Genomic DNA, 144179 nt, shown 5'->3' on the forward strand with positions numbered 1-144179 from the left:
ATACATCAAGAATACGTAGACGTTCGGATAGTCATTTTAGGGGTTGAAAAGGTACCCGAAGTAAGTTTTGTTTAAGGTTTAAGTGTTTTATTTTTTAAAGTTTTGATTTACGCGTGTTATTTTTTAATCACGACATAACTTTATTTTGAATATAAATATAATTCTAAAAAATATAGGGAGAAAAACTAGTTGTAAAGTGGTCAAACTTTAGATGGTCATAACTTTGCGCTCGGACGTCCGTTTTACGCGTTTGTTTTTTTGAACTTGCGTATTTTTTCGAGATCTATGCCGACAAACCGAGCCGATTTTTAAAAAAATGCCTTTTATCCCATTCAATTTCGATTTTCCCCCAAATTGGCGTAAAATTTTCAGTTTTGTTTACTTATAAGATGATGATACGCAATAAATTTCAACGTAAAACTCCCGGGGTAATGTAGCTGTGAATGTCAATTTCACTTCTGCGGTTTCAATTTTTGAAAATAAAGCTGACTAATTTTCTCGATATATAAAGTTGACTAAAATAACCTTACAGTCAAACACTAAGTTTTTTCAAACAAAACTTATTTCGGGCACCTTTTCAACCCCTAAAATGACTATCCAAACGTCTACGTATCCTTGATGTATTGAGCCTACATTATTGTACGCAGAAAAAAATATCAGGTTCTATATAAAATATTGACGTTTCGGAGTCTTCACACACGACTAATCATTGGTCAAAGTATGAAAAAACACACTAAGTGTTGCAAAAAAAAAAAAAAAAAGTTTACCAAATTTTTTTTTTTAGTGCTCGGAAAAAAAAAACAAAAAACTTTAGAGGTAAAACGTGGATCAGTCCACGTTTTACAAAATATATTTGTAGAACGTGGACTGATCCACGTTATACAAAATATATTGTATAACGTGGACTGATCCACGTTATACGTTTTAATTTTTATTTTATTTTTAATTTTTGTTGACAGCCGCAAAAATTTTTTGGGGTATATCGTGGGCTGATCCACGATATACTCCTTTTGGTATATAATTTTTTGGTCATCCCCTTTTGGTAAATACCGTGTATTTTTATACCCTTTAGGCTCCGGACTCCTAAAAAGTATATGTGGCCAAGTCCACGATGAGGACCATCTTACATTGACAATTAGCAATTACATTTGGAATTAAGAGTAAGGATAATAATTTCAGAATAAAATATTAGATATTTTATTTTCTGTTTGGTTTAAAAAAATTAATCCGATAATAATCTCGGGATTACTCGTACTACCATTTTGGTTTTAATTTTATACGCATCCCATTAGGGATAATAATTTCGAAATAAAACAACTAATTGACAAGTGATGTCCTTCTTCAGAACTCTTCTACCAAAGTCCTCTATAAAGGTGGATGTTAAAATTAGAAGTAAAAGCTTATCCAGATTTATTTAGTGTAAAACCAAACCCGTATTTTACATTATGTTCCCTATTATGCCATTTTCTATCTATGAATCAACTATCTATCAGAAAAGGTAATTTCACTAAATAATTTCTTATAATTTAAACCTTATATCATATTATAATCATAATATAACTTGATAGCCGACCAAACGACCCTAATAGTTGAAAAATGAGAAAGAAGAATATTTTATCATCTCATTAGGAATGATAAATGAGATGATGCTAATGCTTTCAAACAGTTAAAACCTTTAGATGGTGTAACTCTGATAATGACTATACATACAAGGTATGTAGTGGAAGAAATATATTGTGGTGGGGGGAAGGGAATTGCAAGTAGAATAATTATCTTGTGCTTGTTTTTTTAGATTGGATAGAAATTGGGGAGATGCATGAGGTTTGGTAAAGATGATATTTTGATATAAATCCATATATATTACTTTCAATCAATTTATGTATTATGCTTTTGTTATTAATAATGATATGTTTGTCATGATGAATCCACGTTCGGCTAATTTGACCACGGAAGGGGAATTTAATTAGTCAAACTACGTGGCCAAGGGCCCAGCTAATTAAGTTACATTTTGTTTATTTCCCTTTGTTCTTCTGTGGGCAATTGGGCATCATCATCAACTGATTATTCATTAGTTAGTATATATTTGTTTCTCTGCGATAGCCGTTCAATGTTTGATATTTATATTGAGACCTGATTATGTGAATTCGAGCTCGCTGAAAGTTTTATTTTGGAGATAAAATTTTCCAGTTAAAAGCGAATTCATTCTTAAAGCTCAAAATTTTTGATAAAAAATATAATAAATACTTATCATCCTACTGTAACTTTTGCAGGTCACAATTGATTATTCATTAGTATTTGTTTCGCTATTTCATCTCTTTATTGACATCATAGCATTGAATTGTAATAAATATTTTAATGAAAAATTTAAGTTCGTGAGATAATTAGTGATTTTAGAATAATTGTTGATTTTAGAAGTTAAGTGTTCTAGGCTCCAGAAGTGACTGCAAAAATGTTGTTAAAGGTAATTATTACGATGTTAGTTAAGTTCTTGGACTTGATTTGACATGCAAGGAAAAATTATCTCATCCTTCTATAATCTCTGCGTTGCTAATATAACCCTTATTCATACAGTGTTTGGTTTTTAGTATAAAACACCATATATACCTCATACATCAATAATATGAAATAACACAATAGAATGTAAAATAAGAATTGTATTAATGAATATACAATAAAAATAATTCTTTGCATTAATTCGTATTGTTATCATTTCAATGATCAACTTCTCCCATAATGATATCTAGTATTTTCGCATTATAATTCTCGTATTGTTGATATTCAACCCTATAAGAATCTACATGTTATTATTCGTGGCAATAACAATTCTTTATATTCCATGCATAACTATTCCGGAAACCAAACGAACACCTAACAACAACAACAACGACCAGGGGCGGACCTATGCCCAATGTAATGGTGCTCCAGCACCCATTAAACTCGACGCAGTCTAGATATAATTATATAAAAAATATATGAAAATTGGGTAGAAAAATTTGAAAAACACCCTAGAAATAAAAAAAACACAGCTGGGTGCTTTGCTTTTCAGGTGGAACTTTAAAGATTTGGGTGACCAAGGAACTTGGGTTCGAATCTCTGCTCAGGATTTTATTTTATTAAATTTAATGAGGCACCCACGACTCTTAAATCCTAGGTCCGCCGCTGACAACAACAACAACAACATACCCAGTGAAATCTCACACAGTGGAGTCTGAGGAGGGTAGAGTATGCGCGGATCTTATCCCTACCTTACATGTAGAGAAACTGTTTCTGGTAGGCCCTCGACACAAAAACAAGCATTGAGAACCAGTATAAAAAATCAAGGCAAAATACTATGAAAAGCATGATAAAGCTGACTGGTTTTTTTTTTTTTTTTTTTGACTCTATTGCGTAGACCTATCTCAAAGCTGGTAATTTAAACAAAAAGAGAGAAAAAGTAGAATAATTTCTCTAACCAAAGAGAAGACAATGAGTAGTATGTACATAAGGTAGTAAAGTCAAGAGAGATGGGGTAGAGAATTAAGGGAGTGGGCGCCAAATGGAGGGCATCGTGCACAAAAGTATGTGCCAATTGTGAGCTGTTTATGTTTGTTTGGAAATTAGGGGTGTTCTCGCATTAAAGTAATAATACAAGGAGAATAAAGTATTTTTAGAACTTAAAAGTAGAATCAATTCCGTTATAATGACAGTTTGGCATTAGAATTTAAGAGTAGTATGTTAAAACTTGCACAGACACAGACAACGTAGCTAACGTTGTCTCTCCTTACCCTCCATCATCTAAATTGTCTCTTTCACTAACTATGGTTAACTTATATATATTGATAATATTAATTTTTTTAAAAGTAAATAGTGTATTTAATATGGTGTATTGTGTAATTATTTTAATTTTCAGGTGACTAATTTCACAATAATTCCGCGTGATTAAATTATTTCATATTCTCATTTAAGAACTATTTCTATTACACGTAAAGATTGATTATCAATTTTGATTGGTTTATCTTCTCACACAGTAGCCTTGTACTGCATCAGTATGAAAAGAATTTGCCAAACATATCCAAATTGAAAGAGCTTGTCCCGTCTAAATATCTTTTACTCGTTCCGTGTTTTAGTTCGGAGTATATATTTTGTTCAAATATTATATTCACATTACAAAATAGTTACTTTCTAGTTACATGTAAACCGATGACTAAATTTTAATTGCTTACTCAAAAACAAACTGGTCATCGCATCTACTATTTTTTCAAAATTTAAAGAAAAGGCCGTCTAAATATGTTATACTGTTTCCTAATGAATTTAAAGAATTTAGGTTGATCTAAATGCATGGACTTTTTAAAACACTGAATTGAAATATACGCAATTTAGCGTCCTAATGTCTATTTAAATCAATTCCCTTGCGACTTTTCCATTTGTTGGCAAATTCCTAAAGAGCATCTTGAGTTTTATTGCACCCAAATGCATGTTGTTGCGTGACCTAGTTAACAATTGGTTCATTAATAAGTTAACACTGAGAATGGAAGTATCTAACCACCAGATAATCCCACTTATATTTGCAAGTAAAAAAGATCAAATTTCATTTAAAAAGCCATTTCAGACACAACTTTTTTTTCCCTTCAAAATTATTTTCTGAATACATTCTTACAAATTAGACGAAAATAGAATCCAAATGTCACCTTAGAGCATGAAGTTTACTTACAAGTGGTTACTACTCTCTCCGTCTCATATTACTTGTCTACTTTTTTTTTAAAAGTAAAACTATATAAATTTTGACCAATATTTTGAGATTTTTTTTACCATATTACTATGAGAGGAATTGCAACTTATAGCACTTTTCGTGTAGTTTTTGAATATCTAAATTATAATTTTAAAACATTGAATTGATCTAATCCAATTTAATTCTGAAGACCAGTTAACTTGACTCTAAAAATGCAAAACAATATAACGAATATGAGACATGGGAGTACTTACTAATTGGCATATCTAGGATTTATCACCATTACTATATTTTATGTCTCAAATTTTGATTTATTGATGGTTCGAATTTTATAATACTCCGTAGACCGTAGTACTTATGCTTTCTCTAAGAAATTGATAGTTCTCTTGTATTGGTGCTCAACAAACTGTGAAGAAATTAACAACTATCTCACATGGCCACTAAAACATTTATTTCTTGAAAAATAGGTTGCCGTCTTGAGCATCAAATATTATAATAGTTTAATGTCCGTCAGAATCATTCTGTCAGGCATATTTATTGAGCAAGGGTGGATCGATCAACTACCCCTAACCGCATTATAAACAGGGATCTATTATGATTATATGAAAACATGTCTCGTGGTCAAACCAAGAGTTAAATCTTATTAAAATATACTCCCTTCGGTTCAAAAGGAATATCTACTTAGCCTTTAGGTTAAAAAAACTTAGCCTTTAGGTTAAAAAAGAGTGATTATTTTGTAAATCAAGAAAGAATTGACTTTATATTTTCAGATTTACATTTATCAAGTGTTAAGTGTCCAAATTTCAATACCTATTTAATTATGACATTTTAGTCAAATTAACTATTTTAACTAATGAATTAGTATTTTCTTAAGGGGTGTGCAAATACTAACTCTTTATGAATTTTAGTTGGCTAATTCGAATTTAACAAAAAAACTCCCTTGGTTTGCGCTGCTCATCATAAAGAGAAAAATTGTAGTGAAAGAAATGTTTCTTAAGTCACATAAAATAAAATATAAAGAAAAGTCACAATTTCCCAATTTTCATTTTCTAATTATCTATTTGGAAAATATCATTAACGTGAATTTAGGTGTTACTGAAAGATATTAATTCCGTGATTATTCTCATTGATTGAGTTGGTAAATATATCATAGTTACAATGTCCTATTAGGATACAAATTATACTAACCTAAAATAGAAGATTTACAAAATATTCTTTTACTACATATTTACACTATTTATCACACCCCCGCAGTCGAAACGGAAGGTTTACGAACGCTGAGACTGTCCCGAAAATCTTCAAATAAGACCTGTGGCAGTCCTTTAGTGAAAATATCGACGAGCTGATATCGGGACGGAACATGAAGGACACGGACGTGGCCGCGGCCGCGCGCCACCTTTTCACGAACAAAATGTATATCCATCTCAATGTGCTTGGTGCGCTGATGTTGGACTGAATTTCCTGACAGGTAAATGGCACTGACATTATCACAATAAACTAAAGTAGCCTTAGGGATCGGACAATGTAGTTCCAAGAGGAGGTTACGTATCCAGCATGATTCAGAGACAACATTAGCAACCCCCCTATATTCTGCTTCCGCACTAGAGCGGGAAAGAGTAGGTTGGCGCTTAGATGACCAGGATATCAAATTATCTCCCAAAAACACGCAATAACCCAACGTCGAGCGTCTGGTGTCTGGACATCCCCCCCAATCAACATCAGTGTATGAAATCAAATCAGTAACTGAAGATGAGTAGAGATGCAAACCATGATCAAGAGTACCCTGAATATACCGAATAATCCGCTTAACAGCAAGCATATGCGTATCTCGTGGAGCATGCATATGAAGACAAATCTGTTGTACGGCATAAGAAATATCCGGTCTGGTGAAGGTAAGATACTGAAGAGCACCTGCAAGGCTCCGGAAATGAGTGGGATCGTCACACAGATCGCCAGAAGAGGCACTGACCTTCGGTTTAGTGTCAACCGGAGTGGAAGAAGGCTTACATGAGGACATTCCTGCACGTTCAATAATGTCCGTAGCATAACTTCGTTGTGATAGAAACATACCACCCTTGTGACGGGTCACCGCAATGCCAAGAAAATAGTTCAAAGGACCTAAGTCCTTCATAGCAAATTCTGAGCCAAGAAGGCCCATAATAGAACAACGGAGAGCATCTGAAGAAGCAGTAAGAATAATATCATCCACATATAGTAAAATGTAAGCCAAGTGGTGCCCTTTGCGATAGATGAACAAGGAGTGGTCAGACCTACTATTAGCAAAACCAATGGAAGAAACAAAGTCAACAAATCTTTTATACCAAGCTCTCGGTGCCTGTTTAAGCCCATATAAGGACTTGCGCAACAAACACACATAATCGGGACGAGATGGGTCTCTAAAACCCATAGGCTGATGCATATAAACCGTCTCCTTGAGCTCGCCATGAAGAAATGCATTTTTGACATCCAACTGATGAATGGGCCAATGTTTAGATAGAGCTAGACTTAAGACAGTGCGGATCGTTGCTGGCTTCACGACCGGACTGAAAGTCTCACCACAATCAATGCCAACCTGCTGTGTTTTGCCATCACCTACAAGACGGGCTTTATGCCTCTCAAAATCACCATTAGACTTTTCTTTATGAGTAAAAATCCACATAGACCGAATAACATTCACATTAGGTGGACGGGGTACCAAATCCCACGTCTTATTTTTAATAAGAGCATCATATTCATCATCCATGGCCAATTTCCAATTCGGGTCACGTAGCGCATCAAACAGTTTATGAGGTATGGGGGACTTGGTAACCACCGCATGTAGATTAAATGGGTGCTTGGGTTTGAAAATCCCGCGCTGACTACGAATGACCATGCGTGTGTGGGTATTGGGCTGGACAGGTGGAGAAATGGTCGAGTTTTGCGGGGTGGTGGGAAGCTGGTGGGGGAGAGGGGCGGACTGGTCCTACGTAGAGGACGATGGAGGCTGCTGCCCATGTGGGGAGGGGTCGGCGTGGTCCTGAGTCACGGGCAGCGACGGAGGGGGACAGGGCAGTGGTGGAGGGTTGGCGGCTATATGATGGATCAAGTAAGGAGAGAGGCCATCATCAAGGAAGTCATAAGAGGTGGGAGCTGGAGTATGGATTTTGGAAAACGGAAATTGAGTCTCATAAAATAAAACATGACGACAAATAATGATTTTATTTGAGGATAAATCAAAACATTTGTAGCCACGATGGTTTGGTGGATATCCCAAAAAGACACATGGAGTTGACCGAGGGTGCAACTTGTGAATAGTAGTAGACGAAAAAAGGGGATAACATAAACACCCAAAGACTCGGAGATGAGAATAAGATGGTTTCTGTTGGTAAAGGACCTCTAAAGGTGATTTGTGACCCAATAGCTTACTTGGTAAAATATTAATGAGATACGTCGCCATTTGCAATGCATGATGCCAAAAAGATGGAGGAATGGAGGCATGAGCAAGAAGAGTCCGGATGACCTTATTTAGTGAACGAATTTTTCTTTCTGCTTTCCCATTTTGAGAGGATGTATGAGGACATGAAAGACGGAAAGACATCCCATTGGATGCACAAAATTTTTCGAATTGACTATTAGTATATTCCCTCCCATTATCACATTGGACATTCTTGATAGGACGTTCAAATTGAGTAAGAATATGGGTCTTAAAATCCATAAATTTTGAGTAAACATCAGATTTTCTAGCCAAAGGGAAAGTCCACAAATAGTTGGTAAAATCATCCAAAAACAGAACATAATAACGATGGCCCATAGAACTCAAAATTGGAGAAGTCCACAAATCACTATGAATAATGTCAAATGGAAACAAAGTTTCGGAAATAGAATTAGCAAATGGCAACTTAACATGTTTACCAAGAACGCAAGAATGATAAATACTAGATGAACTAGAACTATTACATTCAATGCTTTTATTACGCCTAAGAAAATCCAAAATAGAAGCTCCCGGGTGGCCCAAACGATCATGCCAACGGGTAGAAGACAAGGCAACAAAAGTCGACGGTGAATTGGTGGAAAATTTGAAGGTGGACAATGGATAGAGAGCACCCCTACTATTACATCTCATGAGAGCCATCCCCGTCCGGAAATCCTTCACAGAAAACCCATAAGGATCAAATTCAACACTCACATAGTTATCAGTAGTAAATTTACGAACCGATATCAAATTCTTTATGAGTTTTGGCGCATGAAGGACATTGTTTAACAATAAAGGAGGGTTCGGGGGAGGCAATTTAGCATGACCACAACCTCGAATTGGAATTGAATTACCATTACCAACAACAATGTCAGTATTACGATTGCTCAAATTAAAATAAGACGAGAGAGTACCTTTTGTGGATGTCATATAGGACGTGGCGCCGGTATCCATATACCAATTCGAATCGGGTTGGTTCAACGTCATCGTGTGCATAGCCGATTCAATATCCGTCGGAGTCCATTGCGTCCGGGGGCCCGCGGCTGCATATGCCTGCTGCTGTGGTCGCGAGCCCAAAATGCCAAGATGGGCCAGCGACCTCGGGCCAGACGAAGAAGATGGCGGCTGCCACTGCTGCTGTGGCCGAGCCCACTGCGTGGTAGGATACGGGCAAGGGGGAGCCCACTGAGGCATCCAACCCCACTGCCACGGTGAGGAGGGTTGTTACCACTGCTGCTGGTCACCTGAGGGCCGTCCTCCACGGCGTCGGCTGCCACTGCCGCCGCCCGAACCACGGCCACCGCCGTTATTATTCCCGCCGCTAGAGCCGCGGTTTTTGTTGTTATTTTTGCCCCGATGATGGTGAGAACGACCAGAATTTTCCAGATGAGAAGAGTCATCAAAATCACGTTTGGAATTAGCCACCATAGCCGCGGGCGAGTCATCGTGCATTTCAGCCAATTCCTTTTCCTCAAGGCACAAACTTGACCGAGCTTCGGAGAATGGTGGAAGAGGCTTACTTTGGCGGATGTAGGTACCCAAATTCTTGTATGCCTCTGGGAGTCCAGCCACCAGTTGGAGAACGAGGCGGTTGTCGGTCACCGGAGCCCCCACACTCTTAAGTTAATCGGCCAAGGTCTTGAGACGTTGGCAATACGCCGAAGCGTTTGGAAAATCCCGCATCTTGACATGAGAGAAATCATGTTCCAAAGCAACGGCACGGGAGTTTTTGTTGTCTTGAAAAAAATTACGGAGGCGATCCCAGGCCTCCTTTACCGATAGGTCTTCTTCGATGATTGTATGCAATAAGTCCGTGGAGATGGTTGCATATACCCATTGAAGTACCGTGGTTTCCAAAGTGGACCACAACTCCTTTTCGTCGTCGGTGGTAGGAGCCTTCTCCTTTCCGATTGGCAGAATGTGGGAAAGTACACGGTGAGACCGGGCATGAAGTTTGAATAATTCGGCCCAGGCCGAATAATGATCCGTTTCCATTTCAAGAATGATTGGGATGTGATTCTTGATGTTGGAGACAACCAAAGCAGGATGGAACTTGGTGTCTGCCATTGATGGAAGGCAAGAAAAATGGACGGAAATCGAAGAAGAAGAAGAAGAAGAAGACGTCGGAAAAATGGGTAGAGGACGTCGGAGAATTAGGGCAGCGGAAGAGAAGGAAAAGAAACCCTAGTATCTGATACCATGAAAGAGATTAATTCCGTGATTATTCTCATTGATTGAGTTGGTAAATATACCATAGTTACAATGTCCTATTAGGATACAAACTATACTAACCTAAAATAGAAGATTTACAAAATATTCTTTTACTACATATTTACACTATTTATCAGTTACTCATGATATTTTTTGGTGGTGATGTAGTAGTGGGGGTGGGGGTGTTGGTTGGTTGAATATCTTGAGGACGTGCCACTTGATTCAAAACCAAAACAGCTCCATTAACAAGGAAAAACTGAATATTAACACAACATTATAATACTAATTTGACTTTCATATCATATATAAATTAATACAAAAGTAATATTGGAAAATTAACCCAAAAATTATATTAAAACTGAAATTTGATCAATCAAAAGATGTAAAAGTTATATAAAATAGTATTGGCAAATTTGGTCTCTCACATCTTCAAATATCTCAAAATGAAAAGATTGTCATATATTGTGATATTTGGAATGACAGAGTAATAAAGAAAAAAACTTTTTTTGTCCCGATTTATGTGACATTTATCAATTTACGAAATTCAGATTATGTAAACTCTAACAAAAATTTTAAAATGCATTTTGATATGAGAAGAATTAGATTAATTAAATTAATTTTTGAAAAGCAAAAAATGACACGTAAATTAAGATCAGAATAAATAAATAGAAAACCAGAGAGACAAGAAGGAAGTTAGCTTTTTGAAGAGTGTTGTTTTCCAGAGATGGAGTCTCATGCTAAAAGTAGTTACTGTACTACTTTTTCTTCTTCTGTTCATTAATTATTGTCCTTGTATTATTTCTTTCTATCTCATTTGCCTTCTTCTGTTCATTAATTATCGTCCTTGTATTATTTCTTTCTATCTCATTTGCCTTCTTCTGTTCATTAATTATCGTCCTTGTATTATTTCTTTCTATCTCATTTGCTAGTAGTCTCCTTTCCAGTTTATTCTTCTTCGTCAACTCCAGCTCTTACAATCACCTTTTCTTGCCAGTTCCTTTCTGTCAATACACATTCTTCTGTTACATCCAATTCCTTAGCCTTTTTTCCCACTTTTGCCATTTTACTTGTGTTCACATTTGAGCATTTTAAACGGTGAGTTGACAATCTTGCAAAATAGTCTAGCACAATATTTCAACAATCTTGAAAAATACTTGTGTACAGTATTGTCTGTCAGTTTATCTTGGTTATAAAAAGTTGACATGATGCTTTGTTCTTTTGCTTTTCTCTCTCTCTCATTATTATTTTCTTGTTATTGGATCGATGATCACGAGGAAAGTTATTAAAAGCTTGATTTGACTTGTACCCTTCTCCGGTCCTTATGTGAAAAAAATTCCAGAATGCAAAGTTCTGATTTTTATAACATTGGGTTGCTGAATTTTATGTTGAAATTAATCTAACTGTGAAGATGGCTGTCTAATTCTGCTTTGGGTAAATCTTGTCATGTATTGTTGAAGAGAATGAATTATGAGTTGGATTTTTCTCTGCTTTCCATATCTGTTTTTTTCAGTTTCTTTTCTTCTAACTGTTTATTCTGTGCATCTATGGCTGCCACTGTGTTATTTCATAATCACTTTTTTTCTATAATTGAGATGAATCTGCTAAAGTTGTTTGCTGAATTATGAAATATTTACTAGATCAGTCTATAATGTGAACACTAATGGACATAAGTAATTGTTCTTTGTTGAATCAGATCAGGAGTCTCATATGGATATGTAAAATATTAAGTTTCAGGCATAACCATTTGTGTTGGGGTTTTATTGTTTTTTCCCATGCTATAAGTTTTGTGGTCTCACGGAGAATATCCCCAGTTAGTTTACCTAAATTAGTAATTTTAATGGCGGAAATCTGTGAGGGGCCTTCAAGAATATAAGTAGCTGTGATATGAATTGGAATTATTTGCTCCTTCTATCATGTTTAATGAATAGTTAAAGTATCCCAAAAAAGCCTCAGTTTATGAATAGGGTATCAGTTAGTTTATCCCTCAATAAGCATGCTAAGTGATTTTTTCTGTATTAATAATCCCCCTTTCTTTGGACGTGCTGTTTGCTTGGAAAAGATCATCGTTTGATCGTATTGTGTTTGCAGGGTGTGGAGAAGGTATAGCAAGTTTTTGGTTTCATGTGATGAGATGGAGCTTGCTCTCTGAGATTATTGTACCAGTTGGGATTGTGCTGCATGGGAAGCTTGTTGGACCTCATTGATTTTGATCAAGGAGGGATGGCTAAGAAGTTTCTTTCACACAAAAGGCATGGCGGTAAGTGCTTTTGTTCACTAGTTGAATCACGAGCATGACATTGTGGAAGCTAGTAATGATTGCAAGGTGTTATCTCGTTACAAATCCTGATTTTGGTACATCTGAGTTGATCAGAATTTTGACTAATTTGTAAAGAAGTTGATGATCAAACTCTTTTGCCACACTCTTCTTGCTATCGCCCTTCCCTTTCTCCATTTATCTCCTAAATGACATGTCCAAATGAATGAACTCTTGAAGGGTCAGCGAGAATCCAGAACTAATTTTCGTTAAGTTCATGGTCATTAATAGCTTAGTCAACAGAATTATCATTCAAATTCTGAAGCTCAATGGCTTCTGCTTCTACTCTAGCAACTACTGCAATACGAAGAAAGTGTAGTAATTTCCATATATAAGCACCATATCACAATAAAATTGAGACAGAGGGGACATTGTGTTGTGGCCTTTTCAATTACTTTTTCTTCTAAAGACCAACTGGAAATATGATGATACATTCATCTATTGTGCAGGCTTAGATACTCCTAGAAATAGCTTGGATCTTCCAGTTGAAGCTTCTCAAAGGTTCTGCGCTGAAGGGGAAAAACAACGGGTAGAAGTTTTATTATGTCATCTTCGAATTTTCTTAACTGATGTTGGACTAGTATTAGCATGTCGAGCCTTGAAAGAAAAGATTAGGACATATTTCTATTTGATAAAACAGCTATAAACTGGGGTCTAGAATTTCTCCAGACCCATGTAATCCTCGTAACTATGGTCTTATAGAGTGTGCAGAGTTTGCAAGTTCAGGATGACAAAGACTCCATGGCTGCTACTCGAAATTATGTATTAATTTTGTAACAATGCTCTTTCTTTTTTTTCTGATGCATAAGGTTCCATAGGGGTTGCTGCTTTTGGAAGGAAGAAATATGAAGTAGGACCATGTTATTCTTCTTTTCGTTTGTCTTGACTTAGAAAACACCGTCACTATTGAACTTAAATGATGTGCATCATGTATTTTCTTCTAATCTTCACTTTATTGATTTCCCAACTTCTGGCATCTCAAAACCTTCATGTATTATTTGGTAAGTTGCAATAATTAAATCAGGCTTCTGAATTGTCCTGAGAGTTAGATGATTCTTTCTTACTTGATTGATCTTATGCAAATTCATCCCACATTTGTATGCAGTGCACTTATCACATGATTGACTGGCCAGAGAAGAACTTTTATGGGAACGAGGCTCCAATGAAGAAACTGATCAGCGAAGAAATAACTAGAAGACCAAACACAGGACATAATGCACCTAGTGTGGTGGCTCGTCTAATGGGAGTGGATACATTACCATTAGATACAAGAAGACCATTAGCAAGGCTGGTTGAGAAAAAGAATGAAATGAGGGATGGGAACAATCCCAAAGAGGAATGGTTGAGGAAGGTTTCCATCGATCATGCAAACCAATCCTCCAGACAGAAAATTTCAATTCCCTTTAACCATGATGAAGCGTGTAATTCTGACCGACAGAGTGATAGCCGAAAACCGAACAAATATAAACCTCGAGAACATCCTCAGGAGGAGGAACTACAAAAGTTCAAAAAAGATTTTGAAGCATGGCAAGCAGCAAGGTTCAAGGAATGTTCAAAGTTTGTTGAACATGGCACCAGTCCAAGTCAATGGCTAGCACAACAAAGCCTGAACAAGGAAAAGTTGACTCTTTATGCAAATTCAATGAGAACTGCAGCTACGGAGAACCCTACACAGCTTAAAGGGCATATAGTAACAGTGGATCCCCGGGAAAGAGGCCTTTTGGAGCATCAGAAAAATATAACTGAATTTCCTGTACCTGCACAAAACAAGACTAACTGTGTAAGGGAAGTTATAAAACCCGATTTTCAGCAGCATCCTCCTACAAAGATAGTAATTCTGAGGCCTGGTCCTGAAAGGATGGGGACTAACGAGAATTCATGGGCCAGTTCTCCAGGCATTTCTGAAGACAGAGGTAGTATAGAAGAATTTCTTGAGGAGGTCAAGGAACGACTGAACTGTGAATTGCAAGGAAAGAGATCCAAAAGGAGCATTACTGTCAGAGGTGGAGGAATTGAGACCCCTTATAGTGAAAGGTCACTAGATGCGAAGCAAATAGCTCAATCTATTGCAAAACATGCAAGGGAGAGTGTTACTAGGGACTTCGAAATAACATTACCTCGATCAGAATCCACCAGGTCTTATAGAAGTGATATTCAATCCGATGGGGCGAGTTCTCCTGAGTTTGTCAATAGAGATACAAGGCGATTTTTGACAGAAAGGTTGAGGAATGTCCTCAAGCAAGAAACATCTCATGGTATTCACAGGCTTGCTCGTGGAAGCTCTCAATCAACGGAACTGAATAAAGAAAAGTGCAGTTTTGAAGAAATGAGGCATACTTCTAATACGGGAGATAAAGCAACCAATTTGGACAATATGAAAGATGAATTAGACATGCACAGCAGATCTTTTAGACGGGATCATGGCAATGACATGCTTGACCAGGAACTATCTCCTAGGAGCCTAATTAGATCTGTGTCAGCTCCTGTGTCCAGGACATCATTTGGAAAGCTTCTCCTAGAGGATAGACATATGCTGACAGGGGCCCATATTAGAAGACAGCATGAAGCTATTGAAAAGGCCACAATGAATGTTAAAAAACGGCAAAAAGAGAAATTCAACCTCAGGCGAAAAGTTACCAACTTTAGTTATAGTTTCATACTTAAGGGAAGGCTCTTCGGTAGAAAAGTTCATTCTTGGGAGGAACCACATGGACAAACATACAATCTCATGAAAGATTTTCCAAGCCCACCAACTGGTACACCAAGTTTTTATGAAAGACAAGTAAGGAGCCTAAATAGCCCTTTTCATTTTTACACTCTTCCAGAAGAATTGAAACTAAATATATCTGAATGATGCTGATTTATCAATACATCTAACTATGGATATTATTTGGTTGTAGGAAAATCCCACTGAAGTTCCACCGAGTCCTGCATCGGTATGTAGTAGTGTCAACGAAGAATACTGGAGGCAAACAGACTACTTCACCCCATCATCAATCTCTGATGTACCTCCACTGGATGATAGTGAAATGCCCCGTGTTTTCAGAGAGATAAGCTCTAATCTGAACGGTATTAGTAAAAGATTCTAGTATCCTCAATCATGTTTTTTTTCTTTCTTTTGAATTCATTGTAGGCAAGATCATGTTTCCGGTGAAACAGACTAAGAAATTCTAACCATGTTGCTGTCACCATATTACATAATATTCGCCTGACAGGATTTTTGTCCCTCATCATGTGCATGCAATAAATAACCACATAGATTATATTTATGGAGTTGTATCTGCCCTTGCTCTCTGACTTAGCACCTTTCTTAATTGCAATATAATTGGGTTTTTTATTGCTCTATCTTGAAAATGTATAACTACATGGAACTCTAAAAGAAGTTGCTATTTTATTTTTTACATGACAGAGTTAAGGAGGAAACTGAATCAACTAGATACTTATGACTCTGAGGAGACCATGATCGATGAGCAGCCAGTTGAAGAGGAGATGTTGGAGATTGAAGACCAAGCCGAGGCATACATTAGAGACCTGCTTGTTGCTTCAGGTCTATATGATGGTTCGCGTGATAAATATATATCAAGATGGGATCCACTTGGAAAGCCTATCAGCAACCAAGTTTTTGAAGACGTAGAAGAGTCCAATTACAAGCAACTGACAAAGGATGAAGAAGGGTATACTAAGGATCAATTAGAGAAGATAAATCACAAGTTATTGTGTGACATGCTGAATGAAGCACTTCCAAGTGTACTTGGAGTATCTTCCACAATGTCTAAGTTCTTGAAAAGTGCTGTCGGCCCAGTGCCACGACCTCTTCAGGGAAAGAAGTTATTGGAACGCGTATGGGAAATTGTTGGTGTTTTTGTTCACCCTCCATGGGATAGAACATCTCAATCCCTTGACAATATAGTGGCCAGGGACTTGAGTTCCACCCCTTGGTCCGGATTGATCGACGAAGATATTAATGCTCTAGGTAAAGACATGGAATGCCAGATTATTGGTGACCTTATTCAAGAAATGGTCAATGATATGTTGTCATAATTATTTTTTTCTCTTATTCGTTTTTATGTAATGAAGAAGTTTTGGAACTTCTGAGTGGCCGGGGCATAAGACATGCAAAATGTTTATCTGCCTAAAGTAGAGTGTGTTTGATTTACAGAAATTGTAATGTGCAGTCTTTCTAGTGTTGGATACATTTGTTCATAATGTGGTTTGATCTGGTGATATTCGTTGTAAATTATTAGTTTAGGCATAAAAGTTATTTGTTTGTCATTATACAACATTCTGAAGTGTCAGATAACCTTTGTATCCTAACTCTACTTCTAATCACTCTCTCTTTTCTTTTTTGCTTGTTTGTTTTATATGATCCTCAAAATGGAGTAGAGATTCTACAATTTAGCACTCCATAACATGCTCTGGATGAGTGTAAGCTTCGTTGCCCGAATACGGTTGGTGCTGACTACGCTAGGTGTGTTGCAAGAAAAGTTGGTCACATTATCACCGAGCATTTCTAATCACACGGAAAAAGAGATCAAACGGCAAGACAAGGTCATACTTCCATTTGACTCTTGTGGAGTATAGCTCACATACAAACATTTAATCGCAAAACGGCCAACGCTCATAATGCTCTAGCAAAAAGGAAACGCCTTGTTTTGTTTCTCCTCTTGCAAGAAGATTAAGATTAAGACCATTGGTCCAGTCAAAAAAAAAAAAAGAGAGAGAGAGAGAGAGAAGGCATAAGACCAAATATTAGGTAATGGTTCACAATCTTGGGGAGTTGCAAATCACAAGCTGGCGGTCCATGCTTCGCCAACAGGTTCAATGAAAAGCTCTTTCATGACTTGGCAATGTTGGACATGGACACCAAATAAAACTTGGGCATTGGAAAATATTTGGACTTACCTTTAACTAGCCGAAAGAACTAACTTTTCAGCATTGATATGATTCCAAATCTAAGTAAAACAAAATACTCTCTCTATCTTTGTTTTTCTAATTTGTGTATCGATTTTATCTTAACAAAAGCTAATTCAATTGATAGGAAAACTAAATCTCATCAATTCTACTCCTTGAGATTAATTTCTTTACTTCTATCCTAAAGAATCTGGGTGGGGACCTTGGGCTAATCTCAAAAGATTAGAATTCAAGGCTCACGAGAAAAGTATATACTAATTAAATATGATACATGTACAAAAATCAGATGCATACTAGAAAGTACCAACAAATAATTATGTACTCACTATAGCTATATTATTTTAGTCAAGGTTAGAGAATTAAAAAACAATACCTTCGTCCATTTATCTTCCATACGAATTATTGTCTCAGTTTCAATTTATGTGATACACTTTCAATTTAATCTATCTAAAAGAATAATATATTTTTATATTTAGAAATAATTTAACTTAAAACCTTTTTTTTTTACTCTTAATGAAATAATTTATAATAACACAAATATCTATGAATTGTTTTAGATCATAAGTTTCGAAAATATTTTTTTTAAAAATTTTGTGTTTAATCAAATTATATCACATAAATTAGAACAGAGGAATAATTTATTGTCCCGAATTTCCAACAATACCAACAAAATTTTCAATAGATCATAAGTTTCAATTTTTTATTTTTTTTTAATTTTGTGTTTAATCAAATTATATCACATAAATTAAAATAGAGAAATAATTTATTATCCCGAATTTCCAACAATACCAACAAAATTTTCAAGATAAGAGGACTAACTTTCAGAGAAATGAAACAGCTTTTTTTCCTGATGGACATGTTGTCAAAAATAAGCTGTCCAAATTGGGAAACTTTGAATGTCGCGTTTGTCTTGGAAAGTTGAAACAGTGTTGTTAATGTGTGGTAGCTAGTCATTTTCGGAGCAGACTCCACAGAATTTTGCACACTCCTTTTCTCTTTCTCCCATCAATTTATTTAATTTAATTAACGAGGTGACCGGCCTAGCCATGTGACACGGCGACGCCGTGGAGGTGCACATGACACGTCGGCGGTGCTTCTTTTCTTCCCTAAAAAAGAAAGGGAACTCGAGGTGAAGTCGAAGGCAGATTTAGAATTTCAAATTTATGGGTACCTTTAGCAAACTCAATATTAATATATAATAATAATAATAATTGAGTACATAATTAAATATAACAACAATAACATATCCAGGAAAATCTCACCAAGTGGGGGCTGGGGAGGGTAGAGTGTATGCAGACCTTACCCCTACCTTTTGACGGGTAGGGAGGTTATTTCCAATAGACCCCCGACTCAAAGAGAGATGAAAAATTATCAATAACAATAAGCAGTAATAACTCAAGATAATAGGACGACGTAGTAAAAAAAGGAACAAGCAAATCAAAGCATTATAACAAGACATGGCAAACTACTATTAAACACAAGGGCCTACAAGAGTAATACTACAACTATCAATATGCAAGGATAAGTAGAAAAACACCCAACTACTAACTAACCTTGTACCCTAATACGTGACCTCCGTAATCTCCTATCTAAGGAGGTCATGTCCTCGGTAAGTCGGACCTGCGCCATGTCCTGTCTAATCACCTCTCCCCAATAATTCTTCGACCTACCTCTACCTCTTCTAAAACCATCCATAGCCAACCTCTCACACCTCCGTACTGGAGCCTCCGCGCATATCCTCTGCACATGCCCGAAGCGTCTCAATCTCGCTTCCCGCTTCTTATCCTGTACAGAGGCCACTCCCACCTTGTTTCGAATGTTTTCATTTCTTATCCTATCTCTCCTAGTATGTCCACACATCCATCGCAGCATCCGCATCTCCGCTACTTTCATCTTCTGTGCGTGAGAGTTCTTAACTGACCAACACTCCGCTCCATACAGCATATGAGTTCATAATTAAATATTTATAAATATTCACTATCGAAAAATAGAAATTCGTGACAGTCAGCATATGTTGCTAAGCGACAAAAATCTGTCGCTAATTCTATTTCAAGACGGATTATTAAAAATCTTTGTTAGCTACGAGCTATTTAGCGATATACAAGCTCAATATCACCTCGTAGACATAGTATTAAAAATCTTAGTTACCTACGAGCTATTTAGCGACTAAGGAGTGACAAATGTCATAATTTCTATTTTTTTTAGTGGATTAATGAATTTCTTAATGTATATATATAGTGTCTGGGCCAAATCTATTGTTTCCGTGAACTCGTATATTATGCTTTAGATCCACTCTGGCGACACCTCAATTCAATATTAACTAAGAAAAACGAAGGAAAAGAAGGTTGTGGTCTTTTTAGTTATTGGATTAATTAATTTGAATTCGAATTAAGTAAATCCACTAAAAGGATTACGCGCTTTCTATCGAAAGATTCTCTTGAGTTGGCGATTGCAATTGAAATTTCTTCTATTAAATTTAAGCTAGGAAAAAAATATATGATACACATCAAGAGAGGAGAATTTTGACGAATAGTATCAACAGAAGTTCACATGTACTTAAATTAGATTCGTATTGACTTGGTTTACTCTTTTTTGTTTTTGCTTAACGGATTTGGCATTATGTTCTAAATTCAATTAGCCTTCATTCAACAATAATAAAAATGAAAATACAAACAGAGAGAAGGTTGTGCATGTGCACTTTTACATGTGATGCCATGAACTTTTGAGTTTGTGATGTGGTTCACGTACATATAATTAGTGGACAACTTCCCTCGCCCAAATTCTTCTTTTCTCTTTTTTCTTTTGAGATGAAATATTTTTTAAAGAATATCATTATGCTAATACAGGATGCTTTTGGGTACTGGGCTTCCCTCTGCTCTTCATCTCAAAATAAATACTTTTAGATCAAATTTAATACAACAATGTATGAAATACTTACTCTAAATAATCGGGGAATCAAATAACAGTCTAAAACTACTTGGGAAAAGAGAAGTAGAAGAAGAAGCATTTAAACAAGAGCATGTTTGGAATGGCTTATTTTAGGTGTTTTTAAGCCAAAATAGTTCTTAAGTATTTTTATAGTATTTGAGTAAGATAAAAAATATATTTTTAAACACTTATTTTTAAGTCAAAATAATAAAAATAAGCCAAAAGTCATAAATTATGATTCTAGCTTATGACTTATGCAGTCATCGGCCGGATCGGATTGGGTTTAGCACATTTCGGATTATAATTTCGATTTTCGGATTTCGCAAAATGTAATCCAAATTCGATCCAAATATGTTTGGATTGGATCAATTTTTTTTAAATTCGGTTTCATTACATCAATTTGGATATTTTAAATTTTCGATTCGGCCGATAAATTGAATTGCTTCTTCTTCTTCTTCTTACAAAATGAGCAACCAAATAAAATATTCATACCAAATTTCCTTAATATATAGTTTCTCGTTGCAATCACAATCATATAAATAAAGTATACGAGCAATAAAATCATACCAAGGATGCAACGGAAGCACTGGTCCTATGAATTAACAAGTTCAATTTAGTAAAATCATCTCATACATAGAATATATTGACAATGAAACAAAAAGAAAATCTAAAAAGTAGTCATCTTTAAAATTATCAAATTCAAACATATTGAACTTAGTAATATTCTTGAATATAGTTGATGTGTAATGAGTAGGGTATATATGATTTATTAATAAACATATAGGTAATGCGCTTATATCTAATGGATAGTCGGTGGGCTAAACATACAATATAAGAAATTCGATGTTCGAAGTTTCAAATCAAATCCGATTCAAAAAAAATTAAAAAAAAATAAATTAAATCCGAAATGCAATCCAGAAACTGAAAATTTCAAAATATAAGTCCAAAATATTCGGGTTTCAGTTAAATTTTGGATTTATCCTAATTATGCACACCTTTTATGCTTATACTCCCTCCGGATCAAAAAAAGAGTTCACTTAGCCTTTTTTTCTTGGATCAAAAAAAGAGTCCACTTAGCAAATCAAGAAAAAATTAACCTTGTTTTTCCATATTTACCCCTATTAGTGTTATATGATCAAATCTCAATGCCTATTTAATTAGGGATAGTTTAGTTAAATTACCTATTTTTATCTAGGAGTTAGTATTTTCTTAGGGATGTGCAAATAGCTAAGTGGACTTTTTTTTTTTATTGGGAGGAAGTAAGACATAAGTTATAAGGTCACTTAAACAGGCTCAAAATAAATATGTTCTTGAAGGTGAGTTAGAAAGAAAGAAAAAAGAAAACAGGAGAGAAGAAATTGATAGAAGGAGAGGTCCATGTCACAGGTGGGGTAGTAGTATTTATAAAGAAGAAAACGTGCCTCATAAATTGGCGGCAAATTTGCCGCGTCTCGCGGGGGTGTTGATGGACAGGCGTCGACCTTTCCCTGTTCTTTTATATTTTTCACCCTTTTTCCTACTAAATAAATACACCTTTAGGACAACATATAGAAGACAAAAAGAGACTAATAGTTAGAAGAATTTGGTAAGGAATTTACTAATGATGCAAAAGGAATTACATTATTTTCTTATTTAATAGGCTATAGAAAGTTATTCCTTTCGTTTAAAAAAGTGTTCATTTAATCATTTGCATACGCTTAAGAAAATACATATTTCTAAGCAAAAATAGATTATTTGACTAAGTTATTTTTAATGAAATAGATATTGGAATTTGGTCCCTTAACACTTAATAATGACAAATTTGAAAAAATATGGCAAGTGAACACTCTTTTTGAATAAAAAAATAAAAGCTAAGTAGACACTCTTTTCCAATCGGAGAAAGTATTATACTCCTATTAAGAATTACTTTTACTCCATTAAGATCATCTACAATGATAGACTGGAATAAGTAATACTCCATCGGTCACTAAATAAGTCGTATTGTTTTAGCTCATTTCATATCAATTAAGAAGTTAATAAATACAATTTATATAGTTTACTAAACTACTCCGATTTATTAGATATTTTCAGAAAATTAAACACTATTAAAAAAAATAGTTCTTTAATATAAGAGACAGTTGAAAAGAATATATATTAATTTTATCTTAAACTTTTAAATCGATTGTTATGTTTGTACAAATTCATTGTTAAAACAACACTTATTTAGGATGGAGGAAGTAAACTAAAAGGCACATTAAATTTGTCTCGGTAATTAAGGTGGTGAGTCATCATTGGTAATCTTCCTGAACATTAACACTAGAAAGTTAACACCTGAAGTTGTGTTAGAAAAGTGCAGTAGTTCGAGAGTAGTGTCAGAACCGACCGTCCGGCTTTGGCGTGCGCTAATGTTCAAACATTCACTCTCTGACATATGACAATATATAGCCTAATCCACAAGCAAAAGGATGGATCAAACAACCCAAAATAAACATCAAAAGAAAAATAATTTTGTAGTACTCTTTTTTTTTTTTTTTTGAAATAGACACTACTAATATATTAACATATAAACTACATAAATACATTAGAGTTTATGGCATTTAAGCCATTTAATTGTTCCGGGTTACTACCCATTGGGGCATTACATTGAAGTACAGTTATGAGTGAATGCCTCAAAATTGATAGAACTAATTGAAAATTTAGTACTCTCTCAATTTCAATTTATTTATCTTACATTCCTTATATTTTTTTTTTTTTTTAAAACATCACTTTCTATATTTAGTAGCTCTTTGCATTCAATATCTTACATGTCAAATTCTTTTTGATAACCTTAGTGCACGTACCTCGACTAATTTCACGAGATATCTGCCACCTCTCGTGAGCAACAGGTATCAGGATACTTTGCCCACCAAAGCTAGGACATATGGAAAAAATCACATAGTGTATGTTTTCGTCTCTGATGGAATCTGAACATAGTAGCATAATTACGGTGTTCGGGCCAGCTTGCGCGCACCTTGACTAATGTCACGGAATCAAGGGCGGAGCTAGGTAGGTGAACCCCCTTCGGCAAAATATTACTTATATGTGCAAGTTTAAAATTATTTTTTATGTAGATATAGTAGATTCTAAACCCCCTTAACTCTTCGTATATTTATTTCTTTCTAGTTTTGAACCTCCTTAATGAAAATTCTGGCTCCGTCACTGCACGAAATACCTACCACCTCCCACCTCCCACCTCCCACCAACAATAGGTACCAAATAACTCAATATCCTACATGACCACAAAATGCAAAGGGTTTGTTATACTATACACATATGCAATTTAAGAGTATAAGATTCTAAAGTCTTCTTTATTTTTTTAAATTTCGTGTCGAGTCAACTAAGACAAACAAATTGAAACGGAAAAAGTACATCATTTTTCTCAACTTGTGTGACACACTTCTTTTAAGTTTATTCAAAAAAAGATGTTACCTTTAAAAAATAATTTTAATTAGAATTCTCATTTTACATTATTGGACTGAAAAATGAGTAATGTCGGTGATCGCATCTAGCTCTATTATGTCGAAGAAGGTCGGCCTCAGAAACGGATTCAGAATTAAAATTTTATGAATTCTAAATTTTAAAATAGCGGCCAGTTGTTAGTAACTAAATTCTAAACTTATAATTTTTATACACATTAATATATTTCTTATACAAGGGCAAAGTTTAAACTAAAGATATTGAATTCGTCTGATTGTCAAATAGCTTAGTTTGGTCGGCCATGGAAGATGGGGGAAAGGCAAAAAAGAGGAAAGTTTGAAAGGAAAAAAAATATGTAATTTTGAGTTTTCACGCGTTAAAATTTGAGTAAAAAACATATGGCACTATATCAGCTTGAATGGTTTAGGAGACACATTGTTGGTAAAAGGCGGTGCTTATTATAAACAAATGAATTCTGTACAGATATAACTTTTATTTGAACAAATTGAAAAAATACGATTTTTATTACTCTTATATAATAAAATAAATACTAAATGATGGACTCGGTGAAGATCAAATATGTTTATCAAAGTGTTTATCTAAGTGCTCAGGACATTTCTTTTCAACTGAGCAACAAGTCAGTCATTTAGACAATTATAAATGCTTAATTGATTGTTGGTGGCAACTTTAATTTAAATATTTATCAGAATGTACATTTGGTATACAGTAAATGTTTTTATTTTTTAATGCACTAACTCCAAGTTCTAGACCTGATGCTACTTCAAATTATTTATAAAGAAGTTGTTCAAAATTCGAAAAAGAAAAAGAAAAAAAAAAAGAGCAAATAACAGACTTTGTGCCTAATATTACAATGAATATTAACTTCTAAACTTTTGTTTGGTATCCACCAAGATACATGAAAATCCTTTCCTTTCCTGAAAAAAAATTGAATTATATTTTAAACATGTGATGTATTTTGAATTATTTTTTAAATATATCATTTTTGAGGAGTTAATAAGAAACTGAATCGGAGAGAATATATATCACATGGATTTGCTGCTACCCAAAATCATAGAAAAGATCATTCAAGACCTTCAAAAAAAAAAAAAAAAAAAACAAATCTTATGCCCATTATTAGGAGAACATTAGCGTCCAAAACTGGCATGGTACATAACCAAGAAATTTGAGGATCCATTCCTTTCCTGAAAGAAAATCATATCATGTTTATGGGTGAAAGCACTGTACCTCAATCCCAAGAGAATCATTCCTCTAATTATTATTTTCCTAGTCTAATAATAGAACCAAAAAAGACCTTCAATTTTTAATTACTAGGAGCGTCAGTAGTATAGTCTGTCTCTATCCCGATTTACGTAGCACCTTTCAGATTTCAACAGTCAAATAATTTAATTTTGATAGTAAATTTAGGCATGAAATCTTCAAGTTTCTTGAAATAAAATTTACATATTGAAAACTACTTAAAAAAATATATATATAAGTCACATTTATTTACAATTCAACATATTTAAAAGATATACTCCCTTCGTCCTAATATATGTGATATAGTTTGCATGGACAAATTGTTTAAGAAAGAACGGAAGACTTCTGAATTTTGTGACCTAAAACAAGTCAAAGAAAATTTTGTGGCTAAAAATCATTTCATTAAGGATAAAATAAAAATTTTAGAGTTAAATTTTGGTTAAATATAAAAATGTGACATTCTTTTTTTAACTGACTAAAAAGTAAAGAGTATCATATAAATTAAGTTTGTCGGAGTATGAAAAATTATGGTAAAAGAAAGACTCGATTGAATCACAAAATTCAAACGGTGACACATAAATTGGGACGGAGAAAATAGTAAATAAGAAGAATAAAAAATATAACATGGGACCCACAGGAGTGTATATTAATACAGGTATACACTATACGTCCAAATCTTGTCTTTACTCTGTGTGTGTGTGTGTGTGTGTGTGTGTGTTATAGTCTTCTCTCCCGCTTTTGCTTTACTTTCTCGTTACCCTTTTCTTCTCTTGCTTTTACTCTCTCTGTTTACTTCAACTCACACAAACAAAACAAAACAAAAAAAGTCTCAATTTTGTGATGACCCTTTTAAGGAATTAACCAAAAGAAGAAGAAATTATGGAGTGGGAAAAACAACAACAACAGCAACAGCAACAACCAGTGGGGCCACCACAGACGGCGGAGGAGTTGAACAGTGGTGGTGGGATGTTTGTGAAAGTGATGACTGATGAACAAATGGAAGTATTAAGGAAGCAAATAGCAGTTTATGCTACTATTTGTGAACAGCTTGTTGATTTGCATAAATCCATGGCTACACAACACGATCTTGCTGGTCCCTTTTCTTTATCTCTCTCTCTCTCTCTCTCTCTCCAATTATTGCTCGTGTATATATATATATATGTTTGGTGTTTTCAAGTTTGTAGTTGGTTGATATATAAGCGAAAAAGGGTTCATTTTACTAATTATAATGGTGATATAATTGGACCCTTTTTTGTGAATTCTCTGAAAAATGGATCAATTTTGTGTTCTCTCTTCTTTTCATCAAGATGGTGTTCTTATGTTTTTGTTTTTTCCCTCTAGGAATCAAGTTCAAAAACTTAACGGAAAATAGAAAAAGGAAATCATTTTTCAAATTTATTACCTTTTCTACCTGCATAATATTTATGGTTACTTGGTAAAAAAGAATCAAATAGTCCTATTCAATTTTTTAAGCTCTTGTCTTTCCTTTTGGTATAGGATTTCATTCTATTGATTCTTTCTGTTTTCAATGTTTTGAATCTCTTTTCTTTTGGTATAGAATCTCATATTGATTCTTTATGTTTATTCTGACTCTTCCCATCCATATATATAATCCTTTGAGACCTGATAATTTATCTGGAGTAAGAAAGACAGAATTGAAAACTGATCTTCAGTGCTTAGATTTTTTTTATTAGCTGCAGTGATGTGTAATAAAGCACATTTGCTTCACTTCTTCAAAATGACCAGGTCAATAAACCTTGGCTCCTCTAATTATGAGGGTCCTGAAAAAATGTACCAGTTTAATGTATTACAATGATCCATGACTCTGCTGAAATTTTAGTTGATTGCAATGATCAATGCATGGATTTAGGTGTATTTCGCTGGCTTCAGGTTTCATATATTTTTATTCGATGAACATTTCAATGGCGACCAGATTATAAACTCTCCTTTCGCATGGTTCTTCAAATTTGTATATGATAAAAATGCCATTTCCATAGTTCAAGATATTAGTATTTTGTTTCATTCAACTAAAGAGTGAATGAATGATTGTATTGTGGAATCATTGTTATTTGAATGGTTTGCTTAGGCCATCCTGCTAAAGGGACCAAATTAGGCATGAAATTGACTTTAACCGAGATGCAAGAAGCTGTTGATATATTAATGGTCTTAATATATTGTGCATAACATCCATATATTTGACTTGCTGCTGTAGTATTCTCTCTGTATGATTGTCCACAAGTCTTTAACTACTTTTGAAAATTCATCTAATGTTAGCAAAATGTGTACCTGCTATCTCAGGAGCCAGACTAGGAAATTTGTACTGCGATCCACTGGTGACAGCCGCTGGCCATAAAATCACTGGCAGACAACGCTGGACTCCAACACCTATGCAACTTCAGATTCTTGAGCGAATTTTCGAACAAGGCAATGGAACTCCAAGCAAACAGAAGATCAAAGAGATAACTTCTGAGTTATCTCAACATGGCCAAATTTCTGAAACAAATGTGTATAATTGGTTTCAAAATAGGCGTGCTCGATCAAAAAGGAAACAACAGGTTGCAGCTACAAACAACACTGAATCAGAGGTGGAGACAGAGGTTGAGTCGCCTAATGAAAAGAAAACAAAGCCAGAGGATCTGCAGTCTCACATGCCAACTTCAATGGCTGAAGACCTTGGCTATCAGAACCCTGAAGTGAGCTCTGGAATGCATTCAATAGATCCACGAACCAGTAAACCCGAGCCTATGTTTCCATCAGAAGGTAGTTCAAAACCTGCTGCAAGTTATGGCCAAATGTCCTTCTATGGAATGTCAAATCCAAGTATGTTTCTTCTATTTCCTATAACATCATTTTGGTTTATACCAGCGTCCTGCCATATGCTTTTGTATTTGGATATAAATGGAAGTGCTTTTCTGTCTAATTCTAAATATGAATCATAGCTAAAATTGCTTCGGGTCTCAATTCTCAATCAGTCGTCATAGTGATAGATACGAACTAGGTGAGTGAAATTCTGCGTTTTAGACTTTTAGCGAATCATAATCATTTAGTCTTTTGTACTTTCTGCATTCGTGTGACGTTTCACGGGGATAAGAAGAACATTGTCGACCTGCATTTTAAACTATTGTACTTTAAAGTACAATAGTCATAGTCGCAATTGTCACCTGTTCTAGCACACTTCATCAACTCCCTTTATCTAACGTAACAATCTCTTATACGCTTACCATTAGCTCTTTGTTAGTCCTCAAAGCCATAGAAGAATTTGTCTTCAACTACAAACTTAGTCCAAACTCGATGCACCAGAAACAACAGTGGAAGAACAGGACTAATGAAATTCACCCATGGCTAACACCTAGATCAAATGGAAGGAGAATTGTTATTCAGGATTCATATAGCCGACCCTAGGTAGCTGACCTATAATTATTTATTTTATATATATTTTGATAGTTAGATGTGATAAAACCGGATATGCAGGAATGGACCAGCTAATGGGAAAGATGGAAGTGCCAGGGAGCTATCATCCATATCTACATGCAGAAGACTACAACATGACCGGCTAACTATCAATTTCGAAACGGGGTTTCATGAGTGTTTGAGAAATTTAGGAGTTATGCTGCTCTTGCAGTTAGCCACTGATTGATGATTATATTACAGGATGTCTCTGTGTATGGAAATATGTACTTATATGGACCACGCTTATAGGAACTATATAGTAAATAGTACTCTCTGTTTAAACCACTAAAGCACTTTAACTTTCCTGTGTTTGCATATTTTGTCTCTCTTTAGCAATTCATATCATTTTCCTCTGAAACAAGGTTGTTTTTCTTGGGCTGCTTGTAGAAATACAGTGTTATAAATTTGTTCAAAAATGTTTCTTTTAATCGTTTTCATTTCTCCATTTGCTTTGTAATTTTTACTTTTGAAGTAACAGTACATGAAAAGAGGGCCGGAACCTTCTTGTGAGTGAAGTTTCTGCATGATGCAGGGTCATGTTCTGAATTTCAAAGAAAGATGTTAAGTGGATTCCCACTGTTCAACCCGTTACATACATTTTTAGGAGCCTTCTTTCAACCAAAAAGAAGGTTGTTGACTTTTTGGTCCCTTTTTCCTAATATCTTACCGACATTATCTATGCATTTTCTAAGAGAGAAAAGTGAATATACATACATTATTCTTTTAACAGAAACCATTCGAGCTGATAAAGGAGAAATTGGAAGACAAATACCTGCCTTAGTCTTGCAAGCAAAGTTAATATTTGTGCTACGGGTGTACATGGACCGGGTTGGTTCGGATTTTTTAAATACCAAAACAAATCAATTGCGTTGGATTTTTAAATTTATATATCAAACCAAACCAATAAAATTCGGGTTTTTCAACCTCGGGTTATTCGGGTTGTTTTCGAAATAGTCTTGATACAAAATATATAACTTTTACTTCAAATATTTTTTTAGTCCTAGTAAGATACAACTATGTAATTAAAGTGTTTCATAAGAAAATAACACAAACTGTGAGAAGAGTGATGACATTGTATTAAAATATTCAATAAAAGATAATAAAATCGATTAAAATAAATATTGTTAATTAATAAGCCATAAAGAAAATGACCATAATCTAAAAATACTAAGTCATCCTAAAATAAGTACGGCTAATAAGTATTAATTACATGACAAGAAAAAAAAACTTAAGTAATGTATTTTCACTCTCTAAACCAATTATGCAAAACTAAAGGAGATATATCCTACATTATTGTCATTCCTAATGGTAAATTAAATTTCTTTTGTTAGTATTAGTGTTGAGTTGGTTTTGGTTTGTACTTTATATGAGTTAATAACATCCATAGGATATAAAACCTATTCACCTTCAAAATTCTAATTTCAAGCTTGAATAATATGATAATAGATTAAAAAACTACAAAAAAAAAAAATTAAGAAATATTTATAAATTACATTACAAATAAATATTTTTATGCATAAAATATTTTAAAAATTGAATACATGTAATGTTGGGTTAGTTTGGTTCGATTTGACTTTTTTTTAGCTAAAACCAAACCAAACCAATTATGGTCGGGTTTTTTTTTTCAACACCAAACCACTAATCGGGTTTTTTTCTCGATTTGATTCGGTTTATCGATTTGGTGCGGTTTATCGGTTTACTTTATACACCCCTAATTTGTGCTATTGTCTTGCCAAAAGAAAAAATTGTATTAGTGAAAAATACTAGCAAATATCGGATGAATTAGTCAAAGTACCGAACACCATCTTTATAAAGGAAAAAAATATCACTCATGATGAGTTTCAGCCTTTAATGACATATAATCATGTCATAAGAATTCTTAGCTTTAGACCTTTGAATAATAATAATAATGAAACTTAGGGCCCATTTGGCCATGAAAGTTTTCACTTTTTTCCAAAAAAACGTTTTTACTTTATTTGAAAATCAGCATTTGGCCATAGAAATTTCAATTACAAATTCAAGTTGTATTTGAAATTTAAAAAACACCAAAAAACTTATTTTCACTTTCAAACAACCAAATATTCTTTGCAAAAACTATAACCAAACAAAACTCCATCTTCAAAATACCAAATAAAGTGGAAAATATTTGGTTTTCATGGCCAAACGCCTACTTAGTAAGATAATCTTAGATCCTACATTTTGCGGTATACATGCATTAAGGAAACATACATATACCATAGACAAGAAAAAACTATTGCTTTTTATTATGTATTCTGATTCATCTACCTCTTCAAACATTGCTTTTCACGCTCTATGTAAGCCACATGTTTTGAAAGCTTTGCTGAATGAATGTTAGTTTTCAATGTCAACTATAATGTCCTACGGACCCTTACATCTATTGCTAACGAGAATTGCGCAAGGCCTATGTTAGTTTTCAATGTCAACTATAATCTCCTATGGACCCTTACATCTATTGCTAACGAGAATTGCGCAAGGCCTCAAAGTTTAAATTTTTAGTTTCCTGTAATTTCTGGATTACTCTTCCTCTCCTTCTTGGCATTTCAAAATAGAACGATTTTAAGGGATGACTTGTACTCCATACACATGCGTTGCATAATATAACATTTTTTTGCACGGATTGCCCTTCTTTTGGGGTGGTCTTTAAATTTTGCCCCTCATACTTGTGTTCTTTAAGTTTTGCCCTTCGCTTGGATACCTGAGGTTCTGGGTTCGAACCCCCGCTCAGGCATAAAATAAAAAAATAATTTCACAAGGCAGGGCTGTGGGGTGTATGCCGGATCCGGCATACAATCCTTAAGGAAAAACTAAAGTTATGCCGGAGGGGGCAGACTTTGCTTTGAGACATATATTTTATTTTTTTTACTTTTCAAGGCAAACTTTTAATTATGCCTTAACTAAAAGTGTACCCCATAAAATATAACTAAAAGTATGCCCCATAAGGCGGAACTTTTCATTAAGGCAACACTAAAAGTTTGTCTTAAGGAAAAATTCTGCCTTATGAGGTATACTTTTGTTATGCCTTAATTAAAAGTCTGCCCCATAAGGCATAGTTCCTTATGGAAAAGTTTTGCCCCATAAGGCATAACTAAAACTATGCCTTGAGAAAAAGTTATGCCCCCTTCGGCATAACTTTAGTTTTTCTTAAGGACTTTATGCCGGATCCGGCATACAATCCTTAAGGAAAAACTAAAGTTATGCCGGAGGGGGCAGACTTTGCTTTGAGACATATATTTTATTTTTTTTACTTTTCAAGGCAAACTTTTAATTATGCCTTAAGGAAAAGCTCCGTCTTATGAGGCATATTTTTAGTTATGCCTTAACTAAAAGTGTGCCCCATAAAATATAACTAAAAATATGCCCCATAAGGCGAAACTTTTCATTAAAGCAACACTAAAAGTTTGTCTTAAGGAAAAATTCTGCCTTATGAGGCATACTTTTGGTTATGCCTTAATTAAAAGTCTACCCCATAAGGCATAGTTCCTTATGGAAAAGTTTTGCCCCATAAGGCATAACTAAAACTATGCCTTGAAGAAAAGTTATGCCCCCTCCGGCATAACTTTAGTTTTTCCTTAAGGACTTTATGCCGGATCTGGCATACACTCCCTCCAGCCTTGCCTTGCGAAATTATTTTTTTATTTTATGCCTGAGCGGAAGTTCGAACCCAGAACCTCAGGTATCCAAGCTAAGAGCAAAACTTAAAGACTACAAATATGAGAGGCAAAATTTAAAGACCGCAAATATGAGGTACAAAATTTAAAGACCACCCCAAAAGGCAATTCGCAGTTCATTTTGTTCATCTAGTTTCTTCTTCCATCTCATTGGATTATTCTTCCTTTCCAGTCAAGATTTTAGCCCGAGTCTGGAAGGCTTTATCTGCTGCCATTTAAATATGGACAATACATTCAGGCAACTTTGTACATAGCTTGGTAGCACATTTGTTTTGTATACAAAATGTCATGGCTGCAAATCCAAAGTTACAAGGGATTAACTGATAGCTCTTCAAACTGGAGATAATCTTTGATCAGTTAAATCTCAGCTGAATCATTGATTAGGAAAAGATTTCGAGGCGCGTGTCCACTACACTTAAAGATACAATGCATGAAGTTCTCCATTAAGTTATCTCATATATGCTTGGTGCTTCCCTAATAAAAAAAATCTTTTTAGCTACACAGTTCAAAGAAGGTAATATGCTGTTAACCTTAACAAAAATCATATTCATGCAACTCTTATGCAGCTCGTATTGTGGGAGCATAGCTGGGCTGGCTAGCAGGCTCCACTGTGACAAGGGTAAGGAGTACTAGAACAGCAATGTGAACAGAAGTTCCATATGTTCAGGAGATTTAATAGCACCACTGTTCCATTATCGTTTAATATTGTCTAGCAAAATCAGAGAGTTGGGACATAAAAGATTACCCATCTCAACAGTTGAATGATGTTACATCAAATTACCTATTTCATTATCATAGCATTTCTGTTGAATGATGTTACGTCAAATTACTTATTTCAGTATCATAGCATTTCTTTACATTCTACACACAGTGAGTTACTTTGGTTTTACATGGAAACTGTACAATCCATTACCTTTTCCTATTTTTCGTGTGTGTGTGTGTGTGTGTGAGAGAGAGAGAGCGAGGGACAGGGAGAGGGACAGGGAGAAGGAGAGAGTTGCTGCCACCAAAGGCTAGTGTTACATTCAGTACAAATATTTATTTGTTGAATCTGTATTGACTCACCGTGCTGCAGATACACATTACCCTTCAATGTGATGACCGCAGACTGGATATCTTCAGCACGAAATTATTACTTGGTAGGTAGCAAGCAGAACCAAATTAGGTATACTCACGAGAGCTTTTTGATACTAGGATACGGCTGATCTTAGTCGCTTTGCTGCACGCTCTAGGTTGATTTCATGCCGATGTAATCCATGCCATGCCTCGGAGGAACCCCTACTCCACGAACCTGACTTAGAAATCTGCTCATGCAGAGCATCCAAGTTGACAAGAGGGACAGTAGTCGGCCGCCCATGAGCACACTAACAAACGAAAAGATAATGCAGCCATTAATAATATGGAATTCCTCTCTAAGCATACCCATCGAATGCAGTTCCAGCACAACTCTGGGTAGATATTTTCTAAAATGTAATTTTCCACTCACTTGAAAACACAATGAAGTCTGCTTCAACTCCTCAACAATGAGAGAACATTCTGAAGGCAACAATACATCTCCAAACATAATTGCACCTTAAGAAAAAAAAAATAGAATGGTGACATCATGAATCAATCTTCACCCTAAGTTAGTTGGTATGATATATTTGATCCTCATTCCTCTGTATGTTTTCCACTCTCCCCATGTCATAATTATTGTTCCAATTCTAAATAAAAACGAAGTCATCAGGAATATTAAAGAAAAAATTGTCTTAAATCACTTTTTTTTCTTGGAGGGGGGGGGGGGGGGGGGGGGTGTGGAGTCGAAGAAAGCATCAAAGTAGCTCTAAACTCGTAAATCAAATATTTAACTTACTCCTGCAAGCCTTGCTATTCAGGACCCGATTCACTGATGGGGGTATTATTGATGATCCATCTGTATCCGCAAGCTATGGTTGCAAATACATCATTCAGAGAGCATGACACGGCATTTACGCAAGAACATAATTCCACATGAGAAGATTAGATTAGAGATAAACGAAAGAAATATGAGAGCTAGTTAGTGTATATCCCACAAGTTTCGATGGACTAACCTGTTGAAGAAATTCTAACAGATCCACATCACTTAGATTAACGCCCAAAATACATGGAACCTGTATTATCAAGAGAGAAAATATTTTCTGATGAAATACATGCAAAAGAGAATTGCTAACTAGTGGAGTATTTCCTAAAACCGCGAATCAGATGATAAATGATTTTTCAAAGTAAGTTGGAAGCTATTCAAGCTTCAAGGCCTTATAATTCAAAAGGAGAGAACCTCTAGCATTGTTTTTTTACTGATGGTATTAGAACAAAAAAGTTCTTACCTTGGAAGTTACAATTCGTAATTCACTCTCCGTAATCAACCCATCTAAAACACACCGGACCTTAAGAGACAACGTGGACATATGACACTTAAAAAGGTTTAAACCATCAAAATTCCTTCTTGCATTCAACAAAATGGAGCACATAATTGATATTAACTGTGCTATTGATACCTCAGAATGGAATAACTCAGTGGACAAAAAAAATATCACAAGCCGAGAAGAAGTGCTTGTCATGCTCCGTTTTCAACATTTAGACAGGCATACATCCTTCAGAGGGAGGCATAGGAATGCTGAAGAGAATAAGCTATAGAGTGTAGCAAAAGGTTTGAGAATACAGGTAAGCAATCTCTCCCGGCCCTTGTGTATTTATGCTATACAGCGTAGCTTTGTTCACAATAATTCCTAATCCCAATTCTTATTTCCTAATAGTTGACGTGACTTCCCGGTAATTACAAATACAATCAATACTATATATTACCTTTCCCTTATATGACTGATTAACAAATGGTTAACATGTAAACTTTCTGAATGTATAATATGACAGAGCCAAATGTTAGAGAATGTTACCGCAAGAAGTGTGACTGATGTTGGCTGCTTGTGGATCAGATTTAAGTTCCTGCTTTAACCAAAACATATAACCTCATGCTCAGAGTCAGGTTCATCTTTAATGAATGTTGCAAAATTTAGTCCAATGGAAGTTCTGATAATTTTATCAAGTTCATACACTGTGGATGTGTGATGAACAGCTAAACAAAGATCCGTAACTTACCTGGTAAATGATCCTGAAGCTTGAGAATGAATGTTGCAGATCCAACCCCAGTTTTGAATTTGGTCAGCATAGTTGTGTAGCAATTGGTAACCAATTTCAGGCATGACCTGCAAAAGCATTACCAAAGACTCAAAATCAATTTTATCTATTATAAAGAATTTCAAGACTTTCCCCACAAGCCGAGCGGCACTAGGCAAAGGTAAACTCTATTTCACATTACATGACCGTAAACGTACCAATTCTTGCTCTGAATCGAGATAGGTTATAGTCCTCTTTTGTCCAGAAAGGATCTGATAATTCACTATCTAAGTTAGACTCCAAGTTGAAATGACACGTCAACAAGTTTTTAGACAATCATTACCTTCTCACGTAGTTCTTCCAAACGAATTCGCTCATCTGCAGCATGCTGCAGAACATGACAATGAGTGTAATGCTCAACGAAGATATATGCTAGAATCAAACAAAAAATCATAATCTTTGACTATGTCAAAAGGGTCGCACATTTATTTTGACATCACTCTTCTTTTCTTCAGTAATATGAAAAAATTGCATACAAGAGAGTACGACATTAAGGGGTTATTTGGTTAAAGTATTAGTCATGCGGGGAATGTTTACGCGGTGAATAACAAATGAGTGATGCTATGCAGGGACTAACTACTTTAAAGGTAATTTTTGACTGTCAATACACTTATCCATGCATTGTTGATACATTTTTTTCTAATTCCTTATTCTATCCCGCATAAAATAATACATAAATTCTCGCATAAGTTATGAGGATATTAATAATGCAAAGTTAAATACCGCCAACCAAACGCTGCATTAGTTATGCGGAGATAACTTTTTCTTATGCGGTTAACTGAGTGCTACATAGTTATGCAGATATTACTTTTTCTTACACGGCCAACAAATATGATATACTTATTTATCTGAGATTAATATTTGCTATTGAGTCCAACCAAAACGATTCCTAAGAGAAACAATCTTTTAAAGTAAAAGTATTATAAGGAAATTCACAAGAAACCAAGAACGGCCATAATGGAGTATGCAAGGGCCAGAATAGACCTGATCAATCATAGCAAGTGTTGTGCCAGCCACAATCGGAATAAACTTCTTATCAACCTGTTGAAGAACTTTAGCACCCTCCAGGCAGTTTTTATCAATGGTATCAGGAACCAAAGAATCACCAATAAAATGCAAGATGCCAGAAGTGACATTGAGTATAGTATCCTCATTCTTAAGATCCTCTGTCCCAGTACTGCTCTGTACCTCATACTGAAAAATAAAAAAGTCCATCATCTCAACAAACAGAGAAGAATTCACAAAAGTGTCCGAGATATAGCTAAGGTACTCAACTGTAGTCTCTGGACAGTAGTCCCTCCATTTTGTCCCAGAATCTAAGAAATTTTGAGTTTGTGTTGGTGCAAATTCTAAAATTTGAATAGAAAAATGTCAGGCATGACTATCATATCACAAGATCAGAACATAAGCAAGACGGAATTTGAAAGAGACTGTGTAGCCTAGGAGACCAAGAAAGAGTACTCTAGTGCTTTCATGATTAATAAGAACAGAGTCTAAGATAATCTTGAAAAGTGGGTGAAAGAAATGAAGCTAATTAACTGAAACATGCACTAGAAAAATTCAGCTCTTATTCAGGCCAGGAACAAATGGCAGGAATGGTTTACCTTCTTTTGACTCCCCATCGTGTGTACTTCTGCACTCCTCTTGAGTTTGTAATTTGCTATTCCAGATGTCAACAAGTTTCATTTTCACACTTGGCCTGAAGAGAGAAACATCAGGTTGTGTGGGTTACTAATATATTGGATTGAGATAATATCAGAGAGAGACCTAATCCTCCAAAAAGAATTGATAACAGCACCTTCCATCGGAGAATACACCATCACCACAACTTGGGGTAGAAGATTGATCACGTTGATGGGATGACTGCTGTGGAAGCTCTGAGCAGATAGTTTCTGCAGAATGCTGCAGTCTCCTTACAGCTTTAGTTTCTGCACGATGGAAAAGAACATTAATTAGTTGCACACTTTTTCTATCATCATTGATTATTAACACAAACAAGCACTCAAGGACAAATTACCTGGCATGAGTGGCACATCATGAACAGTCTTAAGATTATCATTTCCTGCTGCCTTTGTTGAAGAATCGCTCGTGGCAAAGAACTTTTTCTTGCCTTGGTGAAATGGAGGAGCAGAACGACTTCTTCTACTCTTCCTTACAAGCTCATCTGTTTTACCTCGATTTCCTGCATCAATCCATTTATGAGAGTCCCCATCCACCCTAGAGGAGAGCATAGCTCGTGGTGTCAAATAATTACTAAAATTTTCTTCACCATGAGAATGTATATGTGACAAATCATCTCCATCATAATAGAATTCAGAAGGACCTGAACTATAAACATCCCATGGATCAAGTCCCCCTATACTGCCCTTATCCTCCCTAGAGCAAGCATCAGAATTGAGATCAAACTCTGCAGGATTTGGGAACAAGCAGTCCTCTTTTTCCAAATTATTTATGGCAGGAACAAAGAGATTATGTTCCAGGTTTCCAAAATTATACAAGACACCAATTTTGTCTTTATTAGAAGTTTCAATACCATTTTCAGCGATGCAAGGATCAACATCATGAAACCTGGTCCCAAGCAAAGGATCTGGTAGCAGAGGAGACATTTCTGGACTAAAAGACGGTAGGCTAGAACCATAATTTTCAGTCTGTTTAACGAAGTCCATAAGATGATTGTCTTCATCTAGAATGTCCTTGGTTAATGAAGATTTTTCTGAATCTGTTGACAAAAAATTTGACCTCCGCAATGCCTTGCTCTGAGTTTTGCACCTGGAGAAATTCTCAAAATATATTTCCTTGCCTCTGGGAGACCTCTGATTTAAGACCTGGTTGACATCATCAACTACTTCAAATTCAACACTATAATCATCTTCAAGGAGATTTTGTTTAGTTCTGTAGTCACAACTTTCAAACTTAATATCTTCATCACTATCAAAAGATGCTCCATCATGTATCAGGTTTCTGCGCAAAGAACAGCTCCGCATAAATGGTTTCCTTCTGTCATGCATCAAATTTGAACTGTCATCAAGTTCAAGAGACTCCCTAAATAAGGCATCCTCCGTTGATCTGCCAGCTACAATTGTTAGGGACTGATCTTCCCATCCTGACCCTAACAGGCAGTCTGATTTATAACTGGAGCTAGCTGAAGCCTTGAATTTGTTATCCAGGAATTTGTTATCCATGAAATCATCCCCTGTAGAAAAAATATTAGATGAAAAGGGCTGGGCAGAGCTTCTGGATTTCCAGTCTACACCGACTGTGCAATGAGCAAGAGATTCATCAATTGATCGACTTGAACTTTCGGTCTGACAGAGGAATCTGGACTCAGAATCACGCTTTTCAGAAGCACTTTCCCACAGAATATTGTGCGAAGATCGAATCTCTCTCCTGACAGTGTACTCTTCCGTCAGTTTCTTTGGCTGCGGGGAAGGAAGCTCGAGTGTTGCTTTGCAACTCTGGGACCTGCACCTCTTTTTCCTGATCTCATTATTCACAGGCATATCTGGAGAGAGAAGCAAGGAATGGGATAGCAATAGATGAGGAGGATACTTCAACAACGATATTCTTATCTAAGTTTTCCAAAAGTAGCTTAAGAGAAAAGAAAGTGAAAAAACTACACAATGTCATAACACTGAAATGCATTGCATCATTTGATGCCACTAACCAACCTTCCACAAGAAATTTCCCTTTTTAACGCCTTCTTTTTGGGAAGCGGGTAGGAGGCTACAGCCTATAGGGAAGGGAATGTGGATTGGACAAAGCAACATGTACAAATAACATCAATACAATGAATCCTAAGTGATGCTGCATAAAAATGTCGATGGTGCAATTGCTCTCACCGGTAGAGTTACTTTCAGTCCAGAAATTCGTGACAGTATCCTCAATAAAGCGAAGGACAGGACGCCAATCCTACAAATAAAATTAAGATCCAACTTGTTACCAGAAGAGATTCTTGAAAAACACATCAAAATAGCTTTATCAGATGAAGGCAATCAGTATCAAAGGTGCCAACAAAGGGAGTTAAATGCTGCACGTCATTTCTTGTAATTTGATTGCACATCTAACATGGAACAAAAATGAACAAGTGACATGTTCTAATAGACAAACAAGAACCATACCTCCCCCCCACCTCCACCCCTCTTTTTTTTTTTTTTCCTTTTTATGGTGATAAGTCAAACCACTCCTCTCTTAACCTGCATAAGGTACATAAAGTAGAAATTTTGAGCTGGTGATGACCAGCATTTTCTAACAAATAACACGGCATTGAAATCAATAGCTTCCTATCCAGTTCATAACAAAATGTTTACAGAATCAGACAATGTAATCAGTTGAAACAAAACTCAGTAATCCTAAAAAGTGCTACAGTTCTCAAGTTTGATCTAGTCCATTCTGCAGTCGAAAACTAAGAGAAACCAAATGCAGTCCTCTGCTTACACGTTCTTCCAGTTCCTCCACTCATCAAAGAAAAATAATAAAATTTTGTCACTTCCTCAGAGCCTATTCTAGCTTTTCTTTAATCCCCTCATTCTCATTAATGATTTTCCGGTATTTATTAAAACTGTTAGAATGTTAGTGTAGTGTTAAGTGTTCAAATGAAGCTAGTGTTACTCCCTCTCCAACCCCCGCACCCCGCAAGACCGGCACCCTCGACAATCAGTGCCCTTCTCTCTTCAGAATCACATCTCTCTATGGTGGTCGTTCAGGAGAGAACATGCCTCTATTCAGCAACTGCCCAAGAAGACCATACCTCTTTCCAACGATAGCTCCAGCAATATCATGCCTCTCTCCGACAACCATTCTAATAGCATCACACCTCTTTCCTATAACTTTCTGACAGAATCATGTCTCTTTTCAGGTGATCGTCTGGTCGTCTCATGCCTCTTTCCAAGGAGCGTTCCCACAACATTGTGCCTCTTATCGATGATTATTCCTGTAGCTAAGCGCTGGTCACTTTTTCTGACAGCAGTATTAACTTTCCTGGTAAGCTTCTATCTATTGGAGCTTCTCTAGCCAGATCTTCCAGTGATATTCAGTTTGTTATGTTTTCACTATAAGCAAACTAAGGTGGCTTCCCCACTTTGTGCTTGAGTGGGTATCTAATTATTAGAGGATGGTAGGTGTTAGTATAAAGTTAGTGCCTCATCCATTAAATAAGAGACGTTAATTGTTTTCACACCTATTCATAGATGTGTGTTATATTCTATTATCACCAAGTCTTTAATATATTTCTCTCTTTTACTTCTTCAAAGAAGAGAAATAGATACTAACTTGAAGGAGATAAGTTGATCACAAAAAGGTATCCTGAGAAGCTAACGAGTCTCTAGAATAATGCCAAAGTTCAAAAGTGTTAGCATATTTGATGAGTCAAAGCTACATTTCCAACTCCGCAGCTGAAGAGTGAAGATCAACCTAACTTTTCTGGTAAGGCTCAATTTTCTTCTGAATAACACAAATTTTTCTCGTGAACTAGACGGCACAGATTGTCCTACAAAGTTTGAAACTCCTGAGAATATGAGCCACCCTCTCTACTCTGTCCCACTTAAATATCAGGCTCATTGTCGATGATAGGATTCAAACATGTGACATGTGCGCTATCACAATCCCGTTTTTAGTCCTCGTAACTAACCAAAGCTCTGGGGCTGTCAATATACAGCTGGATGTCACCATCTCCTAAAGATAGCAAAGGATCCAAGTAGATTGATGTAGCAAATATCTAGATCTACGAAATTGACGTAAATTTTGAAAATTACTGCAAGATCCATTTAAAGGGAAGCGGAAATTATTGGGTAAGCAAAAACCAGGAGATTAAGTTCAAACTGGAAGAATTGTCAGAGTCTCCGAAGCAGCAAACACATTGTAGTAAGAAATACAACACTCCAATCAGGAAAAACAAATGTGTATGATAAGTCCTTGTTAACATTGGCCTTTTTGGTTTTGCCAGCAAAAGAATCTAGAAACATGGTTTTGCACTGTTCTCTGATAACAAATGGGAGATTATTTTGTTCTCCGAGAACAGCTGGGATGGAAGGGACTTGCCTGTAACGGAGTTCTTTTTAATACTTTGAAATCCTATACGTTTAGTAATAAATAATGATGTTTAGTTAGTTTTAAACTATTAATTTCACCCATATTAAAGTCCCCCAAAAAAAAAAAATGATAAGGTAAACATTTAAGTCTCAAAAAATGAGTAGGTGTTTTGTGATATTCTTTACAGAAAACAACCCAAACCAATTCTCACAAAACAAAACCAAAGCACAAGCTCATTCTATAAAAATAAATCCAAAGACTCACATTTGGTTCCCAACCCCAAAACAAATAAAATCATAAATCCAACAAAAGTATCACCTTAAATTCCACAGAGGTCTTCGACGGCTCCAAAGTCAAATCATAGGAAGATCTTGGGCAGTTTAGGTTCAACAAAAACAGCGGATATATCTGAGATCTACTTCGGTGCTCAATGTCAGAAGCACTGTCAAAACTTGTTGCTATGTTGTTAAGTAATTTATGTATTGGTCCTTTGGAAACAAATCTCGAATTGATATCTGCATGAGAAGGTCAAGGAAAACAAATACACTGTAAAAAACAAGCATCCGGTATAGAAAATGTTAACCAAAGATTAGTTTTCGTTTCTTTGGTCAGGAAAATATATCGAAATAAGTGGATACAGAAATATTGAAGGACCTGCAAATTAAACAGTGGTTGTTAGGGAAACAAAGTGTACAAAAGATAACTTATCACATCTCTTATCCATCAATTTGGCGGGACATGTATACCTTCACTGTGTACACATCAGGACCTGAGATGTATCCGGAGAGCTTGAATGGACCGCCGCTAGTATTCAGTTTGTTAAGCGAACTCAATTGAACCCCAAACCCACTAGACAATAGCGGCAACGGAGAAGGAGAAGCACGTGTGCAAAGCAGGTCATCCTCACTGCATGCAAATAAACAAAATCTAAGAAACCAGACAGGAAATATCCTTAAGCTAGCTGGTGTAACAAAGACGGACCTTTCAACATCAACAATCTTGAAGGAGACACTGGGATGCACAAGGGCGATTCTTAGCAGAGACTCTTTCAGAGAATGCAAGACCCTCTTTGGGCTTCCAGATTATATATGCAAACCAAAAGATCAATCAGGTCCGAATACAGCTTTAGAAGTAAAGTATGTACATCAGTATTTTTTATTTGTTTGAATTGTGACAAAACTAGAAGTACTTGGAGTGCATTTGCTTCCTTCGAACTGGTTGGTTGTAAAATAAATCACGAACAGTGACTGCAAAAAGAAATTTCCTTATTAGCAAACAGAAGTAAACTCATGTATAAGGTAGGCTTATACAAAATTACCTGTTGTACCAACATCTTGTCTACAATCATCAATTCCAAGGTACAAACACTTGCCGTCCTGTAAACAGTGGCAAGAAAAAAGAGCAATTGAGTAGTTATACACCTATCCTAACGGATACTACAAAACAAAAACCCAAAAGAACTTTACCTTCAAAACCTTACGATATCCATTTGGCCTTCCGTGAGTTTTTGTAACAATTTCCAACAAAGAAAAGTCAGAAATAGAGCTCAGAGCCTCTCCTTTAAAGCCAAAGTTTGCTGGGAAAGCATGCATATCATCCGAGTGGCTGTATTTTGATGTCGCTAGTGTAAAGCAAGCATACAAAACCATAGTTAAAATGGCCAGACAAAAAGGAAGCCTACAGAAGTTGAAAGAAACAGGTACATATACTGTCCCCATAAGTTGGGCTATAAGTTCCTAAGTGCCAATATGTATGTTCCAGCTCAAATTCAGCTAGAACGTATAATCGAAACATCTCTACATACAGTAGAGATCAACGAAAAGTATATTTCATCCCCCCCCCCCCTTTTCTTTTGTGGAGGCGGTATAGGTAAAGAAAGCATTTTATTGCAAATGAGGCACCAGGAACGCACTGTACATGAACATCTTACAATAAAAGCAAAAACAAAATGTAAGCATCAATGTTTGTGTTGTGTACAGCCATACAAGTTTGCCCAATTGCAAGTAAAACCACAAAACAATAAATTAACCAAAACATCTGTAGAAAGATACTAATGAACATAAACCGCCAAACAGCCTATCAGTTGAGATTGAGAAATGCATGCAATTCTTTAGACTACAACAATCATTCCAAGTTATGAACACCATAGTTGTCAGGCAAAAGAAATTATGTACAGAAGCATCAATACAATAGAAAAGACGATGTCAGTCCAACATTTCACAAAAAGATTACCATATCTTTCTCCCATCAGCACCAGTCCATCTCGTGAAACACCAGATCCTTCAAAAGAAAGTACAACTTCGGTGATGAAGTAAAATAATAAATTGAGCAGAACTTTCTGCACATCAAAATGCATTAGATCAATGTCACAGAAACTTATACTTACCATTGTCATCCACCTTAACATAGCAGGTCCCAACGCCTATAGCAACAGATACCTGGTGGAAACAAGGTTAAAGTTCAAACTTGGAGTATTACTTATAAGAATAACAAACATAAAAAGAACAGTCCTACAAGGAAGTGAATCTCATGGAAAATAGATAGAGTTGTGATATAAGAATATTCATTTGGAAAGAAATTTTATGATACTAGAATGGAGCATCATACTAACAGTTGAATGATATATCAATTTTCATATAAAGCATATGCCCTCATAGCAAACAAAGAACCATAAGAACTCATTGAAATGCCTCACCGGTCACTGTCTCTTGTGCAAGCAACACACCGATTCCCAGGTGCAATTAATCTAAGCAATTAAAATTGCATAACAGCACGACTTGCCATCATTAGTTCACTTAACTATTATGTTCTCAACAGCCCACCTCTATTGATCCTCAAAACATTAACAAAATCGCAAAAGATGAACCATATTGTTCCCCCATTCTCTCACAAGTCACAATTTTCACTTTAAAAAAAAAAAAAAAGCAATTAACCTCAAAAAGTCTAAACCATGTAACGGAAAATGGCCAGTGAGGGCCTGTACAATAGTCTGGCCAATCGAGTGTCTTCATTCAAACTACTACAAATCACAACTTTTTATAGTTAAACTACTTAATTTCTTTTAGTTTTATGAATGGGGCCCTTCAAGAACACCTCCACAACTTTCCATTCAATACCTAGTAAAATCATAAAGATTATTGAATCTTTGAAAGGCTAAACGGAAACGGCCAGTGAGGGGGTATACCAAAGTCTGGTAAATCGAGTGTCTTCATACAAACTACTACAAACCACAACTTTTCATTCAAGTACAACTGCACAACTTTCCATTCATAAATAGTATTGAAAGGGTAAATTGAGTACCTTGGTAGCACCAGCATCAAGGGTGTTGAAAACCAACTCCTCAATAACCCTTGTGAAATCATACAAGATAACCCCTGATCTAATTGAGCCCCAAATACCCTCAGGCAATTTCTGAATGCTCCCCATCTCCCTAAAACAGTAAACACAAATTCTTGAACATCCTTAACATACGCTGGGGGAATGACAACATAAAAAAAAAAAAGATTTCTTGTATATCCTTAACAATATACTGGGTATGTTGTTGTAAAAAATTTCTTGAATTTCCTTATAATGCAATGACCATATATCCTTAAAATTAAAATATGCATGAAAGAATGCCAAAAAAGAAATTAGTAAACCAACAATTTCTTGATTTTTTTCTTAAAAATATGCATGCAAGAATACCAAGATAACAATACATTCTTGAGTAGTTGAATTTTCTTTTTTTAACAAAAATGGATGGAAGAAAACTGGAAGAGCAATATAGTAGTATTACTTGAGGAGAAAACTGATTTTCAGGGTTTAGGGTTTTGACCGGACATCGTCAATATGAGACGGTTACCCAGTGGCATGCTCTATAATGCGCCGGTAGCGTAACGAGTTCAGTTGAGCGGGCTTTCTAATTTTGAAATCAGGGGAATATAGGCGGTCGGTGTATCCCAATATGATTGTGGTGAAGGCGCAGAGTTCTAAAATGCGCCAGCTGGTGTTGTCTCCATGACACGTGAACACTATTTTTATACTGTGATCAAGTAGTACTTTATATTATAGTTATCTATATAACTACTATATAATAATAATATTATAATAGTGGATCATCGTCCGTTCAAAAAAAAAAGTGGATCTCATATTAAACACTAAGCAATTAAAAAAAATGGAACCCTTCATGTCCACCCATATTAACAAAATAAAGCAATATAAAAATAAAAAAATAAAAAGTGGACTCCATATTAAAAAATAAATAATGTCAAAAAAAAAGTGCACCCCATATTAAAAAATTAAATAATATTCGTGTAATTTTCAAAGTATCTAATTAAGTCAATAATGATGGATTCATTGTCACATGCGCATCAACTCATTAGTGGGAGCAAATGAAATTATTATACAGTAAAAAAACATGGACCCCATGTTATTATTTTTCTTTAAAAGGTTAAGTAGTCAAACCATATTATTATTTTTTTATATATATATTAACCTGAAATCTAATCTAGATATTGAACTGCTGTATTTGTTATTTCACCATGTCATTTATTTGTTATGTTTATTAAAATAAATATACTTAAAATATTTATATTTTAAAATAAGATAAAATTTAATTACTTTTTCATTTTTATTCTTACTCTAATAAATGTGAAAAGAGATTAATGTCGTAAAAGAAAAAATAATATTAAATGGAGATCAAATAATGAATAAGGTAAATTAGTCAAATTATAATTCTAATTGACGTTTCCTTAAAAAAATCATGCAAAAGACAAAATGACAAGTAAAATGAGCTAAACCGAGAATATTTACCAAAAATTAAAAAATAGTAGTTCTTCGTTTAAATAGAAAATCAAATTTCTACTTTGTTTCGTTTTAAACATGTAAAATTCATTTAACAATTTGAATTAGAATTATCCAATCAAAATTTGATAAAAAATAATCAGTATCTTACAACTTTAAATTAATCGAGTTAAAATTGAAAGTATCAACTGATGCTTAAATATTACTATTGTTTTATCTTAAAGAGATGAAAATAGTTTCCTTTTAAACAAGTTTTCTCTTTTAAAAAGTATTATTAAATTTTTGCAGACTTTATATTCGTAGCAAACACTAATATAATAAAGTTTTGGATATGGAGCACAAGCTACAATGTTATATTAATCGTGTTTATCAAATTTCTACTTTGTTTCGTTTTAAACATGTAAAATTAATTTAACAATTTGAATTAGAATTATCCAAATCAAAATTTGATAAAAAATAATTAGTATCTTACAACTTTAAATTAATCGAGTTAAAATTGAAAGTATCAACTGATACTTAAATATTGCTATTGTTTTATCTCAAAGAGAGGAAAATAGTTTCCTTTTAAACAAGTCTTCTCTTTTAAAAAATATTAATAAATTTTTGCAGACTTTATATTCGTAGCAAACACTAATATAATAAAGTTTTGGATAGGAAGCACAAACTACAATGTTACATTAATCGTGTTTTGAACATAGTGTGTGTGTGTGTATATGTATATGTGCATAAAAACAGTGCAAACTAATAATGTCAAAAAAAAAAGTGCACCCCATATTAAAAAATCAAACAATATTCGTGTAATTTCTAAAGTATCCCATTAAGTCAATAATGATGGATTCATTGCCACATGTGTATCAACCCATTAGTGGGAGCAAATGAAATTATTGTACAACAAAAAACATGGACCCCATATTATTATTTTTCTTCAAAACGTTAAGTAGTCAAACCATAAAATTTTCTTTCTTTTTTTATATTAGCCTGAGATCTAATCTAGATATTGAACTGTTGTATTTGCTATTCCGCCATGTCATTTATTTGTTACGTTTACTAAAATAAATATACTTAAAATATTTATATTTTAAAATAAGATAGAATTTAATTATTTTTTTATTTTTATTCTTACTCTAATAAATGTGAAAAAAGATTAATGTCGTAAAAGAAAAAATAATATCAAACGAAGATCAAATGATGAATAAGGTAAATTAGTCAAATTATAATTTTAATTGACGTTTCTATAAAAAAAAAAACCATGCAAAAGACAACATGACAAGTAAAATGAGCTAAACTAAGAATATTTACCAAAAATAAAAAAAAATAGTATTTCTTCGGTTAAATTGAAAATCAAATTTCTACTTTATTTAGTTTTAAGCATGTAAAATTAATTTAATAATTTGAATTAGAATTATCCAAATCAAAATTTGATAAAAAATAATAAGTATTTTACACATTTAAATTAATCAAATTAAAATTTAAAGTATCAACTGATGCTTAAATATTGTTATTGTTTTCTCTTTTAATAAGTATTAATAAACTTTTGCCGACTTTGTATTCATAGCAAACACTAATATAATAAAGTTTTAGATATGGAGCACAAACTAAAATGTTATATTAATCGTGTTTTGAGCATAGTATATATGCATAAAAACAGTACAAACTTATGTATGTTTATGTATCCAAACACAACTACATACACATATATACACTATAATCCAAAGTGTTGGGCACGGGCATACGCAGTCTAGTATTATTAAAAGGAGGATAGTTTGGCTTAAGATTGTGACAAGTGGCAGCATAGTATTATGACAAGTGGTAGTTTTAGGACATAAAATAGTTAATTAGTTAAGAATTGGTTGTATTAGTTATTGTTTTTAAATTTGAATTTAAAAAATAATTAAATATTTTATTTTTGTAAGGAACATATACATCTAAAAAAATTCCTTGAAACGTGGAAGATATCCATTTTAATTTAATTACATGATAAAGTATTCAATACAATTTATTAAAAAGTAAAAATCTGTTTTTAATTTCTGTTTGTAATGGTCTAGAAACATAAATATTTTTCCTTCAAACATGGAAGATGATTCTTCCTTAAAACATTGAAGATGAATTTGAACGAATCAAATATAAGTATTCAAAAAAAATTATTAACATTTATTTATTAATTAATTGTTAAAAAATGGGAAATTTACAGAAATAGGACAATTTGTTTGTCTTTATCTTTTACAGTTTTTTCAAAAATTTCAATGTTTGACAGTTGTTTAATTTTAACAGTGAAGGAAACCTGCGCAGTAAAAATAATGTGTAGTTTATCCATCTTGAAATTATTATATTACAAATATATGTAGTATATAATGTGTATAAAAGTATTATATAATGTGTAGTTTATGTGCACGACAAGTATTTGAAATTGCTTTTGCTAATCTGTATTTGTAATTTGCAGTCTTTTGTGGATAGTTGTTTATGTGCAGATAATTCTCCGCCATCTGCTCCACGGGTAACTTCTCCAAGTGTATTGCCTTTTGTGAATAACACAGAAATTTATTTTGCTGAGAATAGTATGGATTGCTGCTTACCATCTGGAAAGGAGTATTAATTTAATGTTACTAGAAAACCGAATCACTTTAAAGAACATGCCTAACAAAAAGAATGAGAATGGAGTAATTGCAAGAAATGCATTGAAGAAATGGAAATGGAATATAGACTACATTCTGCAAATTAGATCTAAAAAAATAGTGAAATGTTCTGTAAAATAGACTTCAATGTGTAGTGCTTCTTGAGTTGTTTCCAAATATTCATTGGATTCTAAATTTCATCTCAGATGATCATATATTATTGTCGATTTTTTCATTAGTTGTTCTTTTTGTTTCTTCTGCTGGATCTTTTAGCATTTATATAGATTATGCACTACTCTCGGAAGCAAGGCAATGAACAATATTTCTTTCCAGAGGTTCCTTCAATTTGGGATCTTACTATGTTTTGATATTCTTCTAGGATCATATATATATATATATATATATCAAAGTTTAATCTAAGTCTGCATTTTTAAGCATCTTTTATGGGAAACTACCGACGGTGAATAGGAAACACTTTGTACTTTTGAATCTCATAACTTATTTGAACCTAAAAGAATTACGATAGAGATTTAATTTATCCCAATTTTGAATTTTATCTTGCAAGGTCTATGAAGAAGAATGATAGCAGGACTTGCTTTGCAGACACTGCTTCTCTCATTTGTACAGTAGCAGACACTGCTATTGTATGATTATATGATGAGGCCTATAACTAATTGACAACTTCTTTCTTGAATATTTTTTATGATTGAGATAATTCCTTCCTTTTAGTTCTAATCGCCAGTTAATTGCTCTAAGAGATCTCCTGGGAATTCTACTTTCTTTATGGATACATTAACATACACTATTTTGATTTATAGTATGAGTATTGTGATTCAAATCCTACTGTATCTTCAACTGGTCTCAGTAGTGATCACATGAAAAGAACTTTGCAGGAATTAGGAGACTTAGTAAAGCTTATGTACGGGAAAAAGGAAAAATCATTTCAAAGTTTAAATATAAGCATTTGATGAATTTGAATTGTTGATGATGGAATTCCAAAACAAGTAGTCCTAATTGTTTGTGTAGTCGTTGCCACCCTGTTTCTACTATCCACAGGGGTCTTCCCTTTGCTACAGAGGAGAACGAGGAAAAGGATATTCTAAAGGAAATAGATGGTAAAAACACAATTATAATCTTATTTATGTCTTTAGTACAATTCAAATCCTATGATGAGTTGAGTTTGATTATTCCCTAAATTCTGAATAGATGTAATTTACTATAGTTTTCTAATTGTCTTCTCTATTCCTCTTAATTGTATTTTCCAACTGCATGAGGTAAATATCTCTCGCTCTCTCTGTCAAATAACAGTGTTACATTTTCCTATTAACTTTGGGTCATATGATTGTGCTGCGATTAAATTTAGAAGACTGGATGCAGATTATCAATTTCAATGTCAGTTCTCCTTTCTATCGAGTTCTTGCATATAACTTCTCCATCTTCTTTTTCCATCTATTGCTATAATCTGGCATATAGCGTTTTTCACTGTCTTCTGGTTATTATTAGTCATACTCGACTCAATTTTGGCTAAATGGAATTAACCGACATTGTTTGTGAAGAAAGACATTATCGAATGTTGTGCCATGCCATAAATTTGATATCTGGGATACTAAAGAGCAATTAGTTGCAATTGATGTGGCTTGAACTGTTTGATGGAATGGTCATATAATATGATCCTTTGTGTTAGCCGAGTAGCTGCTTAGCGTGTTTCCAACATATTATTTCACGTGTGCTACTTACATATTATTTAGCGCCTTGCAGCAGGATTGCAGTAATTACAAGAGGACAGGGAGGAGCAGGGAATCGAAAAGAAAAGAAATCACAAACAGTGTATTTATTTTATTTTCATGCTTCAAATTAGACCTGTGTGTTTTCTCATACTTAATATTACTGTTATCAAATTGGTGCTGAAATGAACTTGTGGATTTACTGAATGTATCTCACCGTTATTGTGTTGTGACTAGGTAAGTAGATGTCTAATTTCTCAGAGGAAGAGTTAGAGCACTTACTTCGACGTCAAAGCACTGGGTTCTCTAGAGGAAACTTCACAAACAGGAGAGTCATGTTGTACAAATGTGGACGATGGGAAGCTTCGATAGGGTTCTCTGAAAGAAGTGACTAACCACTTATCTCACCATAGCTTCGGAATATCATAATATCATCGACATAGTTGTTAAAAAGCTTTCTTGGTATATTATGATGTCATTATACGAACCATTTTGAATTATTGTCGAGTCGTAAATGTAGAGTAGAAGTACAACAAAAGTTGTGAGGGATTTGAAGACATATAAAGGAACTATATCTCTTATTAATTAACCTCAGCATGGAGGACAACAAACTAGGCTTCAAGGTGGAGAAGTTGTCCATGATTCAAGGCTCGCCACATGTTTGAACTCCACAGATCTTTAATTTTTGACATAAAGTTAAGTGTACAAAATTGACAAGAATAGAGGAAACAAAGATTGATTATTCACGACGTATCATTCATATTTGTTTCTTACAAGAATTGGCCTTTATGTTATTTTATTCATGAATATTAGCTTAAGCATCATTTGTAATAAGACTGATTCAGAAAACTGAGAATATAAAATTTGTAATATGTCACACATGGTTTATGTACATTTATTTCTATTATCTCTCTCCGCTCTTTTTTTTTCTTTGAAGTGATCCGCGCATAGCGCGGGTACGTATACTAGTTAATATTAATACAAGTATAGGTAAACTAGTAAAAATACGGGGAATATAATTAATACAAGATGTATTTTTTATGTAAATTTTTATTACTTATTTATGTTTAAGAGGAACCCATTCTTACTTTTAATTGTTATACTCAATTGTTTTTTTTAGTGTAAATATCGGTGTGTGTAAGGTAATTATTCAATTTTTTTCAATTTATTAATTGATAACTTAAACTCATAAATGGTATACAATACCATATTACTTTACATTGATAATGTAACAATATTAATTTATCATTGCATATAACTAAATTATGTAACTTATACGGCTCTCATAATCCAAGATTTGAAGTTTATGAGTTTAGAATTTTAGTCTTAAATTACAGGATTTAAATTAACAATTTGTACATATTAAATATGCCTCAACATTTAGGCCAAAGCTACCGCTCCCAAATGTCTCAAAAAAATGTAATTGGTATTGAATTCGCATGGTTCTCATAAGTCATAACCTGTGTGGCAGTATCCCCCAGTGACTCTAAATTTCATCTAAAACTTTCAAAATATTTGATATTGTTTATTTGACTGGAGTATTTATACTTTTTGATAAATTTTAAGTTTTAATTCAAAAAAAAAAAAAAAGAGTGTTAATTATATTTTTTTCTTTTCACCTCGTTAACTGTTATCCAAATAGGGCCCAGAGATGAGTTAAACGTCACACGTGCAATCTTCATTGGCTGAAAAGCGAATATTTATTTGGCGTTTGATCTTGTGTTTTGATTGGTTGGTGATGTAGTTATGTGACCGCCAAGTAACTTAGTCATTTCACTTCATTTTCTCTCCTTTTGTTAACATGAACATGAAAAGGCAATTTCTTGTAGGAGTTATTTTTAATTGAGGTATTAAAATTACTCTTATATCCCTCTCTCTGCATTGTATTTGCATAAAGCACCAAATTAGTTAAGTAGGCGTTTGGCCATAGAAACAAAGATTTTTTTGGAATTTTTAAAGTCGGGGTTGAAGTTGTGGTTAGCCATAATTTTTACAAATAATATTTGGTCGTTGAAATGTACTTTTTCTAAAAAATATATGAAATATGATATATACCCCCAATTTCTAACAACTAGCAAAATCACTCAAAGCAATTAATAAACATAAATGGTGCATAAACATTGCCCTATCAACCCCACGTTGCTCTTGTACTCCAGACAAAACCCAACAAGAACTAGACTAAGTAGTTGTAAAAATAAACACTTTTATAAAATTAGTTGTAAAAATAAACACTTTGAGGGTCCTCTTTATAAAAATAAAAACTTTTAGGGTAAAATTGAAAGAGAAAAGTAAAAGTAATGATCCAAAACAGAAAATGAAAAAAGTGAAAAATAAGGTTTTGGTTATTTTTCAAATTTCAAATACAACTCCAAATTATATTTAGAATTTTATGACCAAACTCTAACTTTTTTTAAATTAAAAAAAAATCGGAAAAAAGTAAATAATTGTCATGGCAAGTGGGCTCTAATTCGATAGTATTCGTTTTTTTGAAGTGTGAGGAGAAAAAAAACAAATAGAAGATAACAAGTCAATTTTAACAAACTATCAAGACAAAGTAATTAGTTTTTGTTTTTTCCCCTTTTATTTTTTGTTTTCAAATCGATGTCAAGTATTCGCATTAGAGCCCGATTATATTAGGATTCGTGCTGGTGGGGCCCTTTTCTAAGGGAGTGTTCCCTATCAAGAGTTTTCTCATACCCAAAGCTCGAACCTGAGACGTCTAATTAACAGATGAGCAGCCCATCCACTGCGCCACATCTTTTTGTGGTTTTATTCTTTCCCATTTTTAAATAACTATCGAAGTTATGTGGCTAGGATTTTATCCTTCAAATTTAGTATTTGCTCGTAAAATCACTATTCTACATTAATACTACTATATTATTATTACTTGCTCGCATAGTATATTTCATTAATATAACAAGTGAAACCTAATTTTGTTATAGTATCAATGTAATTGCCGATTTCAACTTACCGAGGGCATGACCTTAGATAGGAGGTTATGGAGGACTCAAATTAGGATAGAAGGCTAGGTTGCTTATCCTTTCACCCTAGTAGTTGTAGTTTTGCTCATTCGATTTCTGCTTATATTTGTTGGGCCTTTGTACTTTGATTATCTTATTTATCTATGGTAGCTAATGCTCATTTCTTTCCGGACTGTTCTATCATGACTTTCTCGCTTTTGTTATTCCTCGTTTTCATATTGTTTTTGATATGCTTGTCCTTATCTGACTTTTTGTCTTGTTTTGCTTTCTTGAGTCGAGGGTCTTTCGGAAACAACCGCCCTACCTTTCAAGGTGGGGGGTAGGTATGCGTACACTCTACCCTCCCCAGACCCCACATTGTGGAATTCTATTGGGCTTGTTGTTGTTGTTGTTGTTGTATCAATGTAATTGCCTTTATATTTTTTTAACGAGGATAAAGTATGTTGTATGATAAGCATGAGTACTTATGTTTTCTATCGTTACAAACAAAGATAAGATCATAAAAATATATTTTTTGAGAAAAAATGATTACAGTTAGTTGGTATGTTTCATTAATACTAGTTTCTCAACACGCGTGTTGCACGTGTATGTCAAGTGTAGCATCCGAGTGCTATAAAATATTATTAAGCCGAAATTTTTTTCAAGTGAAACTTAATTTTGTTATAGTATCGATGTAATTGTTTTTATGTTTTTTTGACGAAGAAAAAGTATGTTGCGTGATGAGCACGTGTACTCGTGTTTTCTATCGTTACAAACAAAGGTAAGATCATAAAAATAGATTTTTTGAGAAAAAAATAATACAGTTAGTTGGCATATTTTACTAATACTAGTTTCTCGACACGTGCGTTGCACGTGTATGCCGAGTGTAGCATCCTAGTGCTTTAAGATATTATCAAGACAGGGATGAGTAATAATTATACATAAAAGAATGAAAAAAAAAATTACAAGTGAAACTTAATTGGCCAAAGTCATAGATAGACCCTCAAACTTGTCCATATTTTCCACTTGGACCCCTCAACCGAGCCGCGTACCATATGAACCCTTGAAGACAGCCTTTATTGTGCCACTTTGACCCGTCGGTCCAGCTTGGCATTTAAAGAATTAGGCGTGTTGGCACGCGCCGCCTACGTGTATAAGCCTCCCAATTAAATGTTGCCATGTCAATTAGTAAGCCACATAACCACGGGCCAAACCGGTTAAAAAAAAAGTTAACCCGTTTAATTTTTATACCTGCACAAATCAGTACCCGATCATTTTCCCTCGTCAAAGTCCATTTCTCTTCCTTTGATTTTTCACCTCCTAAATTCATCCTAATTCAAACCCTAAATTCGTCTATTTTGACTGTAGAATTCGACACAGTGTTGTTCGTTACCCCCAATTCTCACGCATACGTTGTTCGTTACCCCCAAAATAAACCCTAAGTTTTCATCTGGTTGATTTTGTGTGTTGGAGTCATAGTTTTTCTGTGGGTTTGGAAGGTTTTTCTGTGGGTTTTGAAGGTTTTTCTGTGCATTTCTGTGGGTTAAAGGTAACTTTTGCTTTAGCCTTTTATTGTTGTCAAAATATTTAGTGGATGGTATTGTTGTTATTCCGTGCAAAATTAGGGTTTTTAAAAACTATCGACATTATTAAATACTAGATACGTCAGATATTATTGAGGTCCATTTTCACCATGGTGGTAACTTTACAATGGGCCCTAACCCCATATATGTTGATGAGAAGGATGTTGTAATTGCTGATATTGACAAAGACCATTTCTCTTTATTCGAGCTACTGTTTTATACAAAAAAAAATTGGATATAATTTAGTGGGTGGTTTCTTTTACTTTGACTTAATAAGTAAAACTTTCGTCCAAGTGATGACTGATGCCGAATTGTTAAATATTGTGAGTGGTTTGAAAGTTGGTGATGTGTTACATTTTTATATTTCACATGTGTGTGAAAACCCTGAGGTGGTGGAAGATGTGGGCCCTACTGGACTTATTTGTGGGTTAGAGGTAAATGATGCATCTAGGGCAACAATTGATAGTGATATAAATACTGGGGCTGGAGAAAACATAGAAAACCCTAAAGAAAGAGAAGAGGTTGAAGAGAGAGGGTCTGTAAATGTTCCTAATGTTGAAGAGAGATGGTCTGTAAATGTTCCTAATGTTGAAGAGAGAGGGTCAACTGTTGAAGTTGAAGAGGAAGTGAATGATGAACAAACTGATGATGGAGACTCATTTTTGGATAGTAGTGAGGCAGATCTGGATAAAATACCAGATGAAGATGATAGTGAAGCCGATGAAGAGTTAATTTCTTTAAGGAATGAAAGGAGAAGTAAACTGAAGAAGCAAATACCAAGGAGAAAGGAACCTGTTGTCACTGCTGAGATTCCCCTAGGTGAGGGAAAAATAGATAGAGGCTTTGAAGATATTGGAAAGAACAAGGCCTCCAAATACAATGGATGCTTAGCAGGGGATGAGCAGTATATTGATAGTTCTGCTGAAGAGTATAGTGAAGATTCAGATGATGAGCTGGATGTGGATGCTGAACCTGGTGTTGACTTGCCAAGTAGAAGGAAGAGCAACAAATTAAGGTATGATCCGGATTGTGTGGTTAGTATTTTTGAGCTAGGCATGGTATTTGAGAATGCTGAAGTATTTAGAAAGGCAGTAGCTAATTGTGCTGTTGAATACCATGTTCAATTGAAACTTAAACCAAACGAGCAGAAGAAAGTGAGGTGTAGGTGTAAGTCCAAGATTTGCAATTGGAGGTTGTATGCTAGTGTTGATAAAAAATCAGGGGATTTTATGGTGAAAACTTACCATCCAATTCACAAGTGCACTCCACTTAACAAGAATAAGATGTGCAATGCTAAGTTCATATCCAACAGATTTAGGGATAGGATCACTTCTCAACCTACTATTAGAATTTGGGAAATTCAGGACTTGGTTAAAGACCAGTTAGGGTTGTATGTTGGTAGAACTATATGTCATAGGGCAAAACAAATAGTGCTTAATAAGTTTATGGGGGATTGGAGGGAGGAGTTTGCAAGACTTTGTGATTATGCAGAACAAATCATTTTGAGTAATCCTGGTAACACTTGCATAGTGAAAACAAACAGAGAAAGTCAGCCTGGAATGAACTTGTTTAAGTATTTTTATGTTTGTTTTGATGCAATGAAAAGGGGCTGGTTGGAGGGATGCAGGAAAATTATTGGGTTTGATGGTTGCTTCCTAAAAGGTGCATGTAAGGGTGAACTTCTGGTGGCTGTTGGAAAAAATGGGAATCAACAGATGTTTCCCATTGCTTGGGCTGTCATTGACAATGAGTCAAAAGAGTCATGAACATGGTTTATTCAGAACTTAATCAATGATTTGGGGCTGGGAATTGGAGATGGAATTACAGTAATGTCAGACATGCAAAAGGTAATTTTACTAACTTTTTTTGCATTGTTAACCTAGTTTGTTGATTTATTTTAGTTTTAACACCTTATTATTAAGAACTGCTCCTAACATTTGATTTTTCTTCTAGGGTGGAAGTGGTAGAGGAAGTGGTCAATCAAGCTCTGCACAGAAAAGGCCTATAGGAAGTGGTGAATCAAGCTGTGCACACAAAAGGCCTACAGGAAGTGGTGAATTAGTTGGGTTGAAAAGGGGTAGAGGAAGTGGTCAATCAAGTTCTGCACAGAAAAGGCCTAAAAATGCAGGCCTTGGATGCTACATAAACCCAACAACTGGAAGAACTGTCATTAATGTAAGGATTCATTGTTTGCAATCTAGCATTTACCACTTTGTTAAGTTAATCTAATTTATTTTTGTGTCAATTGCAGCCTGGTAGTTCAAGTGAGAGAGTTGTCAGGCACGGGACTATGAGGGACACCAGTGCAGTTAACATTGATCTTGGATTTAAACCTCCTGGTCTGAAGTTCCAAGGTAAAAGTGCTGTCACAACCACACAGCTACAACAACAGTCTAGAAACAGGAGAAATATAACCACCAACAAGCCTTCTACCCAACCAGAAGCAAAGAAGAAGCCAATTTGGAAATCCTGAATGTTTGTTCAAACAATTTAGTTCTGCATCTATTGTGAAACAATTTGGCAGTTTTAGCCAAGTATTTTTATGTGTCTTATGTCCTTTGCATGAAACTGTTATTTTGCATGTAACTGTTATTTTGATGGCTAGCCGAGTACTTCTATTAAATGTAACTATTTTTTTTGATTAGTTAAATGGTAGTTGGATGGGGGTTGAATGAAGAGTAATTTAATGGGGGTTGAATGAATTAATTGGAGTAATTGAATGGTTGAATGGTTCAATGAATGCTGGAGTAATTGAATGGTTGAATGAGTTAGTTGGAGTAATGGAATGGCTGAATTAGTTGGAGTAATTGAATGTTGTATTACCCCTATATAAATTACCTTCATAGTCTTCCATTTTACTATCCAACAACCACACAAACGAATTCACTCACAGTCTTTCAAACAAAATGCATCATATCCAGCATTACACTATTGGTTGGTTTGAGAAAACATTGACCAAATCCTATATACAAAACGATGATTTCGTAAGTTTTTTAGCTTTTGTATACCATTGTTTTGTTATTTCTTTTAATATTACTTGTTTGTGTAGATTCTTCCAACTATGGATGCTCTTCCACAAGATGACAAAGAAGCCGTTGTTTTATACGACACAACCGCTTTCAAAATGAAATACAAGATCGGTCGAAAGGCGCGCCTCAACAATGGATGGAAAGAGTTTGTTTATGCAAAAGGTCTAAGGGAAGGGGATGAGTTGCGTTTTGAAGTTTGTTATCTACAGGATCGCCTCTACTTCATTGTTACTAAAGTGGAGGAGCCGGAGATCATAGATGTTGATAGGTCGTCTCTTTCTATTTATGAAAAATGAAGTTTGGTTTGGTTTGATTTGTTTTGTTTTGTTTTCGTTTACTTAATGACGTATGGTTTTGATTTATGTTAGTTTCCAAATATATATTCATTCGATTCATAAAAGTGTGGCCATATACAATTACACAAAATCACAAAATTTGGCCAACTTTGTGAGTCCCTAAAACAGTCCCTTAAACTGTCCATAATTACTAAAATTACTACTATAATTACTAAAACTAAAACTATAATTACTAAAACTAATTATAATTACTGGAATTTAACCTACTATAATTACTAAAACTAAACATCAACGACTACAATGCCAAAACTGGAACCAAATTGCAAACAACAACACCACACCAAACACCAATTTCTTCCGAGTTCGTCTTGCACGAGCCTTTTCTTCCTCAAAAGCTTTAACCCTCTTCAACAACTCATAAATGACTTTATTCGCTTGCTCGGGATGCCTTGGTTCGTACCAATTGAAGTAATTACATCCACCTCTAGCCTTCAAAGAATAAAAAGAAAAAGCTTTATGAATCAATTACGAGGAAGAATTAAGTAATGAAATAACCCATAACAAGTATACGCTTACCTCATCAATTGGGCACGAAAAAAATCTCCTTCCGGGATTATTTGGACTCCATGAAATTTTCAATTCGCAAATACGCCCACATCGGCAAAATTCGATTCTTGAAGCGTTAGCCATTGTTGAAGCAAGATTAAAAGCAAACAAGAGAGATAGATTAGAAAAAAATTTGGAGCAACAATTACTTTGACTGAAAATAAAAAAAAAAATTGGAGCAGCAATGGTTTTTAGAGTATTTAGGGTTTAATATTATGAATTGGGGAAGAAGATGATATATTTAAAAGTGGGTGGGGCAAATATAAACGTTGCTGGGTCCATTTGACCGTTATTTTTGTCCAGCTCGGACTGTTTAATGAGCCTCACGCGTGAAAATTTCGTCCACTGCACGCGTTGTGCCAAGTTGGATCGACGGGTCAAAGTGGCACAATAAAGGCTGTCTTCAAGGGTTCATATGGTACGCGGCTCGGTTGAGGGGTCCAAGTGGAAACATGGACAAGTTTGAGGGTCTATCTATGACTTTGGCCAACTTAATTTTGTTATAGTAGCGATGTAATTGCTTTTATGTTTTTTTGATGAGGATAAAGTATGTTGCATGATAAGCGTGTGTACTCATGTTTTCTATCGTTACAAACAAAGATAAGATCATAAAAATAAACTTTTTGAGAAAAAAATGATTACAGTTAGTTGGTATATTTCATTAATACTAGTTTATCGACACGTGTGTTGCACGTGTATGCCGAGTGTAGCATCCCAATGCTATAAGAAATTATTAAGACATGGTTGAGTAATAATTATAAATAAAAGAATGACCAAATTTTTTACAAGTGAAACTTAATTTTGTTATAGTATCGATGTCATTGCCTTTATGTTTTTTGGACGAGGATCAAGTATGTTGCATGATAAGCACGTGTACTTATGTTTTCTATCGTTACAAACAAAGATAAGATAAAAATAAGATTTTTTGAAGAAAAAATGAGTACAATTAGTTGGTTTTACCGTTAATGTCCATCAACAAAATCACCACCTTTTTTTTTTTACGACTATACATTATTTTGTTTTATGTTTAAGAGAATGTAATTTATCCTTTGCATAATGTATCAATATCCAGTGATTGAGTATTTTGCTCTCACTTTCTTTCAAATAAAATACATATATGTATTTATGTATTACTTTAAAGAAAGTAATTTATTGAATAAAAGTATAATAGTGTGTTAAGAATAAACTGATAAAAGCATATAAAATGATAATGATACTTTAAAGTTTTAAGATAAGCCCCATCACTTTAAAGTAAAGAATCATGCTAAATAAATAGAAAGGCTGAGCCTGTTTTCAACAACCATTCATCAATGTAACTAAGGAGTGGTATGTAAGACAAATGGATTATTTGCCATATTTATTTTTCTAATTTTAAACTAAACAAATATTTGTATGGATTTAAATTGCATGTAATGGTAGCTTAAATACCTCTATTAACACTATTAGTGAATTTAATTTATATGATAGGTTATATTAGGTAATTATGGATAAATCTATTGATAAATATTACGTAATTGAATATTTAATATATTAAGGAATTGCACAAGGAAAGGTCCACTTCAATCACAATCAAGTCATCAAATAAGTTGATTATTCATCAATTCCAGCTTGTCTTTTTTCTATTTAAAATTTTAGTTACTCATCGTGCACATATTTTAATGTTATCCATATTATTTGAAACAACAACAACAACAACAACCCAGTGAAATCCACATCGTGGGGTCTGGGGAGGGTAGAGTGTACGCAGACCTTACTCCTACCAAGGTAGGACGGCTGCTTCCGAAAGACCCTCGGCTCAATAAAAGCATAAAAAGAAGTCAGATAAGGTTAAGAGAATCAAAACGATATGAAATGAAATAATGCAAGCGACACAGATAACACAGGATAATCAAAGCACAGAAAATAACAAATAATAGCAGAATTCATATTATTTGAAACAATCGATCCTAATTGCTAAGGATGGACGTGCGTTCCAGGAACTAATACTAGATATATTACTATTATTTGCTCACCTTTTACACTGTATTTCACTAATATAACAAGTGAAACTTAATTATGTTATAGTATCGATATCATTGCCTTTATGTTTTTTTTTTTGACAAGAATCAAGTATGTTGCATGATCAGCACGTGTATTCCTTTTTTCTAACATTACAAACAAAGATAAGATCATAAAAAATAGATATTTTGAAGAAAAAAAATATTAAAGTTAGGCGGTTTTACAGTTAATTGAACATCAACAATATCACCAATTTTTCTTCTTCTTAATACTATACATTTTTTGTTTTATTTTTAAGAGAAAGTGATTTCTCCTTTACCGGATGTGTCAATATCAAGTAATTGAGTATTTTACTATTCTTTCAAATAATACATATATGTATTTATGTATTACTTTAAATAAAGTAATTTATTGAATAAAAGTATATAGTATGATAAGGAATACACGGATAAAAGCATATAAGACGATAATGCCCTTTTAAGTTTTAAGACAAGCCCCATCACTTTAAAGTAAAGAATCATGCTAAATAAATTGAAAGGTTGAACCTTTTCTCAACAACAATTCATCAATGTAACTAAGGAGTGATATGTTAGACAAATGGATTATTTGCCACATTTATTTATCTAATTTTAAACTAAACAAATATTTGTATGGATTTAAATTGTATGTAATGGTAGCTTAATTACCTCTATTTACACTATTAGCGAATTTTGACTTGTGATAAAAAGTCTGTTATCGTTTTTAATAAAGATATCAATTACGTAATATTTATCAATAGACTTACCTGTAATTACCTAATATAACCTATCATAATAATATCTTTTCATCATTTGTGCATTAAGCTTTATTTTTATCAAATGTATTCGGTATCCAAATTTAACAAAAGAATCCAAATGTCTAATAAGAAAAGCATACATCTATATATTTAACCTCAAATAAATATTATCTATTGTATTATAATTCATCTTTTGTGGACTAATTTTTGAAAAATGCATAAAAGGTCCGATTTTTTTTTTTTATTCAAATCATAAGATTGCAAGAGATCTCATTTTTTCGTAATTTTTTAGTAACTTATGAGAGCTCTTGTAACCGTATATTAAAAACCACCATGGCAAATCTGTGGTTAAGTTGTAAGGAGAGGTTGATAAGCAAATGTTTAATGTATAGTTAACATATTTACATCATTTTATTTTTATTTTTTTGGCTCTCTATAATCAGAACCAATCAAATTTCTTTCTTAAAAAATAAAATAATAATTAATATGATCTTCAAAATTTTGTGTCATTCCAACTGGTTTTTCAACATACCATCTTTCTTTCTTCACATCTCTCCTCTCTCTCTAAAAACCCTAATTTCAACTCCTTTCTTTCATGCCTTGTAAAATGACAAGATCAGGTATTTATCTTTATGTGATTTTCATTACATTGAATTATGGGGTCTTCAGATTAATTGCAAATAAAAAATTGTGACAAAAAAAAAAACATCTAAGGAGCTAAGTTCAATTAGATTTGCATAATTCTCTTGAATCAACTGCTAATTATCTTGGATTATGGTGAATTATGTTTAAATTCTCTGTTTTTAATCTTAAAAAGTTGGAAATTCTTGAACTTGATTCATTTTTCATATTTCTTTGGTCTGTTGGGTTATTTTTATGATTCTTGATTATGGGTTTGAATTGAATTTTGGATTTTCTGTTTGATTTGGATTGAATTGCATGAAAAGATTAGGTTTTTGGTAGCTCTAGGGTTAATAAAATGTGAATCTTATGTAGGGTTTGAAAATAACAAGCTGCCAGCTGGTTTTGTTTTTTAGTTTTGTGCTAAAGGTGTGATCTTTAATGTTGTGTTTGTAGTTTGAAAGTGTGTAGATGTAAAAAAAGAAAAAGATGGAAGCTAATGTATGTGATATCAATCACTTGGATGCTGATGTGCTTTTGCCTCCGCGAAAACGGCTTCTTGCTGGATTGAAGAAGCAGAATTCTGATGTTTACTCATCTACCCCATCCCCGCCAACTGTTAGTAGTCCTGGATGCGAGTTTGATATCCGTCTTAATAATCTATTGAAATCTCATTTTGGTGACTCTAATCGATCGAATGAGGAGATCGCGGAGGCCTCAAGATTGGCGGCTGTAGAAGCTGCGAAGGCTGCAAAAGCTGCAAGAGCCATTGCAGAAGAGAAAGCTGCGAAAGCAGCAAAGGCTGTGGCTGCTGCTAAGAGTGCTCTAGCATTGGTTGCTACTTTCTCTGATGAAGGAGCGACAAGTAAGGACAAACATATGAAGAGGAATAAGATGAAAAAGCATGTTCCTGTTCAGATGCTGTACAATAATAAGAAAAAGGGGACTGATAATTGTAGAACAGATGAAGAGTTAGCTCGGACGTTGCATAGGGCCATAAATAGCTCTCCGAGAATTTTGAAGAACTCAACCCCTGACTCAAGAAATCAAAAACACAAGAGGCTGAAGAGGTCTTCTCCTGAAAAAACTAAAAGTACATCCCTGGAAGGAAACCACCCTTCCACGAGCAATGGGAATGGTTTTGCTAGAGAAAGAGAGTGTGATGGGCCTATCTCAGAGAAAGACCTTGTTAGAGTAGATTTAAACACAACAAATAAAGCTGACCACACAAAGATGAAAAATGGGGAAGCCTCACAATCTAGTAAAGCTGACTATGTAAATACAGAAAACAAGGAAAGAGAATCAATTATATCAAAGGAGAAATTTGGGGATTCTGTAAATGATAATTGCAGCATTGGGAGAAAGAAGGGAAGGCTTAAGCAGAAAAAATTACCCCTCAGCATTTGCAGCTTCAGGGATCAAGCAAGCCCTAAAGAGGATTTGAAATCTAAGAGTTCATTGTCATTCGATGAGAACATCAGCAAAGGTACTACCAGTAATAATCCCGTGTTTCCTCTTGAGAGGGCATCAATGTGGAAGTGTCAAGCATTCAAGGCACCTGCATGTGTTGAACAAAATAAGGTGATGCAGTCATAGTCTTGGTATTTTTCGTTTCAAGAAGTGCGGCTACCGTGATGGGACTTGTAGTCTGAGGTAGTGTCATGTATGTTTTTTTCCTTCTTTTTTGAGTTAAGGCCTAATTCCATCCAGTTTCTTTTTTGCTTGTTATGGGCATTGTAATGTTTTGAACACACCATTGTGTATATTTTGATATTTAATTGCTTACATATTCTGTATTGCACATGAAAGATGCCACCTATACTTTTGTCTTGCAAGTGGCAGCAGAGACAGAAATAAGATGGAGAGACAATTCAGAATTTTCAGACAGTTTCCTGTTTACTCAATTCATGTGTGAAAAGAGTCTTCGAAGGCCCATGAGCTCTTTTAACATTGGCCTATAAGAACTCTGGAAACCAACTTTACTCGTCATATGATATTGGTTCGTCGCCCATCCAGATTACACATGTCCACATAGCTACTTTCTAATTTTCTGTTTTAGGGTCTCGCTTTGACTAAGAGAGTTTTGGTTGATGAATGAAATCAGATTTCACTTTCATCACATTTTTTGTCGCATTGATAGGATGTTGTCGGCTTATAAGTGCCATTCCAGGTACTTTTGTCACTGATGAATGTTTGGAGTCATCATCAGTAACTCTGAAGGTGTATTAGTGGTAAAAGGGATTATCAAAGGAGGATCTTCCTTTAATGAGTCTGACTGTGATCTAATTTCTGATGCAGCTTTGTAAAAAGTTGGCTCTGTTTTTCTTGTTGCCTTTTAGGACTTTGGTCCGGAAGTTCTCAAGCAGTCCTTTTTGACACTATTTTGGCATGCATAATGACTTGAATCTTGTTTCAATTTCTTCAAAATTATAGAGCGGTCGAGATGTGTTGGCCAAGCAAAACCATTATGTAAATGGCTAAACTTGGAGTATGTGAAAATTTTGCGCGTGATTGTTGGTCATATTTTCACCTGTGATTGCCAGTGTCAGTAGCTGTTTATGCCTTTTTTTTACATACTTATGTTTTCTCTATTGATAGTTTTGTTGTTTGTAGTTCTTCTTCATCATATCTTTTAAATCCATAGAGTGACTATTCTGCTTCATTTATTTGGTTGAAAGAGCTACTGTAAGGGTTTTTTTTTTTTTTCCTGCTATTTTTGCTAACCTAGTAAGCTACCCGTTTTTGACTTCTTTCTAAATGCACAGGATTTGGGTGTAGAGTCTGTTTGGTCTTTTTGAATATACATACTTCCAAATTGGACTTGCCCTAGTTTCCATATTATTTCCTTATTGCTCTGTTTTAGGAGAAATGAACTTGCTTCTTTCAAACGATTTAGTTGCTTTTTGTCATGGAAAAGAGGATGGTATAAAAGGTTGGTATAGTAATTAACGTTCCAGTTGATTTCTTCACATCTGCCTGAATCTTGGTGGACAAAGTTACTCGATATCTATGCTGACGGAGATACTAGGGACCCTATGAATTAGTTGGGGAACGTGCTAATGGCCGGACGTCACCTTTATCCAAAAAATAAATAAAAGTAATTAACATTCAGGCTTGAGGGGAATCATCCTTTGTCCCGTGAGGAACTTCAATTTTAGGGTGTGTTCGGTAGGGAGAAAAATGTTTTCCTGAAAAATGTGTTTTTGGAAAATAAGCGAATTTTTACTTATTTTCTCATGTTCGATTGCGTAGTGAAAAAATAAGTGAATTTCTTACTTATTTTCTTATATTTGGTTGGTTGGTAGAAAATATTTTTTGGAAAATACTCACCCTAGCCCCATCAACCCCACCCCAACCCCCGCACCCATCCCCACCACCCACCCCAAGCACCCATCCCCACCACTCACCCCAAACACCCACCCCTAACCAAATCCCACCCCAACCAACCACCACTCCCTAATGCACTTCCTCTTCACCCACCCCTACCCCACACCACCACTCCATCCAACCCTCTCACCCATCCACCCCCTCCCAAATTTTCTATTTCATACATTTTATTTTACTTTTATAAAAAATGAAAAAATTTCTCTTACCCACCCACCACCCACTATCCCTCACCACCACCACCACCACCCCCCAACTACAACCCACCTACCCCACACCAAATTTAACCATGCAAATTTTCTATTTTTATAAATTTTTTATAAAGGTAAAATTTAAATATGAAGTAGAAAATTCGGAGGGGGAGGGGGAGGGGGGTGGATGTAGGAAAAAAAAATCCAATTTTTTTTTTTTGGAGGGGGTGGTTGTGTGTTGGGTGGGGGGGAAGGGGGCGTGGGTGTTGTAAAAAATAAAAAATTTCTAAAACCGTTTTTTTTAAAGAAAAATAATAATATTTTTTGAGGGGGATGGGCTGGTGTAGAAAATTTAAAAAAAAATTAAAACTTTTAAAAAGATTTTTTTTTGGAGGGGGCAGGGGGGACGGGGGTGGTGGGTGGGGATGGTGCGCGGGGTTGTGGGAGTGGTTGGGGTTTGGTGGTTGGAGGGTGGGTTGAGTGGTGGTAGGGTGGTTGGTGAAATGCCACTTGTGAACTTGTTTTCTCTGCTTTGATTAGAGAAGTCATTTTTTCTATTTTTAAGGAACTTGTTTTTCCTAAAAAATATATTTTTCAAAATTTTTGATCAAACGAGCATGAGAAAATTGGAAACCTACCGAACACACCCTCAATTTTAACCTCAAAGTTCTAAGATGGAGAAGGAATATCAAAGAATTGAAACTGTTTTTTTTTTTTTTTTATTGGAGAAATTCTGATATTCTACCGCTCAAATTCCAAAGTCCCAAGGTCTCATTCCCACTTCCACTTATGGCTTTATGTCCTTTTAACGTTATTTTCATCAGTCCAATCTCCAAAGGAAAGGCCAGAACTGAACAGTGGCAGAAAAAATATTGGTCCAATTGCTTGAAAAATGAGGGACAGCCAATTCAAAAGTAAGCATGCTATAGATAAACAAATTGAGGCTGTGATAGTGAGAGCAGCTAAAGTTTGTTCCCAGTTGGGTGAGTTGGTTACATGTTTTGCTTACTCTTTATATATATATATATAGTAAGTGTTAGATGCTTAACTGCCTTTCCAAGTCATTGTCTTGATTTTAGGTGCCACTATTACTGTTGTCCTTTCGATAAGTATACTTCCATTAGACTCATAAATAACCAATGTCGGATTAAAGTATTTTCTTTTAAAACGACGATGTCTGGGCCAACAGATTAGAGTATTAAATGAGCCATAATAGGATTAGCAATTTTATGGATAGGTCCCAAGTACACATCATCTTGCCAACAAGTGTTTGTCAACCTGCTTTCAGCGTGGGAAATTTTTCATGCAAAACGTGTAAGTTCAACTCCGGGTGACGCGGTTCTTGGACCCCTATATATGAAGCTCGTCTCTTTGTAGTTTCAAGTAGAACAAATGAATAGTTGGAATACTTGTTTTGGGGGTTAAAGTTGACAAAATGGCCTCCATAGGGGTGGTTTTGATTTTTGGGCCCCTCTTAACATGTTTTTTTAAGTTATAGCCTCTGCTTCAGAAAATTAGCTAGGCAAAGCTTATATTACTCATTGGGCATAAGTGGTGGATATAAATTAGTTTGATGGACCTGCCAATTGACCACAAGTCATGTCTTACAGGAAAGAGCTAAAACTTATGCCCGATGGGCAGCAGAAGAAAGATTTTGTTGGAGGAAATTAGTTAAAAGGTGTCTTTACAAAAGGCATAACTTATAGCTTTTGCCTATAAGGCAGGATTTTAGGCTATTTCAAGATAGTGAATTGCTCAATTAATCACAAGTTCTGTCTTATAGGCAAAAGTTAGAATTATACCTGAGGGGCAATAAAAGTTCTTCCCAATGATTTTTTTCAAGTTAGGGTCATTTTTGGAAAATTTTGTTTAGCGGGAACAAAAATTCAAGACCAAACACTTTTAAGGACACCACATTTGCACGATTGTCCTCCAAAGGCACTGGTCTTTAATTTTTACCCCTCAAATTGTTGGTCTTTAATTTTTGCCCTTCGCTTAATATCCCGAGGTTCTGGGTTCGAATCTAGCTCAGTTAAAAAAAAAAATCACATGCGAATCCAAAACTCTATCTTGCAATTTTTTTAAAAAAAATTTGACTGAGCGAGGGTTCAAACCTGGAACTCCGCGCAAAAAACTGTGCATCATTTCCTGCTGTTTTTGGGCTTGTTTATCTTCTGTTGGAACATAGAAGGAATAATTACGGCCCAATACCAAAAGTGATCTAGTTTACCAAAATTAGCCTAACAATCCTCTTCTTACCCTAAATATCCCTTCACCAATCTAGTTTGCAGCCTAAGACCACCGCTCCATACCTTTCTCTCTCACAGCGTGCCTCTCTTCTCTCTTCTTTCTCTTCATACTACACCATCCAGACCACACAAAATCACCATAAACAGAAGAACCACCAAATCAGAACCTATATTGAAACCTATACTACACCACTGAAACCCAGCTGCTTCAATATTTTAGAACTCACCAAAAATGTTAGAATTTGAACCACATACTCTTAAACAATTTTCTTAAGTTTTCAAATCTGAAGTTGAAAAATTCAATTGGGTTCTAATTTTGCTTCAATTGAAGTTTCTAGCGTAACAAGGTGGAAATACAATGGTGTTAAAGTGGATTTTGGTAGTCCTTCAGGAAGTGCATATATAGTGTATAAAAATGTATAAAAGGTGTATATATTCACCATTATACACTATTATACATTATATAGGTATCTTTTATGCAATGCTTATACACCTTTATACAATACGGGGTAGCGTAAATACATTGTGTAACAATATATAAGAGGTGTATATGCACCTTTATACAATATTATATTTAAACACTACAAATATTTATATTTATACATTGTAAACTAGATGTCCGACATGTACATCTCTGTTATTGTCCCAACTTAGAAATCTGGATATCAAACCAAACCTTCTTGGGCCACAGTATGCATTATTACTGGCAAGTGAATACAGTTGATCAAGCTTGATCCAGTAGACCATTTCGTGAATACTCGCATACATGGAATTCAGAGAATGCATTTTTTTTTTTATAATTTGAATAAAAGATAATCACCATACAAAAGAAATTATTTTTTATTTACATATCTTCGCTGTTATTTTTTACTGATCTCCCCTAAAAGTATCTTATAATTAAAATAACATTAGTAATGGACAACAAAATCAAAACCTCCACAATTACAACCATTCCGTGAAGACTTAATAATTCCCTTCGTTCACTTTTATTTGTTCATTATATTATAAATAAATTTTTCACTTTTATTTGTCAATATTAACATACAAGAGAAAGATAATTTTTTTTTTTTTTTTTTTTTTGTTTTACTCTTAACATTAATTACTTATTTCCAAATTATTTTTCAAGTCTATTGAGACTATACACCAATTAATATGGATATTCTGGTAAAATATATACTTCATTAATTAATTCTTAAATGACGTGCGAAGTCAATAGTGAACAAGTAAAAGTGAACCCTCGGAGTAGAGGTGTCAAAATGGGCTGGCCCAACCCAGTCCTAAAGGGCCAAAAAATTAAATGGGCTAGGACGGGCTGGCCCTTTAATTGAAGGGCCAGCAAAATGGCAGCCCAACCCAGCCTTAAGCGGGCCGTGGGCTAGGACGGGCCAGCCCTTTAAGTCTTTTCGTCTTCCGAAATAATATTTTCTAAGTGATTTTTGGTACAATTTGAACATGAAACTTTTACAATATGAAATAGAATCTTCTACCACCCATTCTTGCGCAAATCCATATCATAGAAGAAAAAAAATCAAGAGAAAAAATAAAAATTATTATTTTTTATCACTAATTCAGATCACGTTCAAAAGAAATTAAACATAATATAAATTCTAAGACTAAAAAGTATTACTCCAGTTTCTAATTTACTACTTAATAGTAAGTACATTCTTTATTAATCTCATTACTTTTTATTTTTTTGTTTAATTTACTTAGATTTAAAAAAAAAAAAAATATTATTCTTTTCTGGCCTTAAGGGCTGGCCTCAGCCCAACCCCAGTCAAAAGAGGCTGGGCTTTTGAGCCTCTCTTCTATATGGGCCAAAGAAATCTTAACCCAACCCCACTTAAATAAAGGGTTGGGTTGGGCCGACCTCACGGGCCAAGCCCATATTGAGAGCTCTACTTGGGAGTAGTAAGTCTTTATTGTTAGATCTTGTCGATGAGATCTTCTGATGTCTTCAAACTCAGATCGGGCCATCTTAAATAATCACCACAAAGCAATTAATAAATAGCAAGCTGCTCATTTGAAGGATGAGTGCTAACTTCTATTTTATTTAGTTAGTGATATATAGTTGTGGAGAAAGTCAAAGTCTCTCTTCTTTAATTGTAGGTGCTGTTTAAGCTTGGAGTTTGGTTATGCATTTAGACACTTACCACAAAATTAAAATTTCAGAATTTTTTGCTTCTATGCTTTTTTTTATTAATTTTATTTCCAGAGTGTGGAATAAACAGAAATAATTGAAAAGAAAAAACAAAACAAACGTTCTGCTGCGATCTGTTTGACGAAATCGGAGAATTAAGGAGGCATACTTTTTTCCAAGAGCTAGCTCAAACAAATACTTACTGCTATAAAAGAACTCAAAAATAAGTTTGCAAATTCAAAAGGTGCAAAATTTTAAAAAGCCACCTAAGTAACTAGAGTATACAACTTATATTTTGGGTTTTCACGGTATCCATTGATCCGACTAATCTATATTCGCTTTAGAAAGTTCTACTTTGAGCATAACGCCCTTACTAAAGATAATTCCATTATCAAGGCTCAAAACCCAAAACTTATTGGATAAATACTTAGGTGTCCACCACAATCTTTGATGTTACTCGAACATAAAATTGTTGTTTTATATTCTAAAGACGAAAAGTTTTATTTTCATCAAATAATATTTTCTACCTTTTCTGACTCTGGACCCTCCCACATCCTAAGGTTGGGTGGACTCGCACATGGTCATGATGGGGATACTATCCTTGTCCTCTACTCTTTTGCCATCCTCTTTCCAACCCACTGACCACCGACACAATGCATACTAATTTGTGCTTCTCTCAATCAATCACAATTCTTTGTGAGCCCGTTTGGATTGGCTTATAAGTTGCATATAAGTTGCTTATAAGTTGCTTTTAGTTTTTTTGAGTGTTTGACTGGCCAGCTTAAAGTTATTTTGTGCTTAAAATAAGCTCAAAAAAATAATTAGGCTCATTTGACTTAGATTATCTAAAGCAGCTTATAAGCTGTAAAAAAAAAGTTAGACTACCCCAACTTATTTTTTTTAGCTTATAAGCTGTTTGCAGCTTATAGGGATAAGCCCATCCAAACAGGCTCTATAACACAATATAATGATTATCAAGCATGGTAAATGATAACCATAGTATTATTTTCAGTAACAATATTGTTGTCCTGAGCAGTTTATGTTTTAGACATACGCTTTCTTTCTAGAGATACTATTTGATCGTGTTTGTATCTAAGGATATATTTGTGACTCGAACACATCTTTTCATTTACAAATTTTGCACAAAAATTAAGTCAACCGCATACATTTCTTGAACACCTAACATGGGAAAATATTAACCATGCTCATAATGCTTTGTTAACTCTTAACATAGAATAGAAAGTTTTATGCGCGCGTGTACACATAAAGTCTTAGATTCTATATTTTCAGCTTCAAAGGTCGTTATCTAGAGAAGTATCCAAAAGATGGGCTCAGCAATACAAAATTCAGCTGTTATTTTACTTGCTGAGTTCTACATCAAAATCAAATTCTGGTTTCTTTACTATCGCACAAAAATAAATGTCCATAATATAAAAGAAATAAGCCCACCCCCGTAGCATAGAAGGTTATACCCTTGTCCTTTTAAGCCTCAGAATCAAACTCGTAGATTGCGAGAGTAGTAGGATAAAACAAAAACCAAGCAGACTGAAAATATTTGTTTGGTATCATTCTCTTTGGGTCAAAACCTCAAAACATTTACAAGAGATGTTGAATACATATGATAAAGTTAGATTGCTAGCCAGAACCAATACAAGCATTAGATCAAAAGAGTGGAGACAAACTTTAATCCTGTATACAAAAATTGTATGTCTTTTGTCATAGAAGAACTCAACATGAGTTCGAAATCCTTTGCCAGCTTTTGCATCGCTAGCGTCCATTAGAAAGTCGAGGCAAATCAAAGATCAAGGGTCTCGTCAGCTCCCTTCCAATGTTCAATATACAAAAGTAAACCCCCTTTTTTCTCCTTATCGTATGTATGGCTCCTCATACTTCTACAGAGTGACTTCAAAAAGCAACTTTCCCAGGCAGCTAAAGTCTCTTGCCTGGGTGGATATGCTGAGTTCAAATGATGCCATATAGCAGTCATTATGGAGCTTGCTTTGTTTCTCAGGGCCCTCAAAAGAACACGAGCAAAAGAAATCATTTCTTCAGTGACTGTCAATGTTTAGAACCACATGAAGATTCTTCAGTTAGGAATATTTCAGGAGTGAGGTCAATTTCTCCTTTGGAAGTCATTTTCCCGTTATGATCATCCAAAACTACTAATACACAGCTAATGAATGAATCAAATCTTATTAAGAAACTAAAACAATCCAAAAATTAAATCACAAGCGATACTGATACAGGTGGAGAGTGGGACATAAGGCTGCACAGCAGTGAGAAGACTATCCATCCCATCATCACTTACCTACCTTAATTTGTAGCTTACTCATACCCGCATTAACCTTTTCCACACCTGATTCACTCTTCACCTCTGTTCGCTTGAGATTTTTAAAATTGAGCCACGGGTGTTGCAAGCACAGCTCAGCAGTTGGTCGTTTCTCTGGTTCAAAATCAAAAAGAGGACCAAGAAATTCAGCGAATTCATGAGCATCCGTTTCGGAAAATCTATACTTGTCAACTAGTAATTTATCTAGAGAACCATATTTCAGCCTGCGAATCCTCTTCAAATCTCCGTGCCTGTCAAAGTAATCTTTGGATCTAGCCCCACCAACGGCTATCTGCTCCACCAGAAGTCAGAGTAAGAATATTTCAGCAGCTACTTTCAGAAATAGTTCTTAAAGGCCACAAAGCAAATATAATGTGCTCACCTTCCGTGGGATCTTGCCTAGAAACTCCATCATCATAGCTAGATGATCCTGCAACTCGCCAAATAATAACAACTATAGTCAAGTGAAGTTCTAAAATAATGTCTCTTCATGAAGTAAAACATAATTCTTTCAAGACTAGGTCGAGTGGTCGACTCCACCTTACACAAGAAAAACCAGACCTCAAATCAGAAGAACGTAATACTTATTCAGAAAAAAAGAAACTGAAAAACAGTTGCATAATGCAATGAAAGGACAGTTAAACAAGGAAACATAGATGAAATAGTCTTACCTCATCTTCGCTGAAACCTTCTCCACCTTTGGGAGTGAACATCATCTCACCAGTAGCAAGCTCAAACGCAATACAAGCAAAAGACCACATGTCAGCAGAGAATGAATATCCAGATTGAAGTATAACTTCAGGGGATCTGTACTGCCTTGTTTGAATTTCTTGTGCAAATTGCTTATCAGCCCAGCATGCATTTCCAAAATCCACAACCTTGCACTTCAAGTCAATCCCATCAAGAGATCTTATTGATTTTGGAGTCCCAACCCCACCCATTGAACTTCGTCTTCCAGATATCCTAGCTGCTGCTCTCCTTGCCCTTTGCTTTAGCTTTTTCTCAATAATATTCATCGTTACTCCTCCATTAGGGTTTCCCTCAGGCCTTTCAAGTATGGGAGCCGTTCTCGATCTAATGGGATCTTTTGTGGCATTAATTGTGGAAAGTAAAAGAATATTTTCAAGTTTCAAGTCTGTATGAATAATTCCAAGCCCCCTATGCAAATAATCTAAACCAGTCAAAACACATTTGCAAATTTCCCTAACTTTGTTCAGTTCAAGGCCCTTATAGCGATTATGCTTGATCAGCCGTAATAAGCTATCACCAAGAAATTCAAGAACCATGCATAGGTGCTGTCCATTAGGGCCTGTGTGCTTAAAATGGTCAATAAGCCGTACAACATACTTACTACTAGATGGATCACCATTGGCAATTGCAGAAAGGACTTCAATTTCATGAAGAGCTGCTTGAGCGAATTGTGGTGCACTTTTCTGGATCTTCAAGGCAACATATCCCTGGGAGAAAACAAATATGGCAACTATGTAAGCTCCAGATTTAAAGTTCACAACAATCCCAATGAGCTTCCAAACAAAGAGAAACGGAAATCTTGGTAAAAAAAAAAATTTACGTTAATTTTCTAGAGAAAAAGCTTCTGAAACATTTCAGAGCATAGAAAATGGCAAATTATCACTAAAAGTTCAATGAAAACAATCCATGAAGAAAGAGCAATTGCATGTGCTTTAGTGCTTAACTGCTTACTCAAAATAAGAGGCTCACATAAGAGGTTGTCCTTGAACACCTACAGGAGGTGCTGCTAATATATTGATATTCTATCTCAAACAGTCACTCAACCATCTACTCAACTGACTCCATCAGGTCAAAGTTGGCCCTCAAGACAATTGATTTTGGTCACAAAGCAAAGTCACCTCAAGAAGCAGACACTCGAAACTTCTTGAATTGAGTCGTGCCCTTATTGTAAAGAAAACATTACATGCAATTTACCACAATAAGGGATCATGAAACAAATGGAGATGGAAGTCATCTCAAACAATGACAGTTACTTCAAACATTAATTTAACTGTACACAAAATCATGCTTAGCATCAAGGACCTAACACTTGTGGATGTGTAATGGCTATCACATACTTGAAAAGAATTCACGCTTATTCATCGTCATATCCGTCGAAGCAACAACAACAACAACAACATATCCGTCGAAGCATTATACTAACTTTAAGAGACTATGCATACATTTTTTTAATTTTTTTGAGAATGGTAATGTTGAGACTATGCATACATATTTTTGAACTGGATTACTAGAGCACGAATATTCTATCATCAGAAAGGATTTTAAACAACTTGCCTGCTGGCTGAATAACTACTTGAAATGTTAATGACTAATCCTCAAAGGAGACAATTCATTCCCTGAACAGCGACAGACTTTATTTTTGTTGGAAATGGTTTGACAAATGTTATAGGCTAGTGGTAGTAAGTTGGGCAGGGCATAAAGATGTTTCAAAGATCATATTACATTACCCAAATAATGAAATAAATGTCAAATGAGTGGACAACAGGCAAAGCTTTTTTTCCCCTTGGAGCAGTGCCATATCCAAATAAGCAACAACAACAAGCCCAGTATAATCCCACCATGTGGGGTCTGGGGAGGGTAGAGTGTACGCAGACCTAACCCCCACCTTGAGAGGTAGGGTGGCTGTTTCCGAAAGACCCTCGGCTCAAATAAGCAAGGATATGAAATCCTCAAAGATTAATAAGGAACTCTAGCAGAGTAGCACCTATTTCCCCAATTACATTAGGGTATAAACTATGCGCTAATCGCAGCAAATAGTAACTAATCAAAAGGAATTAATACTTGAGCAAAACGTTATCCAATTTAATAGATCATCTAGAGAAAGGAAAATTGAAACCGGTTGCAAATAACAATACATTTTCGTGTTCACCAGCTTTTTCTGGATCACTTAAAAATGAATAATCATGATAATTATTTATCAAATATATAAATAATAATGATAATTACTGGTTACAACAACTACTACTGGTTACAATAATGATATATTTATCAAATATATCAAATAATAATGATAAGCTAGCTGAGGTCGGCCAAATTATTTATCAAAAAATGAATAATAATGATAAAATAGGATCTCGAGATAACCATAAATTCTGATTACTTCGCACAAAAGCACCGGTAAACAAAATTAAAAGAAAAAATGAAAACCATTTTCAGATAAAATGGAAGAAAATTTGATAAAAACTCACGGACGATCGAGAATATAGAAGATAAAACTTGAAAATCAATAATCATGATAACTATTTATCAAAAAAAAAAAAAAAGAAGAAGAGAGAATTATAACAACTATTAGTACACCTCAATTCTTCTCAAAAAATAAATAATCTCGAAATAAGCATATTATTCTGACTAGTTCGCACAAAAGCACGGATAAACAAAATCAGAAAAAATAATTCCAATAAAACATGATTAAAAACTCACGGATGAAGTGGTATCATAAGCGAGCCAAACAGTAGAGAATTCACCCCAGCCGAGTTTTCGTTGAGCGATATATCGTCCAGCGGAGAATGAATCGCCGATTCTGACAGCATGATATCCTCCTTTCCGATATGAATCGAATCCCTCTTCATCCTCCGATGCCGATGACGACGATGAACACGACATTCTTTATGATTCCAATAATAGTTTATGATTATTTTTCAGATTTATAATTTTATGGAGTATTAGACTAGTATTTGTTTGGAGGAAGAAAATAGGTTCACAGAGGTAACAACAGTGCGTTAATGGGGGAACATATGTGGCCTTCAATACAAGACTCCTTCCACCTTTCTTTCCCCTGCTTTTAATTAATTCTAGTAAGTATCCTTTCTTTTATTATAATAATTATGACTTTTTAAATGTTGAGTTGGATTGGACCGTCATTTGCTTTTCTACTTTACCCTTGTTATGTTATGTTATGTCTTTTGGGTAATGTTTGGTGACATTTGGATTTTGATTTTTGTTGAGTTAGATCGTCAATTTTATGAGTGATGGAAACTTCTAGGTAAATTGGTGGAAGTTTCCCTTTGGTACGTTGTCGACTATGAATTATTTTAAGTATGTTTTTATTTTTTAATTGAAAATTTTGGATTCGAGAATTGAAATATGAAATGGTTTGTAAGTCAAAGCTTTTCAAAACAAATCCAAATTACTAAGGCCCCAAAATAAATATGAGACACTAAGAGCCCGTTTGGATTGGCTGCTTATAAGTTGCTGAAAACAACTTATAAATTGTTTTCAGCTTTTTAAAGTGTTTGGCTGGTCAGCTTAAAGTTATTTTGTGTTTAAAATAAGTTTAAAAAAATAATTGAACTCGTTTGGCTTAGTTTATTTAAAGCAGTTTATAAGTCGTTCAGCTTATAAGCTACTTTTTTTAAGCCCATCCAAACAGGCTCTAAATATTACTAAAAAAGGGACTATTTTGAAATTCGACTTTAAGATTTGCCATATTGGAATAGTTTCGTGATTGGTCTTGAGTGCGATCAAAGGTGGGGATGCAAAAAGAAGTGGCGTGTCCTTGTTAGTCCTTGGTTGGGGTAGAATAATCAATGAGGGCGATGTGTGTGTGGGTGGAGGGAAGTTCCATCTGTAAGCCAGCCACTGCCTATGGGCAATAATCTAATGTGGAGGAGATGATGATAGACTACAATATTATTAAGGCAAATCACACTAAATACAATTATATTGAAATACAATTAGAATATAATTTAGTTTACTTATAGATAATACCTGTGGTACTTTAAGATAAAATATTTATACTCGTATATATGAAAACTCTACATAGATATAATAGCTTAATGCATATACATTGTTTTTAGAATCATATACTTACACTTGATACTATGAAAATCCTACATCGATATAGTGATTTATTTTTTATATATATATATATATATATATACTAGTGGCTCTAGGCCCGTGCTAAGTCCGGAGCCAAATTTAACTTTAATTTGTTATATAAAAATAAATTATTATAAAATTTTCCTTTGCCCTTAATAAAATAATTTGTAGTCATACAAATATTTTAGACATCAAAATTTAAAACTCTTAATTTCTTCTAAACTTTATCCATAGTCTAACAGTGTTATACATAAATTGAGACGAAGTGAATATTAAATGATTGGTGTACATGTATCCATTAGCCAAATTGGCAAGATCACTTGCACAAAATGGTCGTAAACATCACTCCCGACTCAATATATCAATAGTTCATTATATTTGTCAGTAAACTTCATTTAGATATCCGAATTATAACCTGTTCCAATTGAACACATCACCTTATAAAGTGATCCTATTAGACACTTTCGATTCAAATTTTAAAAAAACTTTTGCAAGTGCTAGCATCTGTTAGGTAATTAACTACATAAAATATGACATCTCCTTTATTAAACACAACATTATGATTTGTTGAGGCTAATGTGTATACTTACAAGAGGGGACATATTGACATTTGAAAACGCACACAAAAGTATTTTTTAAAATTTGACGTTATCACATATTCAGATGTTCAATTGGAATAACTCTTAGTTCAAATATTTAAATGAAATTTAGCAATTATTTTAAAAGGCTATCGATGTATTAAATTTTTTTTAAAAAATAGTAAATTAAGGTAACACCATTAAAATTAAATGAGAAGTTACTTATATGATTTTTCTAATGGGTCTCAAGCCATTTTTTTTTTTAGGCATTGGGTTTTTAAGAAAAGAAAAAAGGCTATTGGGATCCACTTCTTTGCTTGGAGGTGGTAGATTTCACCGTGAAAGAAGAAAGAGGACAAACAAATTGATTATCGAGACCCACTGCCATATGTCTAGAAAAGACAACTTCAGCAGCCATGTGTAGCCACTTCAGTGCATCAAAAATCCAACAAAATTACTATGCTACCCCTGTGAGGTCGACTAAAAACCCAAGATCTACGTTTATATATAGTAGTAAAACACACACACTTTGCAGCCATAAAATCAAATACGTAGACGGTGCAGCCACTAATAATTTATTGAGGTTTTCAACCCAATAATTTATAGTAAGGGTAAAACAGGTATTAGATGGTAAATTATCTCCTGGCTTTCTAATCTGAACAAGTAAAAATGAACATCTATTTTTAATATAAAGGACAGGTAAAAATGGACGGATGGAGTACTCCTTCCACTCACTTTTACTTCTCCACTTTTGACTTCTCACACTCCTTGAGAACTAATAAAAGTATATATTTTATTATAATACCCGCATTAATTGGTATATAGTCTCAATAGACTTAAAAAATGATTTGCAAATGAGTAATTAATGTTAAGGGTAAAACAATATTTTTTTTAATTTTTTTTTCTTTCTCTTGATATGCTAAAATGAACAAGTAAAATTTATTTTTAATACAGTGGACAAGTAAAAATGAACGGACGAAGTACATGAATAACTCCTTTCCTAACCAGCAATCAAATAACCACTAAGTCTATTTTCTTTAAGTTACAATCATTTAATGGGTACAAATAAATCGAAATGATTGAGATATGTCACAAAATCTTAATATCATTAATATATGGCAAAATACATCAAATCATACTTAAATTATACCTAAAATGTCAAGTTCACACTCAAACTATACATGCGACCTATTACACACCTGAACATCTAAAAAGTGAATTTAATACCACCCTAGAAGCTGATGTGGCACAAAAAATATTATAATTAAAAAATAGGAGAGTGAAATGTAATTTTAATGAAAAAAAAAACTAATTTTAAAATTTTAATATTGAAATGAAAAATTATAATTTTTTTAAAGAAATTAGATTTTCATAAATGCTTTTTTTTTCATTCCTTCTCCATTTCAAACCCCAACCCCACCCCCCCCCCCCCACCCCCCCAAAAAAAAACCACCCCAAACCCTTCATTTTCATCTTCATGAGCACCACTCCCACCCCATCCCCTTTCTCCACCTCCACGCCACCCCACCTCCTCCCCGTCTTCCACCTCCACGCCACCCCATCCCGACGCCCCAAACCCTTCTTCTTCATCATTTCAAAGCCACAAATAAAAATTCAAAAAATCCGAAATTTAAAAAAATGGTTTTCTTCAATTCCACAATTTTTTATCTATCAACTAATGGATCACGCCTATAAACTTTATATATCAGTAGGGGCTAAAAATTCATAACTAATTAGTTTTTAAAGAAAAAGAGTTTTAATTAAGCAAAAAATTGCCACCACCACCGTTGCCTCCATCATCCCCACCTCTCCACCATAAACAATTTCACCACCCACCATCAAACCCACTACCGACCATTGCCCCTATCTCCTCTGTCTTCCTTATCGCTACCTTGAAAAATGAAGAATGGTTTTGGGGTAGAGCAGTAGGAAGAAGAATAAGGGTTTGGGGGGTGGGAGTGGGGGTGGGGTGAAGGTGGAGCGGAAGAGAAAGGTAGGGTGGCAGTAAGGTGGAGGAGAAAAGGGGGGTTGGGTAGCGTGGAGATGGAAGAAGGAGCGGGGATGGGAGTGGTGCTAATGAAAAAGAAGAAAGAGGGTTTGGGGGGATTTTTCATCATCATCAGAAGAAGAATGCAGGTGGGGGAAGGCAGTGTTTGGTTGCTGGCGGGCTAGCGGCAATGGTGGTGGTTCAATGGTGGAATGGTTTATTGGAACATTGTAATAATTAATTAGGTATTAATTAATGTAAATAATTAACAAAAGAAAAATCAAATGAATAAAGAAAAGGAAAAGTATATAGTTTTTTTTAGAAGATTTCCACATGGCGCTGATGTGGCGGAGAGTGTGTAACATCTCCCCTTGTGCAACTGGTTATGTGCGCATCAGGGTGGTATTAAATTCACTTTTTAGATGTTCAAGTGTGTAATAGGTCACCGATATAGTTTGAATGTGAACTCGACATTTTGGGTATAGTTTAAGTGTGATTTGATGTATTTTGCCTTAATATATCTATTCAAGAATTTCTATAGATAACAGTTCACCAATTTCACCCACCATAGTCAACTACCATCACCTCATCCACAACCTTCACTACTATCAATCAGTACAATCAATCATCATCACCACAAGCCACTATTTACAATCATCACTGCTAATCGATACTGATGATCATCATCATCTATCACCCGTATATATCAGCAAACAACCACCGTCATCATTCACCATCACCATCACCATTAGCTATCACTATTATTCATCACAACTATTAGGCGCCGCCACTGACTACTACCATCAACCACTATTGTTAGTCACCATCGCCTCTAAATACTATCCACAACACCACTATTAGGCAACACCATCCCAAACCGGCATCCACAACCACCAACCTATGCATTGTCGTCACCAACCACCATATACTTTTTAAGAATGTTTTATTGATATAGTATTAGAGTAATTATTATTTTATTATTATATTTATTAATTTTTTAAATAAAGATAATTTTTATACGTTCACATGTTGAAAAAACAAACAGTCTTAATTAATTAGTATTCTGATCTTAATACAAACATCTTAATATTATGATATGTATTCAGATTCAAATATCAAATTTTAATGCACATTTTAATAATCAGATGTGTATTTAAATTTCAGAGATGCTAATCTTAATAACAAATGAGGACCTAGTCACCTTAACGGCTAATAGTTATTACGAGACACCTAGTGGAGAGGAGTAGCTGAATTTTTAATACAATATATTAACATCTAATGTTGTGTATCAGTAAGCAAAATTCAGAAAATGTAATTTTTATTTGCCTAAACCTTATAAAAAGAAAGTGCTATAATTATATTACAAATACATAACTTAAAATGGGGATGAATTATTAAGAATAGAAAAGGGGAATAAATGAATATTCCAGCACACAATGACGATATTGTCGAAAAAGGGCAGTTTTTTTTTTTAAAAAACGAAGATGTGAAGGTGCAATCAAGATGCTTTGGGCTGTACGAAGTAGGGTTGTGCATGTTAACGGTTAAACTAATAATCTGAACCGATAATTGGGTTATTGGGTTAATGGTTCGGGTTAGTGGGTTAATGGTTCGGGTATCGGGTGGTGTTATATAGTTATTGGGGTATTGGTCTTGGGTTCACCACTTTTGTTAACCGGTGAACCGATAACCCGATAATCATTTATTTAATTGCAATTGTACTCTTCCATATATAACCTTTCATATATAATTTGTGGAGTCTAGCCCAGTGAATTCATTCCATTATTACCCTTCCATATATAATTACTTAGTAAATCCTAAGTCAATTTATTTTTCACTGGTGAAGTTAGCTGCAAGGTTTTACAAGAACTTAGCCCGAATGTCAAAGCTTCTAATTGCTTCCAAAGGTGTGAAACAAACTTTACGAAACATCAAGTACCAAATGCTTGTGGAAATAACTTGCAAGCAGCTAACAGCTCTTCTCTACAATTTTGTGCCACTGATGCAACGGGTAAAGAGAGCAAAAATCAGGAGAGTTGTTGAGGACTCGGATGAAGAAGAATAAAAAAGACAACATTGTCAAAGGAAAGCTGTTAGCAGTGGCCTGGGAACTAGGATTCATGTAAATATGAAGAAAAGGTTTCAGGTTTCTAACGTCTTAGAGATGCCAGCCAGCTTCCAGTTTCAAACTCCATTTATAGCTAACTGCTGCAGGCACTTTCTTTTGTAGCTACTTTATTCATTTTGCATCTTGTTAATTCGTTTCTGATTCTGCTTTGAAGATGGGTTCTTTGTTTTTGAAAAAATTTCGTGTGATATCTTAACGGTTAAACCGATAACCGAACCGATAACGATAAAAAACCGATTAACCAATAACCCATTAACCGATATGTTAATGGTTCTTTAACGGTTTAACATGTCTACAAACCGATAAGTTTAACCGATAATTTTCAAATGAACTGAATCACCCGATACACAGCCCTAGTACGAAGCACAAAACACCATCAATCTTCATGTGACATCACATTTATGTAGTTGTTTGTCACCCGTCACTACCATTCAAAGTTCAGCTATTAAGTGAATGTTAATTATTCGGATCTTAATCACTAAAGATTATTTGTTGTTGGTTGAAGTTGTGCATATATTATTAATACATGGGGATTAGTTGTGCAGGGTATAATTATTTCAACTTCTACCATGCATATAGTATACATAAATTTACTCATAACTTATAGTATTTATTTTATTTATGTGGAATGATAAAATAATTATTAAAGGTGATATTGGTTGCTGAAACTTATACAAAGCAACTAAACAAGATATCAAACAAGGTATTGATTATGCTAATTTTAATATATGAATAACTCTCTTCATAACCATGAATCAAATAACCTCTAAGTGCGTTTTTTTATGTTACAACCATTTAATGAGTATGAAAAGATCTAAATAATTGAGATATGTCACAAAATTATGAAAGATCTAAATAATTGAGATATATCACAATTTTAATATCTTTAAGATATCTATTCAAGAATTTCTATAAAGATGACGGTTTACCTATTTCATCAATTCACTGCATCGCCAACCACCAACCACGCACAACTACCACCGATGTCGTTACCAATCAGTACAATCAACCGTCATCACCACTAGCCATTATTTACTATCATCATCACCATTTATCACCTCTATCTATCACCAACCACCACCATTAGCTATCATTATCATTCATCACAACTATTAGCCGTCGCCACCAACTACCACCACAACCACTATTGTTAGTCACCACCGCCTTTAAATACTACCACAAACATCACTATTAACCAACACCATTCCTAATCAGCACCCACAACCACTCATAAATATAATGTTATGACATTATATTTATAAATATTATGTTTTTTTGTCAAACATCGAATACATGATGTTCTCACAAAAAAGTATGCTTTTAATTTTTATAATTAATTAAAATTAAAATATTATTAATTTGCAAAATATATATCAATTATTTTTACAATATTAGTTACAAATATATGATTATTAATTAATATATTTTCAAAAAATAATGTGTTGATAAATGCATATTTTTCAAATATTAATTTTTAATTTTTGATATTTAAATTTTATTTTTATATTAATCTAACTGTGTAATTACACTTATATAACCCAACAATGTAATAACAAATGGAGTATGTTGCAATTAGAATACTGTTAAAATGGGGATGAATAGAAAAGGGGGATAAAAAAATAAAGGCTGTATTCCAGCACACAATGATGATATTGTGGAAAAAAGCATAGAGTGTGAAGGTGCAATCAAGGTGGCTTTGGGCTGTAGGAAGCACAAACCCCACACGCCCCCCCAATCAAACTTGTTGTGACATCACATTTCCGGCAGATCACGTCGGATCTTCCGTAACGACTCGCTTAATTACTCACAGATCTAATTCAGTTATTCGATTGAATCAAATTCAGTAATGGCTGCAACTCCCAATATGGATCAATTTGAGGCTTATTTCCGCAGAGCTGATTTGGATCAGGATGGTCGCATCAGTGGTGTTGAGGCTGTTGCCTTTTTTCAAGCTTCCAATTTGCCCAAACCAGTCCTTGCTCAGGTTTCCCCTTTCTCTACTTCTTTTTCTTTTTTTCTAACCCTAGTGGCCGGGCCAGCTTGCGACTAATTCCACGGGATACGGTATCAGGTAACTTTGTCCACTAAGGCTATCACCTAGTGTTTTCTTTCTGCAATTCCTAGTCGAGATGTAAGCTAGCTTGTTTTGGGCACCATTGTTAACTTGGAAGTAAAAAGACCGTTAATCTGAATCTTTTTTTCTTTTTTCTTTTTCTAAATGGAAGTTAGTCCAAATCTGCTTTAGTTTTAGAATTATATGTCAAATATTGGCTGGGTTAGAAATTTTAACTATTTGGATAAGAAGGATGATTTGGAGCAGAGGCGGATCCGGGATTTATATTTTATCGGTTCAATTTTAAGATTATTAGCATTGAACTCATTATATTTTTACAGTTATGGGTTCATATCTACTATTTTTATTGCAATTATAGTAAAATTTTTATACATAAATTTATACTCCGCGTCAAAAGTTACGGGTCAATTGAACCCGCAACTCTAATGCTACATACGCCTCTGATTCGGAGTGTTCAGTCACAGTCTAGATCAGTTTGACATTGTTTTTTGATTGCTTTTTAGTTTACAAGAGAATATTCAACCTCTGTTAGCTTCACTTCTCCGTATGTTTCGGCGCACCATTTCTTCCTGTCTGACACTGTAGTTCTAGCTACTGCACACTTAGTAGAAAACCTTCATTTATGGCAATGTTCATTATCAAAGCGCGACTTTTTACTCACGCGATGAGACATGTTCTTCGCATGTATAGTCTGCCTGCATATGGATGTTGGTTTGCCTCACTTCTCATTGCAATGCCATGCCTTTTTACCTCTTCGTCCGTCACTTGATTTATTCCTTGCTTATACCTTTTTTACTGTGCTCGCGGCCATCGAGTGGGCTCGAAGCATTTTATTGTCAAATACCTTGAAGTGTTCCAGTCATTTGAGCTTGCAAACTCGTTGCTATTCAGCAGAAATAGGGTGTTTGGGGTGGAAAGACACGGTTTAATTCAGAAAAAAAAAATGAAGAGAAATTTACGTTTGTTGCATTAGATGAACATTTTGGAACTCAACGTAAACAATCTGAAAATGGGTAGCAGATATGAGATACATGAAAAGTTTTGTCAAAGATTATTAGTGAAACGGTACCAGATTATAATTTTTGAAACCACCCCGTTTATATCTAGTAATACAACAAAATGAATAGCGGTCTGGTAACTTAGAATAGAAATTAGGACATTGTACGGTTGAAATTTGGAAGTAGGACAACTACTAAAATGTGTTAGAGCTACTTGAGAATGTAGCAAAAGTTGCAGCAGATAGCTTTGTGGTTCAGACTGTTAGAGTGGTAAGGCTCAGACATTATTGTTTTGTTATACTTGATAAGGTAGTGCAACACCAATTATGATGCTTGCCAGAAGACAGGTGTAAAAGCAGATTTAAAGATAATCTAGATGTGGAAGAAGTTGTAGTTCGTAAATAGTCCATCTGCAACTCCTGCTTAACATCCGGATCTATCAACTTCCTCGTGTCTTCTCACTATAGTTCACATGTTCTTTTGCTTTTATGCAGATATGGACATATGTTGATCAAAGTCGTACCGGTTTCCTTAGTCGCCAAGAATTTTTCAACTATCTTAGGCTTGTTACGGTGGCGCAGAAACGAGAGTTGACCCCAGAAATAGTGAAAGCTGCACTATTTACGCCAGCTTCAGCTAAAATTCCTGCCCCCCAGATAAACCTTGCAGCCATACCAGGTCCTCGTCCAGCGAATAAAGTTGGTTCTGCAGTCCCGCCAGTCAGTGGTGTTGCAGTGCCTCCAGTTAGTGGTGCTGCTCCAACAGCAGCACCAAGTTTTGGCATTAGGGGTCAACAGGGCTTACCAGTTCAGCAAAGCCAGTACCTCAGGCCCCCTCGACCATCCGTACCCAGCACCAGTTTCACGTCTCAACCAGGTGTTCCTGGTCAAGGAATGTCAGGTGCAGGTACCAGGGCAGCTTTTAGTGCTGGCAATTCCTCTGATTGGCTTGCTGGTAATGGTGGTTCCCAAGCAGCTGTTACTTCCCAAGCTCCTAATATAGGTATCAGTTCTAGAAGTCAGGATGGATTTGATCATGCTTCTCCACAGCAGAACCAACAAAAGACCACTTATTCGGCACCACCAGGTTCATCTAAAATAAACGATTCAACTCTGCGCGGTAACCAGCCAGATGCTAAGGATCCTAAAGCAGTACCAGTATCTGGAAATGGATTTGCATCTGACTCGCTTTTTGGAGATGCATTTTCAGTTGCATCAGTTCAACCAAAACAAAACTCCGCACCTAGTTTATCTTCTGCTAGTAGCTTACCAGCCATGGTCCCTGCATCTGCAGGGTTCCAACATCCAGTAAAGGCCAGCTCAGTTGCTTCACAAGTTGCACTTCCCCAGCAACCAGTAAACCAATATCAGCAAGCTCAGTTGACCGGGAGACCAAACCAACAGGTCTTAGTGCCAAGTGCTGCTGCAAATCCTAATGCAGCTGGAAATTCTCGCTCTAGTCAGGCTCAGCTTCCTTGGCCAAGAATGACTCGGTCTGACTATCAGAAGTACAGCAAAGTATTTATGGCTGTGGACACGGACAGGGATGGAAAAATTTCTGGGCAGGAGGCAAGGAACCTGTTTCTAAGTTGGAGGCTGCCTAGAGGTGCGATTTGCTTACTGCCTTGATCTATTTATGAAATTCCATGTTCCTTCTGGTTGTTTCATTCTGAGACAGATATTTATTTGTTAATTACAAATATCTATTACTGGTTGTGTTACGATTAACTGAATGTGTTATGTCTCCTTTAGTTATTACTAAGTGGTCTGGGACATCAGATATTTCTAGTATTTATTAACTAGAAATACTAGTTGTGTATGTAGGTTTACACTACTTATGTACTTAAGTTTAATTACGGCTTAAGAGCTCAGTGGATATGTTGGAATCCAGTTCAATACTGTACAAATGTCAAATGAAGATTAGTCTTATAAAAAATAAATCATCTATGCTTATTTTTTTTCCGTATACATCTACAATTTTTTATAAAGTTGCTTTACTCCTTACAAACTCTGATTCTTTACTTTGAAGAGCTTAAACCAGATAAGTTATCTAGTTAATCATGAGTCGCCCTGTGAAATTGGGTATTTGAAATATTTCTGATGGATATCGCTTACTATTAAATAGCGGAACTTGATTAGGAAGCTCACTTCTTGCCTGCCCAAATATTTTCTTGCTTGGTAAGGGCTTTGCATCGTAGATTCTTAGGCTTCCAGAGCCTATGGTTGTTATTCAAACATCTAGTAGCTTTTCCTAAAGTTTGGAATGCGTGGGGACTCTTTACTTTTTAATAGTTCTGGTATAGCATAGCGTTTTATTTTCCGTCGGGGTTATGCACTTCATACTTTTATCAGGATACAATTTTCATACAGGTCCTTTAAGACATTGTTGTGCCGTCTATTATGACCTGTGGCACAACACCTTTCTTGCTCATGAGAACTCATACTGAATTTTCTTTCTTTCGCCGAGCTGTTGGTCATTTGGTCCTTCAAAACAATAATATGGTATGCTTTTCGTTTGTCAGAGGTGCTGAAACAGGTGTGGGATTTATCTGATCAAGACAATGACAGCATGTTGTCTTTAAGGGAATTCTGCATTGCTCTCTACCTGATGGAGCGGCACAGGGAAGGTCGCCCTCTTCCTTCAGTCCTTCCGACCAATCTTATTTTTGACGAGTCTTTATTGCCTGCTTCTGGTCAACCTATCCCATCACACGGTGCTGTTGCTTGGAGACACACACCAGGTACATTTATTTCCTCCCATTTATAATGTTCATTATGGATGGTTCATGACCAGTGAATGCACATGTTTGTATTAGCAAAGAGCAGCTGATTCTGTCTTGAGTTACATAATTTCCCTCATGTGGTATATACATGCATCTAAAGGCGTTTATACAGGCCTTTATTCACTCCATCCATAGCCTTAGGTTTTGGACTGGATACTTAGACTCAGCCACATTCAGATGATATCAGAGCCAAACCTTTGGTAAACCTGTTTCCATACTCGTAAGTCAGCATTCAAGTCATAGAGTGAAGCCCAAACATCAAGTTACAAACGCGGAGGGTGTTGAGTTGTATAATATTCCCTCCATTCCTGTTTATGTCACACTTCCTTTTTCGTCTGTTCCAAAAAATGAATGACACACTTCTTAATTTGGAAACAATTAACTTTACACTTCCCATTTTACCCTTAATGAAAAGCTTTTATAACCACACAAATTTTCTAGCATGTTCAAGGCAACAAGTTTCATAAGTTTTAGAGCTGCACAAATGCTATGACATTTTTTGGATCACAAGTTCCATAAGTGTTCATTCTTTTCTTAAACTCCACGCCGAATCAAACTTGTAGCCTGTTTGGCCAAGTTTCTCCAAGGCCAAAAGTGGAGTGTTTTTTCTTCAAACACTAGTTGCTGCTCAAAAGTACTTTTCAAATTGATTAGCCAAAAACTATCTGCTTCTCACCAAAAGTTGTTTTTTGAAAAGCACTTTTTCAAAATAAGCTAATTTTAGAAACTTGGCCAAACAGGCTATAGGTCACATAAATTGGAACAGAGCGACTATCCCACATTTTTATGTAAGGGCACCCGAAGTGGTCATGTGCCAATCAGCCATAACTTTTAAGGTTCTCGAGTTCAATGTTGAGATTCTTTCACTCTTTGCTTTATAAGCATTTCATCTGATGATAACTTTGTATGTGGAATGTGCCCAATTCACAATTTACTAAAACTTGAATCACAAAATTATGAAAAGAGTTTGAACCTCGTCCTATTTTCCAACTTGATGGGATAGAGGTGACAGGTTCTTATAGTGGTTCATTCATTTGAACCTCGTCCTATTTTCCAAGGTAGTTGACAGGTTCCCAGTCAAACTCTCGTCCTTCTCTGTTCAAGAAGGGGTGCTAACCTCATCTAAAACTTGTGTCTCCATATTGCTTTATATAATTGATAGTGTATTCCCAGGGTATACCAGAAAATGAAACGTCAATCCGTCCAGGTGTTTGCTAGTATTTTATTTGATATCGGTCTGGAGAATTTCCCTCCTGTTTTTTATCTTTTGATTTAATCTCATGATTCCTTTTGTTTTCCAGCCTCCCAGCAAACACAGGGGCCAAGGGGTGCAGGACAGATGGCTTCTGGTGCTCCGGGGAAGCCTCCGCGTCCAGTTCCCATTCCCCAGCTCAATGAAGCTGTGCAGCCTGCTCAGCAAAAGCCTAAAGTTCCTGCACTGGAGAAGCATCTTGTTGACCAACTTAGCCAAGAGGAACAGGATGCATTGAATTCAAAGTTCCAGGAAGCAACTGAAGCAGAAAAGAAGGTGAAATTAAACTGTTCTTCTCGGCGGCTACTTCCTCTCCTCCTCAGTCTTTCTCAGTTCTTCCAATACTTTCTTCTTTTACCATGATTATCTGAATTTTAAGTTTTGAGAATTGGGTCTTTAACTAGCTGAGTGAGAAAATGAATGGTAATTTGAGAATGGATCTTGAACAGTATGTGTCTACTAGTGAAGTCTGTTAATACAACCGAAGTTGCAACACTTGCAACAGGACGCTGTTTCGTGCATTGCAGGAAACTTAACATGATTTGCTGGTGTGTTCTGTTTTTATTTCTACACTAGATTATATTGTATTTATTGGTTGGATATAATGTACTGGAAGGCAAATGAATACTTTTCTTTAGGAACCAATTGACAAATAGTTTGTCTGATGTGTTAAACAACAATGTTACATTCAAATTTGCTTCAGAATGTGAATTATATGATTGGTGTGGATAGTGTTGTGTCTGGCTTGTAATAATTTTCTTGGTTATCAGGTCATCAAAGTTGTAGCACTAACTCTTGATTATTTCTCGGTGTTTAGAGGACTATAATCAAAGAATATTTGACATTTTCTGAATTTCCTTAATTGTTAATTTGATACTATGGAGGACCAAAAATGGATTTTCATGTTTGAATCTTAACTTAATTCTAGTGGAGCCTCTTCTTATGTCTGTTGGCACTTGTAACTGCCAAATTTATTAATACAATTTTTTCCCTCTATACCATAATATTGAAGGTCATGGAATTGGAGAAGGAAATTTTGGAAGCAAAAGAAAAAGTTCAGTTCTACCATGCAAAGATGCAAGAAATAGTGAGTGTCTGATCTTTGTACACCTCAAGTTCAATCAATTATATTCTGAGATCTATATATCCCTCTTTTTTTTTTTTTTTTGATAAGGTAGATAATTTCAATAACAATTGGGGAAACCCCGTATACAATCCGTATGCCAAAAAGAAGAGAACCTACAACACTAAAATGGTCTGCTTTCTATTGTTGTTTCTTTTACCAGATTTTATACAAAAGCCGATGCGACAATAGACTAAATGAGATCACTCAAAGAACTGCTGCTGACAAAAGAGAGGTAAAAACTTTTCTGAACATAGGGAAACCACATCTCTAATTATTTGTTGTTCAACTTAAAATGGAGAGTTTGGCAGGTTGAGTTATTGGCTAAAAAATATGAAGAGAAATACAAGCAGACAGGAGATGTTGCTTCTAAATTGACAATTGAGGAGGCCACCTTTCGGGATATTCAGGTATTTGTGGATTTTTTTTTTGTCAAATGCATTGGTGTATAGTTAAGTTCCCTTTCTCATATTTTCTTGTAAATCATGTGAAATTGTCTTGCGTTTAAATGTTATGTTGTTGGACCTTTTATAGGAGAAAAAGATGGAGCTATACAAGGAAATTGTTAAAATGGATCAAGATGGCAAGACTGATGGTATCCAGGTTGGAAAATTGTTTCACTAGTCAATTTGATAAGAGATACGTAGAACTTTTCTGAAGCAGAAGTTTCTCTTTTACAGGACCGTGCTAGTCACATTCAGGTGAACCTTGAGGAGCTAGTAAAAGCACTGAATGAGCGGTGCAAAACTTATGGGTTACGAGCTAAACCAACTACTCTGCTTGAGCTTCCATTCGGTAATTGCACAAGTCTTTTTGTACTTTGTGTGGTAACATAAGCTTTCATTTGGTTGTCTCATCTATTCCTATATTTTTCTATAAAGTCAGTAAAATCTAATAAAGAAGTTTGTTTCGGAAATATAACTCCAATGCCTTGTTATTTTTTGCGCTGAACTGTGACTGACAAAGTTATTTTTCCTGAGAAGAATCTTGATAATAAAAAATGATTCGCTGGAAGAAATTGTGGTTCTAGCGGAGATTGTTCTGTTCTTAACTGGTCAATCTCAAGCGAAGCCTTCCATTTTACCAGCCAATTTGAGTGTGTTCTTTATTGAGGCGTTAGAATTAACTTGTTGCCGACTGTTTATAGATTGACTCTTTTGGCCAGTATTTCTCTAAAGAAACATCCAATTCAAAATAAAAGGTCTTCCCCCTTTATATTTACCTCAATTCCATTTAGTTCATAAAATGATGCTAATTTTTTCTTGGAGATCCATGTGTATTCTCAGTTGGTCAGCAATTTGTAGTGCCAAGTAGGAGGTGCGTGATGTATAACTTTAGCCACTGTCATTAGGAGTCTGTAACCTAAGCTCAACATGTTTCTGGTCTGTAATTTTCATTGATGTAAATTCTTTTCAAATGCTTTCTCATACTATTTATTGTAATTTCGAAGGTTGGCAACCAGGCATCCAAGAGGTTGCAGCAGACTGGGATGAAGAGTGGGATAAGTTTGAAGATGAAGGTATGTTTTACGAAGCCAGCCTGTAAATCAAAGTGCTGACACTCAAAACACCTCAAGAGGCCATTGAATAAGTTTTTTTCTTCTTTGGGTTGCTTTTGGATGCGAGGGTTGTAGAAATTTATTAAATGTGGCTCACTTTATTGTTGAATCTTTTTCCTTTCCAGGATTCACATTTGTGAAAGAGCTCACGCTTGATGTGAAAAACGTTATTGCCCCTCCTAAACCAAAGTCTTCATTGGTTCGCGAGAAAGCATCTTCGTTAGCTGACCATGATTCTGGAAAATCATCAGCTGATGCTGACACTGATGCAAAGATAGATAAGCTGCCAAGCCACGTACAAGCTAGGGAAGTTAGTGACATGGAATCTGCACATGGACGTCATCAAACAGCAAGAAGTCCAACTGATAGTCCATCAAGGAGCAATGCAGTTGAGAGCCCGTCAAAACAATTCCAAGAGTCTGTGCACAGGAAGGATGTCAATTTTGATGGTTCACCCCATGCTGCCCAAAGGTAATGTGGTGGTTTTGTTCCTCTTTTGGGTGATTCAGTATATCATGTTCTTTTGTTTTCCAATGATGACAAACTGTGTAGAATACTCAATTGTAGAGGGATTCCACCTTCCACAAACTGTTCTACAGTTTCCTAGAAATCTGAATCTCTTCGTTTAATTTTATGAGTGCAGTGAGCACTGGGATACTGAATCTGTGTTCTCGAGGGACAAAGGTTTTGATGAATCTGGCTGGGGTACGTTTGATACCAAGTTTGACACTGATGCCGCATGGGACGTTAATTCTGTTGCAAAGGTAAATGGATTATTTTGCATATTCTTTTTCACTTCTGCAACTGCTAGGTTAGATGCAGACCTTTGCAATTTGCATGCTGTAGTACTTTATTGTCTAGGCAACCTTCTTCTCTTTTGCAGAGTTAGTCTCATTTTGACTTTGGAAGAATACCTTTGACATTATTTAAAAGCTGAAATTCCACATTATATTGCTTTCTTCGTTTATGCAGGATTCAGCTAATGACAATCTCAAGGAATCTTCTCTTTTTGGAGCTGATGATTGGGGCTTAGCCCCTATTAAAACGGGGTCCAAACAGTCCGTGAACACGCTACCGAAGCAAAGCCCATTCTTTGATTCTGTTCCTAGCACCCCAAGTTACAATGCTGGGTTAGACAACACGTTCCCGAAGCAAAGTCCTTTCTTTGATTCTGTTCCTAGCACCCCAAGTTACAATGCTGGGTTAGAAAACACGTTCCCGAAGCAAAGTCCTTTCTTTGATTCTGTTCCTAGCACCCCAAGTTACAATGCTGGATTCAGTTATTCAGACAACACGTTCCCGAAGCAAAGCCCTTTCTTTGATTCTGTTCCAAGCACCCCAAGTCAAAATGCTGGATTCACTCAGACTGATACCTTGTTCTCGAGGCAAAGTCCCTTCTTTGATTCTGTTCCTAGCACACCAGCTTATAATTCAGGAGGCTCACCAAATGCAGATAATATGTTCCAGAATAAGAGTCCATTTGCCTTCGGTGACTCAGTTCCAAGCACACCAATGTACAGTTCTACAAACTCACCTCGAAGACTTAGTGAAGGGTTTGAAGAAAACTCAAACAGCTTCTCCAGATTCGATTCCTTTAACATGCAGGATAGTGGCCCCTTTGGCACTCGTGACTCTCTTTCAAGATTTGATTCAATGCGCAGCACCAGAGACACTGACTATGATCATGGTTCATTCCAGCAGCGGGACTCGTTTGCTAGATTCGATTCATTTCGCAGCACCGCAGACTCTGACTATAATTTTGGGCTCTTTCCTCCTCGCGAGTCACTAAGTAGGTTTGATTCCATGAGTAGCACCAGGGACACAGACCACGGTCATGGTTTCACATCTTTTGATGATGCAGATCCATTTGGGTCAAATGATCCATTTAAGACATCAGCGGAGAGTCAGACACCAAGAAGAGATTCTGATAGTTGGAAAGCGTTTTGATGGGATCATGGAGTCCTAGTACGAACTCCTCTTTTATTCTATTTCTTTTTATCTTTTGGCCAGTTTGTTGTTTGTAGGTATGTAATGTTGTGACTAGATAAAGATGTGGGCAGCATGCATTAGCATCGCGATAAGCTGTGTTGTATTATTTTTTTAGCTTGATTTTTTATTTTTATTTTTTCTTGTGAATTTTGACCTTGTCTACCACATTATTTTTTTGGACTTCAAAGTGGACAGAACTTTTGCTGGTTCACCCATATTGAATGTATAAAGTGTATAATGAACATTTTTAATCAGTTGATATTGGAGAGGTATTTTGGTTTAGGAGTGGTTTTGGTACCCTTGTAGCTGAAGCTGAGTAGCGATTTTCTTTGTGTAGGGGTGGTGAATTCCTAGCAAGTTATTTTACTGTTTGCGGAAGTCTGTAGTTTCAGAAGTAGAATATTACATTATACTCGACGGATTTAAAGTGCTATATTGCTAATAAATGTAATATCTTGCTTGAGGTGGTCCTGTTTTCCTGTTATTTTGGGCAGGTGCAAGAAATATGAACTTTTAGCCTTTACCCTGTTCATCTTTCCTCACACTGATTTCCTAACATTAGTTTCTAATGTTTATAAGTAGAGTTTCTGCACATTTTAGCAGTTAGGATATCTTATTTACTTTTCGGGTTCATAAGGCTTCATTCATTCATTTCTTATTTATTTATCCAGTTAGTTTATATATGGTTACTCGCAATCCCTCAATTTTCCTTATTCAGGAGAAGCAGTGGGGCTTTCCGCTTTGCATTGCTCCCTTGACACTTCGAATCCTCAACCTCATGGTTGAAGACTTGAAGGTAAAGCATTTATCTTTTTTGAGCAGCTTTCTAAGTTGAGCTTTGTTTATAAGACTAACTATGTTAGTAGAACATTTTGTCGTTTTGGCAGACGGCAATGCATTGTTAGAGTTGTTGCTTTTAGAAGCGCTGTATCAAAGTAGCGTTGATGAATCAAAGACATTGTTGAGGAAATGATGGCTTGATTTGATTGTGATGCAGCTAACTATTCCAATTAAGATTATCGCTGGATGAACTGCATTGGTGATGTTTCATGAAAAAACGCTAGGTATAACAAGGCTGTGAAAATAAAAGTAATGTTCCAAAAATAAACTGATAAAAAGATTGAAATTATTTCTCGAGAGTCGAAGGACGATCTCCTTGAGAAGCTCTACAAGTTTGATGGATGGACTGGGATGATAGTTTCCCTCCTAAGTCTGTAAAGTCACTGTTGATACAACCACATATTGCCACAACCCATGCTGCAACCGAAGGACTTGTAGGTGTCTAACAAGTAACAACTATGCTGCTTATCATTGGCCAAGGTTAACTTGAAGCAGATTTATTACTAGTATGGAAAGAAACAAATGTAATAAAAAAAATTCACCTTGTTAGTGAGGATTCGAATCCCCACGTTGTAATCCCCTTCCCCTACTCCTAGCCCTTATGTAATTAAAAAAAATAATAATAAAAAAAACAGATGTTTTGCCATTAGGAATTGGAAGGATCTTTTCAAGAATAGTTAAACCGGGGTGCATGACATGCATCTTATGAAATTCTATTCACTGGAAAAATAAAGAATAAGCTAAGCCATTTTTGCAATGATCGTTATCAGGGAAGAAGAGGTTCCATAGACTGCAAAAGCTGGAACCCATGACAATAAATGCAGCATCCAAAGCCAAACCATGCCATCTTAGTTCATCCTTGAACATAATCAAGTGAAACAAAGCAGGCAACACAAACCCCAAAACAACACACGCTGCTCCCAACGAGTGACATAAAATTAGCAAAATTAGGTACTGTAAATGCCACAAAAGACACTATCAAAGCCACAAACCATCTCAGCCACAAACAGTGTCTGCCTTCACAGAATCTACTTTCCATCACTTCATAAACTGGATTCATCATCAGTGGGAAAGCCAAGAAAAGGTCACTAGATTAAGTTGCACCATGCTGCTAACCAATCCGCGCCCAAAATTAGTAGTGATTATATCCTTTCTCTCTTCACCAAAGGCATTTGGCCATGTAACTGGAGCACCAGAGAACATAAAAGAGTTTTTCTTATAGCTGTGGTGTCCTAAGCTCACCCACCTGGACTAATTTCATTAAATACTTTCTCAGCAGTATAGGTATTGAGCAACTCTATTCACCCAGACTTATAGATATCGAGTAACACTATCCACCTGGACCTGACAGACGAAAGAAATCACCTAATTGGAACAAGTCTAATGGCTGTGTTTATTGCAGCTCAAACAGTGTTTATCGCAGCTCAAACAGTGTTTATCTATTATCATAAACTTGTAAGTGAAATTGGTTCTAGGACAATGTTGATTTTAAAGCTTTATTTTCATATCTTCAATTTATAGTGAAATTGGTTCTAGGACTACCTTGATTTTTCATGCCTTCAATTTATAGTTACGTTGTCACAAAGTGGATCTCACCTTGTTCAGTATAAGAATAAAACTCATGTACTCTGGAGCCTTGAGCATTTATCAACTCCCAATGATAAATTTCAATAAGCTAACAAGTTCTGGTTTTGCTTGTTTCTCTGCTGTAGAAAAGATCTTGTATTTTCCTCCAAAATCAGTCCTAAGCAAAGATGGAGAAAGAAGCTTCAACCCAACACTTCATTATGGAACCAAGAATTAATGAAAGCTTCATTATGAAAAGTAGAGACGATCATAATTGATCCATTCCCAAATAATATTATGTGCATAACATTAACAAGTACTAGCAGTATTAAGAAGCGAACCAAATTGGCCACTAAATAACCGTACAAGAATATGACTCTCACACCCTCAAACCAATGCTGCTTGTCATTTGCCATGTATATGTGTAAATATATTGCTTAACAAATTAATTACTAGTAGAACAAAGTGGGAACTAACTCTGGCTTGACAATCTCTTCACCAGTAAACTGAACACAATCTAGACCATTATTACAACAACAACAACATAAACAGTGAAATCCCGCAGTATCGGGTCTGGGGAGGGTAAAGTGTACGCAGACCTTACCCCATCTCGGAAGATAGAGAGGCTGTTTCCGAAAGACCCTCCGCTCAATGAAACCAACGGAAGTGAAAAGTCATGATAAAGCAGTCTGAGAAAAAAAGAAGCAGAGGTACACAAGCAACAACATATAGTTGCAAGAATCTAGACCATTATCCCACAGTAACGTCTTATGAAATGCTATTTTAAAAAGCCTAAGCCTTTTTTGCAAACATCCCCATAAGGGAAGAATAGGTTCCATAGAGTGCAAAAACTGAGCCCAAGACAATAAATGCACCATCCAAAGCCAAAACATGCCATCTCAGTTCATCCTTGAACGCAATCCAGTGAAATAATGCAGGCAACACAAACCCCAAACAAACACAAACACTGCCTCCAACCAGTGACAAGAAATCAGCAAAATTGGGAACCACCAATGCAACAAAAGTCACTATCAAAACCACAAGCCATCTCAGCCACAAGCAGTATCTACCTTCACAAAATCTCCTTTCCATCACTTCATAAACTGGATTCATCATCAGTGGGAAAGCCAAGAAAAGGTCTATACAAAGACCAAGTTGCACCACAGTGCTAAGCCATCCCTGCCCAAAATTAGTAGTGATTATATCCTTGGTCCCTTCCCCAAAGGCAAAGTAACCTAATGCGCCAAATGCAGTATATAACAATGTTACAAAGGCCACCGACAAACCCAAGATTTTCCCAAATTTGTCCTTATCTCTTGTCTCTGATTCCAAAGGCAAAATCATTCCCATACCTTCAAAGGCATAAACAGCCATACCAACACCATACAAAAACACACTGAACCCACCAAACATTTCTACATTAGGCCTATTCTTGATGTAAGTCATCACATCTTCAACCATCACTACACCCAAAGCTCCTAAATCAACAGTTTCAGCAAAAATACTCAAAGGGGCTAAAAGGGTAAGAGTTGGAATTGAATTCAACCCCAACTGGAATGGAAAACAGCTCCATAGAAACACTGATTTTGGTGAAAATCCCAAGATTTTATGATTTGTCCCTGTGACAGAAGAATTAAACAAGTGCACCAAAGTATTAGCTATGAAAATCATGTATCCAACTGCAAAACATACTTGGGAGAGAACAATCATAGCATCAACAACATAACGACCAATTGGTCCACAAACAGCAAATCCCAAATCACCAAAAGATGAGATTTTTAAATCTTCAAGTTGGGATTCAAGCTTACGCCTAGAATAAACAAGAAGCATCATACAATAATAGGTAAGAATGGCTACTGAGATGATTAAAAGAGAAGCCATTAGCCATCCTGTTTTCTTAAATGTGTATGGAAATCCAAGAATTCCAGCACCAACAAAAGACATGAAAATATTAGCAAAAGTCTTTATAGGAGAAGAGAGATGTTGTTGATTTTGGTTTTGGCCCAAAAATGGTGCATCTTCTCCAGGGATTTTTAGAACATGGGATGATGATAAGCTTGTTTTATCTGTCTTAAACTCCATTTTGTTTAACTAATCACAAATCAAGAATTCAATTCAATCAGATGCAACGCTATTGTCTTTCACAAAACCAAGAAAAAAGATTGGAAGATCTTGATTTGAATGAATTTGGAAAACAAGATTGATAGGATTGGAATCTTTTTTCTTTTTGCTTTTTGTGGAAGTCTTATCTCCTCTATGTAGATGGATTTTCTTCCCCTAAATTCTAGCGCAAATGAAACGTGGGAGAATTGAAGGATGGCGGCATATGGTTGCGGTCCTGCAAAGGTAACCTCCGATTAACCAAATAAAAAATAGTCCAAAAAGAAAATAATAAATTGAAACCGACATGCAACCTATGACCGAACGGAGTATATCTTACGTTATACATATACGGTGGTTATACCTACCAGGGTGTTCAGTTTTTAGTTAAAAGACTGATCCAAATAGTAAATCGAACCAAACTGATTAAATAAACCGATAGTTGTTTGGTTTTGGTTTGGTTTGATTTGGTTTTATTAAAAACTAATCGAAGAAAACAATTTTTATAATTAATAATATATACACAGTACATTAATTTTGAATATTTTGTTTACTTTTTCATCAAAATTTCTTTATCTTTAACATGTTAATGAACTTTACTCATCAAAGCCCATTTCATAAAAAAATCATGAATCCAAACTCATTTACTCAAAGAAACAATATAAGAAGTTTTTTTTTTTTCCTTATAAACTTTATTCACTTGATTAAAGTAGATATTTTAAGACTTTTTCTTCATAATCCAAGAAAATTATAGCTCCCATAATAAAAAAGGTAATAACAAACTATAAGTTTGAAAAAGATGGAAAATTTTTTCCTAATCGTAGGGAAAAATGAAAAAGAGAAATATTATTAGGTTTCTGAAAAACCAAAAAACTGAACCAAGACTGATAACAATCAAACCGATAGGTATGTTATATGTATGATTTGATTTGGTTTTAATAATTAAAAATCGATTAAATTAGTTTGATTTTAATTTTAATTAAAATTCGACTCAAACCGAATTTTCATGTCATGTTATATTATAAGTACCGTTTTTTTACGGTACATGTCTCCTTGGGATACCCAGACATAATAATTGGGTGACAAAGAAATAATTAATTTTTTTAAAACACGGCTCACGTTGGTCTATGTACCTACTTACCTCCTGTTGCGCTTTATAAAGTACACATAAATAAATAAATTTCTCAATTTAGAAGATTCGTCTGACAAAACCATTGACAAAGTACCTAAAAGAAGGCAAATAGGTATTGAACTAAAATAGACCAGCTCTCTTTTTATGCACAGATACTTTTTCCTAGTTTTGATGTTATAGTTGTTACTTCAACTTCAGATTCCCCCATTTGTATGCGTGTATATTATGTAAATATGTAATTGATGTGAGATGTTTTGATTCATGAACTTAAATCTTGGTGCGTCGTATGTGGAACAATATTTCGAGATCCTTTTCATACTCCATCAGTTGTCGAATTAAAATTGACTCGCTTCCAATATTATGTCAAATCTTATCAATTTATTACGGTTAAACAATTTAATATATTACTTAAGCATATTTAAGTAAAGGAAATCATATGCAAACACATGTCAGTCCATTAATTTGATATAAGCACATAATTTTTTACTAATTGCCAAATGCCAATATCTCTTTGGTTTGCTTTGATTGAACAACCGCCCAACCGTCATCAGCCCCCACATTAGTCATTAATTAATTATTCAAAAGCTAAAAAATAAGGAATGGACACGTCAAAACAGGTGAGTGCGATATAGATATTCCGGAGTTCTTTTTTTTTTTCCTTCTTCTTTCTCTGTATTTTTATTGTTGAAAAGGAAACATCACATTAGTTATTTTCACTCTCTTTTCAAAAATATCTTTAACTTTTTAAGTCTTATCATTTTACGCTTATGGTAGGAACAAGGAAGTCCCATCAGCGTCACTATCCATACATTGCACCAAAGAACGTTAAAGAGTTTTTCTTATAGTTGTGGTATCCAAATAGTTCACGCAATCCGACTAAATTCTTTCGATACTTTCTTAGTATTAATACCGGATAATTTCATCCACTCAAGCTTGATAGGTGGAAGAAATCACCTAATCAGAACAAGTTTGATTGATGGCAGTGTTTAATGCAGCGCAAACAGTGTTTGTCTATTGCCATAAACTTGTGAGTGGAATTGGTTCTAGGGGTGTGTTCGGTACAGAGGAAAATGTGTTCCTGAAAAATAAGTGAATTTCTATTTATTTTCTTATTTTTATTTGGATAGTGAAAAATAAGTTAATTTCTTACTTATTTTCTCATATTCGTTTGGTTGGTAGAAAATATTTTCAGCAAAATACCCACCCAAGCCCCACCAAACTCCCCCAACCCCACCACCCCATACCTCACCAAACCCCTCCCCCACCCCACCCCACCAATTTTTTTTTCTGAATTTTCTACACCTCCACATCACCCCTCCCCCCCCCCCCCCCCCCCCACACACAATTTTATTTTTTTGAAGTTTTTAGTTTTCTTTTCTGGATTTTCTACATTACCATATCTCCACCCCCCCCCCCCCCAATTTTTTTTTTGAAGTTTTTAATTTTCTTTTCTGGGTTTTTTACACCACTCACCCCACCACCCCCTCCAAATTTTTTAATTTCTAACCATGCAAACTTTAATTTTTATAATTTTTTTATAAAGGTAAAATTAAATATGAAGTAGAAAATTCGGGAGGGGGGTAGGGATGCGTGTAGAGAATCAAAAAAAGAAAACTTTTCAAAACTTTTTAATTTTTTTTTTTGGATGGGGGGTGGTCTTGGGGTGGATGGGGTGAAAAAAAAAACTTTTAATTTTGGGGGGGGGGGGGGGGGGTAGGGTAGTGTAGAATTTTTTTTTTCGGGAGGGGGGGAGGGTTGTGGTGGTGTAGAAAACCCAGAAGACAAATTAAAAAAAAAAATCGAGGGGTTGAGTGATGCGTGGTGCATGGGTTGCAAGAGTGGTTGGGGGGGGGGGTGGATTGAGTTTGGGGTGGATGGTGCATAGGTTGCGGGAGTGGTTGAGGTTTGGGGGTGGGTTGCGGGGTAGGTGGTGCATGGGTTGGGGACTGATTGGAGTTTGATAGTTGAGTGGTTCGTGAAATGTCACTTGTGGATTTGTTTTCTCTACTTTGTTTAGGAAAGTCGTTTTTCCATTTTTAAGGAACTTGTTTTCCTAAGGAAAATATTTTCCAAATTGTTTTACCAAACAAACATGAGAAAATTGAAAAATATTTTGCGGAATGTTTTCCTCCATACCGAACACACCCTAGGACTATGTTAATTTTAAAGCTCTATATTTCCTGCCTTCAATTTATACTTAGTAGTTATTTAGTTAATAGGCGTTTGGCCATGCAATTTGGAGTTCAAGTTTGAAGATTTGATTTCAAATTAGAGTTTGTATATGATATTTGAACAAAACTTCAACTTCAATTTTAAATTCCAAATTCTCCTAAATGTAGGATTTCAATTTCAAGTTTGTGATTTCAAATTTTTAAGAATTTAAAACTCGACTATAAGTTTATATTATGTAAAAAAAGACCCATAATTTTAACTTTTTACCAAAAAAAAAAAAAAAAAAGACCCATGCTAGATGTGAAGAGATTGTTCATACCATGTGGAAAAATTATTGTATTAAAGAATAACTAGTTACTACTATTATTGATTTATTGGACTAGTAGACCTTTGTAATATTATGTGTGTCTTTTAGGATTAGAATATCACCCAACTTTCACTATTTTTCTCAGAATATACTAAACACACAAAATCCTCCTTCTTTGCTAGTTGTCATATAAAATTTTAATTTTTTAATACTATTAAATTTATTTGTTCATCCAATCCATTTAACTCAACCTAAACCCATTTTACCGGACCAACTGATATCTTAACCTATTTAACCCATCAAACAAGTCTGTAACTTTTACTCAAATCGTTCATATTCCACAAGGAGATAACAACAATCGTTCATGTTTCAATGTTTTTATACCCAATTTTTATTCACTAAAGTTAATGGCTCATATTACCAAATTTAATTAGGAGGATAATATTTTCTCTCCCTATAAAAATTTGGTGTTTTTACTCTATTGAGGAGACAATTAGACTAGTTCCTTAAAGATTGATCTAGAAAGAAAAATAGGTTAAGCTAGTAACATTTTCACCATATGCCTTATCAAGATGTGTGCACAAACAAAGTTGATGTTCAAAATAATAAATTGTAGCAGTAATACCTGAAAGAAGCTTGTGATGAAGTATGTCAAGTAACCTGCTGCAGCCCATAAAATGACCGTGAGAATTTAGCAAAAGAAGACACATAATGTGTCTAAACAGTTTCCCATGACTAACAAAAGACACTAATACATAATCCCTACATTTTACTAGAGTTTCTATTCTTCTTCTGCACAACAACTGCATAATCCTTCATGACTTTTCTTTTAAAATGCCTTCCTCTCTTTGCCACAGGAAAGGTCAATCAACAGATTTAACGGTAAAAGTTACGGACTTGTTTGATCGGTTAAATGGATTAAGATATGAGTTGCTTGGGTAAAATGGGTTTGGGTTGAGTTAAATGGATTAGATGAGTTAAATAAATTTAATAGTATTAAAAATTAAAATTTTATATGACATGGCATGCCAATTAGGAAAGAAGGAGAGTTTTGTTTGTTTAGTATATTCTGAGAAAAATAGTGAAAATTGGGTGATATTATAGTCCTAAAACAAAAAAAAAAAAATGATATTGGTAGAGAATTCTCAATACATAAGTGACGTTTTAGGGAATTTACTCCATTATTTATAAAAGGAACATGGAGATATGCGATTTATTAATGTGACGCCTTAGGATATTTCGCTACCTTGTTTATGAACTATGATTTACTCATTTGGAAAGATTGTATAAGAGTCGGAAAGTTTCGATATTTTTCACAAATTGTGAGGTTTTCATGTTTATGAGAAAAAATACAACTTTTGAGATCCAAATTGCATGTCATTTCAACTTCAAATCAACCTGATTGCAATTCATGGCCAAACTGATCCTTACTTTGTCACAAGGTGGATCTCACCTTGTTCAGTATAAGAATAAACTCATGTACTCTTGAGCATTTATCAACTTCATACGATAAATTTCAATAAACTAACCAGTTCTGGTTTGCTTGTCTCTGCTGTAGAAATGATCTTGTATTTTCCTCCAAAATCAGTCCTACTCCTAAGCAAAGATGGACAAAGAAGCTTCAACCCAACACTTCATATGGAACCAAGAATTAATAAAAACTATATTATGAAAATTAAAGATGATCATAATTGGTGTATCCAAATAATATTATGTACATAACATAACAAGTAGTAGTATTAAAAAGTGAACCAAATTGGCCATTAAATCACCATACATGAATATTACTTACTCTCACACCCTCACACACCAATGCTGCTTATCACTTGCCATGTATATGTGTATATATTGCTTAACAAATTTATTACTAGTAGAACAAACAGGGAACTAACTCTCTGGCTTGACAATCTCTTCAGCAGTAAACTGAACTCAATCTAGACCAGTATCCCACAATATACATCTTATGAAATGCTATTTTAAAAAGACTAAGCCTTTTTTGCAAAGATCTCCATAAGGGAAGAATAGGTTCCATAGACTGCAAAACATGAGCCCATGACCATAAATGCACCATCCAAAGCGAAACCATGCCATCTCAGCTCATCCTTGTACACAATCCAGTGAAATAAAGCAGGCAACACAAACCCCAAACAAACACATACACTGCTCCCAACAAGTGACAAGAAATCAGCAAAATTTGGTACAACTAATGCAATAAATGTCACTATCAAAACCGCAAGCCATCTCAGCCACAAGCAGTAACTGCCTTCACAAAATCTCCTTTCCATTATTTCATACACTGGATTCATCATCAGTGGGAAAGAGATAAATAGGTTTATGCAAAGGCCTATCTGAACAAAGGTGCTAAGCAATCCTCCCCCAAGATTAGTAGTGATTATGTCCTTGGTATCTTCACCAAAAGCAAAATAACCAACTATTCCAAAAGCACCAAACATCAAAGTTATCAAGGCCATTGCCAAAGCCAAGATTTTCCCAAACTTGTCCTTGTCTCTTGTCTCTGATTCAAGAGGCAAAACCATACCAATCCCTTCAAAAGAATACACAGCCACGCCAAGACCATAGATGAACACATTGAACCCACCAAACATTTCAATAACAGGTCTGTTTTGTAGGTAAATCATCAGTTCCTCAACCATCACAACACCCATAGCACCTAAATCAACAATATCCGCAAAAATGCTCAAAGGGGCTAAAAGGGTCAGTGTGGGAATTGAATTCAACCCCAACTGAAATGGGAAACAGCCCCAGATATACACTGATTTAAGTGAAATTCCAAAGATTTTGGGATCTGGATTTGCAACTGAATAATTAAACAAATGTGCTAAAGTATTAGCCACAAAAATCAAGTAACTAATACAAAAACCAGCTTGGGAGAGAACAATCATAACATCAACAGCCAATCTACCAAGAGGTCCACACACAGCAAATCCCAAATCACCAAAAGATGAGATTGCTGCAGCTTTGACATGAGATTCAAGCTTACGCCTAGCATAGACCAATAACATCATACAATAGTAGGTAAGAAAGGAAACTATAAAGAGCATGAGAGTACCCATTACCCATCCAGTTCTTTTGAAAGTATAAGGAAGACCAAGAACTCCAGCTCCAACTATAGCTATGAAAACATTAGCAAAAGTCTTTGAAGGAGAAGAAAGGTGTTGGTTCTTGCCTAGAAGTGGTGTATCTTCTCTTGGGATGCTCAAAACATGTGATGATGAACTTGCTTCATCTTCCTTAAACCCCATATTCTTATCCCCCCAAAATCAAGAATTCAATTTTAACACAATCCCACAAAGAAAAATCAAAACTTTAGATTTGGTTTGACAAGAAAACAGATCAAGGTTGAATCTTTTACCCCTTTTCTTGGTCTTTGTGAATAAAACACAGATCAAGATTGAATCTTTTTTTTTCTTTTTTATTGGTCCTTGTGAAATCTTTTTGGAAACAAAGAAAGAGGAGACCAAAGAGGTATGATATAAGTTTTTTCATGTGCTATATTTTTACTTTTTGTTTTTTAACCTGCCGATGGTTGTTGGAACGTGTTGAATATATGGTGGGCCATGCTGAGCTGTAAGATTACAAATTGATCTGAGCCACTTGAAAACTATCGAACCAGACAAAGATGACAAGTTGGCAATCCAATTTAATAATTTATATACACACGCTCCATCATATTCCAATAATTACGTAAATTTCTCTTTTTTTAAGTTTTGGTCTAAGAACCATTAAAACACTGAGAGCTGCTAAATGATCATATTTATTTGGCCTAAAGGTGGCCACAACCGTGAAAAAACTACCATAATCTTCTTTTAACTTTGCAATATTTTCCTCCAAAACACACTAATAAATATAATGATTTATTCATATTCCCGAAACATTTGACCAACTAAAATTGAGCTGTATTACCATACAAAAGAATATGAATAGTCTCCACATAATTTTTGTATTTGATGTATATAGCAAATTATGCTGTTTATTTAATTTAAAAAATTATACTTTTTGCTTATTAAAAAAAATTACGGTCTACTCAGAAAAAAAATACTGCTTTACAACTTGTTCACTGATTTATATTAAGTATAATTAGTGTCAATATAGATAAATACAACATGTGGGTTTTTTTCAATTTGATATAATCAAATATTCTATTTATTTAAATTACATGTGAAATTATAAGTAATACTTTGTTTAATATGAATTACTTATACTAGCTAGTTTGGTTACACACTTATATATCAAGTATATTAAATCTTTAATATTATAATTTTAATAACATAAAAAAGTGTTATAAATATCAAATAAAAGTCACAGGAGATACAAGACCCTTTTTGTACATAAATCATATTAGTTTTATTCGTAAATACAGTGTACAATTTGATTTGCAATTGCTTTTTCCCACAAGATATTGCTCTCCTCCCCTTCGATCAATCCAATATTTTTTTTCCTCACGACAGCGATATTCCTTTGCTACTTCTCGAAAAAAAAATGTAGTTATTTTGAAATTTATATGATACTTTTCACACATTAATTAGATATAATTTCATTATTTTTTAAAGTTCGAATTTACAACTAGTACTTATTTAATAGGAATTGGACTTAGATACCAACCATATTAACATCTTCCTCACCGGAAAAAAAATACCAACCATATTAGATTTTAAATTTTTTGTTTAGTTTAATAAAATAAAATATGTAAAACTAACATGAATAATAATGTAAGCGATAGGAATTTTTTGTCTAAAACTTTCTGCAACAAAAATTAGCGACAAATTTCATTTTTAATCGCAAATTCTTCATTATTTTAATATATTTTTTTCTATTTATTTTCTGATGTAAACAAAAATCCATCATTATTCCATTATTATGTTGCTACGAAATGTCATTAAACTTATTATTATTAATTTATCAAAACTAAATACACCAACAACACTGCAATGTTTATCAATATATGAGAACTTATTTAAAATTGAATTCTTAGTTATATGAAATTACCTTTGATTACTTATTAAAAATAGTTAAGGATACATAATATGCCCACAAACTTTAAAGTCTTCAATATGAATTTTTGCTTTGAAAATGGGTGCTTAATAGAAATTATCTGAAAATAATAAAAAACCAAAAATACATAAATACATAAATATCTTTACAATCATCAATAAATAATTGATTTTACATATAAAAATGTTATATTATTTTACATATAAAAGTAATAAGTTGCAATAAAATAAATATGAGCTTCATAAGTCTTGAGGTTAAAACTTACAAGTACATATACAAATGATGTATTGTTAGAGATTACCCTTTTCATTTATTTCTTTTGTTTGAATGTTAATTGATTCTTAGGAAAACGCTAAAAAATACCCTATGCTAGTTGAAATAGGTCAGATTTATCCTTCATTATATTTTTTTGGCTAAAAAATGCTCTTGCCGTTACGTTTTTAGCTCAAAATGCGCGCTAATTATCCAAATAGCTCAAAATACCCTTCCTACTAATGGCTGTTCCAAAATAAGAGAAAGAGAACCAATTTTGCCCTTGTTTTTTTTTTCTCCGAAAGGAGGAGAATGGGGTTGAATTAGTGAGAAATATAATTAATAATAATATATGAAATAAGTAGTATAAACACTTCTAGGTTTAACAAATACGTAGTATAAGCAATACTCCTCCGATCCAAAAAGAGTGTCCACTTAGCTTTTATTTTTTTATTCAAAAAGAGTGTCCACTTATCAAATCAAGAAAAAATTAACCTTATTTTTCCAGATTTGCCCTTATTAAGTGTTAAGTGACCAAATCTCAATACCTATTTAAATAGGGATAATTTAGTCAAATTACCTATTTTTACCTAAATGGGGCCTAAGGCAAGGTGACCCCATGTCACCATTCCTCTTTGCCATAGCTATGGAATTCTTAAGCAGAAGTCTAAATGATCTCAAAAATACCAAAGCTTTCAAATTTCATCCTCAATGTGCCAAGCTCGGAATCACGCATTTATGCTCTGCCGATGATCTCTTACTGTTCTCCAAACGTGACCTGAACTCAGTCAAGACAATGCAACAATGTTTCATGAAATTCTCAGCTGCCTCTGGCCTCCAGGCCAACCTTGGTAAGAGTTCCATATATTTTGGGGGGTGTTCCCCAAGATACTGCAGACCAGATCCTTCAACAGCTGGGGTTTTCCCTAGGTGAGCTACCCTTTAAGTACATTGGAGTCCTCCTTTCCACAAAAAAACTGTCAATCATCCAATGGCTGCCCCTCATAGAGAAGATCACTGTCAAAATATCAACATGGACAACAAAAAAGCTGTCCTATGCTGGTAGGATGCAGTTGGTCCAATCTGTGCTCTTTGGGATCCAAGCTTACTGGTCCCAACTATTCCTTATTCCTTCAAAGATACTTAAGGTAATAGATGGCTACTGCAGAAGCTTCTTATGGTCAGGGGAGGGTGTAATAACCAAAAAAGCCCTAGTGGCGTGGGAACATATGTGTAGTCCTAAATCAACTGGTGGCATGAACCTTATTCAATTAAAGAAATGGAACCAAAGTGCTGTGACAAAACTGTGCTGGGACCTAGCTCATAAAGCAGATAAGCTATGGGTCAAATGGGTTCATGCTTACTACATTAAGGGGCAGCAGTGGAGTGCGTTTCCAATCCCCCAAACGGCCAGTTGGATGACAAGAAAGATTGTGGCAGCTAGAAGTACCATGGAGCAGCTAAATGAAAATCATCACCCCAGGCAAAGTTTGATTAGAAGATATTACCTTCAGCTATTGGGCGACCTACCAAGAATACCATTGAAGTGTCTCATGTTTGGTAATTGTGCAAGGCCAAAGGCCTGCTTTACATTATGACTTTGTATGCATCAAAGGCTTTTAACTGCAGACAGATTAATCAAATGGGGGCTTGAGGCTACAAAAATATGTGTGTTATGTAACCTGGTACCTGAAAACATGAGCACCTATTTGTCCGGTGCTCTGTTGCAAGGGCCCTGTGGGCTAGAGTGTCGAAATGGAGCAATGGAAGAGACTTTACTGCTACAAATTGGGGAGAGTTCTTACACTGATGTATTGCAAATGGCAAAGGCAGATCTCAGCAAGCTCAAATATGCAATGATTGTTGTTGAGATGATATATACCCTATGGACAGAGAGAAACAAGCGAATATTTGAGCACAGAAGTACCACTGTGTCACACCCCTACCAGGAGTATGACGGGCTCCGACCCGTAGGCTGGGAACCACCTGACTTATCCTTTACTCTGAACATTATAAACCATAACTCAAAGAACATCTGCACGCAGAAAAGGCCTAATATAGGAATATCCGATCATTCAGCACATATGTTCATATGCGGACCGACAAGGTCGTCACAACATAACATATATCATAAAGCCGACAAGGCTAACAGTAAAGTAGCAATAAAGTAGCAAGAGCTCAAAATAAGGCCGACAAGGCCACCAATATATTATACAACAATATGAACCGGTGGAGCTATAAAACATCTAACTGTACACACATGTCTACGAGCCTCTACATAGAACACAAATGATCATAAGGACAATACCAAATAGAATGCAGCTCCGAAGAAAGTGGAGTGCTCCTGAGAATCCGCTGATAGGACACCTATGGGTCAGATCAGTCTCCCTGCCTACCTGCGGGCATGAGCGCAGCGTCCACAAGAAGGGACGTCAGTACGAATAATGTACTAAGTATGTAAGGCATGAATAACAGCATAATATAGATATGAAAGGTAACATGGAATAAGAGAAATAACCTGTACATCTGAATGCCTCATAAGGCGGATGTCATGCATGTTTAGCCTTTAAAAAGAACATTTCTATACATATACATAGTACCATGCCCGGCCATTAAGGCTCGGTGTCATATATATAGTATCATGCCCGGCCATTAAGGCTCGGTGTCACATATATAGTATCATGCCCGACCATTAAGGCTCGGTATTATCATCGTTAACCCGCGTCCGGGCCTCCCACGTCCGGGGCAATATCATAACATGCCCACTGCAGTAGTGTGCACATCTACGTGCCATGCCCGGCCGACTATAGCGCGGTGTGGTGTGAGAAAATACATACATATATATAAAGTATGCATGAGAGCCAAATAAAAGTTATAAATACATCGGAGTGACGTAAGGCCGGTAACCTCCGATTATATTATGGAATAATCATCATCGCTCTATCTCACCTTGAAGGAACAATTATTATAAGGCGAGTTCAACAACAATGAATAAAAATCAAGAAAATCACGAAAATAACTCAACATTCTGATATTCACATTGAAATCATAAGCTTGGGACTTTTAAACATGAAATCACCATCATCGTCGTAATCATCATAGAAACATTCTCATCTTTAGCAACGTCATTAACATTGTAAAAACATGTCCGTTATTGTTGTCATAAAAGCTTATAGAATCATAAATCTTTGACTCGGAAAATAGGGACATTTTGAAAAACATTTATGGATTATCAAGAAAGGGATCATGGGACATTTGGAAAACACTATTGGATTCATAAGAAAGGAATCATGCCTTTAGAAGAAAGGGACTAGCCTTAACATACCTGTTTGACCTCCAGTTATCCACACTTATCCATCCGAATTCGAGAGTCTACATTTAAGAGGATTCACACTATCATTAGACTCATCATAGTATACTTATACTGATCTTTCAAGTCAAACTACTCTATATTCTACCAAAAATCGGGCAGCATCTCCCCTGTTTATATACTTAGCTCGAAATTCCAATTCAGCAACCAACAACATCAACAACAATACCAATAGTAATAACATCATTTCTAACACCAATATATACCCTAAAACATCCCACACGCTGTTTTCCAACCTCTATAGCTAACCAACTTACTGTACAATTATTTAACCACTCTATCTTCGTGAATAAGCCGGTATTAACGTAACTAGAAAGAAATTCATACCTTATTCTTGTTAAAACAGCAATATCTCCGATATCCACTTGAATTCACGCTAAAATCCACCGCAAACCGATACTAGAATCACAACCATGCGTTATTCGGGCCTCGATTAAGCAAAATCACTTGAATTGATCTTAGATCTTCATGAATTTGGTAGAAGGAATTTTGGGAAATGTAGAGAGAATTTAAAGAGAGAAGATGGTAGAAAATGAGTGAAAAAAATCAGATTTTTGTTTTTAAATTTCTGATTTTCACTGTTCACACCGAGTACTGTAGCAGGTAGGTTACTGTAGTAGTTACTGTAGCACGCGTTTCTGCTTTGTCAGCCTGACTTGTAACGTTCATAATTCTCCACTCTGATGTCCTATCGACGAGCAGTTTGTTGCGTTGCAAACTAGACTCGACGAACTTCATTTTAGGCTTTGGACACACCTTAAAGCTCCTCATATACCTTGAGATATACCCCTCCAAAATTGACCCAAAATTCTGTCCTTAATTCTGCCAACTTTTTCCAAATTTTCAACAAACTTATTTTCTTTGATTTGGTTGATCCCGGAATCTTCTAGAACTCCCCCTACATGCTATTTATCATTTATTATACTTGATAATGGTCATGTTCTCGTGTTTCAAGGTTGTCCTTCCCGATTACGACTTACGAGATCGTAATTCATCATTTACTCCATTGTTACGTACTTCTCATGGCTTGTACCTTTCAAAACCTCATGGGACTTTCCGATACTCCATTACAACGGTGAAGTACGTGGCATGCTCATGCTCTGAAAGTGCGGGATATAACACACTGCGAAAAAATTAGCAAAGGAGCTGACATTTATGTGTACTGTTCGGGCCCCTGCTGGTGTTCGAAACATAGTACATAAGTTTTCTTTTTAGCTGATAATGTCTGATCCTGTAAAGTGTTAACTTGAGTTCCTAAAGACCTTAGCTAGCTGTGTCGGCTGAGCTAAATCTGTAATGTTGCAATGGTAATTAATAAAAGTTCGTTAGTTACCAAAAAAAACAGATCAAGATTGAATCTTTTTTTTTCTTTTTCTTTTATTGGTCATTGTGAATACAACACGGATCAAGATTGAATCTTTTTTATTTTATTTTATTGGTCTTTGTGAATACAACACAGATCAAGATTGAGTCTTTTATTGGTCTTTGTGAATCTTTTAGGAAACAAAGAAAGAGGAGTCCAAAGAGGTGTGATATAGGTTTTTTCATGTGCTATATTTTACCTTTTTCTTTTTTAACCTGCCGACGGCTGTTGGAACGTGTTGAATATGTGGTGGGGTATGCTGAGCCGTAAGACTCCAAATTGATCTGAGCCACTTGAAAATTATCCAACCAGACAAAGATGAAAAGTTGGCAATCGAATTTAATAATTTATATACACATGCATTCCATCATCTTCCAATAATTACGTAAATTTCTCTTTTTTTAAGTTTTGGTTTGAGAACCATTAAAATGCCTACATGGTTGGAACTTTTAATTGTTGATTGTATGCTGTAGCCCCCAAGAATATTTGCTTATTCCCTGTGATGATGTCACAGTGACCAAAAAAAAAAAAAAAAAAGAAGAAGAATATTTGCCTCTCTGTTGCCCATATTTATAGGGAGGCTAATTTAGTTATTGATGGTTAGCCAATTTACCGTTTAGTCAAAAGTCTCGCTTCGAATGACATTCACATGTGGCTACTAGCATTTCTTTGTGTGTTGCAGGAGATGTTGTTAGAGTCTCATTCCCTCGCTTAATTTCGGGCCAAATTCTTGTTGTTTTAGTTCTCTTTATATATATATATATATATATATATATATATACATATATATGGCTTTATGCATATGAGACCCCTAAACTTGTCACTTTTTTTCTATTTTAGCACCTCAACTAAGTGTTGTTCCTATTGAACCCCTGAACTTGGCCTTAATTGTGTCTATCAAACACAATCCAACTTACATAGTAACATATATGGTGAGTTTCATTTTCGTTAGCCTTGCGCGTGAATGTCAATTGCATCCTACGTGGAAAATTCAATCAATTAAAACACCGCACCCATTTTAATTGTACACATCAGGCAGGAAGAAGTGTGATACTGTGTTATACAAGTGAAGAAGCACCACTTAAACCAATCAAATAGCAAAATTGGAAAATAAGAAATCAAAATCTATATATAATATAAAGCTAGACATAGACAAGGTGATGTGGCACCTCTCTATGACTAGCATTCTTATTTATCTTTTTTCTCAATTTTTTGAGGCTTTTCTCAATTTTTATCTTATTTATGTGCTATGTTAAAAAAACTCAAAAGTCACTCATGAAACTCTCTTAATTATGTTAAATGTGCTATGTTAATTAGCTTAGTCATCAGTTAGCTACGTTTTTTATCCTGAGCTAATCAGTGCATGGAATGTTTCATTTAGTATCATTACTCTACTTTAATTTTTCGGTTATATACCTCTTTGTTTTCCAACCATTATATAGAAAACAATAAAAACATAATGGAATGGACATGGTGCATGGGCACACTTAATCCGATTATAAATTTTGGTGATTTTTCAAGTGGTAGGTATTAGCATTCACTTGTGTGATTTTGTCTATTATATTCATTCTGCTACCATATCTTTTTCTAGGCAAACTCTTTCTATAACATACTTCATGAAGGACTAAACAGAGAAGGCATACTTCAGCAACAAAAATCTCTTGTCTTGTGGACTATGGTAAAACTTTTCATCTTTATGAATCATCTCTGTTTACTTTTCATCGTACAAACATTTTAGTATACCTTAAGTTTCATTGTATATACCTTTTTAGTATACCGTAAAAGTTCCTTTGTCTCTAATTTCTGTCACAACTTAGAATCTAGAATTTGTGTTCACTCTTAAAATGGTTGTTTTGCTTCTCTTTTTGTTTTCCGGAGCAATAGACGAGGGTTGGTTTTAGGAGATTACTCCTTAACCGTTGGTTTTGTTATATATGGTGTATTTTTGCAGCTAATTGTTAAGACATCATCCAGTTGAGCTTCATCCATCTCAATCTCCACTATTCAAAATGGGAAAACTGATTTCTTGATCTCAAAGGCAATTGCCAACTGAATATATAAACAAAGGGTCTGCAAAAGCTAGCTGGTACTACTAAATGTGCCTATAGCAATGTCGAGATGAAAATGAATTCAAGTGAGACTGCATCTGTTCTTGTATGTTTCAAGAGGAGCATATATATTATCAAACCACTCATTATGAGTATGTCAAAGATATCACTTTGGTTACGCTTGTAGTTATCATTATTTAGGTATTTACAAGTCTTAATTTTACTTAATACGTGTCATATGTGCTCTTTTTGATTTTTTAGTTTTAACTTCTTTTGTTCATTATATAATGTAAGATTTTTTTTTTCTTTGTTTGTTTTTCCTCAGTGATCACGGGAATATAAATTGTCCATGAATAGTAATGTTGAAAAGAAAATTCTCTTACCGTGTAGAATTAGTTGAAAGTATTGCTTTCATTGACATTATTTCTCAAAGCATTTAAATAGCAGAAGGCTTGATTTAAGTTTTTGAAGATAATGTTGATATTATTATACTACTTTCTTCTAGCCAAAGTTGACTGAAATTTAGTTTAAATAGTTGTTTTTTAATTTGAATAAACTCATTATATTATGTGTTAAATTTGTATTTTACTTGGCAATATAAAATAAAAAAAGTGACGTGGCATTTCCCATAAGATAGAAATCCCACTTATCCTTTTTTTTTTTTTACTTTTTATTTCATTTTCTCATTTATCCTATTTGTAAACAAATTACATCCGTTACATGTACACCTCTTTATTGGGGGGTTATGACTTTTAAAATCCATAACCCCCAATGTTTATGTGTTATAAATTGCATCTTTCCTTTTCTTTATTTTTTTGGTCGTTCTCAATAAATTGTATTTCCCAGCGTGGTAGAAACATGGCCTGGGGGGAGGTGGCTTTATTTTTTAACTTACCCTCTGCTAAAGCATGAAATTAGCAAGATGGCATTGTTTGTGGAACGTAGATGTTTAACAAAGTGGCGGACATGACATTCTGCCAAAGTAAACATTTTTCCTTTTTGCCTTGGAGAATTATTTTCTTATTGGTACCAGACTCCAATTATCCATCCTACATTTTCTTTAATATTTCTTTTTTCATATTACATGTGGTCATGGCTCTTATTGGATTAATCAGAGGTTATATTAATTAGATTTTGTATTTGCAAACTCCTATCTGAATATTATAATTTTCGTAATGTTTTTATTGAACTTAATTTGTGATAAATGGTGAGAGGTGGTATTGGAATTGGCTGAAAATGATAAAAATTTATCTTTTTTTTTAAAGCACAGCTAATAAAAAAAAATTAATTTTCTTATTTGTATGCAATTAGTAGTGTAACAGTTTCACATCTAATTTTAGTTTAACCTTTTTATTCTTTATAAGTTTTGTCGGTAGTGTATAATAACACATTCTACGTAAAAGTACCTACATAATTATACTCTACATTAAAATATAGGTTTTATATCCCAAACATATGTATTAACGTATGAATTAACTCCAAATTCATGTTAGTTTATGTATTAAGATGTCTAATATAATACACAATGGAATATATGAAATGAAAAGAATCGGTAATGGCGAGTGTAGACAAAAGCAACAGTATTGAGTGTGTTAGGCTGAATTTTCTTTTTCCTTTTGATATTAGTTTTGAGAATATTATTAGAACAATTGATATAATTATGGTTCTGTCTTCATATAACAGACTATTTGCTCAATGACCAAGCTAGAGTTGCCATATCTTTTAAGAATTTAATCAATATAATGTACTGTGATAAGAGTTTGATGTCCTTTTTGCTTCTTCTTCTTTTTATTTTTTCCTTCTCTCTTTGGTTTGTGGTCGGCTAGGAAAAGATGATAAGAAGTAAGAACGTCGTTTTCCCTCTATTATAAAACTTTTGAAGTGGTTATTTTTGTGGAGACTTTACTAATGAGTAGTCTACCATTATTAAAATAATAATAATAATAATAGGAAAACGTAGGAATACGTTGCACGTAGATAATAAAAGTTGGTTGTCATACAGATTTCATACCCATGAAAAGTCACCTTTTACGCTCCCTCCGCAACTTAAATCACCCAAAAACTAACGGATCAAAATAACCCATTAAAAAAAGTGATAAAACTATCTTTTGTACGCTAAATTAGTGCGTAATAGGGCTAAAATGCACTTTTTCAGTTAAGTTATATTGCGTACTAATTTAGTGAGCAAAAGAACTAAACTGCAAATTTACAGTTAACTCCTATTGCGCACTAAATTAGTGCGCAATAGGGGTTTAATAAAACGCCCCACCCTTGTGTCATTTCAAAGTTTGGAAATTTCATTTTTTTTTCCATACTTTGACCAAAGATTAGTCATGTTTCAAAACGTCAGAATATCAATATTTGATATAGAACTTGATATCTTTTTCTGCAGACAATAATGTCGGCTCAATACATCAAGTATACGTAAACGTTTGGATCGTCATTTTAGGAGCTATAAAGTGCCCCGAAGTAAGTTTTCTTTGTTTGGAAACTTGTTATCTTTAGGATTAAGTGTTTTATTTTATAGCGAAGTAATTTACTGCATTATTAAAAAAAAAAAAAGTTTGAATAACCCAGTAAATTAATGCTTACGCAAGTCCCATAAATTTTTTATCCATTAGACTTAAGTACTTATAAAATAAGATAAAATTATCAAGTAATGAGTATACGGAGAAAAAGTAGTAGTAATTGGTGAAACTTTAAACGGTCATACCTTTGCGCTCAGGCGTCCGATTTACGCGATTTTTTTTAATTCTGCGTATTTTTGCGAGATCTAGCTGCGCAAACGCCGCAAGGTGGTTTTGTTACACCTCGAATTTTTTTTTGCGTCGTTCATATCGTAAGTTGGTTAATGTAAGTTCGAGAATGAGACCATCCATGAAAAACGATGGAAAAATTGAGTCCCTGAAATAATTCCACTTGATGAACAGTAAAGCGGATGAACATTACGGGGGTGAACAATGATGTGTGGTGAACAGTAAAAAATCAGAAATATTAGAACGGAAAATCTAATTTTTTTGCATCATTTTCTACCCCTTTCTCACCCCTAAACTCCCTTTAAACTCTCCCAAACCCTCTATAATCAATTCCCATGGATTCAAGAGCCAAACACAAAAATTTGATGCAAGTTACACCTTGAAAGTTAGCCTAAGTGAAAGGAAATCACTTTTATCGTATTGGGTTGTTGTTGAAGGTGAATATAAGCTGAAGGAATTTTGGGATTCGATTTGGGGCTACTGTATAATATGAGAATATTGTTTTTTGGTTGTACTTATGAATATTTTGATGTTGATTGAGGTGAATTGATGAGAAAAGCTTGAACTTATGAATAGAATTGCTATTCGGAAGTAGTTGATTTTGCGAACTGTTTTCTTGTTATAATCCTATGGTATAAGGCTGGAATTTGTAATAAATGATTTCAGTATCATGTTGAGAATATTATTAAGTTAAGAAAGGAACTGACAAAAGGTAATACGGGTTATATGTGTTCCAATCCGAGCTTGTCGCTCGTCGTGAAATGCTAGTAACTTATTGTCGTGTTTTTGGACTGTTTTGAAGATGTAAATATGGTTTCTAATTGCTGGAAATTATGGAATATAACCTGACTATATTGTGGCTATTGTTGTTAAGATTATTCATGTTTTAATTGAAGGAAGTGAAAAAGGAAAACTTGTAAAACTAGGACTCGGAAGTGAAGGTTGAAGAGTTAAAGCATATGGACTATTTAGAGATTATCGTTATGATGTTTTTGGTGGAAAAGGATATGGTAAACATAAGTATAATGTTATAAAGGGTGTGGACTGAATTATGAAAGAAGAATTGAGTTCGAATTGCGCTTTATTATTCGTTAAACGAGCTTGCCGCTCGATATGATTCTTAAAGTAATCGAAGAGGTTTATATTGGATTATATTATAGTTGTTGTTATTGTTGGTTGTTGTTTTTGTTGTTGGGCTGTTGATGACATTTGGTGTCTTTTGGGATGTAGTATAAGCAAGGGAAATGCTGTCCCTTTTTTTTGTAGGTTATAAGATTAGCGAAATACGATAGTCATGACCTTATATGTTGAAGATGATATCATTTCACTTATTGTAGTCGCAAGAGGATTATGTTAAGCTTGGTTGTGGATTGAGAAGGAGATTATCTAGGTATGTTAAGGCTATCCTTTCTTTCATTTTGGCATGATCCTTATGATATGAACGAACGAACGTATGAACAGACTTCCATATTACTCTACTCTTAGAAGCATTAGGAGTACTCTAATCTTTGATGTTCCTGTACCTCTTTTATGATTATTCCTTCTGTTCACGGGTCTTGATATTATGTATATTGATGATATTAGCTCAAAGGTGGTTATCAGAGGTAGCACGACTTTATGTCACTCCGAGAGTTCTAGTTATTCATCTTATTTATGCATTGCATTTACTTATACATATGCACATTGACCCATGATCAGAAGGCGCTATATACACGTATATTATATGTATATAGGGTATGAGGAAAGGGATAGGCGTTATATATGTATATGGGGTATGGGGAAAGGGATAGGCGTTATATATGCATCACCACCTGATCAGCTGGTATACGATGATGATACCCCGGATGCGAGATGATATGATATATGGATCGGGCTGTACATTCCACAACACTAACATTTATGGATCGGGCTGTACGTTCCTCAACACTAACAATTATATTATATATGTATATAATTTTTTAAAGAAAGCATGCATATCATACGCCCTTAGAGGCACTTTTAGTTATGTAGAGTTATATAGACACTTCCAGTTATACAATCATGCAGATACATTCAGATATACAGATTGACTCTCATGTCTCAGATTCTTTTCATGATTCTCATGTATATGCTGTTTCCATGCCTTATATACTCGGTACGTTATTCGTACTGACTCTCCTATTGTTTGGAGGGCTACATTCATGCCCGCAGGTCCCGAGATACAAGTTGGGTAGGATGTCAACTCAACAGTTAAGATTGTTGCACTCCATTTGCTTCGAAGATTCCAGGGGCCAGCATGATTATATATTATATATATACATATGCATGGGTATGGCGGGCCCTGTCCCGGCCACGTTATGTTATGTTTTCCAGTAGAGGCTTGTAGACAGTTATGTACAATCAGATAATGTTTAGTCCTGGTGTTTCATATATTGCCACACAGATGATCATGACAGCCTTGTTGGCTCATATAGTATGTTCAACATATCCATATAGATGAGTCTTTCAGACTATTTAATACATACACATTTTCCTTATGAGTCTATTGAGTATCATATTATGGCACTATTGGCCCACCTATGTTTATGTTGATGTCACAGATGCATGTCAGATGGTGCTTGACTAGTACGGTCAGGTGCTCGTCATGGCCCTTTAGTTTGGGTCGTGACAGGTTTGGCCGGGCCAGTTTTTACAAAAACATCCTTTATCCCATCAATTTGAAATTTGCGAAATTTGCCCCAAATTGGTGCACAATTTTCATTTATCTTTAATAAAAATCTAGTGATAAAAAATATATTTCAAGATGGTAATCCCGTGGTAGTGATGTTTTGAATGTTAATTTCAAGGTGCGAAATTCAATTTATGAAAACAAGTTAGATGGCATTAGTGAACTTTATAAATAATAAAAAATGTCTGCATTGTCACTTTCACCAACTTGGCTTAGTAGTTTAGCTATCTCTTTTTTGTCCCAACCACCAGGGATCAAACCTAGGTGGGAGCATTGAGAAAACAACTTGGGTGCATGATGCATGGTTTAAGTAAAAATTAAGTATATTTTTTGTGTATCTATTTCTTAATGATAAATCTTATTTTACTCTTTGTTATCGTTTATAACTAACTCGCGTCACATCCTAAACTAATTATAAAAATAAAATATAAAAAAGTTACGCATTAACTAAAAACTAATACGCTAATATAAAATATATCGCTAAAATTTTATGTTATTATATTTTTTTGGTACTATTTTCTTAGTGATAAATAGTTATCTTAGTCTTTATTATCATTTAATAATAACTCGTGCGACGTCCAAAATTAATTATGAAAAAAATTTCGCCATATTCGAAATAAAGTAATGCCTTGACTAAATAATAAAACGCTTAAATCAAAACCTTATAAAATAAAACACTTAAACCTAAAGATAATAAGTTTCCAAACAAACAAAACTTACTTTGGGGCACTTTACAACCCCTAAAACAACAATCCAAACGTTTACGTATACTTTATGTATTGAGCCGATATTATTGTCCGCATAAAAAAATATCAAGTTCTATATAAAATATTGATATTCCGGCATTTTGAAACATGACTAATCTTTGATCAAAGTATGGAAAAAATATAAAATTTCCAAACTTTGAAATTGCACAAGGGTGGGGCATTTTATTAAACTCCTATTGCGAATTAATTTAGTGCGCAAAAGATAGTTTTGTCACTTTTTTTAAATGGATTATTTTGGTCTCAAATGTTAGTTTTTGTGTCATTTAAGTTGCGTACTCCAGGTTTGATATTAGAATTGGCTTTTGGAAGAATTCATAGTTTATTAAGTTTGGTTTTGAAAAAAATTATTGCGCGTCTTTTATCTTTCTTGATTTTCCTTCGGTGTTGATATCCGTTAAAATCAAGAATTCAATTTTAACAAAACCCCACAATAAAAAATCAAAACTTTAGATTTGAATTGACAAGAAAACAGATCAAGATTGAATTTTTTTTTTTTTTTTGCCCTTTTCTTGGTCTTTGTGAATAAAACACAGATCAAGATTGAATCTTTTTTTTTTCTTTTTTATTGGTCTTTGTGAAATCTTTTTGGAAACAAAGAAAGAGGAGACCAAAGAGGTGTGATATAAGTTTTTTCATGTGCTATATTTTTACTTTTTGTTTTTTAATCTGCTAAGTGAGGCTTGGTACCCAAGTCATCCAGAAGAAAAGTAGTTTCAAGTATCTTGGGTCTATTATGCAAGGCAGCGGGGAGATTGACGATGATGTCACACATCGTATTGGGGCAGGGTGGATGAAATGGAGGCTTGCTTCCGGAGTGTTATGTGACAAGAAGGTGCCACCACAACTTAAGGGAAAGTTCTACAAAGTGGTGGTTAGACCGACTATGTTGTATGGGGCGGAGTGTTGGCCAGTTAAGGTTTCTCACGTTCAAAAGATGAAAGTTGCTGAGTTGAGAATGTTGAGATGGATGTGTGGCCACACCAGGAGTGACAGGATTAGGAATGAGGATATTCGGGACAAGGTGGGAGTGGCCTCGGTGGAAGACAAGATGCGAGAAGCGAGATTGAGATGGTTTGGGCATGTGAAGAGGAGAGACACGGATGCCCTAGTGCGGAGGTGTGAGAGGTTGGCCATGGATGGTTTCAGACGAGGTAGGGGTAGGCCAAAGAAGTATTGGGGAGAGGTAATTAGACACGACATGGCGCAGTTACAACTTACCGAGGACATGACCTTAGATAGGAGGGTTTGGAGGACCCATATTAGGGTAGAAGGCTAGTAGATAGTCTCATTACCCTGCCTTATTAATAGTCGCATTATCGTAGTATAATTTCTTGTGCTCTAATTTATGCTATTATGCTATTATCTGTTATTTCCTGTGGTTTGATTATTCTATGTTATCTGTGTCGCTTGCGTTACTTCATTTCCATATCGCTTTGAATCTCTTAGCCGTATCTGACCTCTTTTTATGTTTTTATTGAGTCGAGGGTCTCTCGGAAACAGCCATCCTACCTTGGTAGGAGTAAGGTCTGCGTACACTCTACCCTCCCCAGACCCCACGTTGTGGGATTTCACTGGGTTGTTGTTGTGTTGTTGTTGTTGTTTTTTAATCTGCCGGTGGCTGTTGGAACGTGTTGAATATATGGTGGGCCATGCTGAGCTGTAAGATTACCGATTGATCTGAGCCACTTGAAAACTTTCTAACCAGACAAAGATGATAAGTTGGCAATCGAATTTAATAATTTATATACACACGCATTCCATCATCTTCCAATAGTTAGGTAAATTTCTCTTTTTTTTAAGTTTTGGTCTGAGAACCATTAAAACACGAAGAGCTGCTAAATGACCACATTTATTTAGCTCAAAGGTGGCCACATCCGTGAAAAAACTACCATAACCTTCTTTTAACTTTGCAATATTTTCCTTCAAAACACACTAATAAATACAATGATTTATTCATATTCCCAAAACATTTGACCAACTAAAATTGAGCCGTATTACCATACAAAAGAATATGAATAGTCTCCACATACTTTTTGTATTTGATGTATATAGCAAACTATACTGTTTATTTAATTTAAAAAATTATACACTTTACTTATTAAAAAAAATTACGGTCTACTAAAAAAAAACTGCTTTACAACTTGTTTACTGATTTATATTAAGTATAATTAGTGTCAATGTAGATAAATGCAACATGTGGGGTTTTTTCAATTTGATATAATCAAATATTCTATTTATTTAAATTACATGTGAAATTTTAAGTAATACTTTGTTTAATATGAATTACTTATTCTAGCTAGTTTTGCTACACACTTATATATCAAGAATATTAAATATCAAATAAAAGTCAGAAGAGATACAAGACCCTTTTTGTATATAAATCATATTAATTTTATTCGTAAATAAAGTGTACAACTTGATTTATGATAGTGAACAAGTTATTAAGATAGTAAAGGAATATTACAATGTAAGACTCTTACATATACAAGTGATGTATTGTGAGAGATTACCTTTTTCATTTATTTCTTTTATTTGAATGTTAATTGATTTTTAGGAAAAAGCCCAAAAATACCCTTATGCTATTCGAAATATGCTAGATTTACCCTTCGTTATATTTTTTGGCTCAAATATGCTCTTACCATTACGTTTTTAGCTCAAAATGCCCGCCAATTATCCAAATAGCTCAAAAATACTCTTCATACTAATGTTGTTCCAAAAACAAGAGAAAGGGAACCAATTTTGCTCTTTTTTTTTCTCGGAGAGGAGGAGAGTGGGCTTGAATTTATGAGAAATATAATAATAACATATGAAATAAGTAGTATAAACATTTCTAGGTTTAACAAATACGTAGTATAAACAATACTCTTCCGGTCAAAAAAGAGTGTCCACTTAGCCTTTATTTTCTTGTTCAAAAAGAGTGTGCACTTATCAAATGAAGAAAGAATTAACCTCATTTTTTCATATTTGCCCTTATTAAGTATTAAGTGATCAAATCCCAATACCTATTTAATTAGGGGTAATTTAGTCAAATTACCTATTTTTACCTAGATATTAGTATTTTCTTAAGGGGTGTGCAAATGGCTAAATAGACACTCTTTTTGAACCGGAGGAGTATTATTCACAATTCACCCATGTCCACCAGTTGTGAGGCAAAAATTGTCACCATTCCTCTTCAACTAAAATTACACCTTAGAACTGATCATTATCTCAAAATGCTATTGTGGTCGTAAAATATCCAATAATATTATAAAACTAAAAAAATATCAACGTACTAATGTCTGTTTCATTAGCAAGCAAGGGTTGCGTGACGTACTAATGTCTGTTTCATTAGCAAGCAAGGGTTGCACCCTATTCACATTTTATTGTCCATATTTCCTCCTAAAAATATATTATTATTTCTTTAGAAAATACAAGGACATTTAAAAATAAAGAACCACAAATGTTAAGACTTAAGACAAGAAGCTAAGAGTGCGCATACTCTCATAAATATCGAAATTAGAATTTTTGACACTTACATTTCTATATTACTGTATTTGATATACATTTTTTTTAAAAAAAAAGGGTATTTTGTTCTTATAGAAAAATACCAAAATATCAAATATCGTACGGAAATACTCAATTACATATACAATTTATATATTATATAGACAAAAATTTAAATAATCTAAATATAGCAAATAAAAAACCGCATTATTATATTTCTCACATATTCACCTCCAACCCCCCTACCCCCCCCCCCCCCCCAAAAAAAAAAACTGAAAATAAAAAATATATGAACAAGGGCAAAATTACCCATTCGAATAGTCAAGAGCAAAATCGGTTCATTTTCTCTTGTGTAGGAAAGCATTTTTAAGATATTAGATTAATTTAATTATTTTCTACTTATCATTATTGACAATTTTTTTTTTTTTTAAAAAGTGAAAATAAAAGGTGAAAAGAATCATTACATATCTCTAGAATAAGTTCTTCTCTTGAAGAAAGTGCTCAACTAATTTCATGTAATTCTATATACAAATATTAATCGGTAATCTTAAAAGAGAAAATGTAATTAATAGGTCAAAATGCATTAATGGTGTAAGATGAACTTTGGGAGGAAAGGATAGAAATGTCATTGTCTTCGCATAGATAATCTAGATATCCATGTGAATTTACTATCCTAACCCAATTTGGGCCATTATGGCCAAAATCAAGATTTGATTTTTCCTAAGACGCCTACAAGGTGGAAACTTTTAATTGTTGACGGTAGGCTGTAGCCCCCAAGAATAAGTGCTTTGTTTCCCCTCAAAAGAGAGCAATAATTAAATTTGTATGCGGTTTAAATCATATGTGATTAGGCTTGTTGGAAAGATAAACGGATAATCGAAAAGTAAAGAATAACGTGAAAAAATAAGAGAAGATAGCTTGTATAACTAGTGCAAGTGACAAGTCCGAGTAGAAAAAGGATTTATCTCCTTGCTTGGACTAAAAATAAACTAGAAGTAACAAAGCTTTATTGATATCGGGCCTTTGCTATGATATTCTTTCAAGTGTTAATTGCTAACTTGAAGAGATGGAGATGCCCTCTAATGGGGCTATTACATATGTATTTATAGACTAACTAAATGATTCAAGCTTCAGCGTGGTTAAATGATTTCGGAGATATTAGACACGTCTGTTGAGGGGGTGATTCATGCCTAGAAGTGGAGTATCTTCTCTTGGGATGCTCAAAACATGTGATGATGAACTTGCTTCAACATCCTTAAACCCCATATTCTTATCCCCCAAAATCAAGAATTCAATTTTAACAAAACCCCAGAAAGAAAAATCAAAACGTTAGATTTGATCTGACAAGAAAACAGATCAAGATTGAATCTTTTATCCCTTTTCTTGGTCTTTGTGAATATAACACAGATCAAGATTGAATCTTTTTTTCCTTTTTTATTGGTCTTTGTGAATCTTTTAGGAAACGAAGAAAGAGGAGACCAAAGAGAAGTGTGATATTAGGTTTTTTCATGTGCTATATTTTTACTTTTTGTTTTTCAACCTGCCGACGGCCGTTGAAACGTGTTGAATATATGGTGGGCCACGCTGAGCTGTAAGACTACAAATTGATCTGAGCCACTTGAAAATTATCCAACCAGGCAAAGATGAAAAGTTGGCAATCGAATTTAATAATTTATATACACACGCATTCCATCATCGTCCATTTAGACACCTTAACTAAGATAATTACGTATTAGGCACTCAAATATAGGGCTGTTCACAGTTTTGATTAAAATCAAAATCAAATCGAAAATTTAACCAAACCGAATAAAATAACCGACATTTGGTTTAGTTTGGTTTGATTTGGTTTTAAATTTAAAAAATCGATAATATTTGGTTTGATTATGGTTATAGTAAAAAATAACCGAATAAATAACCGAACCAAACCGATAATTATATACATAAAATTTATAATTATTTATATGTATAATATTAGCTTTTATAAATAATTAAAGATATTTTATACCTTTTAATTATTAATTTAATTTTGGTCTACTTATTTTTAAGGCCCATGTATTAAAAGAATATGTCCAACAATCCAAGCCCGACTCTAATAAGTCGTAAGCATAAGAGTTGTTTGTATTTTGAAACCTCTGTTTGACTTATTCTTTTGAATCTAAACTGCGTTGCAAGTTTGGTCCACCTGATTTGCCAACAGCGTGTCTTTCCCTCATATGTAGCGTGTCTTTCACCCTTGTGGGCTATGAGGAAAAAAGAGTTTCATAAGAAATTTGAAGAATGTAGGGAGAGAATATTTGAATTGTCACGGCTAGTCATAAACCGAAAAATCGAACCAAACCGACAATAACCAAACCGGTGGTTATTATTTTACTTGGTTTGGTTATGGTTTTAGACATTTAAAAACTGACTAAATTGATTTGATTATGGTTTTAACCAATAACCGACCCAAACCGAACCATGAACACCCCTACTCAAACCCCCTTGAAGTATGTCTATTAAACACATAGTGATGACGTGTCATAGTGTGTGTTTCACTGATCTTTAGCGCGTAGAATGATTAGTTTTACTTCTTTCCTTCTTTTCCTCTTCCATTATTTTTGTACAATTCTTTATTCGTTTACCACGGGAAAAAAGAGTCCGGAACTAAAATGCCCCAAAAAAATTATTTTGAACCAAAATATCCTAACAAAAAAAATGTTATAAAAATACCTTTAGCGCAGTATTTTACTGCACTAAAGTTTTTTTTTACATAGCACAGTATTTTACTGCGCTATAGCTAGCATTTTTTTTTTTGCATAGTGCAGTATTTTACTGTGCTATAGCTAGCACTTAAAAAAAAAAATTTGGTAAACTTTTTTTTGCAACACTTAGTGTGTTTTTTCATACTTTGACCAATGATTAGTCGTGTGTCAAGACTCCGAAACGTCAATATTTTATATAGAACCTGATATTTTTTTCTGCGTACAATAATGTAGGCCCAATACATCAAGGATACGTACACGTTCGGATAGTCATTTTAGGGGTTGAAAAGGTGCCCGAAGTAAGTTTTGTTTGAAAAAACTTAGTGTTTTTTCCATACTTTGACCAATGATTAGTCGTGTGTCAAGACTCCGAAACGTCAATATTTTATATAGAACCTGATATTTTTTTCTGCGTACAATAATGTAGGCCCAATACATCAAGGATACGTAGATGTTCGGATAGTCACTTTAGGGGTTGAAAAGGTGCCCGAAGTAAGTTTTGTTTGAAAAACCTTAGTGTTTTTTCCATACTTTGACCAACGATTAGTCGTGTGTCAAGATTCCGAAACGTCAATATTTTATATAGAACCTGATATTTTTTCTGTGTACAATAATGTAGGCTCAATACATCAAAGATACATAGACGTTCGGATAGTCATTTTAGGGGTTGAAAAGGTACCCGAAGTAAGTTTTGTTTGGAAACTTTAGGGTAGTTTTGTTTGGAAACTTTATGGTGTTTTATTTTTTAAGATTTTGATTTAAGCGTGTTATTTTTTAATCAAGACATAACTTTATTTTGAATATAAATCTAATTCAATTTGATAAAAAAGTATTTAAAAAATATAGGGAGAAAAACTAGTTGTAAAGTGGTCAAACTTTAGATGGTCCTAACTTTGCGCTCGGACATTCGATTTACGCCTTTTTTTTTTTTGGGTATTTTTCCGAGATCTATGCGGACAAACTGCCACAAGGCGGTTTGGCCGAGCCGATTTAAAAAAAAACACCTTTTATTCCATTCAATTTCAATTTTTCCCCAAATTGACGTGAAATTTTCAGTTTTATTTACTTATAATATGATGATACGCAATAGATGCTGACTAATTTTCTCGACATATAAAGTTGACTAAAATAACCTTACAGTCAAACACTAAGTTTTTCAAACAAAACTTACTTCGGGCACCGTTTCAACCCCTAAAATGGCGATCCGAACGTCTACGTATCCTTGATGTATTGAGCCTACATTATTGTACGCAGAAAAAAATATCAGGTTCTATATAAAATATTGACATTTCGGAGTCTTGACACACGACTAATCGTTGGTCAAAGTATGAAAAAACACACTAAGTGTTGCAAAAAAAAAAAAGTTTACCAAATTTTTTTTAGTGCTCGCATAGCGTAGTATTTTCCTGCGCTATGCAAAAAAAAAAAAACTTTACTGCGCTAAAGTAGTTAACGGCTCCGTCTCGGTGAACTGCTTTAGCGCAGTATTTTACTGCGCTAAAGGTAGTTTTGTAACTTTTTTTTTGTTGGGGTATTTTGGTTCACTTGGTTTTTTATTGAGTCATTTTGGTTCTTGATTCTGGAAAAAATGTCCCCTTCCCAAACAGATCCTCCAAATGAAGCACTATTAGAATTTTCATCAATCTCCCCACCCTTCCCGTTAACAATCATTGTTGCAGCAACAATGAGTGAACTTTACACGTTGAACACAAAGTTGCAAAAGCTTTTTGGTTATTCACTATATTATGTTTACAAAATACAAAGTGTAAATGTATATACATCCACAGTAATAAAACTTCAAATATAAGCTATGATAGAGTTCTAAAGATTTTGTATATAAATTAGTAAAACTAAATTTGAATTCAAACTAAACAGCCATGGAGTTTTTGAGCTTCGCCGGAGATGGAAATTTCCGATCAAGGTGAGGAGGATAGTCGGGGATCGATGTGGCAGCGGGTCATGGTCCAAGTCTAATAGGTCCCTCCCACAGTAACCTTTTTTTGACTTTGCAATATTTTTCTCCGAAACACACTAATAAATACAATGATTCATTCCTATTCCCAAAACATTTAACCAACTAAAATTGATCCGTATTTCCATACAAATGAAGATGAATAGTCTCTACATACTTTTTGTATTTGATGTATATATTAAAAAAAATTACAGTCTATTCAGAAGAAAATACTATTTTACAACTTGTTTACTCATTTATATTAAGTATAATGTATAATTAGTGTCAATGTAGATAAATACAACATGTGAGTTTTTTTCAATTTGATATAATCAAATATTCTATTTATTTAAATTACATGTGAAATTATAAGTAATACTTTGTTTAATATGAATTACTTATACTAGCTAGTTTTGTTACACACTTATATATAAACCATATTAAATCTTTAATATTGTAATTTTAATAACATAAAAAAGTGTTATAAAATATCAAATAAAAGTCACAAGAGATACAAGACCCTTTTTGTATATAAATCATATTAATTTTATTCGTAAATACAGTGTACAATTTGATTTATGATAGTAAACAAGTTATTAAGATAGTAAAGAAATATTACAATGTAAGACTCGGATCTTGCCAGGCAATTGCCTTTTTCCACAAGATATTGCTCTCCTCCCCTTCGATCAATCCATCGTTTTTTCTCCCACGATAGTGATATTCCTTTGCTACTTCTCGGAAAAAATGTAGTTATTTTGAAATTTATATGATACTTTTTATACATTAATTAGATATAATTTCATTATTTTTTTAAAGTTGGAATTTACAGCTAGTACTTATTTAATAAGAATTGGACTTAGATACCAACCATATTAACATATTTCTCAGCTGAAAATAAAAATAAAAATACCAACCATATTAGATTTTAAGTTTTAGTTTAGTTTAATAAAATAAAATTATGTAAAACTAATATGAATAATAATGTAAGCGTTAGGAATTTTTCGTCAAAAAGTTTCTGCAACAAAAATTAGCGACAAAATTCATTTTTAATCGCAAATTCTTCATTATTTTAATATATTTTTTTCTATTTATTTTCTGATGTAAACAAAAATCCATCATTATGTTGCTACGAAATGTCATTAAACTTATTATTATTAATTTATCAAAACTAAATGCACCAACAACACTGCAATGTTTATCAATATATGAGAACTTATTTAAAATTGAATTCTTAGATATATGAAATTACCTTTGATTACTTATTAAAAATAGTTAAGGATACATAATATGTCCACAAACTTTAAAGACTTCAATATGAATATTTTCTTTGAAAATGAGTGTTGACACCCAATTTTGTCCCGCCTCTCCTCCGAAATACCTATTTACGCTTTTAATATTTTTAGAAAAATTAAAATATATATATTTATTTTTTACTATAATTATTAGTCTCTTATCAATATCGGCGTTTCATTATTATATTACAGTTACTTATTATTATTATTATTATTATTATTATTATTATTATTATTATTATTATTATTATTATTATTATTACAGTTCACAATTTTTATCATTTCAGTATTTTACCAGCTTACGCACACGCATCGCATTTATCTTTGCATAATTAAATAATAGTATTTATCTTACTGTGGATTTTCGAAATATTATTGCACGACTATTACAACGCCATTTTTTATCTGAGCATTAATGTTTGCATATTTCATGTTGAGCAATATTTTAACACAAGTTATTTAAATAGGTCTCTTATTCAAATTTAGAAGCCAAACTATTTCTTGCACTCGGTCCGTATTTTGACTTACCGGACCCCAAATTAAAGTCCGATTAATCCCTAATATCTTTTGGACTAGCCCATATCTTTTATCTCAATTTTTTAAAACCAGTCTATGTTTTTAATTCTAGCCCATTCTTTCAATACTCAGTCCAAAAATGGACCCAGTCCAAAAAGAACCGGGTCCGGCCCAATCTTGCTTAAGGGAAACCCTTTAGGTTTCCCCTTTTCATTTTTCCCTCATCTTCACTTATACTCCACCGCCGCTCCCTCTCATCTTCCTTTCCCGCCTCTCGCCGCCGCTCCCACTTCCCCCCTTTCCTTCCTTCTTCTCCGCTCCCCACTCACCCTTGTCCCCCACCACCGCCGTTTCCTTCATCATCTTCATCCCCCACCACCGCCGCTCCTCTTCCCTTTTCCCCACCACGCCTACACCCGCTCCCACTTCCCTCTGTTCCCCACCATGCTCTGTTCCCCGCTCCTCTTCTCCCTCCACTCCTTTTATCATAGTTTTTTTTGGATTCAAAAAGCCCTATAAAATGGGATTGAATCGTCTAGTTTAGGGCAGGATTTTTGGATGGGTGAAATCCCTCAAGAACAGAGGATCTTTGTTCGTTTCATAAAATTCCTCCAAGAATCCGTTTTCTTTTAGCCGTAGAAACCCCCTGAAAATTAAAGATCTTGAAACCCCAAAATTCTCCAAATATATATATATATATATATATATATATATATATATATATCAAGTTTTCAGTAGTCATAAGAAAATTCTAAACGTCGAACCGAGAACCTTAGATCATTTTTTTTTTTACTTGCCTCTGGGTCGCTCTTAATCCGAGCATACGCAAGTTCGAATTTCAAAGTGTTCGAGTGTAGATATCGAAACCTTCGCCCCACTTCGCTGCACTCGGAGAAGGTATCTTCTTTCCTTTAAGTTATTTTAGTATTCGTTTGAGCGTTTGAAACTGTTTTAGGTGGTTTGTTTGCTTAGTTGTATTTCAATTTCGTTAGCAGTTATTTTAGTCGTATTAAGCGTATTTAGTCCCTGTTTAGTTCAGTTCTGTGATGGTGTTAACTTTATATGCAAGTTTAGATTAACCTGGTGTTTTAAGTTTACATTTGTCGACTGGTATGTCATTGGATTAATCATGTGTTGATTTAAATTAGGCGACCTGTTAATCGTGTTTGTGTGCATTAGCCTTTTTCCATGATTAGTTAGTCTGAATCTCATCTGATCAGGATCTAATAAGGACCATTATCATGCCTATTCTATTTGCTTCTACATACTGTTTAGAAGAGTGATGTTAATCCTCGCTTGTATTCTAAATCTGGGTTTGTTGGTTCACTGCTATGACATCTAATGAGTTTTATATTCAGTTATGATCCAGAAGTCTACCAATCCTGCCCATGTGGTTAAAATTTGTTATGATTGGTCAGCCTATTAATCGTTTATGTCAAATCTGGATTATTGAGTGTTGGATTTGATCATTATGGCTAAATATACATTGGGTAATGCATAAAACTTTTCCTATTTTGACACCATGATTAAATGTATTGGTTGCCTGAGATATGTCTGTGCCAGTTTAAATTAAGTTAGAGTGAGCTGAAACTTAAGTGTTCGACCTACAAAAATGACTCGTCTGTGGTGGGTTGCTGGAGTCAAGAAATGTTCCTGAATTGTTGTTACGTTAGCTTTGCTAGTTGAGTAGACTGTTGCTCCCATTTTCGAAATTAGAATTAAGTGCACTTTGGTTTAAGTACAATTCTTTTCTTTGAAATCTGTGTTTGTAATTCCCATGTTCAGCCACTTTGAGGTGGTCAGTTGATGATTACATTTAAGTAGTAAATGAACTTAAACCCTATAGATTCCCTTTTGGTGTTACATTGTGCCATCAGCTGCCTCCCACTTCTGAGATTGGTCTTAGTGTACAAGCTTGAACATGCATTTTTATCTATGTTTAGTTCCAGTTTTCTTTCCTCGTGTGTCACAAATTGCAGTCTGGTCATCAGTTGATCACACATCATAAGTATTAGAGCTGAGTAATTTCAAGTTTATGACACCTCTTCATAAATCATTTTCAAATACAATGATTACTATGACACTCCGTCTCTCAAGCATGTTTACTTTACAGTTTTAAGCGCAAGCTATTTTTTATGTACCGTTATTGGGTTTGTTTTTACGTGATGGTGTATTTTTTGTTTATTGTGACTTTGGGTTGAATAGCCTTCCTTACCCTTCTTAATTTTGCTGGAATGGTTAAATAATAATCCATATGGTTGATTGTAAGTAATAAACTTTGTTTGGTTAAGTTTCTTTTCTTGTTTGAGATCTCAGAACTATATGATAAGTCCTAGATTAGTCTTGATAAACTTGCTGCCGGATATTAATGTTTAAAACTGTTGAAATGATAAAATGAAACTAGATATTAGATTGTAGCTGGTAAAATTTGGATATTTCGTCAGGACATGAAGTTGTTTTATGTGCTCGTCTAAACCTTGCCTGATATGTTAAAACTTGACTAAGTTGTGACAATTACCTAAGAAATGAAATGATTTTTGCTACCACTTCGTTGAACCTGCTCTTTGGGATGCTTAACGGACCACTAAACTGTTCCTTCTCCATCAGTTTATAAAGTTATCCATCCCTGATTAAATCGTCTGAATTTTATTGTTGAACTTGCTACTCTTCAATCATTCTGCCATTGTGAGGTTGCTAACCAGTTCGTTTAGTATTAGAGTTTTCTATAAAAATATATATATATATATATATTTTAAACCATTGTTAACACATGTCTTGAAACTAAAAAAAAAAAAACAAGCGTAGGAGGAGGAGTGTCACTTGTGTTAATACCTCCTCATAGAACCATTTTGCCTGAATAATGATTACAAATGCATTCCCTGTTCTGGTGCGGCTTTAGCAGGTCAAAAGTCAGTCATCATTTCATACACTTAAAATGAAAAGAGAGAGTGTTACTTCTACTTTCTTGTTCCCCCTTCTGTCATCATCTTATCCCTGTTTCGAATTACCAGGTTTGGTATGAAATCTTTTATTTGTTTGGCATGTTATGTCAATGCTCGAATGAATTCCCTTTTGACCCTCGAGTTTGGGAAATCTCTGCCTAATGTGAAATTTGCGTGAATGATGTTTCATTGAGTGTATGAAATTTTAGAAACAAGAAAAGGGGATTAGAAAACAGTAATTGCATTTAAAATTTGTTTGTGTGTCGTGAATCGGTTAGCGATTGCATAGTGATTGTCTGGTCCTTTAGGATCTACTGTTCTGTCTTGCTCGAATTTAGATTGAATATTGGCTTAGAACCCTTCTAAGGATATTTGCCTAAGTGTCGTGTTCGGTCCAAGTTACATCTGGTATAGTTCATGTTTCTGTTGGAATACCCCATGATATATTAAATATTGTGTTCAAATAATGCGCTATGTTGACTGAGATTGGAACTGGTACTGCTGGGCTGAAAATCTGTATTTTGGAGAGAAAAGAATAATTACCCCTTTGTATTTTAGTCGAGCATAATTATTAGCTATTGGCAGGAATGATATTGTGCTGCAAATCTACCATGTTTAGACTCAGTACCCGCTGTGTGTTGCTAGTGCATTTCTTTAAAACTCTGCCTGTGCCATATATGCAAAATGCCCTATTTAAATTATTCAGATGGTTGAATATGGTGAATATACTTGGTCTATATTTATGTGCATCATCGTGGGAGTGAAACATGCGTTGTCAGATTCCATGTACAGTCCAGTTTCATTCAAATGTGGGTTATGTTTATTTCTGAATTCATGTGCAGTAGGTATTCCTATATGTGAAATGTGTATACATGAAGTATACTTGAATATACACAATATGTACATAATCTATTGAATCGCCTTAAGTTTACATTTTTTTATATACATAACTTTTTCATTGATTAGATATTAATCCTTTTCCTTTCGTTTTTTTTGCATGATCACCGCATACGAGTCCGAGGGACTCGTTCTTCTGCCATATTCGGAGTTGGGCTAAAAGCCCAACAAAACCATCTCCGCCCAGCCCAATCTGCAGCAAAAACCCAAAAGAAAGAAAAAATGAAAATTCTGGGCCAAGGCCCAATAGCGTGGACAGTTCCCAGCAGTAAAAAAAATGGGCTGGCCCATTCGATATTTATTTACCTCTTTTATTTTATTTTGTGCATTTAATTTGTATTATGCAACTAACTTTTTGTTTGTTTTGTTTTCTTAGTTTAGATAAATCCTAATGAATTAGTAGGTTTAGTTTTGGTAATGGGTAGTTAGTTTTAAGGAAGACTAACAATCAGTTCCATAAATTTTATTCTTTTTTTTTCATGTTAAAACTATTTTATAATGTCTAATATTTATTTTATTTAGCATAATTTATTTGCAAAATAGCATGACTATATATATCGAGTTAAAAGAATCATCTTTTATTCTCACTATCCTAGAAATTTCAAAACGTGACTAATATGCAAAATATAAAATTTAAGTATATTTTATGAACACACTTTTAAGAGCCACCCAATTATACATATTTTAGCCAAATATAGTTTAATAAAGAGGAAGAAAACTTACTTTCTTTGCATTCTATTTAAGTCTAGATTTTCTACACCGCCATATTCACATAACATAATCTTGTTTCAAAGTTACTAAAACGTCACTTATATGCAAATTGTTATATTTCTGCAAGTCTTATTTTCAAGAATATTATTACATTTTCATTCAAGGGTTTAGCATGTCCAAGTTTTTATTTTAAATAGCCTTTAAAATCTTCTTTTATGCAATACATCATATTTTCTACAAGTATTATTTCAAACGACATCATTATTACTTTCATATAAAGCCTTAGCAACATTTTAAGCTTTATTTAAATTGCATCTAAAATCCTCTTTTATGCAAACTATCTTTTATAAGTTTTATTTCTAAATAGCATTTCATTTAAAGTCTTAGCAATATTTATCAGTCCTATTTAAAAAAAAAATGGCATTTTAAGTTTTCTTTTATATTATATTTTCTGTAAATCTTATTTCCACTAATACTATTTTCCATTTTTAAATTTAAACATTATATTTTACTCTCAATTAATTAACCTAAGTTGGCCGGATAACCGTAATTTAACGGATTCTAAAGGATGCCTAACCCCTTCCCTTTAGGATAATATAGAGCCCTTACCTAGAATCATCCTGGTTAAGCAGACTATTAATTGAGGTTTAGTTTTAACTTTACCTTAGTTAACATCTTGGTGTCCTAATTCACCGTTAAATTAATTAGGTGGCGACTCCTAAAAATAAAACAAAATAAATAGGAATCACCAATACGTCATACTCCTAATAATAACTCCCTCAATCGATCCCGGTTAAAAATGGGTGTGACAGCTTGGCGACTCCGCTGGGGACTTTAGGTTCTTAACCATAACAACTTAGGTTAATAAATAATTTGTTGGATGTTTTGTTTGTTTTGCTTTATTTTTCCTGTATTTTTGCTTTATATGCTTTTAAATGTTTATTATTGTTTTATTCTTTATATGCATTTCTATGTAATATGTATGTTATTGCTTTCCTTAAATTGGCATTCCGCTCATATTTCTTCCACTCCTGGAAAACTCACACATATTCACACACTTAAAGCGGCTTCGCAGTTTGCGCCCGTGCACTACTAAATTACCCCTTTTAGTTGGATTGGTCTTGTGGATTTAGTCGATCGGCGGTGCAGTCGACGGCCACGGACTTTCCACTTCCAAGTTGTCCGCTTGGGGGAGCCTTGTGTCATAGGAAAACCACTCTTAGTCTACCTAGGTAGAGCGAAAAACAAAACCTTGTAAGGACATGCATCATTTTAAACCTAGGAAGCTTAATACCCTTGGTGTATTAAGTCCATTAGTCAACCTTACCAAATGTCCAAATGAGTCTATGACTCTAAGTGACACTACTCACTATCTATGCGCATTATTTGGAGGACAAATATGTGGATTATGTGGACCTAATACTCTATAGATAAATATTTCAAGGAAACTAACCTTTTGTTGCAGGTTGTTGTGGAGCATCCAAAATTAATGCCGGAGGTTTGAAGACAGCCAAAGGAAATTAGTGGAGTTGAAGTATTAGATATCTTAGATTAACTTTGAATTGTATTATTGACTGGCATGTAATAAATTTTTATTACTCTTGTAAACTAGTTTTAGAAAGAGTTATGGAATGACACGTCAAAAAACATGTTTGTCCTTCAAATGTTCGTTAGGCCTACCTCTGGCATAAAGAGGTCCCTTGCATTATAGAACGTGATGTATTATGTGCAATAATGTGTTTATATGCAATAATATGTCCTTACCGTATACTGACTCATTTTCTTTTTTCTTTTTTCTTGTTTTATCTTTTTTCTTTTTAAAATTTATTTTTCAAAATAAAAAGGTTGACTTGTGCTAAAGGGGAACTGGCGGAGCATCCATATTTCACACGGTCTAGAGCCAAAAAATCAGACTCTGACTCATCACTAATCATCTGGTTAACTAAAAAGACTCGTTCTAAAATGGAGCAAAGTTTGATCAATGCAACCACTTCATCTGAGCCATCTCTTAGTTTGCCGATCACGAATGATCCCACATCTTCTAATCAACCAGAAACACATTTGGAGATCATTGCTCGTTTGGAGCGACGAGTTGCTGAATTAAGTCACATGGTACTTCACAACCGGTCATTTTCTCAAACGCCACCACATATGACTCCATCTCATGGGGTTCGTCAGACTTTGCCTATGCCACATCCATTCCCAAATTTGGACGAATTTAACCAAGCAAATTATTTTACCACCTCTCAGCCGGTTCGTTCCGAACCCCTCACTCAAAATGCTCCCCTTTTATTTACAGCCACCTCTTCAAAAACTCAGTTCATACCGCCGGCACATGATGTTACCAATACACATCAAGTTCCGCCAGTATATACTTATACCACAGCTCCACCCATGACACAAATCCAGGGACAATGTCGCACAGATGTTGATCATTATGTCGAAGTTGAAAATGAGGCACGGTCAATTAATGATGAAATGATAAATAGAAAGCTCAAAAGTTTGGAGGATGCCATGAGAAGTTTGCGTGGACTTGGTAGTAACCAAAGCGTGAGATATGAAGAATTATGTGCATTTCCTGAGGTAGAATTGCCACCAGGTTACAAGATTCCAAAATTTGAGAAGTTTGATGGGTCGGGGAACCCTTTCTTCCATTTGAAAGTCTATTGTGAAAAGTTGATTGGTGTGGGGAAGAATGAAGGGATAAGAGTCAAACTATTCAATCAGAGTTTGAGTGGAAAAGCCTTGGAGTGGTATTCTAAGCAAGATACAACCAAATGGCGTACTTGGGATGATTTGGCAAATGCTTTTGTGGATCACTACAAGTTTCATGTTGAGATCGCTCCTGACAGAATCTCAATTACAAAGTTGAAGAAGAAGTTCATCGAATCATTTCGAGAATATGCTATACGGTGGAGGGAAGAAGCATCTAGAGTACACCCACCCATGGAGGAGACAGAAATGGTTACTTTCTTCATTCAAGCGCTAGAGCCGGAATACTATGAACGTTTGGTGACAATGGGTGGAAAGACTTTTGCAGAGGTGATCAAAGCCGGGGACATGATTGAAGATGGCATTAAGATAGGGAGAATAACAAGTCTTGCGGCTTTACAGTCTACTAGTAGGGCCATACAAACTGGTACTCTCGGAAACGGAAAGAAAAAAGAGAAAGAAGCAGCATCGGTAATGGCTTTGGGAAACACATCATACCACCATCAACAACCCCCGCGATATCATTCTAACGCTCACCACTCACAATATTTCCAATATTCTCCATATCCATACAACCAAGCTTTATCATCTTACCAACCTCAATCACCACAAATTTCCTACCCCGTTTACAACACACAACCAGCATATCGAGCTCCACGACCACCAACATACCCATCTCCACCATCACAATCTCATTATCCGAACAACGCATCCGCACCTCGCCCAAATAAACCGTTTCGCAATTTTACACCATTGGGAGAGCCATTGAGCGTTGTTTTTGAAAGACTGCAAGCTTCAGGCTTAGTATATCCTGTGGAAGGTAGAATTCCGGATCCACTACCTAGAGGTTTTGATCCCACCAAAACATGTGCATATCATTCGGGGGTAAAAGGTCATTCCACTGATCGTTGTTACGCATTGAAACATAAGGTTGAAGATCTTATTGAAGCAAAACAGATCATGGTCAAACAGCCGGCACCAAACGTGGTTAACAATCCACTCCCGACCCATGATGGGGCCACGATAAATATGATTGGAATAGATGAAAATGATGACGATCCAGCCAAATTCATAATGCATGTGGATAGCGTGGAAGATCAAGGTCTTGTAGCCGTTGCTTCTCCGGCTATAGTGATAAGGGGTTTTGTACCTATCGAGATATTAGGAGCTTCATCAACACCTGTGGAAGTAGTTCAAGCACCAAATCAGTTACCAGTGCTCGATGCCAAAGCCGTACCATGGAATTATCAACAAGCTGTGATGGAATGTCGAGAAAAGGACACGATCACTGACAAGATTAAGACATCAGGAATGACAAGGTCTGGAAGATGCTATTCCCCAGAAGAGCTAGCTAGATTGGGGCAAGCTAAGGAAACCAATGTACCTCCCAAAAGGGTCGTGACAGAATTCGAAGCAGAAGAATTTTTGAGGAAGATTAAGGCCAGTGAGTACTCAGTTGTGGATCAGTTGAAAAAGACCAATGCCCAAATTCCTATTCTCTCTTTACTTTTGAGTTCGGATGTGCACAGAAATGCACTCTTGAAGATTTTGAATGAAGCATATGTTCCAAGTGAAACAACTAGTGAGGCGTTAGCTGGGATGATCGAGCGCGTGCTTGACAGTCATCGAATCAGTTTCGATAATGAAGAACTGCCGCCAGAAGGATGCATGCATAACAAAGCGCTCTATATAACTGTCAAGTGTCGTAACATGTTTGTGGCTAAAGTGTTGATTGATGGGGGTTCTGGACTTAACATTTGTCCATTAACAAGTCTGAAGAAGATCGGATATAATGTTAGTGAGCTCAAGACAAGTGATGTGAATATTCGAGCATTTGATGGTGCTCAAAGGCGCCCTATTGGAGAAATAGAGTTGAAAGTGTTGATTGGCCCTGTTGAGTTCATTATGGATTTTCAAGTACTTGATATCTCCACGACATACAACATGCTGTTAGGAAGACCGTGGATCCACCTGGCTGGAGCTGTACCATCTACTTTGCACCAAACTGTCAAATTCGAGTGGGATCAGCAACAAATATGTATACATGGAGAAGGGGACACGTCTTTCTATCGAGAGCAATCCATCCCATTCATCGAGGCAGAAGGAGGGTTCGATGGAGCAACTTACCATGCTTGGGAGGTTGTGAATGTCACCAAAGTGGGTGAAGTGTGTCAGACTCAAGAATTTAAAAGGTCATGCGTCGCAATTATGGTTGCAAAGGAAATGCTGAAAAATGGGTACCAACCTGGATTGGGGCTAGGGAAGACATTAAATGGGCGGGTTGAGCCTGTGGTTCTCCCTACGCAACAATTTACATTTGGTTTGGGATATGAGCCAACTGAGGAAGAAGTGAAGAAAGCACGAAAGAATAAAAGGAAGGAGATTCCATTGCCAAAACCCATTCCTACCATTGATCGAACTTTCTCGAAACCTGCCATCTTCAAAACTTCAGATCTGACTGTCGAAGTTGCCTATGATGATATTGTGGAGGGGATCAAGAACCTGTTTGTGGAAGATGAAGATCATACTGTGGTAATCAAAGACTTTGCTGAAATACTGACTTTATAGGCTACTGAGCCAGGATCTGAGTTGCGGAATTGGACTTCTATCTTAGCCCCAGCCCGCCGGGAGTTTCATTAATTTAAGTTTAAATTTCCTTTGTAATAGGCCGGAGGCATCAACTAGAACATTTAGTTCCTTTTGTCATGTTGCCTCTATGTTTTGTTACGGCTTTTTTTTTTTTTTGAATTCAGAGTTTGTCATTTTTGTTTTGTAACGAACTACGTTTGGCCTGACTTCCTGTTGGATACGTAGGCAGCCCACATCGGGTTCGGCCACTCTTTTAAAATCATTTCAGTATCTTTGTTTATAACGAACTACGTTTGGCTTGGCTTCCTGTTGGATACGTAGGCAGCCCACATCGGGTTCGGCCACTCTTTTAAAATCATTTTAGTATCTTTGTTTATGTTTGGAACTACGTTTGGCCTGACTTCCTGTTGGATACGTAGGCAACCCGCATCGGGTTCGGCCACTTTTTCAAAATATTTCAGTATCTTTGTTTATGGTTGGAACTACGTTTGGCCTGACTTCCTGTTGGATACGTAGGCAACCCACATCGGGTTCGGCCATTTTTTCAAAATATTTCAGTGTTTTGTTGTATGGGTGGAACTACGTGTGGCCTGATTTCCTTTTGGATACGTAGGCAACCCATATAGGGCTCGGCCCCCTTTTTTATCAAAAAAAAAAAACAAACTCAAAAGTCTTTATTTTTATCACGAACTACGTCTGGCCTGATTCCTTTGGGATACGTAGGCAACCCGAGGCGGGTTCGGCCCTTCTATTTTGAAATTTTTAATACCTTCGGTTTATCCAACCATTTTGGTTCCTATAAAATACATAAGGATTTTTATATAAGATTTTGGCCTTCCTACTTTTTAAATTCATATGTCCTAGTAACTTGAAACTGGGACAAAATTTTGAAATCGGTCAAATCGCTTCCAAAAACTTTCATTATAAGTTCTCACTTTTCAATCGTTTAGAGCCAAGTGTCTTCAGGACTGAAAACTGGGACAAATTTTTTAGAAGTAGCATAAAAGTGGTCTTAAATGTTTAACAATTTTAAATAAAAGTCCATCCATATATTTCTAAAATGCGGATAAATTCAAAAATAGAGTCTTCCTAATCATTTTACCTATTAGAGCCACTAAGTATTTCCCTTCGAAATCGTCCAAATCTCGTTATTCTTATTTTTGCAAAATACACTTTTATGACTGAAACTCCCCAGGCAAGGCAAAATATGGAATGAGGTATCGAAGAACGTGAACGCGACCGAAACAAGGATCAATTCAAAGGCCAAGTTCCCCGACCTGCACAAGTCAACCAATTTTCTTTTAAACTCACAATTTTTCTTTGATGAGACAGGTTCATTAATATGAATGTGGTGCATATTTGACTCTTCTTAAAATTTTAATTATGCACGTGATCAAAGAGTTAGCTTTCTTCAAAAGGCAAATATTCTTCAATGTGGATGCAAAGGTAGCTTGCGCTAAACGGTGGATGTTGTTCCACTCATCATGAAATCTTAATCGCAACAGTGGAAACGAATTTATCTTCTCAACCAAGGGCTGTGAGCATAATTCTTTCAAACCCAACTATTTACATATTCTTATCACTAACAGTTGTTTTAGCTCGTGGCATTTCTCGATGGATCAAGTACATATAATCGTGGATTTAACCTTCTCCAAAGTGGATACTGACATTGGTCATTTGTTATTGGTTTGAATTCCTCAATTTTGCTATCACTTTATACATATTTATTTATTTCAAGTCGCTAACAAAGTTCTTTTAGAATGTGGTATTTTAATAAGGTAACAGGATCGAAATTTTGCGTTGTATATTAAATTGTGGGGATAATTATAGATTTAACTTCCGTCACAACGAGACGTGGACTAGGATGTGGATATAAATGTGGATTCATATGAACATTGTGGACGTGGAAGTGCATTTATTTTCAAAGTGGAGGTGGATTTATTTTTCTTGCATCGTGGAAAGTGGATGTAGATTTATTTTTCGAAAGTGGAAGCGGATTTATTTTTGGTACCGTATAATACGGACGTGGATTTATATTTTTGCACTGTTGAAGTGGACGTGGATTTATTTTTTTGCACTGTGGAAGTGGATGTGGATTTACATTTTTGTACCGTGAAATGCGGACGTGGATTTATATTTTTTGCACTGTGGAAGTGGACGTGGATTTATTTTTCTGCACTGTGGAAGTGGACGTGGATTTATTTTTCTGCACTGTGGAAGTGGATGTGGATTTACATTTTTGTATCGTGGAAGTGGACATGGATTTACATTTCAGTTCAGGCGCCCACCTCCGAATGCGGGTATTTTATATTTCAATTCAGGCGCCCACCTCCGAATGCGGGTATTTTATATTTCAGTTCAGGCACCCACCTCCGAATGCGGGTATTTTATATTTCAGTTCAGGCACCCACCTCCGAATGCGGGTATTTTATATTTCAGTTCAGGCGCCCACCTCCGAATGCGGGTATTTTATATTTCAGTTCAGGCGCCCACCTCCGAATGCGGGTATTTTATATTTCAGTTCAGGCGCCCACCTCCGAATGCGGGTACCTTATATTTCAGTTCAGGCGCCCACCTCCGAATGCGGGTACCTTATATTTCAGTTCAGGCGCCCACCTCCGAATGCGGGTATGTTATATTTCAGTTCAGGCGCCCACCTCCGAATGCGGGTATCTTATATTTCAGTTCAGGCGCCCACCTCCGAATGCGGGTATGTTATATTTCAGTTCAGGCGCCCACCTCCGAATGCGGGTATCTTATATTTCAGTTCAGGCGCCCACCTCCGAATGCGGGTATTTTATATTTCAGTTCAGGCGCCCACCTCCGAATGCGGGTATTTTATATTTCAGTTCAGGCGCCCACCTCCGAATGCGGGTATTTTATATTTCAGTTCAGGCGCCCACCTCCGAATGCGGGTATTTTATATTTCAGTTCAGGCGCCCACCTCCGAATGCGGGTATTTTATATTTCAGTTCAGGCGCCCACCTCCGAATGCGGGTACCTTATATTTCAGTTCAGGCGCCCACCTCCGAATGCGGGTACCTTATATTTCAGTTCAGGCACCCACCTCCGAATGCGGGTATGTTATATTTCAGTTCAGGCGCCCACCTCCGAATGCGGGTATCTTATATTTCAGTTCAGGCGCCCACCTCCGAATGCGGGTATCTTATATTTCAGTTCAGGCGCCCACCTCCGAATGCGGGTATCTTATATTTCAGTTCAGGCGCCCACCTCCGAATGCGGGTATTTTATATTTCAGTTCAGGCGCCCACCTCCGAATGCGGGTATTTTATATTTCAGTTCAGGCGCCCACCTCCAAATGCGGGTATTTTATATTTCAGTTCAGGCGCCCACCTCCGAATGCGGGTATTTTATATTTCAGTTCAGGCACCCACCTCCGAATGTGGATTCAACTTTCAAAACAGGGGTTGCAAGTGTAACTTCTCCAACCCTGTCTTATTTACAAATATATTTCTTTATTGCTAACATTTGTTTTTAGCTGTTGGCTTTGAACAATATCGAAGTTGGCATCACACATCAAATCGTGGAACGTTTTCTTCGGCAGCGAACTGGGGTAATTTGTCGGGAAGGATAATCAGACTTCCCGACACGGGTCAAAGATCTACCTCGAACACTCGTCTCTAATCACAAGTATTCTTTTGCATTCCAGCAATTGAATTCTCAAGTTTCTATCATAATACCCAGTGTTATCATAATTCAACACTGGGACAATATTTTGCAAGATTCAGGTGTCGTAATTATTCCAGAACTACACTCGATCTGATTCTC

General features: G+C 35.0%; 9 protein-coding genes and 1 long non-coding RNA gene across 25 annotated transcripts; 6 read left to right on the forward strand and 4 right to left on the reverse strand.

The window, feature by feature from the left end:
- The first annotated feature begins 11174 nt into the window (after window positions 1-11174).
- LOC132621366 (uncharacterized) lies at window positions 11175-16908 on the forward strand. Of its 3 annotated transcripts, none has more exons than XM_060335600.1 (6): window positions 11175-11465; window positions 12459-12627; window positions 13134-13213; window positions 13790-15466; window positions 15585-15753; window positions 16094-16908. In XM_060335600.1, exons 2-6 carry the CDS (start codon window positions 12549-12551, stop codon window positions 16723-16725), a joined length of 2637 nt encoding a protein of 878 aa, XP_060191583.1. In that variant the 5' UTR covers window positions 11175-11465; window positions 12459-12548; the 3' UTR covers window positions 16726-16908. The 3 variants fall into 3 exon arrangements, with proteins under 3 accessions (XP_060191583.1, XP_060191585.1, XP_060191586.1); XM_060335602.1 differs by lacking the exon at window positions 11175-11465 and adding an exon at window positions 11544-11801; XM_060335603.1 differs by lacking the exons at window positions 11175-11465; window positions 13134-13213 and having other exon boundaries at window positions 12487-12627.
- Window positions 16909-25911: 9003 nt separating this feature from the next.
- Window positions 25912-29093, forward strand: LOC132621789 (WUSCHEL-related homeobox 8). The gene is made up of 3 exons (XM_060336214.1): window positions 25912-26308; window positions 27514-28035; window positions 28687-29093. The coding sequence occupies exons 1-3, from the start codon at window positions 26095-26097 to the stop codon at window positions 28770-28772; spliced, it is 822 nt and encodes a 273-aa protein (XP_060192197.1). The 5' UTR covers window positions 25912-26094; the 3' UTR covers window positions 28773-29093.
- Window positions 29094-32360: 3267 nt separating this feature from the next.
- LOC132621723 (DNA mismatch repair protein MLH3) lies at window positions 32361-45583 on the reverse strand. 8 transcript variants are annotated; one of them, XR_009575644.1, is made up of 26 exons: window positions 45346-45581; window positions 44871-45000; window positions 43957-44008; window positions 43803-43850; window positions 43037-43191; window positions 42889-42946; window positions 42760-42817; window positions 42552-42644; window positions 42317-42476; window positions 42209-42224; window positions 41889-42085; window positions 39383-39452; window positions 37561-39045; window positions 37342-37471; window positions 37148-37242; window positions 36819-36892; window positions 36528-36737; window positions 35827-35871; window positions 35702-35755; window positions 35466-35572; window positions 35264-35312; window positions 34424-34483; window positions 34207-34279; window positions 33841-33926; window positions 33420-33718; window positions 32361-32646 (listed from the first exon to the last, which is right to left on the reverse strand). XR_009575644.1 is itself a non-coding variant. In XM_060336092.1 (26 exons), exons 2-26 carry the CDS (start codon window positions 44994-44996, stop codon window positions 33545-33547), a joined length of 3588 nt encoding a protein of 1195 aa, XP_060192075.1. In that variant the 5' UTR covers window positions 44997-45000; window positions 45346-45582; the 3' UTR covers window positions 33120-33544. The 8 variants fall into 8 exon arrangements, 5 of the variants coding, with proteins under 5 accessions (XP_060192075.1, XP_060192073.1, XP_060192072.1 ...); XR_009575645.1 differs by lacking the exon at window positions 32361-32646 and adding an exon at window positions 32659-32828; XM_060336092.1 differs by lacking the exon at window positions 32361-32646 and having other exon boundaries at window positions 33120-33718; window positions 37561-37725; window positions 37813-39045; window positions 45346-45582.
- Window positions 45584-57060: 11477 nt separating this feature from the next.
- On the forward strand, window positions 57061-58625 carry LOC132624416 (uncharacterized). The gene is made up of 4 exons (XM_060339200.1): window positions 57061-57078; window positions 57185-57406; window positions 57483-58215; window positions 58281-58625. Exons 1-3 carry the CDS (start codon window positions 57061-57063, stop codon window positions 57702-57704), a joined length of 462 nt encoding a protein of 153 aa, XP_060195183.1. The 3' UTR covers window positions 57705-58215; window positions 58281-58625.
- Window positions 58626-62400: 3775 nt separating this feature from the next.
- On the forward strand, window positions 62401-64345 carry LOC132622234 (uncharacterized). The gene is made up of 2 exons (XM_060336802.1): window positions 62401-62555; window positions 63013-64345. Exon 2 carries the CDS (start codon window positions 63046-63048, stop codon window positions 64150-64152), a length of 1107 nt encoding a protein of 368 aa, XP_060192785.1. The 5' UTR covers window positions 62401-62555; window positions 63013-63045; the 3' UTR covers window positions 64153-64345.
- Window positions 64346-72060: 7715 nt separating this feature from the next.
- LOC132621475 (uncharacterized) lies at window positions 72061-76768 on the reverse strand. Of its 2 annotated transcripts, XM_060335759.1 has the most exons (5): window positions 76297-76768; window positions 73518-74303; window positions 73229-73276; window positions 73060-73138; window positions 72061-72960 (listed from the first exon to the last, which is right to left on the reverse strand). In XM_060335759.1, exons 1-5 carry the CDS (start codon window positions 76477-76479, stop codon window positions 72818-72820), a joined length of 1239 nt encoding a protein of 412 aa, XP_060191742.1. In that variant the 5' UTR covers window positions 76480-76768; the 3' UTR covers window positions 72061-72817. The 2 variants fall into 2 exon arrangements, with proteins under 2 accessions (XP_060191742.1, XP_060191741.1); XM_060335758.1 differs by having other exon boundaries at window positions 72061-73138; window positions 76297-76762.
- A 7220-nt stretch (window positions 76769-83988) lies between these two features.
- LOC132622002 (actin cytoskeleton-regulatory complex protein PAN1-like) lies at window positions 83989-94445 on the forward strand. The gene is made up of 13 exons (XM_060336510.1): window positions 83989-84371; window positions 85954-87064; window positions 87981-88199; window positions 89543-89769; window positions 90506-90580; window positions 90780-90851; window positions 90928-91026; window positions 91151-91219; window positions 91297-91411; window positions 92067-92135; window positions 92300-92645; window positions 92818-92938; window positions 93147-94445. Exons 1-13 carry the CDS (start codon window positions 84234-84236, stop codon window positions 94119-94121), a joined length of 3636 nt encoding a protein of 1211 aa, XP_060192493.1. The 5' UTR covers window positions 83989-84233; the 3' UTR covers window positions 94122-94445.
- Window positions 94446-96956: 2511 nt separating this feature from the next.
- On the reverse strand, window positions 96957-98916 carry LOC132622004 (amino acid transporter AVT3B-like). Its single transcript, XM_060336511.1, has one exon. It carries the CDS (start codon window positions 98649-98651, stop codon window positions 97362-97364), a length of 1290 nt encoding a protein of 429 aa, XP_060192494.1. The 5' UTR covers window positions 98652-98916; the 3' UTR covers window positions 96957-97361.
- A 5046-nt stretch (window positions 98917-103962) lies between these two features.
- On the reverse strand, window positions 103963-105802 carry LOC132622005 (amino acid transporter AVT3B-like). The gene has a single exon (XM_060336512.1). It carries the CDS (start codon window positions 105541-105543, stop codon window positions 104266-104268), a length of 1278 nt encoding a protein of 425 aa, XP_060192495.1. The 5' UTR covers window positions 105544-105802; the 3' UTR covers window positions 103963-104265.
- Window positions 105803-112675: 6873 nt separating this feature from the next.
- Window positions 112676-119709, forward strand: LOC132623874 (uncharacterized). Of its 6 annotated transcripts, none has more exons than XR_009576459.1 (5): window positions 113102-113956; window positions 114230-114527; window positions 116719-116795; window positions 118349-118472; window positions 119273-119709. It is a non-coding gene; the product is annotated as an uncharacterized LOC132623874 (long non-coding RNA). The 6 variants fall into 6 exon arrangements; XR_009576457.1 differs by having other exon boundaries at window positions 119253-119708; XR_009576456.1 differs by having other exon boundaries at window positions 113111-113956; window positions 118420-118472; window positions 119253-119705.
- The last annotated feature ends 24470 nt before the right edge of the window (window positions 119710-144179 follow it).

Source organism: Lycium barbarum, chromosome 12 (genome assembly GCF_019175385.1).
Source record: "Lycium barbarum isolate Lr01 chromosome 12, ASM1917538v2, whole genome shotgun sequence".
NCBI classification, from domain to species: Eukaryota; Viridiplantae; Streptophyta; class Magnoliopsida; order Solanales; family Solanaceae; genus Lycium; species Lycium barbarum.

Coding starts and splice junctions, on each gene's coding strand:
- LOC132621366 (XM_060335600.1), top strand. CDS start 12,549: ATGGGAAGCTTGTTGGACCTCATTGATTTTGATCAAGGAGGGATGGCT. Junction 13,214..13,789: donor CTGAAGGGGAAAAACAACGG/GTAGAAGTTTTA, acceptor ATTTGTATGCAG/TGCACTTATCACATGATTGA. Junction 15,754..16,093: donor GATAAGCTCTAATCTGAACG/GTATTAGTAAAA, acceptor TTTACATGACAG/AGTTAAGGAGGAAACTGAAT.
- LOC132621789 (XM_060336214.1), top strand. CDS start 26,095: ATGGAGTGGGAAAAACAACAACAACAGCAACAGCAACAACCAGTGGGG. Junction 26,309..27,513: donor TACACAACACGATCTTGCTG/GTCCCTTTTCTT, acceptor CTGCTATCTCAG/GAGCCAGACTAGGAAATTTG. Junction 28,036..28,686: donor CTATGGAATGTCAAATCCAA/GTATGTTTCTTC, acceptor CCGGATATGCAG/GAATGGACCAGCTAATGGGA.
- LOC132621723 (XM_060336089.1), bottom strand. CDS start 44,996: ATGGGGAGCATTCAGAAATTGCCTGAGGGTATTTGGGGCTCAATTAGA. Junction 43,851..43,956: donor TGTTAAGGTGGATGACAATG/GTAAGTATAAGT, acceptor TTTCTTTTGAAG/GATCTGGTGTTTCACGAGAT. Junction 42,818..42,888: donor ACAAGATGTTGGTACAACAG/GTAATTTTGTAT, acceptor TTCTTTTTGCAG/TCACTGTTCGTGATTTATTT.
- LOC132624416 (XM_060339200.1), top strand. Junction 57,407..57,482: donor CTGGAAGAACTGTCATTAAT/GTAAGGATTCAT, acceptor TGTCAATTGCAG/CCTGGTAGTTCAAGTGAGAG.
- LOC132622234 (XM_060336802.1), top strand. CDS start 63,046: ATGGAAGCTAATGTATGTGATATCAATCACTTGGATGCTGATGTGCTT.
- LOC132621475 (XM_060335758.1), bottom strand. CDS start 76,479: ATGTCGTGTTCATCGTCGTCATCGGCATCGGAGGATGAAGAGGGATTC. Junction 73,277..73,517: donor AAGGTTTCAGCGAAGATGAG/GTAAGACTATTT, acceptor GGCGAGTTGCAG/GATCATCTAGCTATGATGAT. Junction 73,139..73,228: donor TAGGCAAGATCCCACGGAAG/GTGAGCACATTA, acceptor CTGGTGGAGCAG/ATAGCCGTTGGTGGGGCTAG.
- LOC132622002 (XM_060336510.1), top strand. CDS start 84,234: ATGGCTGCAACTCCCAATATGGATCAATTTGAGGCTTATTTCCGCAGA. Junction 87,065..87,980: donor AAGTTGGAGGCTGCCTAGAG/GTGCGATTTGCT, acceptor TTCGTTTGTCAG/AGGTGCTGAAACAGGTGTGG. Junction 89,770..90,505: donor CAACTGAAGCAGAAAAGAAG/GTGAAATTAAAC, acceptor ATAATATTGAAG/GTCATGGAATTGGAGAAGGA.
- LOC132622004 (XM_060336511.1), bottom strand. CDS start 98,651: ATGGAGTTTAAGACAGATAAAACAAGCTTATCATCATCCCATGTTCTA.
- LOC132622005 (XM_060336512.1), bottom strand. CDS start 105,543: ATGGGGTTTAAGGAAGATGAAGCAAGTTCATCATCACATGTTTTGAGC.